The sequence below is a fragment of the Podarcis gaigeae genome (assembly GCF_964106915.1).
Source record: "Podarcis gaigeae genome assembly, chromosome: 2".
Classification (NCBI taxonomy): Eukaryota; Metazoa; Chordata; class Lepidosauria; order Squamata; family Lacertidae; genus Podarcis; species Podarcis gaigeae.
In genome coordinates, this window is record NC_139679.1 from 74,760,442 (window position 1) to 74,867,339 (window position 106,898).

Below are 106,898 nucleotides of genomic sequence, written 5' to 3' on the forward strand. Positions count from 1 at the left end.
CCTTCACTAGGCATGTGTAGACAATGGCAGTTATCCACAAGCCATTTAGTTTGGAGTAGACATACAGTAATGGTAATTACAGTTGAAGGGTAAAAAATGACAGCTTCCCATCAACTGTGCTTTAAATATTCCAGTACAGATTCAAACTACTGAGAGGAGCATATTGATTAACCTGCCATGATCTGAACCATGAATAGGAGAAGCCATCCATACATATACTTTCACATATACTCTCCTTTTGTCAAAATCCTCAATGAAACGGTGCTTTGTGTAAGAGTTGCCTGAGTAGTTATACATAGTTTCTCCAGAAGTGAGCACATGACCTAGTGTCTCCTTCCTCTGAAGCCCACCTCTCCCCTTAACGGATTCTACAAGCTCTGAGTTGTCATCTTTGTGAACGTCCAGCATTTTGCAGACAAATAATTTCAGATATGAGTCCAGAATCCTAACAAGCTCTGGTGTTGTATGCCACCATCCCTTGGGACAATCAATAGAGGGATTGTCACAGTATTTGAGAGACCTGCCCGCTAATGTTTCCCAGGCTGCTTCAGGCAATCTTTCACATGTCCACTTCTTCCCAAAGAATTGAATTGCCGAAGGCATAACTGGAGCCTGCTCTTATTAGGCAGCTGTCTGGCAATCTGCTCTAAGATGTTCTGCTTGTTCTGTGGCTGGGCTGGCCTCTCTCTCTCTCTTGGCACTTGCTACGATTGTGAAGGGACTGGGTGATGAATAAAATTACCATCCATCTGTGATGAGAACACATCAGAGCATACCAAGGAGTACCAATGTTTCTTCTCTTCCATTCTAACCCTAGCTGACACAGTTTGCTATAATGGCAGTTTCAAATGCCTTGTAGCCAACACCTGGGATAGAATGTGATGTTACACAATTAACACACATGGGCAGATTTGTGTTGTTGTCTGTTGGGACATTTTACAGTTGAAGACATGCAGCTTTCCTAACAATTTCATTTTGAAGGCATAAATATCCATCGGTGTCTGCATCTCACTTTCATTAGCACCATATTCTGTGTCATCACTAAGATTCTCACTGGGTTATGAAAGAACTCTGATGCCTGATCAGAAGCCCATTTAAGTTCACAAGAGTCTGTCATTAATCACAATGAAGTTGTGATACTAAGAAATAACAGCCTGGGAGCCCAGAAATCTAAAAAATGAATGCACAGTGCAACAGGATTTTTAGAGAACACAAAATGCACCCTGTGGGTTCATTTTTCTTGGTTAGTGTACGTGAATCCAAAAAAACTATAGGAGTGCAGGTTTTGATTCCCTCTAATGGTTGTTCTGGACATCTTAATGTTTGAGGTTTTATTTTATTTTATTGCTTTACTTACGTTTAAGCTTCCCTTCTTCCACTTAACTATCAATGTGTCACAACATTTTTTCAGTTGCAAAACCACCCTTAGCAGGAAGAGAAATGCAGACGGCTTCCTTCACATCCCAACTGCACCCCACAGTAGTAGACTTGCATCTGAATGATGTCTAGATTCATGACAATCAATCTCTTTCTCCAGCCACTAACAGGAAGGGTAGGTCTCAACTGCCATCTCCCACCCCTGCCCTATTTTTTTCTTCATGGTTATATTCAAATGCTAATTCATAGGTACATACAAATCATAGCAGAGAGGTGTTTGGAATTCCAAGCCCAAACTTTAAAAGTTTGTAGGTTACATATGGTTGATGCTGCTTTTCAGACAACATTCTGAAAACAACATTTCTTGGAAGGGAAACATTGAGAAATTTGGCTTTGCTTGAGGAACATAAAGAAGAACACGTTTCCATGGACTAATTTGTATATGTTAACTCTTAGCTGCCCTAAATTTGATTACACCTTTCACGTTTCTGTGTTTGTTCATTCTGTGCATGCAGCTCACTTACATTCCCAACTTGAATACTGATACTTGCAGGTACAGATGATGAGTTCAGCAAGACTACTTCACTTTGACTTCAACCGTTTTGGAGATGATACATTTTGCTTGCATTCAAAGCTGGTTGGTCATAAGCTGCAAAGTGTCCATAGCAAAGTTAATTTGGGTTTTATATGCAGAAGTAGAGTTTATGACTTTGAATCCAATCATTTGCATACACAAAAGGCAGTGTGTGTTTGTGTGTACACACACATGTGTGTGCATACAGGAGTAGGTACTATGTTTGGAGCTGAAAGCCCCAAATTGTCATTGAGTGAGCAGCCTGCACTGAAAAGCAAAAAGATATGACAACTCAGTTCTGGTTTGTCATTAAGATACTGGCAAAGCTGTCGGAGAAGTTTGCTTTTTAGTTTGGTCCTGAAGTGAAAAGCACTTGTTCTGTTATGTATTTAATCACTATTTTGATATCATGTATAAGGCTTAAAGAAATCTATGTGCCCGACTGGTTTAGACATAGTTGTTGGGAATGGGGTGGGGTGGGTAATCCTTGTTGAAATTAAAAATGGCAAACAAAAAGCAAGCCCCTGTCCTCCACACTCTGTGAACACTTCAAAACAAAATCTGAACTCTGACTGAAGTGAAACATGCCTCACTGCTAAACACCTGAGACTACATTTCAGGTACTGAAATATGTATAGTATTTACAAAAGCAACACTTTGGAAATGTATAATGATCTTTTATATCATGGATTTGCCGTGTTATAACTTTCTGGTTTTTCAAGATTTATAAAATTGAATGCTTTTCTTCTGCTGCACATAATGAAGCTGCCTTATGCTGAGTCAGGCCCTTGAGCCCAATATTGTCTGTTACTCTTGACGGGTAGTGGCTCTCTCAAGAGCTCGCCTTATGAGCTGAGGTCATTCAGCCAGAGGCTCCAATAACCATAGATGAGGCCTTTTGCGCTCTACCTCTCAGCTAGATCTTCTCCTGTCCTTAATGAATATCTGTAATGCAAGGATGGGGAACTTGGTACCTTCCAGTTGTTGCAGGATTCCAACTCCCATCAGCCTCAGTCAGCATGGCTAGTAGTCAAAAATGCTCAAAGCTGTAGCCCAACAACATCTGGAGAGAGACACACATGTTTCCTGCTCTAATGGATTCTTCATTCCGCATATCTCTTAATTGAGCCTATAGGTAGATGAATTGCGGAGAAGGCTTCAACCCTATGTTCATGTGCTTTGAAGAAGGTCCCACTGAATAGAGTTGAACCTAAAACATTCCTGAGATACACATGGCTGACATAATCTCTTTGGATTTGGTTTAGCATAATTACAGAATTATCTTTGTTGAGTTGGATGAGATGGGACTGATGACTCCAAGTTTAAGGGCCCATGGCAAAGTGACAACCCTCCCCTGTGGGCGTAATGGCAATGGCAGTGCCATTTAAAATGTCCCCATATCCTCTGACCTCATGTTGCTTTTCAGCACTGTGAAAGGTTTCAGTCACTCATAATCAGGTGGGTCCCAGTCCACAGCAGATGTCAGCACTGATGGGCCCTCAGCTCAAGGGAGCTATCAGTTGATGCTGGACCTAATATTAAGTGAAAACTTCCTCCCAGTGTGATTGCAAGGGTTGGGAAGGATGATAAATTTGAAACAATGCTCCAGGAAGCCTTGCTAGCTCCTCAAGAATAAAAGAAGCCAGGAAGATGACATTGAGAGAGAGATTTTTTTAATTTTTAAGTGTCATTTGAAAGGACTTATGGCATATTACACTTGCCAGCAAAAAAATCCACTGTAAATCCTATGGATAATTGAGAGGTGTATACAGTGGTGCCTCAGGTTAAGTACTTAATTCGTTCCGGAGGTCCGTTCTTAACCTGAAACTGTTCTTAACCTGAAGTACCACTTTAGCTAATGGGGCCTCCCACTGCTGCCACACCGCTGGAGCACAATTTCTGTTCTTATCCTGAAGCAAAGTTCTTAACCTGAAGCACTATTTCTGGGTTAGCGGAGTCTGTAACCTGAAGCGTATGTAACCTGAAGCGTATGTAACCCAAGGTACCACTGTATATAGCACCATTGCACAACAATAATGGGATATATTGGGCACTTCCACATTGACAGTTTATTGTGGACTTGGTGCTGTTCATGCATACAAGTTTTTCATAGCATTTTCATGACAGCCCTATCAAATGTCATCTCATTCTCTCTCCCCTCCCCTATTTTAATCCAGAGTTACCATTTCCACAGGGTTTTTTTTTTTATTTATCCAATTTTCTGCAGAAAATAATATGGGATGGGATTTTTAAGAGGAAAGTGTCATGTGGAATACCCAGATGTATAAGCAGCACTGAGTCCACAATAAACAGCCATTTACTCATTATCCCATTGGAAAGTGCATAACTTGAGTTGGAGGCTTAGAATTGATGGTGGATGAAAGCTCCCATGTGTCTAAAGTATCTTAACATTATGTAATATGCATATGCAGCACTTTACTGCACTATTTCCTTATAGGGCTTATCAGGGGTTCTAAGGCTCTGCACAATGTAATCCCTCTAGAAACTAAAAGCAGGTAAAATAATCTCAAAACCAGGAGATATATTTTACTTTAGTGTGCTATTCAGTTTCCCTGATGCAGGATTGCTAGAAGAATGGGCTTGAAATACTGTTATGGGCAGCAAGATGTCATGTAACACAGCTGCAAAAACAGGATCCACTTCTGCAGTTGTAGAACTATAAGCTACTCACACAATTTGACACCATGATCTATAAATAGAATACTAAATTGCTGGTGTCAGGATCTATAGAGGAATTAAGGGGAAATGACAGGTATCGACACAGTGGAAATGTGACTTACATAGGCCAACTAATGGAGCTGCAGTGAATTGGGAAGGTGGGGAGGGGTTCAGAGCCATTTCTCACTTTGTTTTGTACTGACTAAGACAGGAGTGCCTGGCATGCTCTGGTCCATGGAGTCACGAAGTGTCAGACACGACTAAATGACTAAACAACAACAACAAACTAAGTGTGCATATCTGGCTACAAGATATACATACTGCATACAGTAAACCTAGTTCCCTTGATGCTTTTAATATAACAGTATGTGGGTTAGGAATCACAGGACTGGATACACTTTTTGGAACATGATCCCCTGAGAACCTACACTGAGACATGTAGTGATTGAGTTATAACAGATTTGGAATCTGGGGCGAAATGTGGAGTAGCCATATTTGTGGATGACACCTATCAGAGAAACTGAAGCAACACATTTCCCAGATTCACCACATGGCTTTTGAGGTCCCTTCCAACTCTGTAATTCTTTTCAGGATGATGAAATCTCAAGCAAATTCAAAGAGGTTCAGAAGGCAGCAGCAGCATGCAAGGAAACTCTGGTGGGGTCTGCAAAGTGGACACAAACATGCAAACTTGCTCTAAGGGTTGCTGGTTCAAATCAGTTTTTGGTTACCCCCTACCCTTTCCTGGCAACCATAATTATATGTAAAGGGGGCTTTTCATTAGGCAGAGACATAAATTAATGCACACATTCTCCCAGGGTCACTGGTTCAAATACGTCAAGGGGAAAACATGGTACACACACCCTGATAGTGGCTGGAAAGGACCGAGACAATAGTGAAATGGGCAAGGAGTGCATGACTTGCACCCAGCAGAAGCTTCACTTAGGGTGTCTGTTCCCCTGGGCTGTCTTGTCATGGAATATGCCAGGATTTAAGAGCCTGCTCTCTCTGTGTATGTAGGTTGGCGACTTCTAGGGGAACAGCGGGCTGCATCTGGCCACTGCTGGTGAGGCCTCCTTCATCGTCTACATGGAACAATTTCTTGTTCTCATCAGCTGTATCTGTTGGGTGTCATCCATGGAGAACAGAGAGAGAAAGAGAGATGAACAATTCTAGTCCTCTGGAAAAGCAAGTTCCTGAAGCTGGATGCACCAGTGCATCAAGTGAAGAGGTGAGAAGGAAGAGTGAGCAGTGATGCCTGAGTGCTCCAGCCAGTGGACATATCTCAGCCTCCCTTCTCTGGGAGAGGGGCTGTCTGCAGTGACTGATCACTCTCAACCCTTCCTCCTACTGCGGCTTTCTGCTTGTTCTGCTCCATTCATCTGGGCTGTGCTCCTGCAAGGCAAAATTGCTCATGAGTGAACAACAGTAAGAATGGTTGGAGCAGAATGTGTGGCCTTTGCCAGTGGAACTTAGCTGTTTGTGGGCACAATGCACCCGCTATGTGGAAGGTGTTAACACCCCCCCCCCCCCGTTGAGGCAGTAAATGGTCAAAGCCAAGAAGAATACAGGGCCTAGGAAGAGAGACCAATTGAAGCCCTGTGAGCCAGAGGTTTCCTCACCCGGTTATGCATACAGCAAGGAAGTTGAAATATACTCGGAGTTGCACAGTGATTTCATGCTCTTTATTGCAGTTCGTCAAACAGTGAATGAATCCCCCCCCAAAACCCCTCTAGCTTTACATACATTATTTATACAATGGGTCCCATCTGATTGGCTGCTTCTGCTTCCCTCCTGGAGCCTAGCTGGGCTGCTCCTGCAGGCCAATCAGGTTGTTGCATTCTAGGATCCTACCTGCCTATTGTTCTAGGATCCAAGTTTAGTACATAACAGATGTTTCTTGATGTGCCAGGGGTCATGCCTAACCACACCACCACTCAACCAGCCTGCTCAGATTTTACAGAAGGGTCATCTGAATTCTCCCTGATTCCTGCTGCCATGCAAAATGGCCTGCTGTGAAGGGCAGTTTCACCCCTGCTATCTCCCAGCAATGTTCCATACTCTAATTTGAGCCACCTCAAAAGGGAATTTGTGGCTTTAAATTCTTTACTTCCTCCTCAAAGTGTTCACCATTTTCTTAATGGGGAGAAGCAACTTTCCTTTTGGGGCTTCTGAATTGCTAAATAGAGCACAAATGAGGCATAAGGGGTGGGGGAAGTTACACAAAAGTTTTAGCCAGCCAAAGATGTTAAGAGAAGATGTTAAGAGCATGAGAGGTGAGACAGGCAGGGACATGAAAGGGCAGCTTTTGAAACCAGACAAGAAGGTATGGGGAGAGCTGGCAAGACTACAAAGTGTGGCAGAATTAATGGGGACAGGAAACTAGCAAAAAAGTATTGCCAACTGAAAAATATGCAGTTAGGGATGTATTCAGCAGAGGGTAGATTTAGAAAGGTTTGATCATTGGCTCTTTTCATCTGTTAAATAGATGGATTTGTTAGGGGCATTTAGGACATTGTGGTTTCTGCTCTTAAGTATGTATGATGGTCGGACAAGATGAGCTTTTGGATGCTTTCCAGATGTATAGTTTTAATGCAGCCCACAGCACCACACTTCATTTAGCCAGGGGTGCCACATAAACACTGGCAGCCTGGCACTATTAAGGTAGGATATAAATTATAGAAAGAAACAGGAATACACTCTGGGATTTTAAGGGGAAAATCCATTCTTGATTACTGAGTCAAAATGTATGTGGACAGCTAAGACCAGTGAAAGGGTTTGGGCTCTCAAAGGTTGGGCAGTGGCAAAGGAGGATGGGTTATGGAGAAGGGATGAAGACACAAATAAGAAGGCTCCTGATTAAGGCCAGTACCACACAGCACAGAAATAAGAACAACTGGTCAGTCATCTTGTTTGCTTCAACCACCTAATGGCAGGGAAGCTGCTCCCATGCTGACTTCAAGACCATTTTCAAAAGTGCCCATCAAATGTGGCTAGTGAGCCCACACAAGGGCAATTCCTCCCCCCTAGGCTTCTTCAAGTCATGTCTGCCTCAGATTGCTATGGCCAAGGGCCATCTGTGGCTCAGAAATGTCAGAAATGAGACATACTGGGCAGATGCTTCTTTGCGGGCAGATGCTTCTTTGCTGTAGGCAGCTCACTGGTAGAACACATCCTTTGCACCAAACAGGTGCATCTCCAGGGAGGGCTGGCTGGGAATGATTTGTGTCTGGAGAGCTGCTGCTACCAATCAGTGTAGACCTCACTGACCTGGATGCACCAATAGCCTGGTTTGGTATATGGGCAGCTTCCAGTGTTCTAACAGCTTTGTCCAATTGATTTCCTGTTGTAAAGTGGAAAGTCTGAAAGGAAATTACTAGACTTAAAAACAATCCAGCAGAAATCTAGTTCAGTTGCACAGCTAACCAAGTCCCATCTTCTTATGGTTTTTTTAAAAGGACTCATCAATTCTCCTTTTTAAAAGAAATATTTAGGAAAGAGAGTTATATATAATGTCAGGGAATATAATGCCAGGGAAAGCAGGGGATGTTCTCACATGCCAATAAGCCGAGCCTCTTTGGGGATAGAGATCATGCTTCAAGATAACACCAAAATTATTGGAAGCAAATGCAAAGTTTGAGCCCTAACATCTCAAGGTGACAGTTGCCAGGGTGTTTGTTTCCTCTCATTAGGAAATCGGTGGTGTCTTTGGGGTTGTGAATGTGACTCTTCTCCAGGGAAAGGCAAACATTCTAGCCACATTCATTTGGAAACGTGATGGGCATCCTGTTTTGAAAAGGTCAGAAATAATCCTCAAAAATAACAATTGACATGTGACAATTCAGGACTATTTTGTGCTCTGTCTGATAAAATATTAAAATCCTCCAGCCTGGGTGGAAAATATTTCTCTCCCCATGTGTTTGTCTTTGTTCCTCGTTATTACAAAACAACAACAAAAAGGCCTGAAATATTTATGCCAGGCTGTCTCTGTACTGAGGGCAGCTACCTGACTGAGATTCCTAAAGGCACCTTGTCCTCTCACCTTGTCAGCTGGTGGAGAGCCTTGGGAAGCAGCTGCTGGTGTTGCCAAAGAACACCAAAACCGGAAACTGGAAAAAGAAAAAGTGCTTGAAAAGGCCCATTTCTCAGGCTCATTCTTGATTTACTAAAGTCACCCTAAGGTAAGGATTGGGAGGGGGGACAATTTTGTTTCAGGTTAGAGTAAAAGATAAATCTACCCATTTTTTCTACTTTCCAAAACAATTTGCAAACACCCCCTTCCTGTGTAATTTGCATTTCTTCAAATTTTGCAGTGCAGGTCTCCAGCCAAATAATGTGCACAGAAATGCACGTATTAGTGAAAATAATGTGTGGGGAGGGAATGCATGCTATTAGGGAAAATATAAATATTAAGTAAACTGCTTCACAACAATACCTATACTAGGCAAAATTGCATAGAAATGTGCCATATTAGGAAAAATTGGCGCTAAAAAGCAAATGGGTTTCCATGAGAGATTTTTTGAATAAATTGCAAACTGATATGGAAATGTGCAGAACTGAAGACTGGAAGGGGTGATTTTTCCTTGTCATTTTCATGTGAAAGGCCTTTCTTCCAGTTTTGCCAGCATGCAGTGAGATCTGATGTGTAAGTATGTAACTTTCATTTTCAGTAATAGGGTATGTATCAAATAGCAACATGTAGGTATGTGAACACACGGCCTGATAAAAGTGTGACAGCATGCATGTAGCCAGTTGTCATCATAGCTCTGGATGGCAAATAATCATCAAACTTTTTTTTATTTTGTCTAGTACAGCATTTAGTAGTAAGCAATGTATGGTGTAAGTGGAATGCATTGTATCATATTTTATTAAAGTGGAGCTTAGGAGCCTAAGAATCACAGAGCACAGGAATCCACTGTGCTCAGTAATACCCCCCCCCCCCAATGGATATTTGGTTCACTTGCTTTAGGCCTCCAAATTCTTATCACACAGAGTGCCTTATTGACACCAGAGAAACAGTGCATGAAAGTGTCTTTCAGAAACACGGCCTGCACATAACAGAAGGGATGCCATGTGGCTTCAGCAGGGGGAAGAGAGTGGAATAAAATTCAACAGCTGTGTGACAGGCAAAGGTCTCTCACCAACAGCTGTTCAACCTCTTTCCCACTCCTGTCTCTTGCTCACTTTCGAAAGCAAAGTAAGAAAACAGACTAACTGGTCTCGGAATCCCATGAAGGGTCATTTTCAGGAAAACATAACCAAATAAAAGAAGAAGCTCTAAGCTGATGTTTGATCTCACTTGGCAGTTTTGTGATCTGCAGGAAAGGGAGTGGGGGGAAACTCCAGCAGCTCCGCTCAGTTTACATTAACTTTTCATCTGCCCAACATCCATATCCCTCATCTGAGCACAAGAGGAAAGCTGGCAGAGCCTGAATTGGTAGGTTCTGAATTCTCTACCAACATCAGATATGCAGCCATTTCTAACAGACTCCACATGGATTTCTCTTTAAACTTGCATTCTCTCAGATCTGTTCCCCACCCACCTATTTGATTGTGACCACAGTTGTCTCTTCTTCTCCCTTTGTTGCATGCACAACCAATTTAGCATCTATGTGGTAGCATCCCAGTTCAGCCCCATCGTCACCACTGCCACCCCATCGCTTGTTACCTCTTTGCTTTGGCCTCTGCCTTATTTTCCCTTTCATCTAATCTGAATAACTTTCTCTCGGCCTTGCATTTTTCAGGCACCATTCCTCCTGTGCAGTTTCCAACCATCTTCACAGTTTCCAACTTCCTCATTGTTTCCCTCATACTTCCCTGCCTAATATTCCCTTCACTTGCAATCTGAGTTCTGAGACCAAAGGCTTAGATCTTCTGTCAATTCCAATCCAGCAATGCCTGTTGCAACTTTTCTGCAATCAGTCACTTCCTCTCTTATTTCTTTTAACTTAGAGCTGGTTCAAACATTAGTTTCTGATGCCTGCCCTCAAAAGGAAGGCATCTTATCATGTGACTAGAGTGAGGCATGAGCCAAGAACTAATGGATTACAGCTGTAACAATTTCCATGATCACTGAAGTGCCAGCATTTTATTTATTTGGTCAGTTGGATTTAGAGCCCATTCAGTCTTAAGGCCCCAGGACTGGTTAATAAAGATGTTATTCTACTTATCCTTTCTAGGTTGAATAAAAATGTCTTACATTGCTTCCAAAAGATACTGCTTTGGTGAGTTGCTGCTCTACACCTGTCCTTGTGATCCTGGCTTGGCTCATCATTAAGAAACATTCCCAGCTGATCTTAGAAGTCATTGTGTTGGGACAAAGAGATTGACTCAGGCCATGCAATATCAAATAGTCAACATCAAACATTAAATTGATCCCTAGTGATTAAACAGCACAAACACCTGCAAGTCTACTCCAACATGTCATTGAGTTCAATGGGGCTTAATTCTAGGATCGCAACCTTAAATATGCCTCACTACATTCTTTTATCACTTGTGCCTTTATCCATGAGAACAGTCTGTTGGAAAAAGGCCAATGGTTCATCTAGTCCAGCATGCTGTTCTCGCAGTGACCAATCAAATGCCTGTGGGAGCAGAACATGAGTGCAACAGCACTTTCCCTTCCCATGGTTTCTTGCTGCTTCCAACTGTGGAGGTAGAGCATAAGCATCATGGCTAGTAGACATTGAGCCCTCTCATCCATGGATTTGCCTAATCCTCTTTTAAAGCCATCCAAATTGGTGGCTATCACCATCTCCTGGGGGAGCAAACCAGTTTTAAGGTTTATTGTTACTTTACCATGTTGCATGCCCTCTTTTCACCAGTGATTGCCAAATGCTGCAAAAAAAATTGATCAGATTTAACTGTACACAAACCCAGAAGGTCAAGATGATTAGCTCCATAGTTGCATTAGGAGGAAGCGTGACATAGACAGTTATCATGCTTGCAACCCAGGTCAGAAAAGGGGGTAGAGAAGCCCAGTTCAGATTTGACAGGTCTCCCTCAGAGGTTGTGGACTCTCCTTCCTTGGAGATTTTTAAGCAGAGGTTGGATGGACATCTGTCATGGATGCTTTAGTTGCAGGGGTTTGGATTAGATGACCCTCAGTGGAAACCGGAGGCTTTTCTCTTGGGCATGGTCGGCCAGTTGGTGCCAAGGAAGGATAGGACTTTTTTTATGTATGCGACCACAGCAGCAAGGACCCTGTTGGCAAAGTATTGGAAGATGCAAGAACTACCTACTCTGGAAGAATGGCAGACAAAGGTGATTGACTTTATGGGACTGGCAGAGATGACCGGCAGAATCCGTGACCAGGGGAAAGAGACAGTGGAAGAGGACTGGAAGAAATTTAAAATATATCTTAAAAATTGTTGTAAAATTGAGGACTGATAAGATGTCTGGGGGTAAGAAATAGAGAATTACAGCTGTAAACATTAACATTAAGGAAATTTAAAGAAAACTACTAGAGAAATTGACTGAAGGGTTGCTAAAGAGTTGTAAAACAAGGATGCAGTGAAAGGGAGGTATGGGGAAGTCATGTTTTAAATGTTTTTTATATGTTTTTGTTTTGTGTTTTGTTTGTCTTTTTGTTAAAAAACCAATAAAAATTATTATTAAAAAAAATAGATGACCCTCAGTGTTGCTTCCAACTCTACAATTCTACGATTCTTTTATTCTATGATTCCTCTAATTATTCTATGATTCCTCTATTTTAGCACATTTTGACTCATTGTTCTTTATTCGCTTTACTCTCTAGAGTTCAGAAAAGTCTGTGCTACAAACTCAAACCAGTTCCTAGCATGTGAGTCCTTGGTACTGTCATTCTGTGAGAGAACTAGCATTACTACATGAAAGTAACATTCCTTTAGGAATCCTTACAAGCTGTGTTGAGATCCTCACACAGGTGCTATATGTAGAATTCATACTGGCATGAATATGATCCATATCCACTGATTGGCATATCCAAATCCATCTTGATTGGCAGCAGGGCAGGCTTCAGTCCTTAAGTAGGCATGCAGATGCATTTGCATACATGCACGGCTTTGCAGATCTGAATCCTCTGGGGAGCTTGATGTAGGGAGCGCTTTCATACTAGACTGAGTGGGTGAGTACAGGAGTAGGAATCCCTAAAAGGAATGTTGACATGCAGGCTGCATTGTGCTCAAGCAACAGCACACACACTGGGTTTCCTTTTAATTTAATTTTACAGTGGATTAGTCACCACCAGAGTCAAAGGGGCAGCAATATTGCCTATGCGTTATGCACACTGGTGGTTCACATGAGTTCATGTCCCCAGCAAAGTGGCTCAGAATTAATATAGCTCATATGTTGCAGAGGGTGGGATGAAAAGTCACTGCAGAATTAGACTAATGCAAAGCAGGGCGTGTGAATATCTTATCATTAGGCAAGCAAAATTCTCTGGATCATTGCTAAGCATACAAGACCAGAGAATGTAGCCCATTTCAGGTTGGAAGCAAAAGGCTTTTGAACTGGATCTATTACTATAGATGCTTCATGTAAGCAAAATATATATTAGTTCATTGTTACATTTTTGTTCTGCCCTTCCTCCAAGCAGCACATGGCTGTGTACGTGGTTCTCCCCATCATCTCATCCTTACAAGAACCCTTTGAGGTAGTCCAGTGCAGACCTGATCACTACACAAGCCCCAGGCTGGCATAGCCAACATCAGATATTTGTCTGCCTCTCTTCCTTCTGCCCCAGAAAAATGGGGTGAGCAATGGGGTTATGGATGAGGTGGTAACTATGCCACTTCATCATGTCTCACTGCTGCCCTGGTTTTGTTTGGATTGCTCTGTCAGGCTGTGATCCTGTGCTATCAAATTACTCTGTCCGGTGATTAAGAGGGGATATATTTGTCAGACCCCTCACCTGCCCAACATTGTGGAAAAATCTGCAGCCCTGATCTGGCAGATGTCAAAGCTCCAACATCAGCAAGACTTGAAAGAAGACATGTCAGCGTAGTATGTACTGTGGGTGTTTTATAAGTGAATCCATGGACTTCTCTGCTGATCTCCCCACCGCCAATGCTCCCAACCTACAAAGAGATGGGTGGCAGCTCCTAAATTGGCATAAATCTATCCTGTTAGTCCACCACCCCGAAACTGATTAAAAGCAAAGCAAAGAGGGGAAATAGTAAAAAGAGCACAATAGCACTCCTAAAGACTTCTCTTCTGTCCTGCCTGCAAAAGCCCTGTGATCAGGTGATTAAACTGTCTTTGGTTCCCTCCCTATCTTGCCTTAGGATGGCAGCCTGGAACTATTTAAGCCAAGCTATTGATTCCGGAGTTGTGTCAACCAGTCCCTCAGTAGGAACAGCAGTTACTCAAATGAGAAAAATTCCCAACGTATTCAAGAATACATTGGATTTTATAAGTCTCTATGGGCAAACCACATTAATAGCCCCATTCCTTCAGGGGTAGTCAGTTGCTATCATTCCAAACCACATCAGGGAGAGATCCATCCATGACAATGGGATGATGGTTATACCCTCCAGCCACCAAATCTCTCCCAATCTACTCTGTTCCAAAAACCAGGTCAAGAGTGTTTCCTGCAATATGCATTGGGCCCATGGTGCATTGAAACAGCCCCATAATTATCACGGTGAACATGAATACATGAACGGGACCCAACAAAATGAGTCTAGCATGGTCATTGACTTTAGTAAGGCTATTAGCTGTATTCTGGATTCAAAGGATCTGTTGGTTGTTATTTGATCTTCAGTGCCCCAGGAGCTAGATCAAAATCATGCCAATTTAACTGCTCTAGGGACTCAACTTAAGACAATGCATGTTGGGAAATGGCCATTTACATTTGACAAACAGAGCTCAGAAGGAGGCTTAATTAGGATTGTCAATTTACATTCTCCCTGCAGCAAACTGGTTTCCCCCATCACATTTTATTAAGATTAAGTCAGAAAATAACTGCAATGTTTTTCTATATATATTAATATTGATTTAAGTCTTCCCATGCTCATGCTTTTGTAGCCAAAACTACACCACAGATAACCAAGGGTAAAGCACCCGCAGACTCAGGATAACCTCAAGGTTTACACAAATACAATAGATCTGGAGGGGGTGTGTGGAGGAACCTCATAATAATGGCATAACATGCAGAAAGATTAGTGGAGGGGGGAAATGACTAATGGGTGGGAGGAGGGAATAGAATGTAGTGGCTGGAACAGAGAAGAGAAACATAGTTCACATATTTAAAGAATAGGAAGAACCATCTAATTGTCTGGATAAGTCACTTCCTGGTTCATGATGAGAAGCCATTTTTAAATGTCCCCAGGGATGGAAGAAAGGCTACGAACAGACATACGTTAAACAATGTAATAGAGCTGGAGTTGAGCACAAAGTGTGTCTACCCCACCTAAAAAAGAACAATAATGGAAGCTGAGAAACCGCAATACAGCCCAGTGAGAGCTGGGGATGCTTAGTGAGCACAGAAATACACAGCTGTCTTGAAAATAATAATAAAGGTTTATTTGAGCCTAGAATTGGGTGTGTATGTACCAAGCCATGTTGCTCAATGACATCTTATTCTTCCAAACAAGATGCTGTTATCAGCCATGGCACATGTGGTGGACATTTATCCATTTCTCAACTCTGCCTTGGGTTCCAATTGCATTGCTCAGTACTGCTCAGTGCCTTGTAAAAGGTTTTCATCTGATCTCATCTAAATCTGCTGGCTGTAGGAAGAGAAGTAAAAAGAGATGCTTTATAGATGAACAGAAAATTCCCTGGGGGGATTTGTCTTTCAGTCTGAAATGTGCTCAGGGGATTGGGCGGAATATTGGCTGTTTCCATGCAGTCACCAAGGGAGTGGTAGAAAGTGAAATGTGTAGTGGGGAAACAGGAAATAAATTCCTTCCTTTGCAGTTACAGCTCTCTTACGATGAAAATGCATCTCCCCAGATTTCTTTGTGTTGCCAATGGCACAAGCTTGATTGATAAAATGGTTACATATGTGTTTCTGTGTTGCAGTGTATACAAGGAAGTTGTGCATCATTTTGCTTGTCTCGGTGTTTATTGCAGGTAAGAAGAAACATTCTGTGGATAGGGTGGATAGGTATACATGTGTTTAGGACAGGGGTGGCTTACAGGTCTGATTCCCCGCCCAAGTGATTATTCTAAATTTTAGAAGATGTATGAGGCACAAAGTACAGTGGTACCTCAGGTTACATACGCTTCAGGTTACAGACTCTGCTAACCCAGAAATAGTACCTCGGGTTAAGAACTTTGCTTCAGGATGAGAACAGAAATTGTGCTCCAGCGGCACGGCAGCAGCAGGAGGCCCCCAATTAGCTAAAGTGGTGCTTCAGGTTAAGAACAGTTTCAGGTTAAGAATGGACCTCCGGAATGAATTAAGTACTTTACCTGAGGTACCACTGTATACTGTTACCAGTCTTCTGAAGACGTCTGAAAGACAGGTGACTGATCAGAAGGTGTTGTATTTTGCAGAAAGAGACTCATTTAGCAACTACACATTGATGGGATCTGAGTTGGCTATGGCTCTCCAAAAAAGTGCTCTTGGACTCATGATGGATAGATCAATAGTAATCATGAATGGTGGTGGAAAATGTAAATTCAATGCTGGAGACTTCTAGGAAGCAATTTAAAATAAAGATGCCAGTATTGCAATGCCTTCATATAAATCAATGCCACAGCCACATTCAGGATGCTGTGAAGAATCCTTAGTTCTATCTCAGAAAGGGAACGTTGGGTACATAGGAAACTGTCTTATATCAGTTCAGACCATTGGTTCACCTAGAGCAGTACTGTCTACTTTCTCTGACACTCTTCATGGTTTTTGACAGGGGTATTTCCCAGCCCTACCAGGAGATGCTAGGAGTTGAAATCAGATCCTTTGCCTACTGTGCTACAGTCCTTTCTTGTCAAAAGGACATCACAGAGCTGAGAAAGGTACAGAAAAGGGCATTATTTGGAGGCTAGAGTGATTTTCCTTCAAGGAAAGGCTGGAATATTTGGACAGGGGAGCTGTCTAAGAGGAGGTGCAAAAACAGTTCTATCAAATTGCAGATGATGTGGAGAAAGTGGAGGGATATATATTTATCTCCCTTTCATAATGCAGTGGTACCTCGGGATAGGAACTGAAATCGTGCTCCGGTGGCGCAGCGACAGCAGGAGGCCCCATTAGCTAAAGTGATGCTTCAGGTTAAGAACAGTTTCAGGTTAAGAACAGACCTCCAGAACGAATTAAGTTCTCAACCCAAGGTACCACTGTACTACGAATTCAGATCATCCAGTGAAACTGATTGGCAATAGATTCATGCAGATAAAAGGAAGTGCTGCTCCAAACAGTGGATAATGAATTTGTAGAATTTTCTGCCACAAGGTATGGTAATGTTTACCACTGGCTTAAATGGCTTTTGAAGGGGAGGAAAAGCCTATCATTGGCTATTATACATGATGGCTATATTGAATCTCTAAATATGTAGGTACTGTGCCAGAGGTGGGGAAACCCATGACCCTACAGATGCTGCTGGACTCCAACTCCCATCAGCCCCAGCCAGTATAACCAGTGTTCAGGAATGATAGGAGTTGTAGTCCAACAGCACCCGGCTGGTCACAGGTTCCCCACATCTGCAGTATGCTACCAAATACCAGTTAATGAGAAGCAACAGCCTTTTGTGGGATTCCTGAAAGAATTTAAATGGAAAGTCAAATGTGCTTCAATTAATTCTAAATGTTCATAAAATTTCACATTTTTGCACTAAAATGATTTACATCCCTACTTGCAATATTCACTGGGCAATGTAGTGTGTTGACAGGGTAAATTTATTCTTCAAGCATATTGTTCAGGTGAATCTTCCTTTCATTTCCACTTAATCAGACTACACCCAGTTTACATTAGAGGATTTCACAATCACTATCATCTTCCACAACCATCATCGTAAAGGTAAAGGGACCCCTGACCACTAGGTCCAGTCGTGACCGACTCTAGGGTTGCGGCGCTCATCTCACTTTATTGGCCGAGGGAGCTGGCATACAGCTTCCGGGGCATGTGGCCAGCATGACTAAGCTGCTTCTGGCGAACCAGAGCAGTGCATGGAAATGCCGTTTACCTTCCCGCTGCAGCAGTACCTATTTATCTACTTGCACTTCATGCTTTCGAACTGTTAGGTTGGCAGGAGCAGGGACCGAGCAACGGGAGCTCACCCCCTCATGGGGATTCAAACCGCCAACCTTCTGATCGGCAAGTCCTAGGCTCTGTGGTTTAACCCACAGCGCCACCCGTGTCCCAACCATCATCATAGAACTCACAATTGGAGAACCAGGATTCAAAGCAATGGCAGGTTAGTAGAATGCTCAGTAGGAAAATTCACTATGTAGTAGTAAAACCTATGTATTTATTTATGAGTTTCTACTGCCTTTCATTGAAGATTCTAGAATGGTTTACAAAATTAAGGCTGAAATACAATCACAATAGATTAAGTTTGCCACAGTGATAATGTTGGTATCCATCTGTCTCAGGAAACAATGGAGTGTGCTTCCAGGATTGAAGTCGAACTTCTGGAGAATCACAATGCCTGCTATTGCTACAGAGGCCGGTAACTCGTAACTGCTGCCTTCCATGTTGTTTTGCTGCATTAGCAGCACCGAAGTGACCTCTCTGGGGTGCAAACCTGGACAGTGTGCATGGAGGTCCTGAGCTGCCTGGGCTGGAGGTCTCAGCATCACTGATGTGGTCCAAAGGAAAACAAAGTACAGTTGCACCTTGGTTTCCAAACAGCTTAGTTCTCGAACGTTTTGACTCCTGAATGCCGCAAAACCGGAAGAGACTGTTCCAGTTTGCGAACTATTTTTGGAAGCCGAACGTCCAATGGGGCTTCCATGGCTTCCAATTGGCTGCAGGAGTTTCTGGAACGGATTCCGTTCGACTTCCAAGGTACGACTGTAATACATTTGGCACCAGCTTGTCTGCAGGAGTTGCTGGAAGAAGGCTTACAAGATGCCATCCAACCATCTTAGGGACTCCATTCTGGATTTGTGTAGGGTTTCCTCATTAACCTTTTCCTCTCCCAAAGATATCCCACAAGGCAATAAACCACTAGCTAAATACAATAGGCTAGTAAACTCCTTAAAACTCTAGAAAGCTTTGGAGAACAGAAAGATCTCAAAGTTTGGGTAGGTATATGAGGGGTGAGTTCCTTCCGATTCCTGGATATCAGGCTATGTAGGGTTTATAGGTAAGCACTAGTACCATAAATTGAGCTTCGAAAACGGATTGGAAATCACTGGTTCTCTTTTAGTACCAAAAATATATACTCCTGATGACCTAAAATTTTGAACCTATCTGTGTACACATCATACATTTCTAACACATTTCCTCCCTTCAAGAACCCTGGGAACTGTAGTTCAGGGGCATTTAGAATTCTGGCTCTGTGAGAGGTAAACTAGCTCCCATGATTATTGGGCTGTGTGGACTGTAAATGTATGGTGTGTGAGCAGCCTTGGTGAAGACAGCTGTAGGAGAGCAAGTCATGAATCTGTGCCCAGTTCCAGATAAGGGCCTCAAGGGACAATATGCAGTTCTATGTAGGAGCTTTACTCCCTTTCCCCAAGAGATCTTCTGCTAGGAAAAAACTCAAGGACGGGGAGTATTGCAGGAGCCTAGAGCTCAAAGTCACGTATGTTACACGTCTGAGAGCACATCACTAACAATATATTATAAATACATTTTGGCCCATGTCCTGTAGATGCACTCAACTTTAGGTATTCAATTGATTTTTAAAAAATGGAAAGGGAAAGATGGCCTGTTGACTGAATTGTTTCCCCATTGCACATAATTAGTAGCTGATTAAAGAGGCTATTAACATGAGGAAAGGGAGAAAACATGTCAGCCCTGAACACAAACTATCCCTAGACTGGGAGCAATTCAAGAGAATAATTTGTCTTTCCACACCATCAAGCTGATCTGCTCACTTAGTAAATTAAGTTCAAACCATAGCTTTATCCACCAGTAGGATGTGATTAAACTTAAGAGAATGATCCCCCCCTCCATAATTAAATCTGGGGTATTTCAAGCTCTTTCATCCTGGGCTAAAAATTGCTGCTAGTTTCTTCTATATAAAAATCTATTATATATTTTCTAAAGGAATATATGTTTCTCAAGGATTCCCGGTACAGATCATCTGGGTGCTCAGGCAAGGGAGGACACAAATGCTGAAGAGTTGAGATGCATTTAACTAGAGGTGACAAACTCTTAAAATACTGAACCATCATATTTACCCACAAATTCATGGGAATTAGAAAGAGACGTCACCAGAGAGGCAAGTGCATTTCTTACAGTAGGGGTTGTCAGACGTTAATCTGGTAGATCTGGTAGGTGGTTTGCAGTAGTTGAAGAAGGATTTCTGACTCCCAGCTGTTTAACAATAGCAACAACTTTTTCAAATGCCACATTGATCTGCTGAAATTGAGAAAGTTTGGAGAGAACCTAGAATGGACTTTTGTGTGAAAGGACAGTGAGTTCAATTTCGGTACTAAAAGCAAATTCCTGGGTGCCCTGTCTTCCTCTCTCTCTGAGTATTTTGCACTCGGTTCCATCTGGTGGATCTTGCGGTTCTAGAAACAACAAAATAGATCCCAGCAGCTACTATCTTGGAGTCATGGCAGCTGCATGTGAAAAATGCTGCAAGGCTTTGCCTTTCTGCTTTGGGCCTTATGTCTACTTGCCTGTCATTTCTTCTCCCTAATATTTCTTTTATAACTTGCCTTAATTTACATTCTTACCCTTAACCCTTGAAGCTAGAAATTTCAGGACGTTTAACAGATGTTGTCACAAACATGCATTTATGGCTTTAGGTTAACGCCCACTTGAGGATTGTGAAGAGGCATCCTGAGATAGCCCTCTGCTGCCTCCAGTCCCTTAGTAAGCTTGGGAGGGGGCCTTTATGGTGGTTTCTGTACTGGGATCCACCTACAGAATCCAAACAGGAGAACATTCTTCCCCTTCCTATTGTTTCTAAGGATCAGTACTGATCCTGACGACCAGAAGGAAGTATCAGTACCATAACAAATGAAAGCCCTTTACAAGGTTCAGACCTTTCCTCCATCGCTTTGGTATCCTGGGAGCAAATAATTTAAGCAGAGGGTGTGCTCTCTGTGGCTTCCTGCGCGAAGCATTGCATGCTGAAGCCCCCTTGCCCCGGGAGCTTGAATTTAGCACCACGTTGTTGGACAGCTCCCTCCGGGGAAGGCTTTGTGCTCCTGGCCCCCGCGCGGGGAGTTTGATTTCAGCACCCTGGATTCGGACAGCTCCCTGCCGAGATAATAAATGCTTGGCAAGCTGCTTGACATCAGCGTCTTTGGAGGAGTTTCAAACGTGAATCAAATGTGTGAGCATCGCGGCGAGCGAGAGACCCGCTTGTACGCTAAGCAAATCAAGAGCTTTCAACACCAGAGCTGTGGGCAGCTACTTATGCAAGAGAAGAGGATTCGGAGGCGCAGCACCTCCAGCACTTGACAGAGGCGGCATCTTTACAGCAAGGAGCAGGCATCCAGTCCGCCTGGAGAAAGAAAGTCAGAGCATCTTTGCCCAGCTCGCCTGGGAAACCTCGCACAGAAGAGAGACGTTTCCTCATCACCTAACAGGTGTCTCTGCTTCGCAAAGGTAAGCTTTGTTATTCAAAAATGCCGACAATGATGGAATTCGAAACCGTGCCTCTGTATTTTGTCATTTTCTGAAACATGCTGCTACACAGTGCTTCTTTTTCGAGAGGTTTCTGAAGGCTTTACAGTGCTATTTCTTGCTCTTATCTCGCATCATCAAACTGATATTTTCTGTTGTTTCCCGTCTGTCCTCCTTTCCTCCCCCGCCAGTCTCTGGCATTTGGTTGTGGTGGGATGAATTAGTCCAACACGTTGCTTTTTAATCCTATAGATATCCTTGGCATCTAATCCTATTCTTCCCAACAGATTTAGAAGCTAATAGAAGATTGCACTGGAAGCTAGTTGTCTCTCTGCCAAACGCCCACAACCATTTCTGGTAATTAATTATCTTTCAAAGTTTAATTTGGAAGTCATATCAATCCACTTCAGAGCTCATTGTATGAGCTTGATCCAGGATGTGAGAACCACTATTTGAGATCTCACAGGTAGCAAACAGCAGCAGCAGCAACATTAAGTTTTGTAACTGGTGCTTCTAGGAAAGGAATTTTGTGTGTGTGTTTAACATTACTATCAGCTGTATCACAGTGGTGACCCTATTAGATGATTTTTTGTGATTCTAGCTATTCACTGATACTTTAGAAGACAAATGTGGGGGTAAAAATAAAAGTGTTTGATAATACCCCAAATGATTAGCTTTTCAAGATGTATGTTAAAAAATTGAAACATTTTCAACTTAAGAAATGAGAAGATGTTGACAGGAAGAGGCAAGCATGAACACACGGGCTTGCTTCCACTGTCCCAAACCTGTAATGCCTTGCCACTTCATACTAACTTATAAGTAAGTGTTCATATTTCTTGGTTTAATACTTTTACCAGGTTACATTTTGCCACACATGTGGATGTCCTCCACAGGGATTTGGAAATAAAAATCTAAAAATCTATTTCTTCTCATTTTTCTATACTAACAGTAAATAAAAAAAGTCACAAAACAATTAACAAGTTAGGTAAAATCAAGATTGAGAGCAGGAAAAGTTCTTTCTTTCTATTTCCTTCCTTCCTTCCTTCTTTCCTTCTATCTTTCTTGGTTCCCAGCAGGGATATCCTTTATAATCTAGAGCCAGAGGCAGGCTAAAGAATAGAGTGCTAGAACATTTAACGAACTCCTAAGGGAGAGGATGTAAGGTAGCTTGTCTCTCAGCTCAAAAGAAATAGCCAGATGAAGCCCACGCTGTAAGACATGTTAAACAAAGAGCATTATTTATCATTCACTGAATTTAAAAAAGCTCAAATACCTTTCCTAAAAGTTGATTCTATTTCATAAACGAGCAAGGTCTAACTTATTGCATTGCTTCCTTTAAAAACAAACCAATGAATACTTGTAAAAATAGAAAGTCTGATCAGCATGTCCATTTCCCCACTGGTGTCTTTCAAATGTTCTGTTTGACCAGCTACTCTGAAAAGCAGTCTGAATTAATTTGTGTGAATTTAAAATCACCCTGGACTGCCATCCATCAGACAACGACTGACAGAGCATCTCCCACTCAGAAAGCTGCCCCTACAGAATGTCTCTTTTGGGGTGATGCATTGAAATGACTGATGGTGTCAATTAAGCAAGGAGACATGGGAGCCTAGTTCTTGCCCTCAGAATCTCCTTGCATGTTTTTGAATGCAGATCACCACCAAAACCCAAGCTTTAGAACTCTAATATTTGGTGGGTGGGTGAGAACAAGGCAGAGAAGCAGGAGATTGAAGCGCTGTGTGGCAGCTTGCATGTTGCCATTGCTCTTATGTAAAAGATACATCGCTCCTGCCCTCACAACGATGTACCACTGATGTCCTTCTAGACACTTATAGATCTTAGAAGGGTCTTGGCAGAGATTTTTGACCACAAGTGTATGAAGGCAGATATCCAAACGGCCTTAAGGGAAGAGCATTGCCAACTGGGGCAATTTCTTACTGCATGGCCCTGATCCAGGAATACATCTTAAGTTTATATTAAAGTTGAGTGTGTGAGTGGTAGCTGTGATTCCTGCTTTTCAGGGGATGATCCTTTGGGTCCATTCCAACCCTATAGTTCTATGATTCTGAGAGTGGTGTGGTGCATGGTATAGAGTGTGAGACCTGAACTGATGATAACTTGGATTCAAATCCTATCTTGGTCATGAAGTTCACTTATGGAGTGGCATAGAGCAAGTCTCTTAGCAGGATTTTTGTGAAGATAAAATGGGAAAACACCATGGGTACTGCCTCAGGCACCATACAGGGAGGGCGGGATAACATTTGAAAAATGAAACAATGTTTCTTGAATCTTATTGGTGTGTGTGGAGTGAGGTCTAGGGAGGAAGGCTCTGCCAGTGTATCTCACCGGAAACAACAGTGGCAAATGAGGTACACCTGTTGGCCTAAGAGGAACTGAGAAATAATGAAAATAATTGTTGCTTGAGTCAATATACAGTGCAGGGCCAAACGGAGTTGAACACCCTCATAACACATGTCTTGCAAAAACTAAGCAGGAATTAATGTTACAAGTGGATCTAAAAGCGGTGACAAATAAAAGTACAACCCAGAGTTTGCCATACATGGAGACCCTGATAACAGTTACCAGTTGTGACTGTAGCCAGACCCTGATCTGTGAAACCAAAGGGTGAAATGGGGTGGCAGTCTCCACTCAGCCCAAAAGGGCTGTGCCAGCCTCTGCCAGTGGAGTGACACTACTGTCACTCTTCAGGATGAAGTCCCCTATTTCACCCACCCCAAATGCAAGTGAGTGGAAGCACCATGGACAGGATCCCGATGAGTGGTATCACACAGAGACCCCCCAAAACAGAACAATCTGTGGGGAGAGGCTGAATCAGCCCGCAACCTACTGGATCCCAAGTGCCCCCCAAGTGCCATCACTTGACATCTAGGCTGGTGTAACATGGAGCAGGGGTTTGCCTGCCCCATTGCATTCCGCCCTCGGTCAGCCAGAGTGAGTGGCAGGGCTGCAGATATAGTGGTGGCTACAGAGCTCCATCACACCCCAATGCTGCCCAATGAGGGCTAGGATTGCTATGCCCGCTGCTTTTCTGGAACCATAGGAAGCAGCTAGCCACAGGTCGATCCGAAGGTTGGCGGACAGCGCTGCTTCCTAGAAGACTGGTTCTGCCTCAGCAATAGAGAAATGGCCAAGTGAGCCCTGTTGCTACTGCATGGATAGGGCATCATTAGGTTACGGTTCTTCAAAACAACACATAGAGCATTAGCATTTTTAGAGAAGGAACGAATAGAGGACAATACAGTATCCCTGAGCCCTTTTATTAACTCTTGGACCATCTATATCCCCTGTTTTGTGTATCGATTATGGTAGCCCCACCTTACCAAGACAAATCTAATGAAACAGGGAAATATCTATTATAGAATATGTTCTTACATATGTAACAGCCAAGGGAGAATTGGATAGAGATGTACACAATTCTGAATGACCTGGGGCAAAAGAGGAAAACAAAATAATAATAGAAATCCCCCCCTTAACTGCTCTTCCACTGCACCTCTACAAAATTCCAGAATTGGAGAGCACCTACTGAAATGAACATGCAGCAAAGTGAACAAAAGGAGCTCTTCTCCCTCTTTCCCACAAAAGTGTCGCTTGGGATCCTTTTGCAATGGAATGTGATTTACCAGCTGCTGAGAGGGCAAAGCAACAGGGGAGGGCAACAGCCTTCCTGCCCTCCCTATGAGCTTCCCAGAGGCGCCTGATTGGCCCCTGTGAGGAACAGAATCATTAGTCTTGTCCAGCAGGACTCCTCGTATATTCTTATGTGCAAGTGGATTTAAAACAACAACAGCAACAACAACAACAACAACAAGGCAAGTTCATAAAAGAGAGGCGTATTGACAAAGACTTTTAATTAAGGTGGCCAAGGCATCTCTGCCGTCTTGCTGAATGGATTTCTAAGCACAGAAATGCTGGAGGCTCCAAATGATTGATAGTAAATGGATGTCTCTGGCAGTACTTCATTCTGTTAGACATTTTATTTAAATCAGGCAGAAGTAGTCTTTATTAAAAAATGGAAAGCTGGGCTAAATATTCCATTGGTCTGATCCAATTACAGCTTTCTCTTAGTGTAAAATTGCCTCAGCGATCCTTCCTTGCCTATCAGTGGGACAGTGAAGTGGAGTGTTTATAATCTGTTTGCAACCTCTGGTTGCAAGGAAGTCTTTATGACAGTTGTTCTTCCAGGAATAGATATTAAAATGTGACATTATACAAATGTTTGACTAGAAGGAGACCGAGAGGTCAAATTTTTATCACTGGGTCTTGAAGAAACCATCTTTTTTGTTCTGTCAGATTGGAACAAACTTTCTGCACTCCAGAGCAGCCTTCGCTAAACTGGTGCTTCCCATATATTTTTAGCTACACAACTTCTGTCATCTCCGTTCCTTGGCCATGATGATTGGGTCTGATGGGAAGGAAGGGTAGTCCAAAACATCTGCAGGGCATCAGGCTGGGGGTGGCACTGTGGTCTAAACCACTGAGTCTCTTGGGCTTGCTGATCGGAAGGTTGGCGGTTCGAATCCTCGCAACAGAGTGAGCTCCCATTGCTCTGTCCCAGCTCCTGCCAACCTAGCAGTTCGAAAGCACGTCAAAGTGCAAGTAGATAAATAGGTAGTGCTGTGACAGGAAGGTAAATGGTGTCTCCGTGAGCTCTGGTTTCTGTCATGGTGTTCCATTGCACCAGAAGCGGTTTAGTCATGCTGGCCACATGACCCAGAAAGCTGTCTGTCGACAAACACCGGCTCCCTCGGCCTGAAAGCGAGATGAGCACCACAACCCCATAGTCGCCTTTGACTGGACTTAATCATCCAGGGGTCCTTTACCTTTACCTTTTACTCTAGCACTTAATCCCCACTAAGAGGATATGTTGCTGCACGACCTCCACAGGGCAGTGAATATTTCCTAGAACTACAGACAGCAGGCCAACAAGGGTCAGCTTTGGATCTGTGACTACGGGATACCAAAGGGCTTCCCTTCTAATTTATTGTAACATTTTCTGAGACATGATTGTTGACTATCACAATCCATTGCAAAAGGGTAGGATACCCAATGGGTGCCTTGTTCCCAGCAACACTTATGAGGAAGTGAAACAGGAGCTATCTCCAGAATATTTGCTTTGGTGTCCTAATAGATTATGGAGAAAGCATTGGTTCCAATCTAAGAGCCGATTGATTCTGTCTCTGTGAAACAAGCTACTTGTTACATGAGAATGTAGGAAATAGAAACCTAAATAGCTGCTGCTTCTATAGAAAGGAGGTTTGCAAGCACAGTCTGTAGGAGAGAAGCAGTTGGTGTGTTCATGCACTTAACTCTTTCCTGCCAGATACCTGCCTTCTGCAACTCTGCAGCCAGTTTCCAGATGGGTGCAATCTCATAAATTTGCAGATACATGTCCGGAATCCTGTAAGTGGAGAGGCAATTGGGGAAGTTGAAATGGAGAAAATACACCTGGCATGGGATAAATTAAGCACACCCTGCACTTTGCCACTTCACAACATCCCTTTCTGAAGCTGCTTTGCCTAGGAGAAGAAACTGTCAGTTTTGCTATGCTTTTGCAGTTTTCTGTGTAACATGTAGTTTGCCTCTGTGAGCATATTTCTTGCCTGTGGAATGAATATTTGTATCGAGACCAGGGTTCAAGTTTTTCAACCTGCATACTTACCTGGCAGGGGAGACACCTTGATCATGAAGTTTTGCAACCTGCATGCTTCCTTGAAAACTTTAATGTTTAGTTGCTGAATAGATATTTGTTGATCCTATATAACAAAACAACTATATTCTCCTCATGGACTGGCTGCTTGGCTGGCTGTGTTGTCTCAGTTGCTAAAGGAGAGGTGGAGATTTGTAGCTTTAACCATTTGGAGAGCAGTCAGAGCTCAATGAAAGAACATATATTTTGCAGAAACTCCCAGAATCAGCCCCAGCATCATATTATGAACATCACAGGCTAATGTTAGCATGTTGGTTAATCCAGCCTTAATCAAAATGGAGCCAATCTCTCCTGTTGGTGGTGGTGGTGGGTTATCAAATGCAGGGCCAAGTACAAATTTTCTCAACTTTTCCACAACCTTTTATTGGACCACCTAAATGGAGCTAGCAGACCACCCCCAGTCCACATGGATCACGGTTTCAGAACTTCTGTTCTAACTGGGTGCACTGCAAGGAAACACTCCATGCTTGTAGCTTGTTGTCAAATTGTGCTTTGATGATATCTGGTAGTTGTTTACATTCTGTGGGTGGATTTAGTGCTGTTGATTATATCCATATCTAAATAGCCATATCTGTATCGATGCATATATACATATATTTGCACATAAACAAATGTGTTCAAATATCATCAACACGTTTCCATTCAAGGGATACAAATAGAACAGGATACAACCCATCTGTCAGGTGTAACAAGATAAAGATAACCACTACTTCACCAGGAGGAGCCAGGTACTGCGGCTGAGTTCTGAATCTCTTCTATGCACATTTTGCTGAATGGCAATTAAAATTTGATTAAGTTTCAACATTTGAATTCCCGCCTTCTCCTTTGTATTTGGATTGTTAACACAGGAGAAATTCACATTGTAATTTTTTTTTTAAAAAAAATTGAAGTCCGGTTTTAAAAGCTGTCTTCAAAATTGTGTGAGACCAGCATCCATGAAGACTCCCTCAAAGAGTGGGTGGATATAAAGCAAATTTGGGAAAGGTTTTTTTTTCCCCTGTGTAGCATCACATGCTGGCTGGGGGCAGGAGTTAGAGCTAGTGGCAGGCAGGGCAAGATCAAAAGTGGGAGGGGCACTCCCCCCTCTTTTTTCTTGCTCCACAGGCGGTCCTGTTGTTAAACACCTGCCACCATGTTTCTAACAGTGTTTGCTGTTAATGAAAAGTCCAGAGTTTTGTTAAAAATGAAGGCTTGATTTCTGCAGACTAAATGTGCCTTCTCATGCTTTAACTCCTTGCTCTATGTGCTGCATCACTTTGGGTGTGTGTTGGGGGGGGGAGGTCCCTCAAACCATGTCCTTTCTCCGTGACTGTCTCCTCTATCTAGTTTCCCGAGTCTCTCACTTAGTTCAACACATTGATACAATTTCTACCACCCTCTTCTCCCTCTCCCTCTATGCCACCCCCCTTGCCTCCTGGGTTCTGCCTCCTTGCCACCAGAATGAAATCAAGGTTGTCTACCTCCTGACATTAAAGGCAGACACAGTGCCTGGCTGGGACCAGGCGGGTCAGAAGTCAAATCACTCCTTAGTCTACCTTCTCTACCTCCTTGAGATGGTCACATAATTGTTGTAAGAAGGTTTCGTTGCACAAGGATCCTTGCAGTGCTGCTTTGAATACAATTCATTCTTTCCCTGTGAATACAGCAAATGTTTAAACAGTTTAGAAGGGCTAGAAGGCAGTGTATTTTTTAAAAAGTGGTTAATGACAAGTGGTCAGGGCCTGCCTTGATTCTACGTTTGCACTGTGCTACTACCTCCCTCTGTTTGGAACTGGCAGATTAGGTTGAGATGTAAGGCAGCATAGACTCTGGCCCCTATTCCTTGCTAGTTGTATAAGGCCAAGGCAAACTGATTATAAGCGAGAAAGCAGCATTTCTTCTTCATTCACCAATAAGAACCCAACCATTCATTGACATCAAAGCATGCCTAGCAAAGCAAGAATATAAGTATTATGTTAAGTATTAAGTATTAAGTAATTATTTTTAAAAACCCTTCATACACTTGAACAAGCTGTGTGGATGAGAATGAACATGTTGTGCCTGAATCTAAACAAGATGGAAATGATGGTGGGAAATCCAGATGGTCTGTAGGAAAGAAGGCACTGTCCACTAGAACCAGAATGTCCCTACCTCTGGCAGGACAGATTTCCAGGCTTGTCAGTGACTAACAGCCACGGCTCACAGTTCTGACAGTTCTGTTATTTGCAGATCAGGGTCTTTCTGAGATCTAGGTCCTGACACCCATTATTTCTGCCTATGTAGCCTTAAGGATAATTTACCGCAATACACTTCTTATGAGGCTGTGCTTGAAACAGTTCAGAAGCAGCCTGATTGTTTACAACAGTAGGAGAAAGAGAACACATTCAGTCAAGCTTTTGTCAACAACACTGGGTGCCAGTTGGCTTCTGGGCCCATTACAGAATGCTGGTTTTGATCCAGATAGCTCTGCCAATTCTGAGGCAATATTTCTTCCCCAGAAGAGGCTGTCCAACTATTAAAATCAGCTTGTAGCCCAAAGGCAGATAGATGTAGCAGGGCTTTCTCAGTAGTGGCCCCAGTTCTATGGAATTCCCAGCTCTAATTGTTCCACAGGCTTTTGTTTGTTTTGTTCCACAGTCCATTTGATCTAGGCAAATGTTTGGTGAACTTCTGCGCTCTATTGGGGTGGTTTATTAGGACATGTGCATAAAATCTTTTCTGGTCATAGTAGTCATTTGATATTATGATGCTTCTTTATATAATAGTTACACAATCTTGACATTTTCTGACTTTATTTAATTATAAACCCATCACAGGGATAATCTCAGAGCAACCTACAACCGGAACGAATTCAAAATGTTGACGTTATTCCTGTTGTAGGCTGCCACAATCCTATCAGAGGAAGTGGGATAAATAGGTCAACAACTAAAGGCAATCCCTTTGAGTCCTGTTATTCTGTAATTTGAATTGTGTGGGTTGTTCGGGAAGTGGGGATAAGAGCAAGGTGTCATAGGGCTAGCAAAAGGTTTCTTGAGAGCTACAAATTAATCCAAGCGTCATTGCCATCATTACCTGTAGCACCAACTTCTAAATAAGCCAGCAAGGTGGTACTTCATAATCTCCTGCTGTGAAAACTGTCACCAGTTTTCTGCTACCTTCTTGGCTGGGGAATATATTTCTCTGATATATTTTTTTAGAGTGGGCTGTTGTTCACTTCCCTGGGCCTTGCCCAGAAATGTGATGACTGGGAAGCTGTGGAGAGAGCCTGGTGCCACTTCCTGACAGCCATACTTTCTGGAATGCCCTGGAAGTGGCAAGATGCAATGGGAAGTCCCATCAGTCCCAAGGCATTTCAGGAAGTTCAGCTGGCAAGAAACTGCAGAGAGAGCTTGTGATTTTTATATTAAAAGGCAAGGGACACACTCCCTGCCCTACAAAGAGAAAACAGGTAGTTAGCAAGCTTGTGTCCCAAATAATTTGAGCATATTTATTTCCCAGCCCTGATATTTCCTGGAGATTCATTTCACTCTCCCCACCCAACCCCATCCATCCAACAAATAGTAAATAATAATAATAATAATAAAATCTCTGCAGGAACACCTTTCATATTGAGCCACGTGCTCTAAGAACAGCAGATGAGGCCTTAATAAGAGGTGCATGGTACAGGGGGCTTGTTGTTGTTGTTTAGTCATTTAGCCGTGTCCGACTCTTCGTGACCCCATGGACCAGAGCACGCCAGGCACTCCTGTTTTCCACTGCCTCCCGTAGTTTGGTCAAGCTCATGCTGGTAGCTTCGAGAACACTGTCCAACCATCTCGTCCTCTGTCGTCCCCTTTTCCTTGCACCCTCCATCTTTCCCAACATCAGGGTCTTTTCCAGGGAGTCTTCTCTTCTCATGAGGTCTTCTCTTCTCATGAGGACAGGGGGCTAGGAAAGGGCTTTTTCAGTGATGGCTCCACCTATGTGGAACGCCCCACCTCCACTGACCTGCATCTGGCTCCATCTGCTTACCATTTTAGGCAGCTAGTTAAGACTCATCTTTTTTGGCAGGCATTTGATGAAGGAGATGGCTGGTTGCAGCTGCTACTAGTAATATGTATTGTGATTTGTAATATGTATTGTGTGATTTTATAGGCTTTAAAATCTATTTACCTATCATAAACTTTTCTGTGGCTTGTGCAAATGACAGTATATAAATGATCTAAAGAAGTAATAAATTTTCAAGATTTTTGGCACAGGCATCATTTCACCTGCTTTGAAATCTCCCTCAACATCATGTTTGCAGTATCTCAGGAACAGCATCCAATCACATATTTTCTCTCTCTCTAGCCTGGTGACTGCCCTATTCCCTGATCTAAGCCATTTGAGACTCAGTAACACATCCTTCTCTAGCTCTCCTACGTCAGGCTTTCAGGGTAGATGAACTGACCAACCAACATTCCATTTGTGTTAAAACAAATAACGGGCTGGGAGGAACATCTCAAATGCTGTAACAGCCCAAAATAAAGATGACTGCCTCTCAGTCTCCATTCTGTGAAGTATTCTGTGCATAGCCAAACTGCAGTAGTTAGAAGACTAACATCCTGGACTGCAAGCATGGATTGATTTGATGGGTACCTTAATCCCTTAATAAAACTAATGAGTGTTTTTTGCAGTTGTCCTAGCTTGGACAGGTTAAGTAAAAGAGAATTGGAATGGCATATTTTAAAAATATTTTTCCTGCTAGGCTGCTAGTTCTCGCACTCTGCCTTCAACATCATGGGAAAGGTGCCTGTTTTTAGTCCTTAGAGATAGGCAAATTTATTTAAGTGTAATCAATTGTTTACAACAAGGCAGATGGTTAATCAAGTAAACCTTGTTAGTGCCAGTATTATAGTGCCTATTGCTTGTTAATCCCCTGGGAACTTAGGCACATATCAATAAAAACATTCAAATGAATGCAGCTATTTATCTCTTCTTCTTCTTCCTCCTCCTCCATCTACTCAACTTACTAATGAAGAGGGACAATCCGGTTCCTTACCACATCCTCTTCTCATGATTAGAACATCCTTTCTCTAACACACACACACACACACACACACACACACACACACACACACACACTTCATTGGCCCCTAGTCTTTGTTTATTCATTGCATTTAGATGCTATCTCTCCTCCAAGAAGTTCAAGGTAGCCCAGATGGCTCTTGCCTTCTTCATATTATCCTCACAGTTATCCAGTTTAGGCTGAGAGTTGGTGGATGGCTCAAGGCCCAAAGTTACCCAAGTGAACTTTGCTGCGAGGGTCGAGTAGGAGCTGTGGTGGCTTCCAACAAGATCTTGTGAGAGTTCTGTGTGATCTTGCTGGAAGCCACCACTGCAAAAACCCAACAAGTGAGGCTCTGGTGGTGTGGCACCTTTTCACTCCATATCAGGTGGCAAAACGGAACCAGCTGCCCCTGCGTCTTCCAGATCCTAGTCCAGCTCTCGCACAATCTTTCATACGCACACATGTAATTACCACTTTCAAGGGTGTTATGTACTGAGTTGAATAGGATCCAAAATGCAGCTGTCTGATTGGTCCTAGAACAATAGGATTCAGAATGCAGCAGTCTGATTGATCCTAGAACAATAGGATTCAGAATGCAGCAGTATGATTGGTCTGCAGGAGCCACCCAATCCAGCTCCAGGTGGAAGTGAATCCACAACCTGATTGGCCTACAGGAGAATCCCGGAATTAGCCAATCATGTGCAGCCCATTGTGTAAATAATGTATATAAAGCAGATATTTTGGGGGAAATTTCATTCCTCCTCACCACTATGAGCTGAATAAAGAGCATGAAATCCACTCTCGACTCCAAGTATATTTCAAAGGGACAGACTGGATCAGTCCATAGGTACTTCTGCATTACTTGAAATTTTAGATGCCTGTTTTTCTGCTCTTGGGAACAGGGAAGCTTTCTTATGGGAACGGTACCAATATTTCTGCACTCAGTTAAGATACATTAAGTTTTAAAATAACCGAAGTCTTTTTTTCTCCCCAAGTTTCAGTGCAAAATATCCATAAAATATGCAACTTGATGCCTCCACTCCTAGACATTCATCTGTTTTGTCCTATTGTGTCTGCTCTCAAGTACTTAGTACTCTCCACTGTTGTCAGGTAATGGTCCCAAACAATAAAAACACATGCATATAAATGAAAACAAAAATAAGAAATACAAAGCAACAGAGAATCTAAAAGCAGGTGATACTAAAGGAGTGGTGGGGGTGGGAGTGGGGTGGAGGAAGACCAAAAGTCTGCCACAAACGGAAAATATTCCCCCTGAAATGGGGCATCATCCAAGAGGGAACCAAAGATGACCAAGGCCTGGGCACAGCAACAGAGAAGACTCTGTCATCGCATATTCCCATCAAATGGTACAATTTCCCCCATGGATTTCAGAGAGTGGGCAAGTTCACATGATAGGTGCTGGCCCTAAGCCATTTGGGACCTTAAAGGTAATTCAACCAGCACATTGAATTGTTCAGAAAGCAAACCAGCAGCCTGTGAAGAGGTTACACAAATGGAGTCATGTGGTTCCAATAACATGATTTATTTCAGTGCAATTTCTTTTTTTGGTTAAATCTATATACCAGTTTGCTGCACAAATAAACTCCATTCAAACAGGGATGAAAGAGTGTTCATGAAGCCTCTGGAATCTGGATGCAAAAGAAGGACAACCCCTATTTCTTTCCTAGATGTCTTGATTTCAATCATCTCATGATTTTGAGGAGCTGCATCACAATTTTAATCTCAACCTGAAAGGGACTACAAATCTTCTAGTCAATCCAACTGGCTGGATTGAGGCCCTAGGAAGATGGGGGTAGGTCATGCTTCCAGGAACGTGCTTCCTTACATTGAAATGCTGCCCAGTCTGTAGAATCATTGATATCTCGCTCCACCTGTGCAACCCCATGAGAAGTGCAAAAACTCCATCAGCCTTGACTTGGCATCCAATACATGCATTCAATTCCCATGCAGATTAAATTACTTACATGAAAATTAAATACGGAAATGATGCGGCAATTTGAAGCTCACCCGTTTCCAAGGGAGAGTCATTAGGTTGCAGTGGCGTAGCGTGGGTTGTCAGCACCCGGGGCAAGGCAAGTAATTTGTTTTTTTTCTCTCTTTTTTATAAATAATTTTTATTATTTTCCAATACAAAAAAACAACAAGAAAAATACAATTATATCAAATTTTCACAAATTTTCATAAATTTGTTGCTTTTTGGACTTCCTTCGGATTCTCTGAGAATCATCCATATTTGCTTCTCAGTTTTCGCAAGGCAAGTAATTTGCGCCCCCTAACCCGTGGATTTGTGCCCCCTAACCCTAACCCCAAGATGTTGCACCCAGTGCGGCTGGCCCCTCCTGCACCCCCCACGCTACGCCACTGTTAGGTCGGAACAGAATCCTTTCATAACTTTGCTGGACACGTTATTCCCTTAAACTTGGAGATCCTTCCATGACCTCCCACTTTTACTCATTTGCCCTTGTCACCTTACCAAGCCAATGAGAATCTTCTGCTGAAGTAATTATCCTGGTCCATTCAGCTACCTCATGGTGTTGTGTGAGTCCCATCTTGCTAAGTGAGATATGAAGGCAAGATGCATTGTTGATGGGCTGTTTATTATCCTCCCCACAATGCTAAAAGCAGAGGTAGCTCTGTCAACATGGACCAGATGCAGTCTCTGTTCCTTGTTATTTAAGTCTACCCCTGATGCTGCAACTGATGCTCAGTGCAGAGCCAGAAGCCATTGCTGTGAGCCTAATCAGGAGCAAAACCAGGGCTCCCTGCAATGAGGAGAGAAATAATATCCGTACTCAGTTATTATGTCTTTCAGCCTCCTCTGAGCTCCCCACAGGCCTGAACTTGCATGATTTCAACCCACTTTGCATGTATCTCACCCTTCCCATTTTGCTGCTGTATTGCCTGTTGGAGTTCATCTGATCAGGTCTCCTGTTCCTTAAGCATTATGCTTCGCCATATTTATGAAATGCAATAGGCCAACAATTCTGCATGGATTGCTAGGACATGCCTGGCTGCCCCATCATGCCATTAACAAGGGAAAGGTCATGGGGTGTTCAGCAAATGTTTAATTCAAGAAAGCTGTTTCTGTTCTATTTATATCTCATTCAGTCTTCCCCTCCATGGCAGCTCTGGAATGGTCTACTGTAGTCACCATGGAAGATGCAGGATGGGAAAGGCTGAGGAGATGAACGGAGCAACTATGATGTGACTGGGATATCTATGATGTGACTGGGACATATGCCAGGGTCCCTTCTTATGCCTTCATTTGAAACCAGAAATGCACAACAAAGTTTTGTTTTTAATTGTTTTGTTTATTATTGCATTTCCACCCCACCTTTTTCCTTCAAGGAGTTCCAGGTGACATATGTGGTTCTCCCCTTTTCCGTATTACCCTTCACAATGACACTGTGAGGTTGACTAGACTGAGAGATGGTGACTGGCCCAATTTCAGCCAGTCAGCTTCATGGCCAAGCGGGCACTTGTGCTGTGCTCCCCTAGGTCCCAGTTCAACCCTCTAACCACTACACCACACAAGCTCTTTGTTTTCTTTCCTCTGTCTCTGCTACTGGAGAGAGATTGGCATCAGGAGACTCAAAATGGGTCTCCTAGCTGAGCTGCCCACCCCTTGGGTTTGAAGCTGGCAGCCTTATCTATGGAGGAGCCTCATCTACTGGGGTGCGTAGTAATCTGCTTTGATGCTTGATCCTAATGCTTTGCTTATTTAGGTGTTGAATAAGATGTTCTAACATGCTGAGGGGTTGAAACAAACTGCAGCACTTCAAACTGAGAGCAGAGGATGAAATTTTGGGGTGCATTCATAAGTTTTAAAAAAGCCTCCACACCAATAGAAAATAGCAAAATAGACAATTTTGCACTTAAATGTAATTTTCTGCCTGCGAGGGGTTGCATTGTGGTGCCGTGTTTATCATTTTTAACGCTCTCCTGTGTAATAATATGTAATTGAAAGTGGTACAGCCCATTCAACTACTTCAACATACTAACATCTCCTTATTTAGAACCTTATTCTGCTGCAGTGGTGCAGCTGGGTAATCTTAGGCGCTGGACTGAATGGTCTTCGTGATGTAGGTGTGGAGAATGGGTGGGGTATTTTAATACATCTTACTTCATTTCTCAGAATGTGTTAAGCCAGTCTTGCTGCACTTGGGGACCCTCCTGCCAGTGACAGCTAGTGATATTTGGAACTGGGCGGGGGGCAAAAGGCAGGGAAGCCCATCCTGCTCCCTTCTGAGTTCTGTCAGAGTAACACTGAGACTAAGGAGCAGAAAGCTGACATGAAGAGCCAATCCCTGAGACTGGCTGTAAGTAAGAAGGTTGGCAGGTGGGTGCCGGCTGAGGGCAGACTGAGGGTGGTGGGACACTGTTCCTTTTGCCCTAATGGACAAAATGCTCTATGGCCTCCTACTCATTTAATTCCTCCTGGGTGGGGGGTCCTGGACAGCTGCCCCAAAGTCCTGCCCTGATGGTGCCACTCTTCTGCTGTGTGTTGAACAGCCAGCTTTGGCTACGGGCAGCCAACGCAGAGCAAAGTGGCCCATTGGGGCTGTTTTATGCTCTACTAAAAATAGACCCAGAATTGGTACTCTACAGATGATGCGGTTTCCAGCTTGGAAAGTTTAATCATAGACACCTCCGCGCCTTTCCTTCACGTCAGGTGGCAGGCTGAGGTCTACCGTGTCTCACACGGTGAGGCGAAATAATAAGCAAAATCAGAAAGGCCAGCAGGTTTACTTACCAGAAGCACTGGGGTGTGAGGCTCGGAGAGGAGCTGTACTTGTCACACTCCGGCTCCTGTGACCATCAGTGCGATGTCAGTTGTGCTCTCCTGATTGCTGGCACCGTAACCTTGGCACACAGGAAAAATGTACAAGCCGTGGCCTGGATTAACATCCTCTAGAGTTTAAAAACGGAGGTCCAAGAAAGCAAATGTGACTAGAGGGCCATTGGGGAGAAGGCAGAATGATAATTTCTCAGTGACTGTTTCACCCACCCCCAAGAAGAAGCGACAGTGAGTTAAGGTTAAATTGATTTGCATACAAGCATAGCCACGTACCTGTACCTTGGTGCAAGTTTCTAGCTAACTTTAATAGCGGTAGATGAAAACAATCCTCCTCACGTGGGAAGGAATTCACTCTCTCTGCTACCTTTTATAGCAGCCATCAGTAAGCGGTGCGGTACTTTGTATTTCTTCCACCCTGCCAGTGTGCTTTCAAACAAAGCCTGCTCCTGGATTGCATTGTAAGTCCTCGCCAGACAGAAATTAAGGCAGTTGACCTTATTAAGCTGTAGTTACAAGGAGTGATCCAACAGCTGCTGGGCTCACTGTGGCTAGATAATGTGCTGAAGCGGAGGGGAATTACTGGGATTTTCACACCCTGAAGCTTCAGCTCCAGTAGCATTGGCATCTTAATACTGTTAAAGCACCACCAGCTCAGCAGTGCTGAGGTAGGGGCCTCTTTTCTCTGTTCCTTACTGCAGAATCATCTCAACAGGTTAGGAGTCTGCTATATTTTTTACTAAGCCTTTGGAGAAGTGGCTGGTGAACACTGGGCACCTGGACTGCTTATTGAAGACTGCTTAGGATGACTGGACCAATTTAGGGTCAAATAATTTGGTTACGCAAAGGAAGAAAAGGAAGGAAGCTCAAAACAGCTTGTACCAAAGGTGCTAGACTTATTTATTTACTTACTTTCATAATTTATAAACCATTCTACATTCAGAGAATAGCTGAGTGGTGTGCACAAGAGGAACGTAAAATATAGCACAGATCATAAAGCAGTATTGAAGCCTGAAAACCGGCAAGAATGAAAGACTTCTTAAAATGAAAAGAAAGTTTCTGACAAATGTCAAAGACATAACAATGTTGGCAATTGCTTCACTTCGAAGGGAAGAGAATTACAGAAAACTGGTGTCACAACACTAAAAACATGTGCTCAAGTCAAAGAATGCTTGAAAGCAGGGAAATGTGGCTTGACTTTGAGTTCCAAAAAGTTGAGACCAGTCTTTCCAGAAGCTGCATTTGGGGCATTTTTAAAGTACCAGCTCATGGAGATATCCCTCATGAACTTTTGTTCTATGTACCTCTTATGATAGTGCTCACATTTTGGGAAAACAACTGGACAAACATGCTTCTCTATCAATAAGCTCCTGTTTCAGGAAGCTCCTGGGATTTCCCCTTCCCTGGGCTAATGAAAGACTTCGGGGGGCATTCGAAACAGTGCCAGCAATGCCCACCACAACCAAAGCACTGCTTCTGCTCACCACCAAATGCATTAACATTCCATCTCCCCAAGCTGCCTCCCGAGCATCCCCTGCACTACCAGCAGGACCTCTGACCTGCTTGCTGCTGTGCTCTGGGGTAGCAGCAACACCTCTCATCCCTTTCTGGCCTCTGTAACTCCTTAAACTCAGCCCCCATTCACAGTTGCCTTCCATCACATTTAATTACCCAAAACACACTGACTCAACCCTTAGATGTATAAAAAAGCACTGTCCTGGTCCATACATCTGTAGATCCTCAGTCCCCACAGAATCACATAGCCATAAAATCTATAAATAGATCTACAGGCTATGGTTTTGTATTTGCTGTCTTAATTCAAGCAGAGTGTCCAGATCAAGGGAAGTAAGCAACACTCTATTCTGCCTTGGTCAAACCACACCTGGGTGCCACAAGGATATAGACAAGCCAGAACATGTGCAGAGCAGGGCAACCAAGATGATCAAGGTCTGGAAACCAGGCCTCATGGAGAACAGTTGAGGGAGCTGGGTATGTATGTTTAGCCTGATAAGAGGGGACTGAGAGAAGATACGACAGCCATTTTCAAATATCTAAAGGGCTGTCACATGGAGGATGGAACAAGCTTGTATTTTCCTGCTCCAGTGGGCAAGACTTGAACCAATGCATTCAAGTTACAAGAAAGGTGATTCCAACTAAACATCAGGAAGAACTTTTTGACAGTAAGAGCTGCTCAACGGTGGAACGGACTACCTCCTTGGAGGTTTTTAAGCAGCGGTTGGATGGCCATCTGTCATGGATGCTTTAGCTGAAATTCCTGCATTGTGGGAGGTTGGACTGCATGACTCTTCAAACTTTATGATTCTGTGATTTGGATAATTAAACTTGGTTGGTGGGCACCATCCACCCAGCACTGAAATGACTCTTCATGCTTATAGAAAACCATTAGTAGCAAAAACATAGGTATATTGAAGTTGGGAACATTTCATAAGCAATTGAAAACTAGAAACTGAGAGTCAGGGTTCTTGTAATTTTTTTCTGAAGCTGGGACCCAAAGTACAACTTGGAGGAAGCAGTCATCATCATGGAGTTGAGTGCTGCTTTTGTTCGGGGCCTCTTGTTGCACACATAACCTTTTTCTAAAGCGTAGGGTTTTGAATATGACAAGCATGTATTTGCAAGCCCATCTATCATGCAATTACACACTTCAGGTAGCCAGGATTGAGTGCTGAATAACACAGTGGCAAACTCAAATTTGCTGCTATGTGACGTGTGAAAAGGCTAGTCCCTCCCTGGTGAACAACGTTGTGCAAAGTGGAGGATGTCTAACAGTGTTGCTTGATTGTCAGTGTTCCAAATACATCCAGCACTGCCACTTTCCTATTTTATTCTGTGATTTTAGAGTTTGCCTTTTTATTCACGGAAAACCAGGAACCAAAGATCAAGAGAAGTGTTTGGTTCTCTTTGCCATTCCTCAGTCTGAGCACAGATCTGGTTGCTGCTGTTGCTGCTGCTGTTTGTTTTCTGGAGCTTCTGGAATTTGCTGTGAGACACACAAGTAATAACACCCCCTTAAAATAAGCAGTTGAAAAGGCTTGCTACTGATGACACACAAACACAGAGATTAGTGGATGTAATTAGTGTTCCTTCACACAGTTCATTCTTCAGGTCGGATGAGTGGAGAAGTGTTTGTCAACAGCCAGGAAACCGCCTGTTTGCAAGTTGTATGCATTTATAATTCATACACGAAGCATAAGACAATCTGTATAAACTGAGAGCCGCGTGAGGAAGGGTTGTGAAACAGGGCAGGTGTTTGCCATCGAGAGGGCATATCAACAAGCAGCACAACAAATGTGGAAGTGTGAATCTTCGTGAAGGCAGATGCTCCACTCCCATCTGAACAGGGACCTCTCTAGGAATTGTTCAGCGCAGTCGATATTCTGGGCATAGTTGTTTACATTTTTGCATACACATGAAATGACATTTTCACCACGGATTCTTCAATAACTCAGCATTTTACTATTGCATTTCACTTGTGTGAGTCTCAAAAGAGCCAAAGGATTTGGGTGGTTTTTTTCCTCTCTTTCCAAGATTGTGAATCTGGCACTGCGGCAAAAGTTTGCATACCCTCCAACGTTTCTCCGATGAAAATAGAGACGCGTATGCATTTGTTGCCTTGAGCCAATTGCAACCTCTCTGCCTCACCTACCTCACAGGGTTGTTGTTAAGAAAAAATGTGAGAAGGAAGCAACCATGTGCAACACCTTCAACAGATAAATGGAATGAAATAAAATTTTAGTTGTAAGTTTGCCTTGAGTCTCTGTCAGGGGGAAAAGGTGGGGTATAATGAGGAGGGTGATGACAACGGTGATGGAAGAAACTGTGAGAATGATCAGGAGCATACTAGACAGTAAATCCTATCGAACTCAGTGGCACTTAATTCTGGGTAAAAATGCTTCAGATTGCAGTGGGAGGCTGTTCAGTCTTGACCCAGTTACCTGAGAGTCAGCTCCGTTGAATACAGTGGGACTCTCTTCTGAGTAGACAGTGTCAGGCTCCATTTACAATAAAGGAGTAAACACTCCATGTGTTTCTTTTTTTAAAATGGCCAGCTGCAAAAGCACTGCAATTAAAGAATTTAAAGCTGATAGGTGACCTTTCCTTTCAACATTATAGCAAGGGCTTTGTATGCCAGCTTCACTGTTTCCTTCATTTGGCACAGGTATTTTATTTTCAGTAGAAACAGAACTCTGCTTTTGTTCTCCAAGTCATGCAGGGGAGGAAAAAAGAAAAGCGGGACACTCCAGGATCAAATCCGAAACAGGGATGGTTTCTGTAATTCCAGCACTGTCCCTGGAAAATTGGAACACTTGGAGTGTATGAGGTTGTATATTAGCATTTCCAATGAGCAAGTAGCTGCTTCAGGGAGGCTGGTAACCTTTTGGCTTTGCAGGGCTGCAAGTTTTAATCTTGCTGTTTTCATCAAAATAGAACTTTTTAAAGCATACATTAAAAAACCCAGATATCATTTAAACCTACACAGCCATTGCCCAAAACACACACCAACTTTTAAAATGTGAGGGACACTTAACTATTCATAATCCAAAAGCATTTCCCCCTCTAAATTAAAAGGAGAAAGTATTCCAACCATCAGACAAAAAGAAAAAAAGATTGTTCCATTTGAGCCAGAGCACATCAGAGCACAGCACAACATATGTATGGCCCAGTCCTGAAATTATGAAGTAATAATCTCTGCTCATGTGAGAGTTCATTACACCACACTATTGCTAATCAAATTCTGTTAGGTCTGAGATTTGGAAGAATATATTGCGTGTTTGGACAAGGATGTGGAGTCATATCCAGACAGATATAGTTTTCTTTTCAGAAATTCTCTGCCAAACTCACAAAAGATCAAGGCAGAAATAATAGTCACAGCATTTCCCTTCATTCATGTGCAATCAAGATATATCCCCTGCTAGGAGAGGGACTTGTAGGAAGCAGATCCACAGACCTTTTCTGGAAATACTCTGACATGGTATGTGTCTACCTTACCTACCCTTTATTTTATTTTCTTCTTAATGAGGTGAAATAGCCCATGTGATTATGTCATGATGCCATGTAACCAGTCAGATGTAGCTAGATCAGGGGTCAGCAACATTTTTCAGCTGTGGGCCGGTCCGCCGTCCCTCAGAAGAAGAAGAAGAAGAGTTTGGATTTGATATCCTGCTTTATCACTACCCGAAGTGGCTAACATTCTCCTTTCCCTCCCCCCCCCCACAACAAACAGTCTGTGAGGTGAGTGGGGCTGAGAGACTTCAAAGAAGTGTGACTAGCCCAAGGTCACCCAGCAGCTGCATGTGGAGGAGCGGAGAAGTGAACCCGGTTCACCAGATTAAGAGTGTACTGCTCTTAACCACGACACCACACCGGCTCAGACCTTGTGATGGGCCGGACTATATTTTTTTTTGGGGGGGGGGGGGAATGAATGAATTTCTATGCCCCACAAATAACCCAGAGAGGCATTTTAAATAAAAGGATACATTCTACTCATGTAAAAACACGCTGATTCCTGGACCGTCCGCAGGCCAGATTGAGAAGGCGATTGGGCTGGATCTGGCCCACAGGCCTTAGGTTGCCTACCCCTGAGTTAGATGAAATGGCAAAGTCAATTCAGGGTGTTTCCTGCCCTCAGTGCCAGCAAGTAAATGCTTGAACCCGCTTTGTACCTCCCTGTTTCAGCCCAGCCTTATTGCGTAACACAGGAATTAAGGAATATAGCGAAGTCCCAACTTCCAGACTGCTGTACCAGGCCAGGGTGGGCTGCTGTAGTGTGAACAACTCTAGGCAGCATTTGCAAAAGGGAGAGAAAGGCAGAGAAAGGAAGAGGTGCTTGCTGCTGTAAGAGAGGCATGATGAATAATGCATGGGGTGAGTTTAGCCTCTTTTTCCGCTTCAGGAATCCCCGTGAGCAAATCAGCACTTCGTTGCATTTATTCATTACTGAGAATTATTCAGTGAATTTGTAACCCAAAATCTTTCTCTGGCTGCGAGTGCTGGGTGGGAATTGTTCTCTGCCAGGGACTGCAAGGGAATTTCACCTGTGTTTAGAAGGGACTCCCCTAAGAGGTAATTGGTGACAGCGATGAGGCGCGCAGGGTGGCATGATTCCTGTGCCTTGTTCAGGACAATCTGCCTTCAGTGGTTCTTATTTGAACCACTTTGAGGAGATGTAAATGTCTCCTTTCGCAATCCACACAGTAACAAATCCAGTTGCAAACACTGCTGGCACGGGAGCCGAAGCGCAGACAGATGTGGCTAGTTTGTGTGGGCGTCCATTGTGTTCTCCCATGCAGTAACATACCCCTCAACTGTCCCCGTAAAACCAGGACATCTCATTTTTTTGTGCAAGAGCACGCCAACCATTCTGTGCACCGCAATCTAGCCCCCCCAAAGTGCATTTTTCCAGGGCTGCGATGGGTCATGTGATTTGTGCAGGAGTACTGCTCCGGAAGATTGCATCCCAGTTTTCTACCTTGCCATGTTGGAGGGTATGTAGTAAGAGCAATGGCGTTTCATCAGGGGTATCTAGAAAGCACCAGTGCTAGCCACAACTTTGTATGATCATAGCATGTACCTAAAGTTGTGTGTTTGCTGAAACAGGGAACCTTGTCCTTGGAAGTTGCAGTCCAGTGTTGCTGGTTAAACACTTCCTTCTTGCATGTACATATGTGTGCACCCATCCACCCCCGTACACACCTTGATAGCATTACCTTTTATTATTATTAATATCCTGTGTGCAATGTGCTTGTGCAGCTGTCATGGGTACCTGCCTGTGACATCTCTCATGACAAGAAATGCAGTTTCCCTGCCAGTCATGCTTGCAACAAATCCGAGTATTATTTTCAAAGCTCTCTCTCACTTTCTTTGTGTTTGTGTATATATGCTGCCATTTACTGAACATTTTCATGTCATTTTTATTTGAAGGCTATGCAATCCCCTATCCAGCACTGAAACACACACTCCTGCGCTCTCCTCCTCCTCCTCCTAATAACAAACCAAACAGCAAATGGGCTTTTATCCCAAGGCAAAGCTGTTCCTCCTCCAGAAGCACAGCTTTCCCCCATTCCTTCCGTCCTTCTCTCATGCTACTGACGCATGATCAGGTCTAGAAGGAGCACAGCAGTATAAATGAAGTTGATCTCATTTTACACACACACACACACACACACACACACAACCACACAACAAGCTCATTCGTACATGCCCTAATGAAATACATATGGAGGATTCTCCTGATTATCTCTACCAAAATTATACCCCCCTCAGGATAGTTCCAGCCTTCATAAGCTTGTTGCATTAGTATTAGATAATTGTGGCCAATTCCTGCTGTTGGCAGCCTTCCAGACAGCATTTAAAACACTAATAACTGCTGGATGTATGGTGTAGGCTTTGGCTCCCTTGAGGGGAAACAATTAAAACTACTAATTGATGGCGCCTGTCACTTCTCACCCCTCCCCCTCATCTATTTCTCTTCCAGGTATTGACATTCTGTGGTGTTGTTATCCTTTCCCCTGTTCCTTGTAGCTTCCGTTGCATCTCTGCTGTCTTGGGTGCAGCATCTCTTGATTAAGTTCTCTGTAGAGATGAAGGCAGACATCTTATCAAAGAAGAAGCTTTTGCTCAGATAAATGTGATTACCCTTGAAATGTGATTGGCAGGAAGGCTCTCCAAGTAGCATCTTTCCTGCTCCAGTATCTGGAGTGGGCTTCTTTCTTTGAGAGAGAGAGAAACGGTGTGGAGACATGTTAGAACCACTAAAATGAACATGTATGTGACTCATTCTTACCACCTTAGGGTGGATGGTGCCAACACAGTCATAAGTTAAAGGGGATTGAAAAGATGCAACCGTTGCACTGAATGTTTATATCAAGCCGGTCCAACTTTTCATACCAAGTGGGCCACAAGAGTACTTCAATACAGAATTCGCAGGCCGCACACTGCCTTGTCACAAAGTGGAGGGCAGCAAGGCCAAATTTTGATGCCTTCCCCCAGGCCTCAGCTACCTCCCCAACAGTTGGCTAAACAAGGCATCAGACTTTGGGAAGGAGGCTTGAGGCTCTGGCAGGGTCCTAGAGCCCTCACACCTCCTTCCCAAAGTCCAGCGCCTCACTCCCCCCCCCCCCCGTCTTTGGGAAGGAGCGGTGGGAGGCACCGGCTGGGGAAACCCCAAGGGAACCACCAGGGGAAGAAGGCTCAGAGCCAGGGATTTGGTGGTGGGACGACAACGAGTGGTCCGAGGGAGAAGGAGCAGCAGACTGGGAAGAGGAGATATTGGAAGCTGAAGAGGTAACAGGGTTTGGTGAGCAGGAAGAGGCCGTGTCAGGCAGCAGTTCAGACTGAAGCGGAGACTGGAGAGGAGGGCGGCCAAGAGGCAGAGTTGAGACAGGCTGCTAAAGAATCCAAGAGGTCTCCCCCTCCTGCTGTGACCAACTCCACACACCCCTGGTCTCCCAGAACATGAAAAAGGCTGAGCAACGAGGGACAAGAAGGCAGAACCTTAGGCTGCTCTGGGAGGAACTGGGGGAGGAGCCTTACACAACAGTGGAAAGGTGGGGCCTTCAGTTCTCACAACTGCCTCATTGGGGCAAAAACTACTGGGAAGAGTTCTTGTGATCACTAGGCCTGCGCTGTTTTTGTTCCTTTGAATAAAGAGTTAACTTCACGGACACCGGGTGTTTTATTGCTGACCTGCCCCTGACTCTGGCTTCTGACAATATCCAACCATTTCTTCAAAAAGCTGGAAATGGCATGCATGACTCTTGCCCTCCCTCACTTTTTATCCTTTGCAGCAACCTTGTGAGGTAGGTCTCACAGCTGAGAGGGCATTTGAATCCAGGTCTCCCCGACTGTAATCCACCACTCAAACTGCTGCACCACACTGGCTCCCTATGTTGTCTTTAACTCAGCCTTTACTACTCCCACCTAGACAGCATCTTAAAAAGCAGAGACATCACCTTGTCAACAAAGGTCCATATAGTAAAATTGAATTGATGCTTTTGAATTAAGGTGCTGGAGGAGACTCTTGAGAGTCCCATAGACTGCAAGAAGATCAAACGTATCCACTCTGAAGGAATCAGTCCTGAGTGCTCACTGGAAGGACAGATCGTGAAGCTGAGGCTCCAATACTTTGGCCACCTCATGAGAAGAGAAGACTCCCTGGAAAAGACCCTGATGTTGGGAAAGACGGAGGGCACAAGAAGGGGATGACAGAGGGCGAGGTGGTTGGATAGTGTTCTCGAAGCTATCAGCATGAGTTCGACCAAACTGTGGGAAGCAATGGAAGACAGGAGTGCCTGGCGTGCTCTGGTCCATGGGGTCACGAAGAGTTGGACACGACTAAACGACTAAACAACAACAACAAGGCAAAGTGCAAGGAATTTAGAGACAGCACTCAGGTCGGATACCTCCCATTGTGACATCATTCAGCGGCCTCTCACCCCTCTGCCACACACTTTGCACCTGGGAGCTCTAGTAAAGCCTCTTGTTTGCCAGAATAGAGGAGTGTGCAAGTGTGTCTAGAAGCTAGCGTAATGCACATAGATAAATTTATGGTCAATGTTCCATTGTTCGTCTCTTGTCCCTTCTCACCACTGATCTGTGCCACCCTCACTCCTATGAAGGTTGTCCAGAAGGGAATGTAATCTTTGGACTGGATAAGATTCCCCACCCACCCCTACCTTAGAGGGAAATACATTTATCTGAGGATCTTACCACCCAAGCAGCAGGTCATGTTTCTAGCAAGATATTCAAATGACTGGGAAACAGATTTGTTTTCATATCACCTTCCAGAACTGATTGTGAGCCCTTTTTTTGCACTGCATTGCATGAACTGCTAGATACTGTCCTAGGGAACAACACACCGTTCTCCTGTGCAAGTCCCATTGAAAGGCATGGGATCAAGGTAAAAGCTGTCCAAGTTGGGCTTGGACAAGAGAATCCCGTTACCTGGTGGATTCTGCCTAGAGTTTCCTAACAATAAAGGGAGGCCATTCTCCTTATGAGATCCAAAAGAAGGAGAAGTTGATGGCCAGGCAGTCCTTATGTTAATTATACAGGGGTCAACACCAGTTATATCTGAGGAAGGTAAACTCAGCCTTGCTCAAAGAGGAGTTTTTGTGCAAGCATTGTTCAAAGGGACAGAGTGGAATCTCTCTTCTTTTCATCCCCATTTCCTGCAGCTGTCTGTCTTTACTGCTTATGCTAATGAGGACTAGAAACCCTACATGTGATAATGCGAGCTTGGGAAAAAATCCATTGCGTTTATTCTATAGGGAGACAGAAAAACAACACAGCTTTTTGAAAGGAAATCTTTACTTTGTTTCAAAGGCGTCTTTAAATGAACAACAAAACATTTCCTTTGTCTGGAAGAGACAATTAATCTCTACGGAGACTTTTATTACAAAAAAAGAGAACCGGAGTTATGTTGCAAAAGGCTTTGATTCCCCAGCCCCCACATTCATTTGTACAGAGACAGTGTGCAGTATGTATAATTTGATATCATTTAATTTGGGATAAAATTGTGTTTAAATTTTTTAAAAGGAATCAATACATAATCTGGGGATCCCCGTGGGACTGGTGGAGGAGAAAGAAATGGCAAGGAACAAAATAATGCTTTATTAGCTATGAAAAAAAAGACGGTTAAAAAAAAAGCACCCCACCAGAGTCCTCATACTTTTGTTATTCTGAAATAATTATGTTTGAAACAAAGAATTAATTAACTGGGAGTAGAATGCATAACTTGTCTCATGTAAAAGAGCTCACGGTGATTTACTTGGCATTGGCACGCTGCATTTGCATTCTGCCCAGAAATTGCATTGTTTGTGGGATGCTTCATACATTATAATCTTAAAGTGTACGACTAAAAATGTAATGTGTGAATATGGAAAACATGTGTCTATAGTCGCAATTGCCAAAGAGACAGAATGGGATGTGGCTCCCTGTTGAATAGTAGGGTCTGTTGCTGTGAAATGACCCTGAGGGCTCCTTTCTCATTGGTGCTTCTAGAAAGTTGTTGTTAGGGACGCGGGTGGCGTTGTGGTCTAAACCACTGAGCCTCTTGAGCTTGCTGATCGGAAGGTTGGCTGTTCGAGTCTGCAGGACGGGGGTAAGCTCTTGTTGCTCTGTCCCAGCTCCTGCCAACTTAGCAGTTCGGAAGCATGCCAGTACAAGTTTATAAACAGTCACTGCTGCGGCAGAAGCAGTTTAGTCATGATGGCCACGTGACCCAGAAAGTTGTCTGTGAACAAATGCCGGGTCCCTTGGCCTGAAGCGAGATGAGCATCGCACTCCATTGTTGCCTTTGACTGGACTTAATCATTCAGGGGTCCTTTACCTTTGTTGATGTTATTTCATTTATGAATCCCTTCTCATCAAGCATCCCGAAACAACCTTGCAGTATAATAATATATATGAAAACAGTTAAACCAATTGCACGCTGTATATAATTTTTTTTTTAACGGTTATAAATAAACAACCAGTTTAGAACAATGACAGCATACATAAAATCAATGTGGATCCAACATTGATAGCAACTGGGATAAAGGTTTTAAGAGGCTTGATGCTTTGCTTCATAGGAGTCCCACTAGACAAGGCTGCAAAAGAGCCACCCCAGATCTTCCTAAATACTTGGGCTTTGATATTGTTTTAAATTCCTCCCCTTCACAAAAAGTTGCTCAGAAGCAACCTTTGCTTTCTGCATAATAGTAAATTCAGGTGACATGATTTGTTTCATCATTGCATATTTATAATTTGCTTATATAATAGAAATATAAAAGAGGAATAAAATGTGGAAAAAGAAAAACAGGAAGAGAAAACAGGAGGGTTGAGAAAACTGAAGGAAATGGAGGGAAGAAATCTGCATAAGAATAAACTGCTATATTAAGGAGAAAGAGGTATGTGGAGAAATATTATCTGGTTTTATTATCATTCCAAAGATGGAAGGAAAAAGCCCCTCTCCCAATGAATTTGTCCTGTTGGTTATTATTTAAAGCTTTCTCTTTGTATGTTTGTTTTGTCATTAATGCTATCTCCCAGATTTTTCTCAGCCAATTTGTTATGACCACATGTTATAGTCATTTGGTGTTGTTGTTTTTAATCTGCTTACACACAATGCAATTGCAGAAAAGGCTGTTTTCCCGCCCCATGCTGTACATGTATGTGTGGGGTGGGGTGATACATTTCTTCGTTTGCGGGCCGTTGTGTGCAGTTACGTTTTTTATGTTTAATGTTTTATTATGTTATGTTGGAAGCCGCCCAGAGTGGCTTGGCCAACCCAGTCAGATGAGTGGGGAGATAAGTAGTAAAATAATAGCAGTAATAACAGTAACAATAATAGAATAAGACGTCCCTATTTTCATCAGAGAAGTGTTGGAGGGCACGGACAGTAGATCATATGTGAGCTATTCTGAATTTTGCCTTCATCTTGCTCCCACTACAAATGGTCTCAGCTTGCAATTCAGCTACATGAAGTCTCTGTTCATATCAACATCGACACACACACACACACATCTCACCAGTATGATGTCATGTAGCCATCTTCGGGCTTAAAACTGAGACAACGTCCACCACAGCCAAGCAACCACACCCTAGGCCAACCCCAACTTCTCTCACCACCAAAGGAACACAAGCGAATAGCAAAGAGAACCTGCACAAACGACACTGACACAAAAACCCCACACATACATTAAGTAAAATAGAAACATCACCACCCAACCCCACCCCCACCCACCATGGCCCCCTCCACCTCTTCCCCCCGCTTTCTTCCTAATGTAACACTAATGTCTCAACAAATGAAATTGACCTGTGGGAAATGTAACTTGAAAAAAGAGACATTGCACATACAGTCATACCTCATGTTACGTCTGCTTCATGTGACGTTCTTTCAGGTTACGTCCCGTGGCGACCCGGAAGTACCGGAAAGGGTTACTTCCAGGTTTTGCCGCTCGCGCATGCACAGAAGTGCAAAATGACGTCACGTGCATGTGCAGAAGCGGCGAATCGCAACCCGCGCACGCACAGAAGCGCCGCTGCGGGTTGCGCTCTTTTCATGTTGTGAACGGGCCTCCGGAACGGATCCTGTTTGCAACCAGAGGTACCACTGTACTTTTGTAAACCAAGAAATCTTTAATAATAAATACATTTTTTAAAAAAAATCTGAGTGACAAAGTGCATACCTTACCAGCATTAGGTTCTTGGTTGAATCCCTAGCATTTCCAGATAGAATCATCTCAGGCAGCAGCAAAGCTGGGGGAAGACCCCTGGCTGAGAAGCTGGGAAATTTCTGTCAGTCAGGCTAGATGGATGGTGGGCCATTGGCATGACTCAGCTTCCCATGCTCTCCTGCGGCGTGACTTGCTGTTGTAGCAACATCTGCTTCTTCTGCCTCCAAGAGAAGCTACCAGATTGGGCCTTCTATTCTCAGCACCTGACACGCTGCCTGTCAAACCCAGAGATGTACATTATGCTTTGCCAAGCAGCCTGGTGATCTTGCTGTGCATTTTCAGTTTTCAGATCTGCTCCAAGCAGAAGCCACTGAGTCTGAATTCCATTCCATCTCATTTTGCAAGCTGGGGGAGCTACACTTTATTCATTGACCGCGTCACCCAAGCGCTACTACATGGTGCCTTGGTGTGAAATTGACTAGAAGACACTGTGAGAAGGGAGAAGCAAGCAAACGTGTCCCTTGCTCTAAGCGTCCCTCCCTCCCCATTGAGCCTCCTTTGCGTTCCTCCCGGCCCGGCCGCTTCTTTGTTCTTATTCCTGCCAAAGGGTCAGGCAAATTGATGCTGATCATTATTGTAATCATGCCAGCACTATAAACAGAAGTGCTTTCCTCTTAATGGGGATTTAATTATAGAATTAAACAATTATTATATCATTTTCTTCGACTGATCCCATTAGCAACAAAGAGACAAAACAGTTTGATCTCATAGGCAGTAAGAAGTGCGCAAGCCTACGCATCTTGTTCAGGCAAGGCCATGAGATGACAAACAGAGGCACAGAAGTCTAGAGGCACAACTCTTCCTGCATACCGATCTAACACATGGGTGGATAAACACACACATACAAACCCATGCTATGTGAGCCATTACTTACTCTTTGTAAGCAATGAATCCACTATTTTTTTAATGTGCAAAAAAATGAGTCAAACCTATTATTCCATTATGTCAGGCTTTTTTTCTTTTTCTTTTACTTATGAGCTCAGAATGGGTCACTTGCCTAGAAATAAATGCAATCACATAAAATAGTTTGAATGAAAACCTCCAGCACTACCTAGACCTTGACTATAATGCCAGCACCGCAAAGGAAAGACTCACATTGCCTCCGCAAGAGGAGTGGACTCTGAATCACCTCCGTATAGGGTGGAATCTACTTTTATATCATCTTCACATATGGCTGAATCCAGTTCTGCCCTTGTGCACGGAGAACAGACTTCCACTTATGCAACAGGACTTCTTCTTCCTCTCCTCCCATTGCATCCTTCCATTGCACCCCCTTAAAATATGCTGCAACAGGATAGGGAGACCCTCTAGAGTAGGTTCTGGAAGGGGTGCAGGACAGGCTGCAGGCCAGAGAAGAGGAAGCAAAAATCCCCTTGCATGAACAGAAGTTGGCTCATGTAATCTTAGAATTACAGCTTCTGTTATATTATAGAGATTTCAAATGTGAAAAAGAATAGTTTTCTCAAATGTGGAGTGCCACTTCATATGCTCATTTATTTATCATTGATTTTAAATATTATTTCACCTCCTAGAGGGCAATGGCTTTCAGCAATAAAGACAATAACAGTAAGAAAAAGAAAATATAAATCAAAACTAAGACACCTGGAGAAAACTAACTACTTAAGGCCAGCATGAGAGAGATCAACTGAGGGAGGCGGTGCGTGCAGCACTGCTAGAGAAAATAAGGTAGAAAATAGATTGGCATTTAAATTATTACATATTATTACTGTGTATGCCCGTGTGCAGCTGCAGTATCCTTGCACATAAGGTAGCCATGGTATAATGGACACAGTGAAAGACATACAGTACATGCCTGATCAGTGTATGCAACTACTTGCATGGAGGCTTAATGCTAGCTATTTCTCTTGTTTATATGATGTGTGAAGACAAAATGCCTCTGAATGTACCCTCATCAGCTATTAGCAGAAAAATAAATGCTGAACAATGTTTCTGAGCCCCATTCAAGATACCTTTAAGGGCATTGCCCTTAAAAAGTCCTGAACATTTTTTAGGTCTTGGCTATCTCAGAGGCGTGGAATAAAGAGATTCATATAACCAATATAGGTAAAGGTAAAGGGACCCCTCACCATTAGGTCCAGTCGTGGATGACTCTGGGGTTGCGGCGCTCATCTCGCTTTATTGGCTGAGGGAGGCGGTGTACAACTTCCAGGTCATGTGGCCAGCATGACTAAGCTGCTTCTGGTGAACCAGAGCAGCGCACGGAAATGCCGTTTACCTTCCCGCCGGAGCGGTACCTATTTATCTACTTGCACTTTGAAGTGCTTTCAAACCTGTGTCCCTATAACCAATATACTTAAGTCTAATTAATGCATGAAAGGGTTAATACCACAGAGTAAGCTGCCCTGCTAGGCTTAGATCACCTTGGGAGGGTTTAGGTAATCAAGGTTTTGTTCCGTCACTCTACCCAAGAAGCTCAGAATGTGACGAGGTTTTGAGTTGGTTGCTGCAGCTCAGACCACATGGCTCTTACAAGCCATTTGTGTGTTCTTATACCAGAACTTTCACCACTGTAACTAAGCTGAGTTGCAGCTTCTGTGCTATCTGTGTTTTCTGACTGATGTATGGAAAAACACATGAACCTGACCTTTGGAGAGTTTGTAAGTAAACTATTTTTAACTTACCGAACGTTTAGTCTTTTTCTATGCTAGGGGAAGAGGGGGACTTTAGAAGGAACTCACAAGGACATATTCTAAAGGTCTTACAGCCTATATTTCCACACTTCACTTTGCTGCATGTGTTGCGATTTTAAATCTCTGCTGGGGTTCTCTCACCAAAGAGTACTTGCCCCAAACTTGGATCCAGGAATTCTCCTTTCATACTGTAGCTGTTTTTTCCTTGCAACAAGACATACTTCTACTCATGTGAAAAATCCTTAAGTTTATGATCAGCTATGCTTCAGGTTACATTTTATATGAAAGATGTTTTTTGTCAAGTTCTTTTCTTTTCTTTTTGAACAGGGACCCTCCCTCCATCTCCTAAACTTCTCTGGCATATTTGTTCATCTACTCGAATCTTAGCCATAGAACTGGAAGAGAATAGGGATTGTTTGGCTTGCTAATTGATATTTTTATTGATTTAAAATTGTATGTATAGCCATATGATAAGCCACTCTGTAAAGGTTTTTCCCCTTTGAAAAGTGGGTCATAAGTGCCTAAATCAATACAGCCAGACTGGTTTGCAACAGGGCCATCTCCCTCATTGCTCTGGAGCTTTTCTGCAGGTTGTTTGTTTGTTTGTTTATATTTTATTTCTGTACTGCCCTATACCCATAATGACACTGTGGTCTGGTGAAAATAATTCTTTTTTGCAGTGCTTTGGGGGAATTAGCCCTTTTGAGCTGCCCTAGGGCATGGCTTTGTATAGCTTTTGGTATTTTTATAATTTTATTCCTGCTTATAGGGGGAGATAATGATGGTGCCTTGTTGTTGTATTTCCACCATACTGAAAGCTTCAGCTGCAATGCAACTAACATGTTTTGTAAATAAATAAAACTATTGTGATGAGGACCCCTGTTATGAGATCACTTTCTGCTGACAACTGCCTTACCTTAGGGAGTTGGTGAAAAAGCAGGTAATCTGAAGCCCCAGCGGTTCCCAAAGTACCTGAAACCACAGCGCTCAAGAAAAACTGACACTTTTCCAGGGATGGGTGGATATGTCAATTCAGGTTTCTTTCAGTTTCTAATTTTTAAATTAAGTTCTCCACATTTCCACATTGGTTTGCATTCCCCCCCCCCCCCAAAAAAGGTTCCCATGAAAATTCAACATTTTCCCGTGAATATCTCTCAATATGCACATTTTTAAAGGCAACTTTGCTTTATATATTTTCCAAGCATATTTGTATTTCCCCTAATATAGAGTGGTACCTTGGGTTAAGAACTTAATTCATTCCAGAGGTCTGTTCTTAACCTGAAACTGTTCTTAACCTGAGGTACCACTTTAGCTAATGGGGCCTCCTGCTGCCACCGCACTGCCGAAGCAGGATTTCATCCTGAAGCAAAGTTCTTAACCAGAGGTACTATTTCTGGGTTAGCGGAGTCTGTAACCTGAAGCGTCTGTAACCCGAGGTACCACTGTAATACATTTAAGTTATTTTCACAAATATATGCATTTTAATGCACACTTTATGCAAATTTGGTAGGATAGCTGTGCTTCGATTTGCATATTGCAAACTGGGTAGACTCACCTTTAAATGTGTGCTGCATCCAATCTCTCTGTTTCTCATCCCTGCATCTTTCCCAAAGAAAAGAATTAATCCACTGCTCATTGCGCATGTAGTTTAGTAAATAAAAAAGCTCAAGAGCCCCGCAACACCTTTGCGCCCTCAATCCATCCAGGAAAGAACAAAACAATTGCAACAGGCCCCAAGCTTCAGCAACTGCTAGCTGCAGGGCCACTTCTCCCTTTGAAACCTGCAGGGCCACCGGGCACAATGGCACTTTGCCAAATAACAATCTCAGTTCTGAAGCTTTTGCAAAAAGTTTCGTTGTGAAGATTGACCTAACAGCGAGCAAAGAGGAATGGGCAGAGAGAGAGATGAAAGGAAAAACGAGAAAAACAAATCCTTCCTGGTATACAGTGATAGAGCAGCTGCCATTTCAAGCTAGAATTGGCACCGCCTCCCATGTAATCAGTTTTAGGCCCACCGCTTGGTCCCCCACGCAGAGTGAAATCTGAGAAGGTCCAAGGAAACATCATTTTCAATAGTCAGGCTTCCCACCCACCCCAGCCTCTCATTTCTCCAGCGGCAGGATCAGTCAATGCTGTGAAAGGCAAACTGGCAGCAGGTGGGAGGGAGCCAATCTGTCCATGATGCCTTGGTGAGGCATTAGGAAAGTGAAAGATGCCATGTGACAAGGCCTGATAAGCTTGTCAGTCTTGGTTCAGAACCAAGCAGTGTAGGGAAATCTGTGGATGCAACACCATGGAGGGCAGCCAAGAGGCTGGCAAAGAATTCTTCTCTCTTTTGCCTCCTCCTCTTCTTTCCCTACAACTACTTGCTCTTCATTTCCCCTCTTTGCTGAGTTCTTCAGTGGACTCTTTGCTTCACACATTACCTTTCTGGCTCTCTTCCTGGAATGATTCCCCAAAACACGTCTTGGGGAAACATAGGAAGGCTTTAGACCTGTATCTTGTGTTCGTTTAATAGACAGCAAAATAGGTTGGGCCTGTCTGGGAATAGGTCTTGATAGGGAATAGGTCTTGATAAGTCGGGCCTGTCTGGGAAACAATGCTTTTGATGGCTCAGCCAACACTGAAGATTTAGAACAGGTTGCACTCTCAACCCCAAAAGCACTTTATCAGGATGAGAGCTTATGCGGTGCCCCAAAATGTGTGTGTTTTTGCGTGCCACACAAGATCATGGCATGAGAGCAGAGTGTAAGATCACTACATCCAAAATGGCCGCTATGATCTCACATGAAAATATTGGATGACCAATTTTTCTGGGGTACTTGGGAGGTATGGAACATGACTTGCCTTATGTCAAGTCAGACCATTGGTCCATGCAGCTCAGTACTGTCTACACTGACTGGCCATGGCTCTCCAGGGTTTCTGAGAGAGGCCATTGCCAGCCTCACCAAAAGCTTCTGTATGCAAAGCAGGTCTTCTACCACTGAGCTATGGTCCTTCCTCATGCTGAAGGTTTAAAAATAGATATACCCCCAGAACCGCAGGAACAATTTCCCATCTTTTTATGCTAATATCTGAAGTGAAATTCATGGTTTGAATTTGTGTGAAATTGACAATTTTCAGTGGAAAAACAATTATAGCATGGCTGGCTTTTTGACGTCTGCTTGGCAAGGAATCTGGCCTTCCAAGTCCAGCTTTGTTCAATTTGACCTCTTCTCTACACACCCACCCACACCCAGAGAGAGAGAGAGGGGGGGGGGGGGAGAGAGAGAGAGTGAGAGAGAGAGAGAGAGAGAGAGAGAGAGAGAGAGAGAGAGAGAGAGTTTAAGAAATGTCTCTTCCGGAACACAACCAACCTTTCCTTTGCTATTATCACAAATCAGGCAAATAGACACACAAGTAGATGGTTACTTACATGGTAGGTTGGACCATGTTATTTTTACACAGTGCAATTTTACTTTCCAGTAGTTGGAAACGGCAATTGTGGAAACATTAACACTGATTTGGTTCAAGCTGGGAATTGTTCTACTATGCTTGTAACATATAAATTGACATTTTTAATTGCAGGCTATCAACTAGTGCTTTGAGAAGAGGGTGACAACAGTTATTTAAACTTCCCAGCACACACCTGGCGTGTCCTTGTTAAACAGGTGCTTCAGAGCTTTTTAGCTTTAGCCTGAGGGTAAATGTCTTGTGTTTGCATTTAAAAATAAATAAATAAATAAAAATCATGGCATTTAAAGTTTAGTACAGGGATGTGAAGGGCAGATTTGGGGGTTTTCGACCGCTATAGGTCTGACACGATTATGAATAATCAATTTCCCTAAATTTGCATATCTTCCTTATTTAATTTTTTGTGAGGCGAAAATGTCCATAATGCCATTTTGATGGCATAGTCTCAAGGCTCAATCTGAGGCAGGACTCAGCCATGGAGCCTTACTTTCAGTGCTATGGTACAGCTCGGGAATATGGGAAGCAATCACAGTTGACTTAGTCCACACCACACATATATACAGGATGAGGAAGCACAACACCTCCCTAGATTATAAACTGTGGATTTTAAGTATGTTCTTCAGCCCCATTTTCGCTTTTGGTTGTTTCTTTTAAGGGCAATTACTTGGAAACTTTCAAGTAATTATGTAACTAGAAAATCCACCATTTGACTGGGACTCAATAATTTCTGGGCTTTATATATTATGAAAGAGATGTCATAAACAACACAAAGATCAAGTGCCCACTGAAAAGGACACCACAAAATGAATTAAAATACATCAAACTCTGCACAGCCATTTTTTTGAGCATCTCTCTTAGACCCATAATTATTCTCATATACAGCATGTGTTATCCTAAGTCTTTGATGGTATTAAACAACTAAATGGTCATAAGTCTTTGATAGTAATAAACAACTAAATGGCCCTAAGTCTTTGATGGTATTAGACAACTCAATGGCCCTGAGTCTTTGATGGTATTAAACAACGGTCATAGGCATTCTCAGATCAATTTCACAAGTGGGTTCCTAATGGCCCTTTTCATACACAGCCATATACACAGAGAGAACTAGATGTGGCCTGTACAATCTATCACAATCCTTGCCTTGCTAGGGAGCCAAGAGGGTATTTAGCATAATTGTTTATCCAGTTGAATTAGGGAAGCCTACATCATGCTTTGAGGTTCATTTCACTAAACAATGCCTATTTTTCAAAGGCGCTTTCTACCAGCTCTTATCCACAACTTCTGAACATGTTATTATCTGTTTAAAAATAATTGTTGGGGTGACAGCATTGTAAAACTAACTGGAGCAGAATTGGCTTTTGAATATCTGAGAGTCTGATTGACTAATGATTAAGCAACAATGAAAACATACAGAAACATTCCACGCTATTTACAACTCATGCAGTGAGCTCAAAGGCTGAAACCAACCTCCCTGAACAACAGGAAGGGAAATATTTGAAATGCTTCTTTGGTCCTCGTACATCTTGGGATTGGAACTTTATTTGTTCAATTCTTCCACACAGAATCCAGGAGCCTGTTCTGGCCCCCTGTGAGTTTCTGCTGTAAATGTTTAATCAACTGCAATTATGATAAACACATTTGTACCACAAGACAAAACGTGATAATAAGTTTAAAGTGCTATAAGCAGGCTAATAGCAGTGACTGATCTCGGGCAGCTTTATAACTCCTGTCAAAAACCATGGGACTTAAGGCACATGACTTTATGATGCCTTGTAGCTGTAGCATGTCTTCAATATCACTGTAATGTGGCCAACTATTAGGGCTCATGCACTTTTAACTTTTGCCCCATGCTTACTAGGCACAGATTCAGGCCCTTCAACTGTGTCTCTATTTTCCAGGGACAGTCCCAGATTTACAGAAGCCGTCCCGGTTTCTAATTTGATTAGAAGCAGTAGACTGTGGGTTTTCCCAGGGAAAGCGGCAGGACAAAAGAGAAACCTTTCAGACCTGTGCCTAGAAATCATGGGGTGAGCTCTCAGTGTTGCCAGGTGTCTTTTGTTCCATCAGGGTTTGCAAGAACAGGCTAAAGTTCACACTCTCTTCAGGATGGGAACGGGAGAGAATGTTGGTTCGTTTCAGATTTTAATTTAATTTCAATTTGTTTTAATTTGGTTTGGTCCACTACCTAATTTAAGGGACGTGGGTGGCGCTGTGGGTTAAACCACAGAGCCTAGGACTTGCCGATCTGAAGGTCGGCGGTTCAAATCCCCGCGACGGGGTGAGCTCCCGTTGCTCGGTCCCAGCTCCTGACAACCTAGCAATTCAAAAGCACATCAAAGTGCAAGTTGATAAATAGGTACCACTCCAGCGGGAAGGTAATCGGCGTTTCCACATGCTGCTCTGGTTCACCAGAAGCGGCTTAGTCATGCTGGCCACATGACCTGGAAGCTGTACGCCGGCTCCCTTGGCCAATTAAGCGAGATGAGCGCCGCAACCCCAGAGTCGGCCACGACTGGACCTAATGGTCAGGGGTCCCTTTACTACCTAATTTGCACTTCCTGACACAATACGCAGACTAAAATACTGTACAACTATCCTTTGAAATCCACACACTTACTTCTGGGCATGTCATCATTATAACGTCAGTTTATCCCTTGCTGTTTCTGCCTGGGAATTTGTCCCCCCATCCCCCATTTTAAACATGCTGTGTTCTGAGCCTCAAATTTTGCACTATGCTTGGGAAGAAAAGAGCAGAGAAATGTGAGGAAAGAAGTGGAGGGAAGCAGCAATGTTTCTTGAGTGTCAAATCATGGCTAGTGTTTCCTTCTTGTCAGTCTACCCTCATCCCAGACACTTGGTCACAAGGGGAGACTGATGGACCGAGGGAGCAGGACGTGGTGTGAATTTAACCAGCTTTAAAAAAAAAACAAAGAAAACAAACAACCTTTATTTCCTCCAGCAACAGAATCATGCAAAGCATCAGGCAAGGCATATATGGTGTTGGCAAGCAAGAGAAATTTGGTTCAGAATGGCTAGGAGTTCAAACCCCAAGAGGTGCTATGAGGCACTCATGCCACATAAAATTGGCACATTTGACACAGCTCATAGTGCAAAGAACAAAGAAAAGAGATGGTTTGACCAGAAGGCAGCCAGACTTCTCCCTGTAGGAATTCTAGGTTTTACACATGCACACATGCCCCTGCCTGGCTTTAGATGTTTTGACAGTGGGCATTGTAGGCGAAAGTCAAAATGACAACCTCTTTCACAGCTTCCCTTTTTCATGCACACTTTCCAAGCAGACACTCATAAAGAGTATGGAATAATTCAAGAGGAGTGGGGTGATTCTTTCTTTCTTTCTTTCTTTCTTTCTTTCTTTCTTTCTTTCTTTCTTTCTATGCCCCCCCCCTTGTCTCCAGCACAGTGTATTTGCTACCTGCAAATTTTGCAGAGAAAACACTACCCACTGGACAGTGTTGCCCTAGGAAGGCACCTACAGCTGCTAAATGTTAAATCTGGCCCTGCACACATGTACACGCCCTGCCTCTCTATCTCCTGGTTGCCATGGTGACAAGGAATCCTGGGGAGTTCTATGCCAGAAGTTTCTTCATGTTAAATGGGGAGGGGGAGACGCAGGGAAGAAATCTGCAGTCTTAAAATACAGAACAGTACAAAGCTGCGCTACTCGTTCTGTGGATTTCTGAAATAATGGACATTCTGGAACAAAGGTGTACTCTGCAGGGTTGCAGACTTTAAAAAGCAAAACTTGACATACGGCAAGGGGCTAAAGATGTCACCTGGCCTATTCTCTCTCTCCCACCCCCACCCCCCCGGCTCTTTGTTTTATATCTTCATCAGTGGTAAAAGGGAATTTTTTTTAGTTGCCTGCATAGATTCCAGTCATCCAAGAAACAGTTGTCCAGCCTATGTTTAGTCATCCCGAAATAAAACATTTTCCCTTCTTGTTTTTAAAAAATGAACATTGCGTATTATGTCGAGTTGTGCTATTTAATTCTTACAAGATGTCATAAAATGCTAACCACTTAGCTACTTTGAACACAATACCAGAGAAACTGGTCATGGTTTGCAGGTCATTGGCCTGCAGTCTTGTTTTCTGAAGCACTTACTATTTGGGCCATGTTGGTGCCCCTGTGCCCCTCAATACCAGCTGCTGGAAGTCACAGGAGAGGAGAGAATGCTGCTCTTGAACCCAGGGTCATCTTAGTGGGGACAGGATGCTGGACTAGAAGGGGCACTGGCCTGATCCAGCAGGGTTTTTCTGATATTCTTATGGGGAGTAAAAGATTTCCTTAGAGGAATGAAATAGTAGGATATAATGTTTAAAAAATGGGACGGGGAATATTATTCTGTCAGCAGCAGAGAGAAAGGAGAGGCAAAGATGGAAAGAATTTGGGGTAGTGGCCATACATTTTCAACCATTCTGATGTAGCAGGAAATGAGGACCCTGTGGCTCAACCTCCCCCCCCCCATCCCTTCAATGTTTCTATCATCCCTTCTTCCAACTTCCAAACAAAGCAGGGTTACCTTGCCACATTTTGAAGCAAGTGAAGGAATTCACCTTAATCCATTAAAAAGAGAATAGTCCCCAAAATATAATTAAATCTAGAATTGAATTTTTTCCTTTGCAATTCTGTGCAGATGCCAGGGGTCACCAACATGCCGCCCAGCTGGCCTGCTAATAACTCCCATGACAGTGCCTGCAGACGGTCTCAGTAAATATCTCCTTAAAAATCCACAATATTTGAGAGACAATTTGCTCTTGCTGCTGCTCAGCTCCTGTTTGCAGAAGCTCTGCCTCTTCTGCACTGAACACATCCCCTTAAACATGTCCACAATCTGCTGGAGGACAGAATGGAGAAGAGGTGCTGAGAGCATCTCTCTGTGTGAAAGTGCTTTGGTGGCTAATGTAGATGCCTTTCCCCCCACTGATAATAGGTCACTCTGGCAGCTCCCAACAGAATATTAAAAACACGATAAAACATCAAACATTAAAAACTTCCCTAAACAGGGCTGCCTTCAGATGTCTTTTAAATGCCAGGTAGTTGTTTATCTCTTTGACATCTGATGGGAGGGCATTCCACAGGGTGGGCACCACTACCGAGAAGGCCCTCTGCCTGGTTCCCTGTAACTTGGCTTCTCACAGTGAGGGAACCACCAGAAGGCCCTCGATGCAGGATCTCAGTGTCCAGGTAGAACGATGAGGGCGGAGACACTCCTTCAGGTATACTGGGCCAAGGCCATTTAGGACTTTAAAGGTCAACACCAACACTTTGAATTGCCTGCACCATTTTGTGGTCCTCTCCTTCTGCCCAAGAGGTTGGCAGCCTAAGGCCCATGGGCCAGGTCCGGCCAATGAGCTTCCTGGAACCGGCCCACGGCCATTCTGTGGATTGGCGTGGAGATTCCATGCTTTTTTTCCATGGTGCCATTTTTTTCTCACTGCAGGGACCGACTTCTGGGTCGGAAGAGCGCCAGAAATAGCATGTGTGCATGCACACGGGCGCTCCTCTGACCTGGAAGAGCGCCAGAAGTAGCTTGAGCGCATGCACATGCGCGAGCGTGCACGCTCTGGCCCACTGAGAGGTCTGTCAGGAAGTGGACCAGCCCGGCCTCAAAAAATGTTGCTGACTCCTCTTCTGCCCTTTTAGATGTGGCAGACATACCCCTACAGCAGCCATTTTGGGGCTGAAATGTTGGTGAGCCCTGTTCTAGTCTGTCCACTGTGTTTCCATCCCGGTATTCTATTCTAAAGCAAGGAATACTTCTTTGAAATAAGCATTAATTCTTCAAAATAAGGGATGCTGATAACAAATTATATTAAACCAAGGGATACTAGTATACATGTGGGTGTTTTTCAAAATGTGGTGTGTGTGTATATCATATAAAAAAAATATGAACAGTCTGTATAGAAGTGGGGGTTTTGTTTGTCTTTTATTGTAACTAATATAGTTTATAGTGCTTCCCTGGTTAGCCTTGTAACTCTTGAGAAATTGTAATGAATGAATAAATGAATGAATGGACATAAGGTATCTATTTTTTACTAGTAATCAGCCTGTGTAAACAATGAAATGAGTACGGTTTTCATGGCTTGGAATCCTAGTTGTGCCTGAGGAACATATTTCCTGAGGCTTGCCTGAGCTCAGCAGAAAAGCTGGTGCCTGCCTCTCCTAAGCAAATACCATTTTCTTAGTAGGGAGCTACCTTGAATATGTGCTGTGAAGTGACTAGTTAAGGGATTCCCCTGTAAAAGTGATGATATTTATAGTACCCAGTAGTGGCACATTTGTGGCACCATAAAACTAAAGATCCAGAAATTAAAGGATATCTCCACTGGGCCTTTCATGCTGTAACTAATTATCTCCCCTCTTTTTCCTCTCTCTTTCTCTGTCTCCCACAGGTTGTTGTGTCTTTCTTTCTCCAAAGGGGCTGATAAAAAGCACAACTCCCAGCAGCAATTGCTTCTGTTTGGCTATATTTGGACATCACAATATAACTGTTTATTCACCTAAGGCTGGAGTTTCCTTGCAGCAGGATGGCCATTGGACACTGCTGTTGAATTAAAGGTGTTTCAGAGACACAACTGCCCACAACAAATGGTAGGCTATCTGACACCTTTGCTCTGACCAGGGAGGTCTCCTTGTGGCTTGGAAAGGTGCTTGCTGCCCTCTTGAGGCAGTGCAATGGCATCCTCTGCCACCCTATGGATTCTGCTGGTCTATCCTGTTGCGTGCCACACCAGCATTCATGGCCAGAGCCCCGGATACAACGTGGCAGCCAAGAAGGAGATCAGCTTGGAAGGTGACCTGGTTATTGGGGGCCTGTTCCCAGTCCACGAGAAAGGAAATCCTACAGAGGAGTGTGGCAAGATCAATGAACATCGTGGCATCCAGCGCCTTGAAGCTATGCTCTTTGCCCTAGATGAGATCAACAAGAACCAGCAGCTTCTGCCGGGCATCACCCTGGGAGCTCACATCCTAGACACCTGTTCCAAGGACACCTATGCCCTAGAACAATCCCTGGATTTTGTGCGTGCCTCCCTTACCAGGGTGGACGGCTCTGAGCACATCTGCCCTGATGGGTCCTACGCCATTCATGATGATGTACCTACAGCTATCACAGGGGTTATCGGGGGCTCCTACAGTGACGTCTCCATTCAGGTACCATTTGCAAACCAGGAGGGAGCTGGTGGGAATGTGGAGTGTGGTGCTTAGAATTGGGGTGTTGTGTCTGGGGCCTTGTATTAGGGGTAAAAAGAATGAGTGTGAAAGAAAGAAGCCAGGTCTAGGCATTTGCTCATTGGATAAGAGGGCTTGGAAAATTGATGGTTACTTGAGGAGTCTATGGGTACAGCTATAGAATACAACTGTGAAACTAGGAATCAAGTCATTAAGTAGCTTCCTTTCAGTGAATTAAGGTAGCATAGTGGTCTCCACTTGCTTGGCCATGAGTTTAGTAAGTGGCCCTAAGGCAAGCCAATATTGTTCTGCCAGTTCCATGCCAAACCTTGGCAACTGTTATTCTTGGGTTATTCTGGGGCTGAGGCCCCAGTAGGGCTTCTCTTGGTGCTTGCTTTTGGCCTGCCACACTGAGTAGCTGGGTCTGGGAAGCCGCTGCTTAAATATTTCTGCAATGCCCTGGAATTCTGGGGCATTGTGGGAAATTTTTAAGGGTAGTTTTCCTGGGTCGGAGGAAAAGAAGAGTTTGGATTTGCTATCCCACTTTATCACTTCCCTAAGGAGTCTCAAAGCGGCCAACATTCTCCTTTCCCTTCCTCCCCCACAACAAACACTCTGTGAGGTGAGTGGGGCTGAGAGACCTCACAGAAGTGTGACTAGCCCAAGGTCACCCAGCAGCTGCATGTGGAGGAAGGGAGACGCGAACCCAGTTCCCCAGATTACGAGACTACTGCTCTTAACCACTACACCACACTGGCTCTCTGTAGAAGGAGGCACTGTTGTAGAAAAAGGTCCACTAGATAGATGCAAGTATGATGGGGGCAATGTCTGTAAAGCGCTTTGGTCATTATCAATTTAGGTATCACTATCTGGTTTTAATTCAGAATCAGTAGTCAGAAAATAAAAACTAATACCATCTTGGCATCACGAGATTTCCCTATCTACAGTATTCTGTATTAAATGTCTTAAGAAGTGAATGGGCTCTTCATTTGCAGACTAAGGGTGCAGGTACTACACACGTATTTGGAAGCCCACTGGAACTCAGTGTGGCAGATTGTTCTGTAGATCGTGCAGTAGATACATCAAGAGAATAAGGTGGCATCAGAAGAATTTGTTTCCATAAAGCTAAGCACAGGACAGAGCAGAAGCTTCTCATGATTACCTATGGAAGGCATAGCCACAAGTTTAAAGACTTTATCTTATGTTGAAAGACTGTTGCATATTCAAGTGGATCATAGCTCTGCAAAACCAAATTGCTCTCCTCATGTCAGATTCTTCTGCTACAAAATGCCTCATGTTTTGGAATGCTTCTCTATAAACTATCACCAGAACTGCAACTCTAGGCAATGCATTCTTACAATGGGAATCAATTGGGACCCTCTAGATTTCAAAGACTCTCCATACTATTGTACAGAACGAGATGAGAAGTGGGATGAGACTCCTGGGATGAGATGGTAGGAGGTCACATGTTATTCTAATATCAGATACACGCTCACCTTGGAAGTGAGAACAGAGAACAGGCAGGTTATATTTGTGAAAACATAGCTGATGGCCATTGGGGATAGTATTTTGCATATATTTTGCAGCAGGCTCAGTTATCTGAGCGAGCCTTTGTGTGCCCAGGATTTGTGGGTGTTTCCAAACGCCCTGCCTTTGTTTTATTGTGATGCTTCCTGAGGTGCAGTGAACGTGGTAATCACAGCCTGACTCACACACCTGTATGAGAGACAGAGCGACCTTTTTATAGCCCGCCCTGACCGCCACCTCTGCCTTCGGGTTCATCCCTCCCGACAAAAGCTCTGCCTGATTCTAGGCTTCCTAACGCAGGGACCGTATCCCAGAGCATCCGTGTGACAGAGTAATTAGCTGCTGCTCCTGAGAAGCCCTGAGGATGTATTAATGCTATAATTAATGTAAATTAATATATCATTATCACGTACAGAGCCCATTGCCAGGAGAGAAAGAGGGAGAGAGCTGAACACGGCTAGCTATCTCATTTGCAGAGAGAGGACGAGCCTGTTGCCAGGGCTTTGCTCATAGACGTCTCTGGCCCAGTTCCCCCAAAACAGAGCAGCCTTCTGAGGGAGGCTTGCATTGCATTCGGCAAACTAGCAGTTTGAGGAGGGTCTTGCCTTGGCGATGCCAGTGCAAAATAGTTCTGTCCTTTCTCCTATAGCTTGCAGCTCCTGCTGCTGTGCTCTGCTGCCTCATGCTATGTTCGCCTCAGTTACAGATTTGACCCCAATTCCTGTGGGTAGGAAGACCACAGGATCCCTCTGAAGACACCTGAGACCATGGCCATCTGTCACTTAATTTCAGGAGCTTCCCTACAGATATGCCAGGCCAGACTCCTCCTCCCTCCTTCCTTAGTCAAATGCCACTAAGAATGCATTGCTGGATCTGGGCTTTTGGTGGATGGAGCCGAAGAAACAAGAAGGACTTGCAAGAAGAGGGTTTCTATTTAGCAGGGTCAGTGGCAGCACTCGGCACCTGCCAGGGCTCCCAGAACCTTAGCACTGCTGAATCATCATCACCACCATCATCATCATTATCATCATATATTTATACTCCAGCCACTCTGGCAGCTCCCAACACAATCAAACATTAAAAACTTCCCCAAACAGGGCTGCCTTCAGGTGTCTTCTAAAAGTCAGATAGTTGTTTATTTCCTTGATATCTGATGGGAGGGCGTTCCACAGGGCGGGCACCACTACCGAGAAGGCCCTCTGCCTGGTTCCCTGTAACCTCACTTCTCGCAGTGAGGGAACCACCAGAAGGCCCTCGGAGCTGGACCTCAGTGTCCGGGCAGAACGATGGGGGTGGAGACGTTCCTTCAGGTATACTGGGCCAAGGCCGTTTAGGGCTTTAAAGGTCAGCACCAATGCTGAAGACTGGGCTGGGCATCCCTTAATTCCCCCTCCTCTGGCCTGGCACTCTAAGCACTGCCCATTGACTAGATCAGAGAACACTTCCCCAGGGCCCACTGTGTCCTGATATTTTGAGAAGGTAGCAGGTGAATTCAAAGCAAATCCTCACAGTGTTTTTTGGGGGAGGTGGTTGTGCACTGGCTTTCCACCATATAACTGCCCTGAAAGTCACAGAAGATCCTATGACTTGACTGCTGCTCTGGGCTATGAAGCTGGTGTGGTGTAGTGGTTAAGAGCGGTAGATTCGTAATCTGGGGAACCGGGTTCGCGTCTCCGCTCCTTCACATGCAGCTGCTGGGTGAACTTGGGCCAGTCACACTTTTCTGAAGTCTCTCAGCCCCGCTCACCTCACAGAGTGTTTGTTGTGGGGGAGAAAGGGAAAGGAGAATGTTAGCCGCTTTGAGACTCCTTAGGGTAGTGATAAAGCGGGATATCAAATCCAAACTCTTCTCCTTTTATTCTTCTGGGTTGGTTTCTGAAGTTGCTGAGCTGTGGCTTGTGAACAGTATCTGTTTCGTGTCTGTCAGGACTGCCTCTAGGTCCCAGCTCACAGAGGACCAACGCCCGGTTGATGTAATGTACAAAAGTCTTTATGGAAGTTTAGTTTCCATTTCAAACCCCAGAGCGCGCAGCCCTACGTCTTGACTCTAGATCGGCGAAGTCCCCTCTGAGTCACTATCCCTTCCGCACCAGTTCAAGATCCTAGCCCGGCTCCACCTCCTGCGCCGTTCCTTCCTCCTCTGGGTCCTTCTGCCCCCTGGGGTTTCCTCCTTCCTGGACTCTTCTGATGCTGACCCCCCTGAGTCTTGCCCTTCCTTCCGGCGGGCTTTAGGACCTGGCTCCCTATCCGGGCTCCCTGCTGTGCCGCTCGCCTGTACATTTGAACTTGGCGCGCGCGCCCAGCCGGTAACCTTCCTCCTGACCGTTTCCCCGCTCTCCGATGTGGGCGTGGTCAAACCTGACTCATCTCCTCTCGCTGGTGGTAAGAACACTGGTCCCGATTCCTGGGACTCCCCCTCCCTACTGCGCTCTGGTGGGGAAGCTGGTCCTGATTTCCAACTGCTGCTCAGGGAGTCCCCGCTGGCCCCTTCCTCCTGGGGTTTTCCCCCTGGAGCCCCCCTTGCCCTGGCCATCGGCACTCCCTTCTGTGAATCTTCCGATTCGCTGGAGAGGCTCGTGGAATGACTCTGGCCACTGTCACTGCCTCCACCCCACTCGGATTCCTCCTCCTCGCTCTCCATTTGCTCCCCCTCCTGTGTCTCTGCTCCTGAACCCCTGACAGTGTCCTTTTATGCTACATCCGCCTCCCTCCTTCTCCCTGTTCAAGCAGAGTATCACATGACTCCTCTGCCTTCCTGCTACTTAGAAGTGGCAACAGTGGGAGTTGAAGAGTGGGAGACTCAGACATGCTTCTTCCCATTCACCCTTTCCACCCCTGGTCCCCTTACAGTTTATTGTTCCATGCCAAATGTAAATGGCAGACTCTCTGGATCACACCCGCACATGCCCATACCACCATTTCTTTTCCTTTCAAGGGAAGTCCCTTTGAACCAGGCACTTGCCAAATTGCAAAAAAAAAAGAGGGACAGAAATCACGCGCACCTTTTAAGGGAGGAGAAGGTATAACAGAAAGAAAGAAAGATGTGTGGGTGGGAAACAAAGAAGAGGGGTGATAAACAGTGGGGGAAATAGTATCCGCACATTTAATGGCACACACATTTAGCACACATGGCTTCCCCCAAAGAGTCATGGGAACTGTAGTTTACCCACCAGAGAGCAACCATTCCCAACACCCTTAACAAACTACAGTTCCTAGAATTCTTTGAAGAAAGCCATGTGCGCTAAATGGACTTTAAATGTACAGTGTGTAGATGTTGCTTAAAATAAAGGAATGAAGCAAGAAAACCCGTAGGAAGTAAAAAAAGAACAATGAAAGACAAAAGAGGCTGAGCCGTGAAGGTGCAGAGAGCGGCAGTTAGATCTGATTAAGGGGAGCAGGGCACAAAGGAAATAAAAGGGGGTCATATTTTCCCCCCTTCCTCATGCTCTGAGGGTGTCGTGCTGGCCGTGTGCAGACAAAGAAAGCAGGACACAACATTCAGAAAGATAACCAGCTCAGCCGGCTAGATGGCTGTTTTTAATGTGTTTTTAATAAAGGAATCATTAACTAAACTGACAGCCCAAAAGGTGGGTAAATAGCAAAGCAGGGCAAGGAGTTATACAAAGTGAGCGAGGGACAGTTGGTGAGATAATTAGGGAGCTTATTAAAAAGATCCACAGATAATTTGGCTACAGAACCCTCTCTGCAGAGTTCTGCACTGGCAACAAGAACACAAAGGCATTTTATTAATAATTCTGGGTTCTTCTCACTGGCTGCTGTCCCCTGTGGTTTGTGTCCCCTCCAGGCTGGAGGAGACCGGAGTGCTCTCTCCACCTCTGATTCTCTCACTGAATCCCCCAGGACTGGCACAGAAAGCTACAGATTTGATCCAGCTGAGACACTGTGTGTCTAAAGCAGGCAGTGGATTAACACCTTCCCTGCTTCTCTCCAGCCCTCTTTGCTTCCCAAGAGTGGTTTGGGCAAAGGCTGTATGAAAGGGAAAGGCTCGCTTACAGCAGTGGAGCGCAGGCCCTCTCAGGGGTTCAAAGAGGCCTGGACCACATCCAGCTTTTGAGACCTCTGCTCAGAATAAAAATTAAAAATGGTGAGTCTGTATGCAAACAGAATAACACACACACACACACACACACACACACTACTCAACAACCAAAAGCTGCTTCCTTCCTTGTTTCAAACCCAGTGCAAGAAATAAAATTGATCTGCAAGAGAGCACATCTGAGAACTAAATATACAAGTTGAATGGGAGAAATTTGCACATTGAAACTCTGCAGATTCTCCAGTATTTAGGCTGCAATCCTAACACCACTCACCTGGGATCAAGCCCCATTGAATTTAGTAGAACTTATTTCAGAGTAGGCATGGTTAAGATTGCACTAGCCATGTTGTGGGAATTGCATTTTTTAAAACATGGTTTGTGGGGTGGGGCTTTTTAAAGGGAAAATTTAGAACTGCCCAGGGGTATGTAATTGATTATAATTTGCCTGCAAAGCATGCACCACTGTAACACACATTTTCCCCATGTCTGTGTACTGTACGTGCTTTCTTGTTCAGAGTCACATTTTATGACATTTAGAAGCCTGCATGGAGTGGGAGAAATTCTCAGAACTGGGACTTTGGCAGCACTAATGCAAAGGAGTTTATAGAAAAGATTCACATGAGGCGTCTTGAAACAGGGCAACAAAGCTGTATTTGGAGTGAAGGATATAAAAAACAAGAAGTTGTCACAGAGCCACACAGTACAACAGGCCTACAAGCCTCAGCTCACAGTCTTCTTCGTACACAGACTACATCAGATTCTAGAACGACCACTTTTTATGCTATTTAAAGAAATACAGTGGTACCTTGGTTTACGAACTTAATCCAATCTGGAAGTCCGTTCTTAAACTGAAACCATTCTTAAACCGAGACGTGCTTTCCCTAATGAAGCCTCCTACTGTCGGTGCCCTTTCACCGTTCGGATTCCATTCTTAAACTGAGGTAAAGTTCTCAAACCAAGACACTATTTCCGGTTTTGCAGAGTTTGTAAACCAAATCGTTCTTAAACCGGACTGTTCTTAAACTGAGGTACCACTGTAGTGGCCTAACACAAAATGACTGCAACCTCCGAAAGAGCAGAAAAAGAAGAGAGACGGTTATATAAAATTGTACAAATAATCATGTTTTTCCCACATATTATCTTTAGTAATAATAATGATAATAATAATGATGACTGTGCTTCTGCACTGTGCTTCCCTCACCTCGCAACAACTTGGGAGCAATCCCTGTACCCTGCTGTGTGGCAGACAGCAGGAAAAAGATGCCTCTGTATTTGGCATCCCACCCCAAAAGAACAACAACTTTGGAACAATTCCTGCTATGGGGCATGCAGCAGGAACAGGGAAGAGTTGCCATATCCTCCCTTATCCTCACCCAACATTCAGCTGAGGCCCATCTCAAGCAGTTGCTTCTCTCCCTCCTACACTCCCATATATATTTTTTTAAAAAGCTTGCCACCACACACACACATTCAAGAAGTCTGCCAAGTGCTCCACATGGCTGGTAGGCAGCAAAGCAAGCACAGTAGTTCCCATGCTTCTTCCTCCTCTCCAACACATGCACACACACTCAAAAGCTTCATACTTGTTTGATGTAGATGGCAGGTAGCAAAACAAACACAGTAAACACAACAACACACCAGTCAATCCCCTTGTTTTTTCCACTCTCTGTCCTGTTTTCCAATCACTCCTCAGTGGGGAGATTATGTGCCTGTTGTTTGCTCTGCAAGACCAGCAAAGCAAACAGGAGGTGAATAAGTCCCAATGCTTCTTCTCTCCCACTCACCACCCATTTTGAAAAAGCCCACCCATAGGCAGTCAACTGTTTCCACCCTCTTTTTTCAAGGAGCCCTCCATGGGCAAAGCCCTCTCAACTCTTTTCCATCCTTCACAATCCATTCCTGTCCCTTCTTCATTAAAAAAAAAAAAAGTTTGTTGCCTCTCCTGTGTCTTAGTTACTTACACTACTAGTCTAGTTAGAATAGTTGCTTATACAGTATCACTCTTCTCTCCTCCCAGTTTTGGCTAGAGTGGTAAGTTTTGCATTTTATATATAGCTGTATTCTCATTCAATCCATCCTATCCATTTATCCTTCAGAACTTTGACTATTATAAGACCTTTTTGGGGATGCGGACGAGAAGCACTAGAGCTACATGAACTCTCCCCTCATCCACTTGACTTCAGAACTTGTTCTAGTGCTTTTGATTGGGGCTACATTCACCTCAGATTGGTTTGGGAGACCTTCACAATATTAGGAAAACCAAAGCTACAGTCCTCTCATTGACTTCTGCCCGGAAACCAGAACAGCTGTAAATTTCTGAGTTTCCCCCCACATAGGTACATAATAGCCAGCCAAGAGATTAACCCTACCAAATTTTGGATAGGTAGATCCAAGGTTTTTCCTGTTTTAAGGTTCAAAATGACCATAACCTTTTTTGTAAAATGACAATGAGCGAATAATGTCGCCTAGACACACTTGCGGAAATGGTGGAATTATAATTGCCTAGGTAGGTAGCAGTGAAGGAATTCTAGGCAATGAGGGAAGGGGGAAAGGAGAGCTTCCCATTCTCCTCCTCTTCAAAAGGCCTTCCAGGCAACAAAATGTGGTGAACGCCCTCAGTTCTTCACTGTGTTTTTGTTGTTGTTGTTTGCAACCAAACATTCTCCAAAAATAAAAGGAAAACAGATGGCAGAAGGGCCTGCCTCTGACTCCAAGCTACCACTTTGGCTCACAGAATGATCCAGCACAAACTTCCTGCCACAGAGGAATGTGGGTCATAATACTTCACAGTCATAATACTGGGGGGGGGGGGAGGAGGCCTTCTGCTGAGTCATTACCATTTAAAACTCTTTAATATAACTTTATCTGTATCAGTTAAACAAAATTTTAAAAGCATTTTGCCAAATCACGATTCTTACTTGCTTAAATGTTCTAAACTGTGAATGTTGCATTTCGGTCCGATGTGCATAAAAACAAGTTGCAGAACTTAACAAATGCTGAATTTGCTGAATTTGAGGCCTCCTTTGAGCTTCAGGCCCTCCTGGCCCTGCTCTGATAGTCCCTGGTGTGGTGTGCATACACACACACACAGAGAGAGAGAGAGAGAGAGAGAGAGAGAGAGAGAGAAAGAGAGAGAGAGACTTTCTTGTGGTATCTTCTTTTGCTTGCCTCATGTCATGATAGAACTAATTAAACTAACAAACTGACCCCCAAACTACCCATCCTTTCGCATTGTCATAATTATCTAAGGAACAGTAGTCAGCACAGCAAAAGGATCGCAATTTGGGGTCAAAGGAGGACAAGCAGACAGCTTTGTAGTAAAGTGTTGCCTCTGCGGCACAGCTTCTATATAATTCCTAAAATGGCTGCCCTGAGGAACATCAAGCCCCCTAGATGTTGCTGGATGCCAACTCCCAATAGCCCTGGTCAGCATGACCAAAGGCCAGGGATGATGGGATATGTAGTCCAATAACAGCAGGTTAGAGGGTGGGGGCACAGGTTCACAGGGATGTTAGTTTAGTGGAGGGTCCATAGTTTCATGGCAGAGCACATGTTTTCATGCAGGCTATCCCAAATTTCAGTTCTCAGTACCTCCAGTTAAAAACGATTGAGTAGGAGAGATTCTGAGAGCCTAGAAAGCCAGTTCCAGTCTCTTGATGAGCAAACTGGGCAATTTTTCTGACCTGGTATAAGGTAGCTTCCAATGTTCCTAGATGTTTTCACGTGAAAATATCATGTCAGAATGGTTCATCCATGCAGTATTCTGAGTGACGACTACACAATGAACACTAGAACTTCTCAATTCATCGATTGCCTAGGGGTGTGCTGCATGCGAATGAACCATTTAAACTCTTTTACACATTTTGCCCAGAAGAAACATCCCAAGAGCTGTCCAGCGGAAGCCAAACATTACATTGGAAATGACTCCATGTCTGTGAGAAGCTATTTATGCATTGTAAACTATTTTTATTATTCTTGTAACTATCAAGTTACAATAAAAGAGATTCTGACTAAACATCAGGAAGAACTTTGTTGTGACAGCAAGAGCCATTCAACAGTGGAACGGATTCCCTCAGGAGGTGGTGAACTCTCCTTCCCTGAAGGTTTTTAAGCAGAGGTTGGATGGTCATCTGTCATGGATGCTTCAGTTGAGATTCCTGCAGTGCAGGGGGTTGAATGAGATGACCCTCAGGGTCCCTTCCAATTCTACAATTCTTTGATTCTAGGATTATTTACTAAATTCCTATACCACCCTTCAGCCAAGGAGCACAAGGTTGGTTTACAATATAAAAACACAAAAATGCACACCATAGTACCATACCCTCATGCTACCTGACATCAGATCTCTAGAAAGAAGCACTGTGCTTCCAAGATGCTTCCAGCCTTTAGCTCATGGCTCACTCTCTGTACCTATCTGCTGTGCCTGTCTGTGTTTACCTGCCTCAGACTGCTGACACACATACACAAGCTACAAACACTGGTGGCTTACTCATGCCAGAGACTCTAATAAATAATCTAATAATTAATCATCTAACAATAGGGTCCCATCGAGAGACACCCCTTGCCCATCCTGGACTATTAATGAACATCAGCGTTCATTTTCTCAAATCCTAGAGTGTGATCAGCCTTTGCTTTCAGTCAAATCCATGGCAATCGTCCACCCACAGTAAACAGACAGCAGCCGTACAACTGTATGACAAAGCATGCATTTATTTCACTCCCTGGAGTCTGAGTTTGAAAGCAGTCTCTTCTACCTTCTCTACAGAGACTCTTTACTCAACAACAATCTCAATGTTCAAATCTATGCCATCCTGATTCAGGTTGCTAAGAGAATAGGAGCTGGAGGATTTCCGGAAGCTGTGGTGCCGCCAGTTACTTTGGATGATCTGGGCTGCCCTTTGATACTTCTTGTACCGTGTTCTCATAAGCCACATCTTAAACATTGATTGCAAGAGGACGGAAGCCTTCTCAGACCAAATGTACGTCGATAATGCCATTGCCCTTTTCTCTTCTCGTCTCCGGAAGGAAATCATGCGCCACCATTTCTGGACCAACCATGCACAGACGATGGCGTGTTGCAGGCTACGGCGGACTAGAGTACCACGCCACCATTTCTGGATGGTAATAGCAGCCTAAAAGTAGGAAACAATGACTCAGTTGTCACTACAACATAAGCAGAAAGGGGCCGAGGCACAAATCCCTTTCCCTGTTAGTTTTCTCTCTCATACAAGAATCAGTCATATTGTGTCAGACTTTTAATAGTTTCCGTCAGCCAAACAAGACACAAAACTGAAAAGATGCAAACTGGATGTTGAAAATGGTCTTTTCCCACCTGTGTCTAACAGCTAGGCCACAACCTTATAGTTCTCACTAAAAAAAACAACCTACCTGGAAGCAGGAATGGTGGCAGTGAAGGAAAAGTGCTTGAGAACGTAAGAAGAGCTCTGCTGGAACAAGCCAATGGCCCATGTAGTCCAGCACCTTGTTCTCCCAGTGGCCCCCCAGATGCCTCTAGGAAGGCAAAAATGCCTGTATAGAAAGTCTGGCATGTACCTTAACTTCCTTTTTCGAAGTTTCTGGCATTGAGGGTGGTGGTGACGTTGGCGGTGGCGACGTTGATTTTTTGCGTGCCTTATGAAAAGATGGCCAGAATAAAGAAAAAAGAAAGAAATATAAGCATAGAGAAGCATCAAAAGAGTCTGTAGGACTGCTGAGCCTTATGCTACAAGAGCATTCAAGCTCTTTACCAACGGCTGCCCTTCCATTTATGTAATTTTGCATTTGTTGGGTGCAAAAGGCCAGCGCTTGATTAATGAGCAAGAGGGTGGTGCAGCAACTGACTACACTACATCTTGCTTTTTATGAAAACCAGTGCTTACTTCCTAAAAATAGATGTGCGGTTCAGGCATGTTCCAGAAGCTAACTGTTCCCTTGTTCCATCCTAATTCCAGAGATTGTGTGGGTTACTGATGTATCTGAATGCGCCTACTTCACAGTGTGCAAAGCTCGCCCTTGCCCAGGCTCCCCACCCTCACCAACAGAGAAGCGTCATTCAAAGCTGGCACTGTTGCTGGTGCTTTGTGGGCACCACCGCACAAAGCAAATAAGGAAGGCTGGTGTGGTGTGGCACCAGCAGGGTGGTGGCACGGCAAGTCCGGTTTCAGCTCAAGTGGTTAAATTGAACAGGCCACCCCTGGTTTCACCCTCCTCTCCTCCACTATCATAACTAAAACACGGCCAACTGCCCCAGCTGTTGTTTGGATTGGGGAAGAAAGCTCCCACTGATACCATTGGAGACATGAGGATGGCAGTCCAACAAAGGACTCAGTTTCTGATCATAGTATTTTGTGTAGCGTAGGACAATTTGCGGGGACGCCGGTGGCGCTGTGGGTTAAGCCTCAGCGCCTAGGACTTGCCGATCGCATGGTCGGCGGTTCGAATCCCCGCGGCGGGGTGTGCTCCCGTTGCTCGATCCCAGCGCCTGCCAACCTAGCAGTTCGAAGGCACCCCCGGGTGCAAGTGGATAAATAGGGACCGCTTACTAGCGGGAAGGTAAACGGCGTTTCTGTGTGCGGCTCTGGCTCGCCAGAGCAGCTTCGTCACGCTGGCCACGTGACCCGGAAGTGTCTGCGGACGGCGCTGGCTCCCGGCCTCTAGAGTGAGATGAGCGCACAACCCTAGAGTCTGTCAAGACTGGCCCGTACGGGGAGGGGTACCTTTACCTTTAAGACACTTTGCAAAGGAAGATTGGCACACGGCACTCAACTTACGCAACATTTTTTGCAGAAAGCAATCATCTCTTTCAGGGAAAGCCCATGTCTCGAGGGGAAATGATGATCTGCTTCTAGCAACTGAAGCTCTCTTAGAATCGCAACATCGATCTGGGTTGTAAACTCTGATGTCATAATGAACACGCCGACACTCCCCTGCTCTAATTCTCACTAGTTAAGAATGAGTCTGTCAGATAGGATTTGTCATTGCTTAACTGGCTGGGCTAGAGAAATGTCACTTCTGTGTGTGCATGCACCATGGAAACAGGAGGAAGTTTTCCTTCTGGAGCCAGTTTTTTTTAATTGGCAGAGAAGGCTGAGCTTAGGCGAGGGATGTTCATACAAGCAAGCAACTGCACCTGCCAACTGATGACACAACAACCATCCTTTCCCCCCTTCCTGTATGGCTGTGGGCGCACCTGGCTCAGTGTTGTTTTCTCTTTCACACCCATGGCCAGACGCAGTTGCACTGTTAGGGTCAGACTTTGTGGTGGGCATCTGGGGTGCTGCAGTCTGGGTGGGCCCACAAACGATGCCAGTGAATGAATGGCAGGTTCTGGGGGGTGGCTGTGGTCAGCCATGGTGTGTAACGGAACAAGGCAGGGCACCCTCCAAAGCTCTGCCCATCTGGCATTTTCATTCCCCCACCATCTTTCTGGGTCCAGAGGCATTCTGGGGTAATAAATATTTTGGGCAGCTGGTTCAACACAGCACTTGGTGGGCCAACCAAGTCCAGGACCAGGCAGCGAAACGACAATGCAAACCAGAGACACCTTGGGCAGCCTAGCTTACAATATCTTCTGACAAGCCTGGCCAACCCTGAGGTTCTGCAAGGTGGCTAGAGCCTGTCCATCCTCTCAAGCCAGCCCCATCCACACCACTGAGATATTGTGGAAAACTCCATGCAATCTCATCTCTGGCCATCCAAAACCTTTAGCAAAAAGGAAAGGGAACCCCTTGCACCAGGGCCATCTTTACCCAGGGGCATGTTACGTATTGTATTGAGCTGCTATGTGGCAGTGGGGTGAGTCAGCGGCACCTTTGACACGACTGATGTCGCACCTTCCTGCTAGCTGCATGCAAGCTGCTGAGATCAGTCGTGTCAATGGTGCCACTGACCCCGAGCAAAACATTGGAAATTGCGTTTGAATTTCATCACTTACAGTTCAAATTCATTTAGAGAAATCTTTTTTAAAAATGTTTATTTTCACTAATTGTTGGCATTTTCTTTGACTAACTACTTAGTACTTAGGGCTCTTCTACACATGCGTTTCAGCACGCATTTTTAGTTTCACATTTCCGCAAAAACGCACCTAGAGCACACACACACTATGAATTCCGTGAGCTGCATTTTTTCTTCATTTTACGACGAATGCCAAAGTTAATTTGGGGGCTAAACTAAATATGGCGGCACTGGGCGGATCTTTGCACCCCGGCGACGCATATGCTAAAGCACAAAGCTGATCACCAGCCACACAAGCACTTCTGCTTGCCTGAGGGAAGTGATCTGCCTTCTCCTCCCCCTGGGGGCTCTTCTGGGGGCTGTCTCTTGACCCTCCAGAGCAGATCTGAAGGGGGGCATATGGGGATGAGTGGGGGGAGCCCCACTGCATGAGTGAAAGTCCTTGTGTGGACTTCCACTGCTGGGACTGGTTAGTTAAATCTGTCCTTACCTAAGGGAGTCCCCCAGTATGTAGAAACCACTCCCTTATATGTTGGGTAGCTTTGTTTTGCTTCCAAATTTGTAGGCACACAAACACCTATTGGAACATGTGGGGATAATTGTAGCCTAATGCAGTATGGAAGTGGATTTACGTGATCTGTGCTTTCCCTTGGATAATCATGGAATCCTCGAACTGTAGAGCTGGAAGGGAACACAAGGATCATCTAGTCCAAATCCCCCGCAATGCAGGAATCTTTCACCCAACATGGGGCACAAACTGCTGACCCTGAGATTAAGAGTCTCATGCTATGCACACAAGACGAAATGGTTAAATCTGCTATGATAAAGTGGGCACAGGATATTGGGCACAACATTATGTTTGAGGACTGGGAAAGGTTGTGGACCACTGGGCTGAACTTCACTGCATGTAATGCTTTGAAGGAAAATGTAATGAAAATGATATACAGATGGTACATGACCCCAGTTAAACTTGCCAAAATACACCATTCGTCTGATAATAAATGTTGGAAATGTAAAGAAAATGAAGGAACATTCTTTCACCTCTGGTGGACTTGCCCTAAAGTGAAGGCCTTCTGGGAAATGATATATAATGAGTTGAAAAAGGTATTTAAGTATACCTTCACTAAGAAACCAGAGGCCTTCCTCCTGGGTATTGTCGGCCAGAGGGTGTTAAAGAAGGACCGAACATTTTTTATGTATGCAACAACAGCAGCAAGGATACTCATTGCCAAGAATTGGAAGACTCAAGATCTACCCACACTGGAAGAATGGCAGATGCAGCTGATAGACTATATGCAACTGGCAGAGATGACCGGCAGAATCCGAGACCTGGGAGAAGAAAGGATGGAAGAAGATTGGAAGAAATTTAAAACTTATTTACAAAAATATTGTAATTTGATTGAATGTTAAGAAGGATGCTTGATCATAAATAATTGGCCACCACTAAACTAGATTGGAATTAGATGATAAGTGAGATTAAGGAAAAGACAAACCCTTTGGGAGAACTATTAGATTATATTTAAACGAGTGGATATAAGATTGTAAACAAGATGATAATTTGCTTGAAAAAACTTTTTAACAATGTAAGTGGGAGCAGGAGACGTGAGGAAGTCCAAACAAGTTATGAAATTTTGTCTATGATATAAGCAATGTTGTCTGTTATTTATGCTTTTCTTTTATAAAAATCTTAATAAATATTTATATATATAAAAAAGAGTCTCATGCTATGGCTCTAAGGACAAGTTGGTGACAAGAGATAAATTGTTCTCACTAAAGTCTAATGGGTAACTAGCATTACTTTTACAGATCTTTTTTAACATTTGAACAAAAGAGCTACTTAGTCCCACCCCCCAGCTGTTACAGAGGCAATCTACCATAATTACGATCATAGCTGTTAAATAAACAACAGTCCATTAGCAAGAGAGAGATGGCTGCGTTATTGTAGAGGTCTTAAATGGCCCGGAGTTTTGCACTGAGTCTTGCAAAAGCCCCGTTCTGCAAGGGGTTATGAAATTATAACATCATGCTAATAATTCTAAAATCAAGCCTGGCAGGTGTGGAAGATTGTTCCCCTTCCCCACAGCGTATACAGTTAAACACAAGGCTTTAGGTCAAATGCCCTTGACACTGCTGGTGGGGAGTCCTTGAAGGGCAATTTGCCATCTCGGGTGCCTTCTTGCCGCTATGGAATGTAATTTTCTGCTTAAAATTTATTTGTGCATGTTAATTATGCAGCAAGGTTTTGACACATCCAGAGCTGTGAAGTGTGTTCTGGTTCTCAACTCCGAAGAGCCTATCAGATGGCAGGGCTTTTTCCTCTAGCCTGCCTCTTTTGTAGTCTGTATTTTTAACAACCTCATTAGTGAGGATTTCTCCCCTTTGAAGATAACGAGCATTACTGCAGAGCATCTGGACCAAGTGGAGAGTTTGAGTCGCAGACTGCAGCAGCACCATCCGCAGCTCTGGGTGCACATTTTCACTGCTGGTAGATTATTTGACTTGCTCTTCAGTTTTTCCTCTTTCGGAAGGGCTCTTAGGCCAGGCACAAAGGCAGCAGATTAGCTTTCTCCCTGCACAACATCTGCTTGTACATCACTGTGATCTACATCAGTTGTAGAATTGTGTAGCCTGCCTTGCAGCTCTTACAGGAACGGATCTGCAACAACCTTATTAGTGAAGCCTCCCTTCTGCTGCCTTTTACATGAGCTATAGCATCCATAGTAACCGTAACCGTACTGCTTTGTCTGCTCTAGTTTGAGTTCAGACTGTAATAGGTGCTTGTCATTCTCCCTCCTAATAATATACTGGAAGCTTTTACCCCACGCAACCACTTCTGCTTAAATTCTGTGATCTTCCACACTAACATTACATATTAGACATTTCCGCAAAATTCCTTCCGGCTTTTACATTTTGTCGTTAGTATGTTAGCATCATCTCACAAATTCCCTACTAATTACCTGAGTTTATTACGTAACCTAACATCATGCCTGATATCTAACTTGTGGTATATCAGGCCTCGCCTTGGTCAATAGCTTTCTCTGGTAACCTTCTGGTGAGACGACTGCAATATTTTACATGGAGCTATCTCTCAGGAAGTGCAGTTCAGAAACTGCAGTTAAGTTAGAACAATGGCAGGGAACTGGTTGCAGCCCATAAGCCAGATCCTTACCTCCCTCATCTTCCATGGGCCAACTTAGACTGATGGACAGCACCATCCTCCTATCAATCACCCAACATCACAATGATGTCAGGTAATCTGCTTTCCTTGGCCTGCGTGGTTTGAGATCAAATTGCATGGGCAAAGGCTCAACACATTTCAGACACTGATGACCAGCTAATTGTCAGTGCTTGTATTGATAGTGATTTTCTGGTTGCCAGTGCTGCAAACCCCCGCCCTCCACCTGACATCCTATATGACATTTGGTGTAGGCCAGGTGGGTGTGGCTTGGCCAAAACAGCCTCATGGGGGAAATTGGGGAGGTGTGCCAGGCCTAACTATGTCTACAGGTTCCCCACCGCTAGTTTAGACCATGGCTGCTAGACAACAAGCTGTGCTGGGAATTAAAATATATATATATTTCACCACTGCTTTGCTGACACCACTGGTGACTGGTGTGGTTCTGGGCCCATTTGAAAATGCTGAGCTTGACCTTTAAGGCTTGCCAACAGGGACCTGGAGGAGAGCCTGTCTCCACATGTGCCTGGCCATCGATTCTCACCAGAGGTGCTTCTTCAGATTCCTCCATGGCTATTGGGGAGAAGAGAGGCCTTTCATTGAAGATGCCCTGACATGGCCCATATCCACCCTCTCACCGAGTGGTGAGGCAAGAGCAGGGCATTACAAGCATGAAGTGTTGCAGCTCATCTTCCTCACCCACGGGGCAGAGAAGACAAGTGCCAAGGCCTTGTGGAATGCCCCCTCTCTCCCCAAATTTGGCAAGAGTGGAGGCATTCCACCTCACAGCAAAAGTGGTAATGGCAGCATATTGCTGTTTCGCCTCAGGTGGAGAAAGGGGATGGACTGCCACAGCTTCCTTGATTTCATTCTTCATCAAGATCTCCACAAGTATTTTAAAGAGGGGGACAACAGCATGTCCTCAGTACCGGATTTATTTTGGTGCCCAGGATCACCAGCCACAATGATTATTGAATTTCTAGCTTGCTGGACTCAATGTCCTGTTTGACATATTTTGTAGGTGGGCCTCTTCTCTGTGGAGAATGTATCGGCTCAACCGCCGTCCACTGTCCACTAGTATATGACCCCTTTGGCCAACATAGCCCAAGTGGTTTGCGTGGTACACACAGGAGAGTGTTTGCCTTCTCTAAATCAGGGGCAGCCAGCCTTTCAGCTGAGGTCATTGAGAAGATCTTGGACACAATAAAGAAGGTGCAGAAGCTTGAGCCTGAAAATCCAAGCCACTCTCTCATAGCTTTGAAGCTTCTCCTTCTCCCAGAAGTTTTGCAGGACCTGAATTCCAACTCAACTGTTTTCATGACAGCACAGTGGCCTACGGCTCTGCTTTGCTGCACAGTGAGTGCATCGTACTGTGTCGTTTTTTGCAGAGCCAGAAGCCGCTCCCCTCCCCTTCTAGTCAGTGCAGCGGAGAAGGACAAGTGTCACTGCACAGCATTCCTGTGAGGCAGGAGTTTGTTTGTTTGGCGGTGGTTTCTGAAGAATAAAAGCACACCATTAATCTGTAAGATATAGATCCATAACGGCTTGGAGAACGGCTTCAGACCACAAGGGAAATAATGACAGTGTAAAATAATGACCGAGAGCAAACTATTCCAGCTGTTGGTCATGAATGTTCTGGAGAAACTCGGGCCTCGGTCGTAACAGCTTGTTTTCAGCAACCTTTACTGCATTAGAGCTAACAGATTTGGATTTCTTTGCATCACGTCATCAAGGAAATATAAGAAATATCCTCAGGGTTTGCAAGCTCAACAGGTGAAGATATCCATTTCTTTCAAGCTCCATGCATCATCTGTTGAGTTTCTGCCTGCCACATCCCTGAAAGACCCAGGAGTTTGACAAGGAAAGGTGGCAGATAGATAGATAGGTAAAGGTAAAGGGACCCCTGACCACTAGGTCCAGTCATGACCAACTCTGGGGTTGCGGCGCTCATCTCGCTTTATTGGCCAAGGGAGCCGGCATACAGCTTCCGGGTCATGTGGCCAGCATGACTAAGCTGCTTCTGGCGAACCAGAGCAGCGCACGGAAACGCCGTTTACCTTCCCGCCAGAGCAGTGCCTATTTATCTACTTGCACTCTGACGCGCTTTCGAACTGCTAGGTTGGCAGAGATAGGTAGATGATAGATGATAGATAGATAGATAGATAGATAGATAGATAGATAGATAGATAGTAGATAGATATAGACATAGACATTTGTTGCAACCTGCCTTGGGCATTTTTGGTCAAAAAGCAGAAAAAATATTTCAAATAACTAAAGAGACATGTTAAGTAATTTAGATTTCGTGCAATTCCTTGTTTTGGAATATATAGCTCTGTGCTATGTGCATGAATGCTGGAGTATTGATTAATAATAATAATAATAATAATAATAATAATAATAATAAACCTAATACTTTATATTTACAGGAAAATTATTCCTAGGGTTCCCATATTTTTATAGTCCTTTTTACAGGAGCTTGATCAACAGATTCTACTTTAGTAGGTGATAATGGCCCACCTGCTGATGCCTTCATATATATATATGCTGTTAATGCAAAAGAGTAGACCAGACATCATCTTCTGAGAGTTGGCAATTCTAGTCCTTCCTTTCTGTTCAGACTCCTTAGATATGCTCATAACTTGGTGTTTGAACAACTCTCTGCTAAGATTGCCTTAGAGAGGAGGGTTCCCCCTCCCCTTTTCTTTGATCATATCCCCTAGGTACTCTGTAAATGCACACATACTATGTTACTTTCTTATACTGAGTTGCATTATATATATGCATGCATTGCATATGTTCTGGGGAGGGGGTGTTAATTTCTGAGTCTGCTTAATAGACCGGATGCAACATTTCAGTTTCCATGGGGGTGGAGTGAGCAAGAACATGCTGATAGAGGAATAAGATTATCAGAAACGTTCAAAGGCCTCTTCCTGGATGTATTGCAAAAAGTAGTGTATTTTGAGAGTGCTTGATGTGGTTATTTCGTAGTAATCAGATAGATATGTGGCATTGGATATAGGCGAGGCAGGCTGCCCCTCCACAGCCTAAATTGCAATACTTCCATAGTAAAAATTCAAAATGATTTTGGAATTGGCATTCCAAGTTGGTCATCCTTGAGCAAGCTCTCATATTAAGAGGCAGGTTTCTATTAGCCTTTTTCTTGTTGCAAAGTACGGTCTTTGAGCAATATCCTGCAAATGTGATGGACATTTGTACCAATTATGCATGCAGAGAGCTAGGGAGGCTGTCAATAGGATGCCTTATGCATACATTTGTTATGGCTGCATGTGCAGTCATGGTTAGAAGTGCTCCTGCATGTGTGACAATCAATGCCATGCCTCTTCCACATGCCAGGAAAGAAGGATTTTACAAACCAAAACAAGATGCTGACAATCTAGAGAGGCTTGTTATTTTGCTGTCTCCAATTATAAAGAGTCTGTAACTTGAAACTAATGGGAAGAGTGGCTCATTGAGTACAACACATAATAGACCCTGCTTTATTTTTCTACTGTGGTAGCTTGGTGTGATTTAGCCTAGTTCCTTATAAAGGGCTAACCATGCAGTCAGTCATATGTAGGTCAAAACATATAGTGGGAAACATGTATCAGATTTTCGTATGAAGCTGCTACCTAATTCGCCATCATCTTATCTTGCCACTTGCAATCCACCTCCCATTGAGGCCAGTGGCAAATGCCTATTGATTTGATCGAGATTAAACCCCAGGGTTTTAGCTATTGCAGCTCCAGAGAAAATGTGTCCAAAATGCCATCCATGTATTTATGAGTTCACATCTGTCTGTAAGAAGCTGCAAGAAGCTCACAATGAAAGTCCCCATTAAATGCCCTATTCATCTCAGCGAGGGGTTAATTTCAATGGTCCAGGAAGATGATTTAGGCCATTTCAACACTGCAGGACATCACACTTCTTGTATTCTGTGTGGCTCAGACTTAAGGTGCCCACCGAACATGTGTCACTCTGTGTCATTTATTCTTTGTGTGCTCCAACATCCAGCAGACGTTTGTGCAAAGATTTTCACTGCATACGAAACGGTTTAAATCCATAGTAAAGAAACATCAGTGTCATAAATGATTAGCTCAGACAAGGCAAATAAGGTCAGCCGTGTTAACCGCTGTTAACCTAATGCCTTAGAAATGGGTTGCAATATTAAGGATATGCTTTCAACAGCAAATGTTTTAATCCTTGGTGGCTGGTGCGACTGGTGGAGGGGGAGGCAGGGAGCCCGGAAGTAGGTGGAGCCAGCCAGAGTCAATGGCAGGCAGAACCAGCTAATTCTAGTTTTGCTCCTATTCACCTTCCTTCTGAGTTTTACAAGGGGAAGCACAGAGACTGAAGAAAAGGAAGCTGGCAGGGAGTGCTCTGGGCTGGCTGGATGTAAGCAAGAAGGCAGGCAGGCAGGCTGAAGCTGGTGGGGCAGCATCCCAATTGCCCTAATGGACCAACCTTCACTGGTTTAAATATTAGACCATCAGTATGTCCCTCTACTCCTGCAGTTACATCTCGGTGTGGTACAGAGCATATCATTTACTCTGAATGTGAGCTCTGATTTTTAGAGAAGAATTTGCTCGTCCTCATATTCACACCAAAAAGTTAGGAGGTGTGTATGCATTGCCTGCTGAAGGTTCAGATGCCAGCTTATGCAATGCCATCTGGGTACCTGTGCCTTGCAGGTCTTCCATTCTCTTCCACATCTCATTAAACCAGATATGCTGACAGACTATGATTAATTTTGTTCTAAACACCAAACCATGGTTTGCATTGACTGCAGTTTAGAATTTGAACCACAGTTTGAAAATCACATAGAACGCAAACCATGCTTTAATTTAGAGCTTATAGTGCGTTTTCATTTTCCATCCTCTCTGGACTCAGCTTCTTAAGTGCATGTTGCTCATTTCCTTCACATGGTGAAGCAGCATCTGAAGGCAGAAGGATATCCATAGCTATGGCATGTCAAGTCAGATGTCATGCCAAACCACTGCCAGCAGAAACCATAGTTTGAAAACCCACTTCAAGCAGTGGTTTCTGGTTTGTTGGCTGACTGCAAATGCTTGTTTTGTCAGTTCAGGCCCCAAACTAAACCATAGTTAAACTTCCTAAACCATAGTTTGGTCTGATTTCTAAACTGAATTTTCAGGGTAGAGTTGCTCAAATTAGGATCTGGGAAACATGAGGTTTATGAACTGCCTCCTCTTTCAAATGTCAGCAGGAGTCTTCTGGGGCATTATGTTTAAATTATCACATTTTCCTCTACAGAGCAGGTAGAGTATTTTTCATGGCCACTGCTGCTTTATAACTATGCCATTTCTCCTGTTGCCGCTAATGTGTTGCTCATCAAGTTGTTTCCTTCCTTCCTTCCTTCCTTCCTTCCTTCCTTCCTTCCTTCCTTCCTTCCTTCCTTCCTTCCTCTTCTTCCCTTCAGGTGGCTAACCTGCTGCGACTATTCCAGATCCCCCAAATCAGCTATGCCTCCACCAGTGCCAAGCTCAGCGACAAGACTCGCTACGATTACTTCGCTCGCACTGTCCCACCAGACTTCTACCAGGCGAAGGCTATGTCTGAGATCCTGCGTTTCTTCAACTGGACCTACGTCTCCACAGTGGCCTCAGAAGGCGACTATGGAGAAACAGGCATCGAAGCCTTTGAGCAACAAGCCCGGGCTCGCAACATCTGCATCGCCACCTCTGAGAAAGTGGGCCGTTCCATGAACAAGAAGACCTTTGACGGGGTGATCAAAGCCCTGCTGCAGAAGCCCAGTGCAAGGGTGGTTGTGCTGTTCACCCGGAGCGAAGATGCCCGAGAGCTTTTGGCAGCCGCTCAGAGGATCAACGTGTCCTTCACATGGGTGGCCAGTGATGGCTGGGGTGCTCTCGAGAGTGTGGTGGCTGGCAGTGAGCCAATAGCTGAGGGAGCCATCACCATTGAATTGGCTTCCTACCCGGTGCAGGAATTCGCAGTATACTTCCGGAACCTTGACCCCTACAACAACAGCCGAAACCCTTGGTTCCGGGAGTTCTGGGAACACAAGTTCCAGTGCAGCTTCCACAGCCAGAACTGTAGCCGCTTCTCCCTGAAGACAGGCAAGTTTGAGCAGGAATCCAAGATCATGTTTGTAATCAATGCGGTCTACGCAATGGCGCACGGCCTGCACAACATGTACCAAGCGCTGTGCCCCAATGCCACCAAGCTCTGCGACCCCATGAAGCCTGTGAATGGCAAGAGGTTCTACAAGGAATTCATGCTGAATGTGACATTTGATGGTAAGCCGAGGTTGTGCTTTGGGGTGTGGGAAAATAAAGGCTTGGGGTGTGATGGGAGAAGAAGGGTGCAGCCTTGGCCTAAGGTGGTCAGTGAGGCCTCATGGCTAATTCTCATATTATATGGGGAAAATATGTACTTTTCCTTATGGGCACATGCAGCACAATGGGAGGGAGGAGGTGTGGGGTTTCTCCATTTGGCCAGCCAAAATGCTTGCCCTGGCAGAATGCTCGCTTTAGCTTGATATCAAATTCCTTCTAAGGTTGCTGGCTCTGGGTCTGCATGCAACACTGATCTGCTGTTGAGAAGGGAACAAAGCTTAGCATGAAAGTTGCCTTTCTCCATTGCTGCTCCATCTCTTGACCAGCAAGCACTCACTGTGGTGAGAAGCCTTATAGCACACAACCTGATAATGAGGAGGAGGAGGAAATGGGGAAAGTCCTCACAACATTGCATCTTCCCTAGACACGATGTTAATCATCTAACTAGCCATTTCTTGCCTGTTATCTCTCTCTAAAAAGCAGCCCTGAAGAGCCCTAATCTAGATTGAGATTGCAAGGCTGGTAGAGGGAGGCTTTAACCTTTTGGCTCCTCTGAGGCCCTTGTTTAGATCAGGGGGCTTGTGGCTGCTGTTTAATAAAGGAAAAACAAGCACATGAAGCCAGTCATGTGACTACAGGGGTACCTTGGTTTACAAACTTCATCTGGAAGTCTGTTCTTAAACCAAAGCATTCTTAAACCAAGGTGTGCTTTCCTATAGCAGTGAGGGACTCAATTTACAAATCGAACACACTCAACAGGAAGCGGAACATGTTCTACTTCCAAGGCAAAGTTCACAAACCAAAACACCTACTTCCGGGTTTGCAGCGTTCTTAATCCAAGTTGTTCATAAACTAAGCTGTTCTTAAACCAAGGTACCACTGTACTGTCATGTCTAGGACTATTCCACCCACAGGTTTGCTGAGACTATACAAACAAGTACAGTAGGGGCAACAGGCACACGTCTCTAACATCACAATGCCTGGGAACATGAAATTATGGGTTGAAATAACAAAAATGAAAAGAAAAACAGCAGAACAGAAAATGTGAGCACATTTAGCATGCTCAAACACATGATTATGGTACTTGCAACTGAAACTGTAAGGTCAAAGGGGACAAAGCACCCTATTAGGCTTTGGTTCATTTCTAACATGTTGTCCTGAATATCCATTTTGATTTTTGTAATTAAAAATAACCAAAAATGGGTTTCTATACATTGCATTCTAATGAAACAGGATTTTCTGCACAAATGTGTTTTTTCCCCCTCTTAGTGAAACATTTTTCTGTCAATCCCATTAGTCAGAAGTAGATTTATTTCAAAGTATGATAACACTTTGTAGTTAATCCTCTGTAGACATGCCCTGGAAAGGAGAGTGACAGGTACGTGTGGAGCGTGATTCAATTATATGTGGACATTTGATTTTCTAATCATTTAGCTTTTCCATCATTCAAATGAGTCTTTGCTCTTCTGCTTCACAGCTCCCTTTCGACCATCATTAGACACCAAAAGCACAGTTCGATTTGACCACTGTGGGGATGGGATTGGCCGCTACAATATATTCAACTACCACAGAGCCAACGGGAGGTATCGCTATCAGAAAGTGGGCTTTTGGGCAGAAGGACTCATCCTGAACACAAGCCTCATCCCCTGGGTGAAGACCTCCATCCCTGTTTCCCAGTGCAGTGATCCCTGCAAGAAGAATGAAATGAAGAGCATGCAGCCGGGAGACATGTGCTGTTGGATATGCATTCCCTGCCAGCCTTACGAATATCTGCTGGATGAGTTCACTTGCAGCGATTGTGGACTTGGCTACTGGCCCAACGCGATGCTGAACGCATGCTATGAGCTACCCCAAGAGTACATTCGCTGGAAGGACGTCTGGGCTATTGGACCAGTCACCATTTCCTGCCTTGGTTTCATCTCCACCCTGTTTGTTTTCGGAGTCTTCGTGAAGAACAATGACACTCCTATCGTCAAGGCCTCCGGACGCGAACTGTGCTACATCCTGCTCACCGGGGTTCTGATGTGCTACAGCATGACGTTCATCTTCATCGCCAAGCCCTCTACGGCGGTCTGCACCTTGCGGCGGCTGGGACTGGGGACCTCCTTCGCCGTCTGCTACTCGGCCCTCTTGACCAAGACCAACCGCATCGCTCGGATCTTCAGCGGGGTGAAGGAGGGCGTGCAGCGCCCGAGGTTCATCAGCCCCACCTCCCAAGTGGTCATCTGCATGGCTCTGATTTCTTGCCAGCTCATTATCGTCGTCATCTGGCTCCTGGTGGAGACTCCCGGCACTCGGAAGGAGACCGAGCCCGACAAAAGGTACATTGTCACACTCAAGTGCAACAACCAAGACTCCAGTATGCTCATTTCACTCACCTACAATGTGCTCTTGATAGTCTTGTGTACAGTCTATGCCTTCAAGACCAGGAAATGCCCTGAGAATTTCAACGAGGCCAAGTTCATTGGGTTCACCATGTATACCACATGCATCATCTGGCTGGCTTTCCTGCCTATCTTCTACGTCACCTCTAGCGATTACAGGGTAAGTCATCTCCTGCTGCGAATGAGGGCGGAAAGTAGCCTGTGGCAGGCACCTTCCAATCCCCTATCCTTATTCTGTTGGACAGGGAGAAAATAAGGGGGAGGGGGTGGAGCAGATTCATGCCGGCTGCATTCACACTGCAGTTTGTTCCATTTTCATGACATTTTGCTAAGTGCTCATTTCCACATTGCATTTGAGCTTTCACGTGACATGAAAGCCACTTCCGGAACTATAGTGGACTATTTGGCTTCCTGTCAGCTTGCCTTTTCAGTCTCCACACTATTAGCAGAAGCATACCTGGGGATTGGCGAAGCCTCCCTTCGCCAGGGACACGGGCCCAGGGGGAGTGCAAAAAATCAGAATGCTACTGCTGTCACAGTGAAATTGAACACGGAAAAAGCTTCCCATCCTTCTTGCACCCTGGCACGAAAGTGTGCAGGTTTTTTCGCCCTTGCCCCTTGCCCCGCCCTCACTCTGGACGCTTTGAGTGGTGTAAAATGTAGTCATTTATTGAAGTAGTAGTTTTTTTCTTCTTCTAGGGGGGAGCTAATACAGCTCATTGCCAAGAGTGCAAGGAACCCTAGAAACTCTCTATTAGGCTATTGCACTATACTTCAAATATTAGCTGAAGTTACTACATATATCCCACTTCCAACAAAATATTTCTGGAAGCTTTGGCTTATCCCCCTGTCTTTCCATTCCTGGAACCATACTTTATGTCAACTTTATGTCAAGTTATTCCAATCAAAATCGTACACTCTTTTCTTCTCTACTCTTTTGCTCTTCTCTTCTTCTATCCTGTCAGGTTTTCTGAACCAACCGGGCAAAATGGTGTTGTCAAATTGTTTCAGTCCAGCATTTCTCTGTTGTTTTCATGTGAAGGTGAAGGGTGGGGATTAGGTTGGATTTGTTGCATTAAAAAAAATTAAAATTAAGTGAAATATCAGCCTGTTTGGGATGGGTAAGCAAAGCACTCTTTGAAATTTTTCAGCCCTCCTGTGCCGTTGTTTAGAAAAACACAAAAAACATGTTTGCAGGTATAGCTTGTTTTGCTGCTATCCCAGCTGATGGATCCATAGTGAGTCAGTTTTAAAGCCTCCCTTGCAGGAACAGAAACTGGTACTGGGGTATTTTAAAGATTTATTCAAGGGGTGATTTACAGCCTATTTGTTACTAATTCCACAAGTTGGATCAAAGTCAGCACAAACATTACAGCTTGGCAGACAGAACAACCCTCCCCGCCCTCTCCTCTCTTCTCCCCTCCCCCACTGTTTTGGGAGTTCTTATCCCCTGAGACAATTTCAGGACAGGTACGAGGGGAGGAGGGTGGGGAGGGAGTCCCACTGCACAAAAGGATTTCTTTGCACAATGACTTAGCCCTAGAACCCTCCAAAGCAGAATTTTGTGGGGCAACAGGGAGGAGGAGGAATCTGTGAAAATTGCTGCCCCTGCTTCATCTGGTGGGAAAGTCCCTTAGACAGATCTGGAGCCAAAACAGAAACAAAACCTTGAAAGAAGATATTTTGATAGTGCACAACAAATGAGCATTTCTTCATTTCTTAGGTTGTAGACTGATGAGCTGGAAAGCACTTTAGAGAGAATCAGTTCACATAATAATTCATCAGTGAGGGATAGCTGCCATTTTCAGTGATCTGGTTGTGTTGAATTTATGAGTATTCCATTTCATATCCTGATCCCACCTCATCCTATCTCTGAAAAAAACTTGATCAGAAAAGATTGGAGGCAATTGCAATCTGGACACACGTTGGAGAATTGCCAGAGATTTGGCCAATGCACTTAGAGGTGACTTGTGTTGAAAAGAATTGAATGTTTGTAAGCATGCTAATGTTGTAATGAAGACACAGCAATCCAGCTATTTTGTGGGAGTGTGGGGCCCATTCCACCCCCACAAATGTGCAGTTGCTTAAAAAAAACTCAACAGATTGTGTCAAAAACAGCAAGTTGCATAATTTTTCAAGAATCGTAGAAGAATGTGCGTTGCTAGCAATGAACATCAATGATTATCTGCAACTGGGTAATTAGGGACGAGGAAATAATTACTTTCTGGACCTTAAGGTAATTTTTAAAATGAGTACAATATTTCCAACTCTCCATTCCTACTGCATCAGTCTCTCTGGGCCTTACAGCTACCCTGCCTTTGGTGTTGGTTTCGCTAGAGAAACAGCAGCCCCCAGTGGCCATCAATGTGCTATGCAGACCATACAGAGGTTCGTTTTCAATATCTGTGAGTTCCAAAGCAGAAAACAGTTTTAATTGTTAATAATGCAATAATCTTTAAGAATCATAATATGCTTCTGGTTTTTTTAAATCTTCTGGATATGAAAGCTAAGCAGTCCCTGTTGTGGCCTTGGGGGACATTATCCTTCATAAAATAGGGATTGTGGTGTTTAATGTACTTGTTGGGCAGGTGAGTTCGGTTAACGCTTCCTTGCAGCTTCCCCCAGCTGGTTTTATGTTAGGGCAATTTCACTGGAAAAGATGAGGTATCTGAAAAAGAGGTGTAGGAATTTGTGGTGACAGTCACTCCTTTGGACTATTGCCAAAGTCATGGGTCTTGCTAGTCTGCTTGGCTGGTGGGTATTGGGAACACTAGATTAATTTGCCCAACATTCAAACAAACCTCCATCATGAAGCCCCTTCAAAGATGTTGGCAGTTTAACCCAGGGATAGGCAGGCAGGCTTCTGGGATCTACTTTATTCTTTTCCTGCAGCTTCAAGGTTCACCAGCTGGAGTTGAATGCAAAATAGAGATGCATGGTGATGGAATTAAGATAATTAATTCTGATCATTAAGGAACAGGGTGCTCTGAGCACATGGCTCAGACCATGAATTTGTTTCCCCTTTCAGTATCAGAACTGAGCTAGCCCACAGATCCACCACTAGCTTGAAATGTACCTATTGCCCACTTCTGGTTTAACCCACCCTATGGCAACATCCCAATTTAGGCTGGGTTCCATCTTCTGTAGAGGTGGGTCACTGATATAGGGATAGATACTAAAATCTGGTACTGGTGGCAGGCACCTGTTCCATAAGGTCTTCGGTTAAATGCACTTGGCATTTCTGAGAAGCTTGCAAAGTCTTCGGGGAGCTTGTTAATATGATGCTGTGAGAAACTTTGGAACGATGCCTGTAAGAAACTTGGCCCAAAAGGCACCTTATTAGAGCTTTCTGATTTCTGTAAAGAGTACCTGTGTGCTATTAATGGTGCTGAATAGCACAGCTCCATTGAAGCCACCCGGAAGCAGGGACCTTGCCTGCATGAAATGTGGGGACTTGAGTTTGTAATTTGATTAGGCTAAGGGGAAAATCCTGCTATGCAGCTACCTTCTGAAGTGCTGAGTGACAGGGTCCTCTGTGCCCTCAGCTCCCAGAATTACTTCAGAAACTAGTACAAAACTATAAAAGCTTTTATAAGACATCGCTGCTGCCCTCCATCTCCCCACACATCTCTCCCCAACTGCTTGTTTGGCCCAGCATAGCACCCAAGCATGCTCAGGGCTGGTGAAGACATTTTGCTGCCTGAGGCAGATGTCAATGTGAAGAAAGCCCAAGGCTGGCAAGTTCCTGTGGTACCCGAGGCAGAACATCCCTGAGGCAAAAGTCCCTCCTCCCAATCCATGGCAGTAAGAATGCAACAATAAATTAAATAACCATCTTCTGTGCTTTCATGACACCTCAAATCTGCCTGAGGTTGCATCTCACTCAGCCTAATGGTAGCGCTGGCCCAGTAAAAGCTTGGATGTGTACTCTAAGACTGCCATTAGCTGTCCCACTTTGGACCCCTCTCTGTTGTGCTGCACATTTGACCATCTCTAAAATAATGTAGGACCCCTGTTTCATCAACACTTTGCACAATATGTATGTTGTTCCAATATCCATCCCAAACTCTGAAACTAGACTAACTCAAGAAGTTTCTAAACACAAAATATTACAAAGCAGCATTTAAAAAAAAAAAAAAACCATTTACAATATGTTCATCCCATCTTTTCTCCAAGGAACTCAACACGGCATGCATGGTTCTCATCCTCCCAATTTTATCCTCACAACAACCCTGTGAGGTAGACTCATCTGGGAGAAAGACATGGGTCATTCAGTGCATATAATTGCAAGTCAAAAGGCAAATTGGGGCGGAGGGGTAAGAGACTTCTGTATTCCACTTTTAATTTGTATACTGCCTTTCTATATTTCTATGCACAAGGCAGTTTAAAGCAGCAGCAACAACAACAACAAAAACATACACCTTATAATAATCTGATCCAATACAAAGCACCATAATAAAACATAAGTTTAAAATAATCATATCAAATAAAGTAATATTCAATAATCTATTATAATATAATAGTACACAATGCAATTAACTCTCAAGACACCAGCAAATAATAATTAAACAGTCACAATTAGATGAGGGGATCCAGTCATGCAATAGTGATACCAAGGATGTATCACATATTAATCAACAAATGAACTCACAGGAGAAATTAGGTGTGTAACAACTGTTTGCAAGGTTTGAGCCTGAACTTGAATGTTGTACTTTTGCAGCCCAGGAAGCTTGCTGTCAAGTTTTAACCCTACTAGTCCAGCAAACTGCTAAGACCTAGTAGTGGCAAGAGACCTACTGTCTTGATATTGCATTGCTGGGTCTCCATTTCCTGAGCTTGAGGTGGTGACAGAGGAAAACAGCATTTCTCTCATCTTCCCAGGTGGGGTCAGACTAAAGGACTTCCCACAGGCAGGAAATTAGAAGGAAAATTTCACTAAGCCTGCCAAATACCTGGTCTCAGAAGGCTCCAAAGCAAGAGGAAATGTTTCATCAGAGTTTTGCTAGAGGGTCAGATCAATGACATGTCAAGCCCACTTTCACAGAAACTTGTAAGAGTGGTTTCATAGCAACTGTACAATTAAAACTACCGCTGGACTTGTGGTGGGATTAAGGGCTGCTTCTTACTTTACATCTTGCATTAAGTTACCAGATAGTCAAATGCAAAGAAGTATTTGCTTTCCACAAGCTGGGAATGGCAAATATGCATTTAAATTAGTGCGGTGTTGTTTTCCTAAACCAGAATTAACTATTTTTTTAGAAAAGTAGTAATATTTATTAACTTGTAAAGCTAACATGTGCTGTGCTCTGGGGAGCTATCACTAAAAAGTATGCTTCTACTCCTTTGCCAGATAACTGAGCTAATCTCAGCTAAGTCATTTATTATTATTATTATTATTATTATTATTATTATTACCCCGCCCATCTGTCTGGGTTGCCCCAGTCACTCTATCAATTATGTATACTCAGCAAATCTTAAAGAAACAACGTACTTACACCGTAGCTACTTTCCTGGGGGAAATAGGGGGTACACAGAATATGGGTGTGACGCTTTCTCCATTGGCACCTCCATTTGTTTTGTTAGGGAAATTGTTCCTTTGTCTTCACTGTTCTCATTGTGGGAAATTGCAGTCAAACATAACTATGCATGAGTGCTAGTTAGTGCATGAAGGGGTTAAGATCACAGAGTTAGATTCATAGACTCAGCCAGGACATGCCCCCTTTCCTCCAACTAGGGAGGAAGTGAAGTCTTCTCTTTCTGTTTCCTCTCTCTTATTGTCATGTAACCTACGAGAAAGGACATTTTAAGCTTTTCTCCAAGCTTAAAGCACATGTTTGAAACAATCTGTCCGTATTTTTCTACCCAAGAGTAGAGTTCTCCTAGCTGCTGCTCAGATAAATGCATAAATCTGACCCTTTGGCAAAGGAGCCCTGTAGACAGTCAAAATCCCCCTCCTTCCCCAACTCTTGTGGCAGAATTCTGTGAGCAGAACTCCACTCAGCAGCTCTCTGGTATTTTACATGGGACAATCCTAGCCCTACGTGGAGCCATCAGGGATTAAACCCGAGTCCTTCAGCATGTAAACCAGACGCTGTGGCCCCTCTTCCAGCTGCATCAGCTACTATAGATGAGAATGTTGAGTTACATAGAACAATTCCTCAGGTGCATATGTTAAAGATAAGATACTTATTATCTATATCTATAGATGCTTGATGCGAACTCAGCCATTGAGTACAGTAGTCCTCGGTGGAGCTGGAGGTCAAGGCAGGGATTCTGTTAATTTAATTACTGAGTCTGCTGTGCAAATCATCCTAGGCTAGAAGCCCTAGGAACAAAGTAGCAAGACGTTTTCAACAAGTGTTTTTCTACAAAAAAAATATTCGGGCCTATGACATGACACCAGCAACCTATACTATGTTAGTATGATAACTGCATTTATGATTATGAAAACTCTACAATAGTCATCCCCCAATGCCCTCCACAAGCTTAAGCTGTGAAAGGCCACCATCTAAGGAACCACAAAAATTATAGGACAATTGCTATTGCTGGAAGCATCAGGGAATAATAGTAGATGTCATCCTGTGATTGGAAAATCACATGCTCTTGTGACCTCAGAGACTGTGTTGATGTGTCTCAGGAGAGGAACCAACTGGTAGTTGACATTATTAGCTTTTTGTCAGAGACTTGCTTTCTCTTTCTACACACTCATCTTGGTAATTCCTTAATCTGTTGAAGGATTCATTTTTTTAAAGAAATATATATGTATATGTTCATGAAATCAGCTGAATCTCTTGACAGTTCCTGAGTCTTTTTGATAATAACTTTCAATTCATATTTCTCATTTGTTATATTAAATCTATTTATATGCCATGGGAGTTGTCTTCCATCAGTGTGGGGAATGTACTGAGCGCAAAAACTGCAGAAGTATATTAATTTTATCAGAAGATAGCATGCTTGTTTCTTAGCAATCCAAAGGAAGGGAATTTCAACTTCTTCCACACCTTATGGAAGCCAGTGAGTTAGTGTATGTAGAACTAGATTGCAAAAAGGGAGCTATAGTAATACATTTTAAAGTTGATTTAAAAAATAAAATAAATATCCATGTAACCCAAATAACAAAATAGGCTACACTGACAACTAACTAACTTGTTTAGTGTGACATAACCTTGTATGGGAGACGCGGGTGGCGCTGTGGTCTAAGCCACAGAACCTAGGGCTTGCCGATCGGAAGGTTGGCAGTTCGAATCCCAGCAATGGGGTGAGCTTCCATTGTTCGGTCCCAGCTCCTGCCAACCTAGCAATTCAAAAGCACGTCAAGTGCAAGTAGATAAATAGGTACCAGTCCGGCGGGAAGGTAAACAGCGTTTCCGTGCGCTGCTCTGGTTCGCCAGTAGCGGCTTAGTCATGCTGGCCACATGACCCAGAAAAACTGTCTGTGGACAAATGCCGGCTCCCTTGGACTATAGAGTGAGATAAGCGCGCAACCCCAGAGTCGTCCGCGAAGGGACCTAATGGTCAGGGGTACCTTTACCTTTACCTTTATATGGACAAGTGTAGTTTTATAACTGTACACTCCTACACATGTCTACTCAGAAGTAAGCCCGACTGAATTTCGTGGGGTTTGCTCCATCACCTGGTAAGCACCTATAAGACAGCAGCTTAAATCAGTTAGTCTTGAAGGTGCTGCACAGGACTGCTGACAAGGGACCCAACACATGCCCAGCCCTAGGCAGAAACAACTTTTTTCATTTGTTGTCATTTGTTTTATTTTCAAGAATGTGATTGGGTTGCCCTTTTAATTTCCCCATTTCCCTTTTTCAAGTTAAGCGACCAGCACTGTGAGTAGGTTGGGTTAGTAATGTATGGCTTTTGCCCACATGCCAAAGAAGCCAAACCTTAAAAGAAACCTTCAGAAATGCACATACCCTTAGGAAAACAAGAGAATGATGGTTTGTTGGTGAGAACTCCTCAGAGTGCATTGCATAGGCTTATACAATTTGGGAAGATTTATAAAGTGAAGATCATGCTTCTTCTAGTCTAGAATCAAATAGTACTTGCCTCTTTCTCTGCCAGTTGGAAGTGTGTACTTGGGTAGTTCCTATATGCGGGGGTACATAAGTAGGGACACATGTAAACACAACACTTTCTTTCTTTACCTTACAGATTGATGCACACAGTTTTTCTTTCTTCCTTTGCCTCTGCACAGGTCCAGACCACCACCATGTGCATCTCTGTTAGCCTCAGTGGCACAGTGGTCCTTGGTTGCCTCTTTACTCCCAAGTTACATATCATCCTCTTCCAGCCCCAGAAGAATGTTGCCAGCCATCGTGTTTCCACCAACCGTTTTAGTGTGACCGCTGCAAGCTCCAGCCACTCGCATGGTGAGTAACATAGGATTTCCCGGCTAGGTACTGTTCTCTGCATTCTGAATGGCTCATTGGGGCCTAATAGCGATTGATGGATTCATGAATTTGTTTAATCCTTATTTACAACATCTGAGCTACTTCCCATCGCCACACAGTGGTGATGAATTTTATAAGCTATTTTTTATTTATTAAATTTATATACTGCCTTTCATCCAAATATCACAGGGTAGTTTACAACATTAAAACATAAAATACATAGCATAAGAATAAAAATGAGTAACACCCCCAGTTGTGTTTTGTGATTAAATACTCCACCTTGTCTGTTCCAAGTCTACCATGTTCTGTAACTGATCCACTGTTCCTATGCAAATGCACCATTTCCCATGATATTCTAACACAGTAATTCATCCATGAAGGTGGGTGCTTCAAAATGGGTCTTTATTGTAGGATTGGAGCTCCTCCTATGCGTGCAGGTTTGTTGAATTGCCCACATGCCCACTGCACACCATTTAATCTGGATCTTCCCTTTCCAGGGAAAATCTGACAAGCAAATGAACAGACCTATTGCCAACTATCCATTTGCAAATTAAGCTCCTCCCACCCTAATCTGGAAACACCTGGTGACAAACAAAATAATCCGAGGGAGTGAAACGTACAAATCTAAGCGTACTAATTTTGGCACAGGTATAAAATTGTGTGTGTTCATGGTCAAGTACATGGCTACAAAGACAGCTTGGTTTTGCTAATCAGTATTGTGCATGTTATACTTTGCAGTATGCAAACAGTATAGATAAGCCAAGAACGCATTTCAATTAATGACACAGACCATTTATTCCCTGTTCCCCTGTAAAGGTACACTTGGGCAGAAATGTCATGGGGCTTGCAGTTCAGCCATTACAACTCAGTTTCAAAAGCAGGAAACCGGTTTGGCTTTGGCTTGTTTTCCTGGTTTCTTGGTTCAGATGTGATGAGGAACTCCAGCTTAAAACAAGCCAAAACCTCCACACCAAGGTTGGCATGTGAGAGGAAGGGAAGAGGACTTGATCCTGGCACCCATTGTTGGCTTCCTAAGGCAATGGTTTCCAGAAGCCTAGAATGATCATCCAAAACAGGCCATAGAGTGTGGCGAATCCCCTCCTCTGGGAAGAATAAAACACTCATAATAATAATTTTTCTTAGCTGTGTCCAAGTCCTAACAAAAGGGTGTGTTATTGCTAGATCTGCTACTTCTCAGTGGCAGTATGTTAGAAGAAAATGTGGTGACAAACAGCATCTTGCATTCCTTTGCTACTTGTGTCCCTTTGGACAGAGACAACATGTGATCAGGATTTTCATATAAGAAGCGCTTTGCTGTATCAGATCTGAGGGAAACTCCCATTATCCCTTACCACTGGATGGCTTCCTTTCTCCAACAGTGCCCTGAGAAGCCCACAGGCAGTGTGTGCACTCTGGCTTACATCACGGTGTTCCATTGCACCAGAAGCTGTTTAGCCATGCTGGTCATATGACCCAGAAAGCTGTCTGCAGACAAACGTCGGCTCCCTTGGCCTGAAAAGCAAGATGAGCGCTGCACCCCTTAGTCGCCTTTAACCGGGCTTAACCGTTCAGGGGTCCTTTACCTATCTTGTAAGGATGAAGACAGAGCTGTGCATATTGCATGGTATATAAATAAAAGCTCTAAACAAATCAACTCAGTGTTTATATCAATGAAATGTATTGATGATTGTGTTAGAGCTGATGTGCTAGAATTTGAGATGGCTGAAAATAGATGATTGGCAGCTCAGCTATGATGCATGGGAACTCAGCACCACCAGGTGAGATGGAGTGGTGGTTTGCAGAGGGTAGTGTTTGGGTAAGTGCAGGATTGTTAAAAACTGCTATTCATTGAAACCTCCTTCTGCTCTCTGCCCCACAGGGTCATCTTCTCAATTTGTGCCAACAGTGTGCAATGGCCGTGAAGTGGTGGACTCCACAACATCATCCTTGTGAATGCCTCTGTGTTCTCTGTCAGTTACCGTATGTTGCCTCTGTGCTCGCTCCCTATGAACACATGCCTTCTTCTTTCCCGCTGGGCCTCTTGTTTCCTAAAAAGAGAGAGAGAAACCCTGTTCCCCATGCCTATTCGTTGAACAAGTTTTTCCAAGGAAAAAGCAAGAGAACAGAGATTATCCTTTACCCCCAAAGTCCAGCACCAGTTTAGAGATGCAAGGAAACTTTGGCACAGTTGAGAATGTATCTGTGAAGAGGCCCATGATGTTGCCCTCATCATATGGATACAAGACTGATACCCTATCAGATTACTGGGGTGACAATGAAGAATCCACATATATTCCTTTATCTTGTCTACACTTGAAAAGGAACAGTGAAGCTGTTGGTTGTTGTTGTTTATAACAAACTGCTTTCCCTCAAACTTTTCCTCAACGTATACAATACTTCTGCTGTTAAGAGGGAGGATCCATATTAAAACTCTGAAGAATACCAAGGAATCTGTGGTGCTATGGATTGAAAAGATGGGATAGAATCTCCTCACGATTTAAAAACCTGGTGGCACACACTGATACTTGTATGCTTGCATACATATATTTGTAATATGTCTACCAGCTGCTTGCAAGCATAATCTCTGTGAGAAGCTTCCTGAAATGAATTGACAAAATGCTCCTGTGATAATATCTGAGAAGAGAAATAGAACTACACACCTGGTATTTAACAGAATAGTGAGTTATATCTTATATGCCGCTCTGCAGAACGAAACAAGATGATGCAAAGAAAACACACATCCCAGATGAGTCCAGTATTATTCCTTGGTTGGCATCCATTTGTCTCAGGAGACAATGGAGGAGTGCACCTTTGTGGGTGAAGTCAAACTGTTAGAAGGTTACAGCAGCTGCTGTGGCTGTAGAGACCGATATGGGAGAGACATGTTTTGTTGCAGCTGGGGCAGGTGAAGGTGTCTGGCTGTGCTGCTACAGGTGCAACATGGAATTTCTTTTCTCTGCTCTCCTCCCAGCAGTCATTCCTCCTCTGATCACTGCTATGGATACACATCCCGGTCGTCTGCAAGGGATTTCCACATGGCGGGTTTAATGTTGCCAGCCTTTATGTCACATTTGCAGACATTTTTGTAAAGCAGAGTTGGTCTGCCAACAGGCTTGGTGCCTAGAGCCACCTTCCATTCTACGGACATGGCTAAGACAGCATAGATGTTATGAAAGACAGAAGTGCAAACCTGCTGTGAGTGTGGGCTTGGAAGAGCACATCTTTATTTGAGAGCCTGTTGTGCCACATGATGCCCCAAATCTTCCTGATACAGCACATGTGGAAGGCACTGAGGAGCTGCTCCTGGCAGTTGTAAGTTGCCCATGACTCCCTTGCAATGAGAAATCACACATAATACCGCAGGTGATAAGGCCATGGGAAGTGTAGGAAGGTGATTTATTTATATGAGTCCAAATGGAGAGACACCATTTTGCCAGCGTGTCCCAAGAGTCAAGTTTCTCCATATTTTTTCCTAGGTCACTTGGAGATTAGGGCCCTGGTCAAGAGCAGCCTTTCTCAACAGAGTACCTTTCAGATGTTCTGGACTCCAGTGTTCATCATTCATAAGCACCTGGGAAATGACCAGGAAAGTCCAAACCTTGGAGGGTACCAAGCTGGTACAAGGCTGCTCTTGACCTAGAAAGAGAAATGTCTCTGCATACCTGTTGATGAGAGTTGCAGGAGGGCAGAGTACTGTGGCATTCATGCGCTGCTTGTGGGCTTCCCATAGACTATTATGAGAGCAGGATGCTGGGCTATATGGGCCATTGGCCTGTTCTAGCAGGCTCTTCTTATCATCTTAGTTCTATCCTTCAAGCCTAGGCCACTGGAGTAACCAAAGTGCTCAGTGTTCTAAGGAGTAGGATGGACAGATTGCTAGTATTCTTGAATAAACTGGAAGGACAATTCCCTTTGTCAATACCAGTCATACAGCTCTTGAAAGTGGCTCATAATTACCTAGACACTTGCTTTACAAATAGCACTGGAAGATTTCAATGGAAAACACTTCAGGCCAAAGTATATATGGTGCTGAATAACATTGTCAGTTATTAGCTACGCTTAACAGTAACCTGTTATAAGCAGTCATAGTAAATTGTACAGTCAATATAGACAGATTTCACAGTATAACCAGCGCACCAGACCATTTGTGTTGTTCCAGAAACCTTTCTGAACCTCATTGTCATCAACAGAGATATCGTCTACTTATTCTAAACGATGCTGATTTGAAGCGAATATTCCCCAGCAGACAAAATGTGACCTTGAGTTAAAAACCAAGACAGTCATCTCTCAGATGATTACTTACAAGAAGCACATCCCAACAGCAAAAAGGGGGAAATTTGACTGCAAATATGGACTTCTTTTTTCTATGTACTCTGTAGTTGCAGTGTAAACTCTTCTCTCCTCTAAAAAGTTAGCATGAAAAAAAGTGCTACATGCATGACTTCTAGAAAAGGAAAGTAAATGGGGAGAGGGGAGATTCACTTGAAGGCTGACTCCAGCTTTTGAAGGACCTTTGGCCCGGGAGGACTCCCCAAGCCTGTCAGGATAAAACTGGAGGCACGGTGAACAAGGGGGGCATGATTTAAGAATCCTCTGCACCACTGCCAATGGGACTTACCAGCCCTCTTTTGTTCATGAAAGGAGACAACTTCCCATTTCTGAGCTAGTCAGGGCTTCTTCTCAGTGAAAACCAAGATGGTAGCACTGAATCCTAAGGTTCTGGTGGTGGTCCTTAAAGGGTCAGAGAGCCCACTTCTGGCAGCAACTTTGGCATTCATCTTTCATTTCTTTACAAAAAACATGCCTGGTTTTGAGTACCACGGGATTTACTCTACGTTAGAACATTGAGTCCCAAGTCCTATCCATTTTTGTTAGCTAATAAGGCAAATGATACTTCCGTTTTGCTATTTTCTCAAGTTTTGCAGAATATAACAAACAGTAACCCTCCCTCCACTTCTTTAATGTCAATTCACACAGTGAACCTGGTTTGTAGATTGACATTGATTGAGACATACATGAGGAGTCTTAATGAAGGACCACTAAAATGGAAAATAGTAATTTACAAAAAGGTTCCCAACTCTGCCCTGAACTCATCAACGCAACATTAATTACTTTGATTCCTTTATATTTTATTCCGTACACAAATTCAGAAACGCCTACTATATACTGCGGAATGTAACCTCTTCCTGGAAGCATAAAACACACTCCATATGTATGCTTAGGACCAGTAGGTCTCATATCCAAAGCTCAATACTGGTCTAAGCCTTCCAGCTTTGCAAAATGATGCACTTAGCCACTAGCGGAGCTCTGCCAAACCATCGCCTCTCCCCACCTGCCAGTTCTCACTTATGGGTAAAGTTGTCTATCAAGCAGTACCAAATTTTGTGAAGTCTTTGTTATACGCCTCTGTTTATCTATGATGCTCGACAATCACTTGGGCTGAAGTTTCTCTTTGTGAGCCGATTGAATTCCTAGCAGCTGAGGGAAATGAAATCACCCATGTAATTCTCTCTCAAGATGAGATACAATGCAATTGCTATGGCAGATCTTTGCTTCCCCCTCCCCTGGACAAATTTTATAGCTTAGGAAATGGATGGCATAAGGGGAACACTTCAAGGCCTTAGTTGTAGCTAAAATAAAACAAGTCAGAAGCACAATTTTACTTCTCTAAAGCAATTCCATTCGTAACAAAACTATACAGAATCATTCTATACAGCTTCCAAAGCTGGTACAAATCAAGAAGCTTGGAGGACAATGTTTTTTCCCCTGTATACAGGCAGCAGGCCTCACTCTTGCCTCTGGAATGAACAATTCTCCCTACAGCTTTGGGGGAAGGTGGAGCTACCTCACAATCCCAGGAAGATCAACATTTGAAATGATAGGAGTATTCTTTTTTAAAAAATATACTGTTTGGAATCCCAGTTCATAGTTGTGAAACTGACTCAAAGGCAGAGCTAAAAATCACTCTATTACTTTACCATTGTGAACTCATGCTGGGAGCCATCAGTAGAATGGCAACTACATTATTCGAACTTGTAAAAACGCTGAAAACAGGGAATTGGGTGTTTATGAGGTATTTGCAAATTGCAGTATTTCCTATGTATTCATGTAAATGTTTGAACCAGGCAATGTATTCTAATGAGTCGCCGTAGAAGTGTTTTGTTTTTTTTATAGGCAAGACATAATTAATAGAATACCATTTAAAATGTTGTGTCAGTGCCACTATTTTTTAAAAAATAAAGCAGTAGACCTATGGCATGTCTATACTAGATTTCTTCCGCAAGTGATGATTTGAGGCATCTACAATATACTGTGGACCTGCCTCACCTGTGCCATCCATACTGACAACAGGTGTGAAATGTTGTAAGGTGCCACTACATGTCATAGCCCTGTTTGTTGCAGCAAGATGAAGAAAGATATTTCCTCATCCCCTCCTTAAAAAAAGGGGGGGGATTATGCATGAATATTTCTTTAATCGATCGGGTCTGCTTTTTAACATCTCATTGTACTAACTTTCTGGGGCTGAATCTGTGTGCAAAATTCTGAACCAGAAAATGGACGGCCTAGAAATTATTATTCTAAACCAATAGGAACATAGGAAGTTGCCTTATACTGAATCAGACCATTGGTTCATCTAGCTCAGCATTGCCTATGTTGAGTGGTAGTGGTTCTCAGGGTTGTTCCCAGCCCCTACCTAGAACCTGAGACCTGCAGCAAATGCTGAACAGATACTCTACTGATTAGCATGCAAGGGAAATCTTTCCCTACATTTTTGGACATGAGACTGCGGTTTACGAGACTCAATAGGGGCCTATAAAAAGAAATGCCTCCTTCCCACCAAAAAAATGTGGAAGCCCTGCTCAAATACATGAAACTACCCTTCCAAATGTTGCTGGACTCATCAGCATCCATCAGGCCCAACCAGAATGGCCAATGATCAGGGGGCGAGAGGAGGTGGAGTCCAACAACATCTGGGGGAGCACATTGTGAAACACTGCTCTACACTAGTACTTGGCAGAGGCAATCTGGCCTTATCAGGGAACATTTGTCTCAAGTAAAGGTAAAGGGACCCCTGACCATTAAGTCCAGTCATGGCCGACTCTGGGGTTGTGCTGCTCATCTTGCTTTATTGGCCAAGGGAACCGGCGTACTTCCGGGTCATGTGGCCAGCATGACTAAGCCGCTTCTGGCGAACCAGGGCAGCACACAGAAACACCATTTACCTTCTCGCCAGAGCGGTACCTCTTTATCTACCGTATTTTTCACTCTATAAGATGCACCAGACCACAAGACGCACCTAGTTTTTGGAGGAGGAAAACAAGAAAAAAAAATGTGAATCTCAGAAGCCAGAACAGCAAGAGGGATCGCTGCGCAGTGAAAGCAGCAATCCCTCTTGCTGTTCTGGCTTCTGTGATAGCTGCGCAGCTTGCATTCACTCCATAAGATGCACAAACATTTCCCCTTATTTTTTAGGAGGGAAAAAGAGTCTTATAGAGCAAATAATACGGTACTTGCACTTTGACGTGCTTTCGAACTGCTGGCTGGCAGGAGTAGGAACCGAGCAACGGGAAGCTCACCCCGCCGCAGGGATTCGAACTGCCGACCTTCTGGTCAAGTCCTAGGCTCTGTGGTTTAACCCACAGCACCACCCACGTCCCAAAGTATAAATGCCCAACCCTAGGTGGGAGGAACAACTGTGGCTGCTGACACCCTTAGCAGACCAGCGCCATCCAGTTAAACGGGATTACAAGTAAAAGCATGCAGCTCCTATCCCATTCAGTCTGCTGCTTTAACAAAGAGAACAGTTGTAATTGTGTATGGAAGTTCCTACATTGCTTGGAGATTCCAGAATATACCCATAGGATTCTTCTATCTATTCCTCTCTTCTAACCCTTTCTACTGTTGTTATTTAAGCAGTGAGTCTTACACCTGAAATTCACAGAAGTCTATTGCTGTAAGCCACTTTGGATAAAGGGGGAAGACATGCCAAAATCGGATCTGGTCTACTCTCAAAGGTCTTAAAACAGTGGTCTGTGCATTGTAAGATTTTCAAACTGTATTATTAATGTATATGTAAGAATGCACTACGTGGCAAAGAACAATAGTAGAAGAAAGGAAGAGTTGTGCAGAAAGCATTGCTGGAGAACCACAAGCTGTTTTCAGGCAGGCTGCTACACTTGCTTGTTTATTGCATTATTATCCCATCATTTTCCTAAGCATTGCCAGGAGGTACACATGGGCTTCCTTCTTCCCCATTTTTATCCTCACAATCAGCCCGTGAGGTATAGGTTAGGTAAAAACACTGGCTGGTCCAGGATTGCCTAGAGAGCTCCATGGCTGAGTGGGGATATGAACCTGGTTCTCCCTGCTATTTGTTTCAGTACTATCCATAAAGCAAGCAAAAGGAGAGTACAAGCATGTGGCAATCAAATTCCCAGATAGACTAAGCTCTTTAACCGCCCACATTGTTCTTCCTGTAAGAATTACAGCCACCATTCGGAACTACTTCTCTTATTTGTTGCATACTATTTACTTTTTTGCCACCTCAGGAAGAAAACATTAGACGGAAGGGAAACATTTTGACCAAAATGATAGAAGGTTCACCTTTTAGGGTTATCATTTTATTTTTAACCACAGGAATCACCAACACGATGAGGCTTTTCCCAGCACACAAAGGGTCCCCTTCCTTTGTTGAAATTAAGCTTGTAAGAAGCAGTCTGTGAAGAGATTACAGTGTATACCAGGCAGGTCCAACAGGTAGATCGCGAACTACCGGTAGATCACTGGCTCCCCCCAAAGAAGCTCAACAACTTTGGCTCCGCCAAAAAAGGCTCAAAATTTTAGCTCTTCACCCCCCCCCCCCAAAGCGGGGTTTTCCTCCTGCCTCAAAAAAGCTCAGCAACATTGACCTGAACCCCTAAAAAGGGGGGTAGATCACTGCCAGTTTTTAACTCTTGAGTAGATCGCAGTCTCTTGGGAGTTGGCCACCCCTGGTGTATACTGTCCCCAGCAGTTTCTATCAGTTTGCAAACAGGCCCATAAGAGGTTAGGGATCCCTTTAGTATCGGAAACTGTGAAAGGTGAAGGCACTCAGGAGAGGAAGACAGGGCTGTTGCAACAACAAAATGTTTGATGTGGGATGGGGTAAGGAGAATGTGAATTTTATCTAAAGACGCAGGTGTTATTGTGATACATACTGTTTAAAAAAATGGAAAAGTTTCAAGTAGATTTTTTTGTGGGAAAGTTTGTGACTTTTGTAATTTATGTAAATAAAGTGCTTTTTTATTATTGAAGCCTTGTGTGACGAGAGCATCTTGTTGGTAGTTGGGATAGCAGGTTGCAAAAACAAGCAGGCCAACTTTGACTGAGCCCACCATAGAAGCTTCAGCTGCTTACTTGCCCTCAGATTCTAGCTAAGTGACTGTATCATGTCAGTGGCAAGTCAGTCTTGTCATCTGCAAATGTTGGACTTGATTGGGATTATGAGCAAGGTGTAGTTTTACTCTGTCCAGAGACAGGTGGGCTCCGCTCACCCACACACAAAACTGCTAGCTTGTGAATGCCTAACCCAGGGATCAGCAAACTTTTTCAGTAGGGGGCCTGTCCACTGTCCCTCAGACCTTGTGGGGGGCTGGACTATATATATATATTTTGGGGGGATAATGAATTCCTATGCCCCACAAATAACATTTAG

The 106,898-nt window shown here is 43.9% G+C and overlaps 3 protein-coding genes across 7 annotated transcripts in view; 2 read left to right on the top strand and 1 right to left on the bottom strand.

Annotated features, from left to right (window-relative positions):
• Positions 1 to 2,735, top strand: part of TEX264 (testis expressed 264, ER-phagy receptor) — a 166,338-nt gene extending 163,603 nt beyond the window's left edge. For all 5 annotated transcript variants that reach the window (XM_083726651.1, XM_083726654.1, XM_083726653.1 and 2 more), the window contains one exon: positions 1 to 2,735. This exon is cut by the window's left edge and continues 3,875 nt beyond it. The gene's annotated coding sequence lies outside the window, so the exon portion shown is untranslated.
• A 17,716-nt stretch (positions 2,736 to 20,451) lies between these two features.
• Positions 20,452 to 100,225, top strand: GRM2 (glutamate metabotropic receptor 2). The gene is made up of 6 exons (XM_083726528.1): positions 20,452 to 21,287; positions 62,615 to 63,374; positions 85,542 to 86,379; positions 87,896 to 88,962; positions 97,009 to 97,183; positions 99,084 to 100,225. The coding sequence occupies exons 2-6, from the start codon at positions 62,898 to 62,900 to the stop codon at positions 99,155 to 99,157; spliced, it is 2,631 nt and encodes an 876-aa protein (XP_083582654.1). The 5' UTR covers positions 20,452 to 21,287; positions 62,615 to 62,897; the 3' UTR covers positions 99,158 to 100,225.
• IQCF6 (IQ motif containing F6) lies at positions 73,667 to 75,895 on the bottom strand. The gene is made up of 3 exons (XM_083726707.1): positions 75,747 to 75,895; positions 74,530 to 74,607; positions 73,667 to 74,108 (listed from the first exon to the last, which is right to left on the bottom strand). Exons 1-3 carry the CDS (start codon positions 75,879 to 75,881, stop codon positions 73,749 to 73,751), a joined length of 573 nt encoding a protein of 190 aa, XP_083582833.1. The 5' UTR covers positions 75,882 to 75,895; the 3' UTR covers positions 73,667 to 73,748.
• Positions 100,226 to 106,898: the final 6,673 nt, after the last annotated feature.

What these genes read in the sequence shown, in the direction of transcription:
- GRM2 (XM_083726528.1), top strand. Translation starts at nt 62,898, where the DNA reads ATGGCATCCTCTGCCACCCTATGGATTCTGCTGGTCTATCCTGTTGCG. An exon ending in ACAGTGACGTCTCCATTCAG is followed by an intron (nt 63,375 to 85,541) that starts GTACCATTTGCA and finishes TCTTCCCTTCAG; the next exon opens with GTGGCTAACCTGCTGCGACT. An exon ending in GCTGAATGTGACATTTGATG is followed by an intron (nt 86,380 to 87,895) that starts GTAAGCCGAGGT and finishes TCTGCTTCACAG; the next exon opens with CTCCCTTTCGACCATCATTA.
- IQCF6 (XM_083726707.1), bottom strand. Translation starts at nt 75,881, where the DNA reads ATGACATCAGAGTTTACAACCCAGATCGATGTTGCGATTCTAAGAGAG. An exon ending in CTTTCTGCAAAAAATGTTGC is followed by an intron (nt 74,608 to 75,746) that starts GTAAGTTGAGTG and finishes TCTTTTCATAAG; the next exon opens with GCACGCAAAAAATCAACGTC. An exon ending in CTTCGAAAAAGGAAGTTAAG is followed by an intron (nt 74,109 to 74,529) that starts GTACATGCCAGA and finishes TCCTACTTTTAG; the next exon opens with GCTGCTATTACCATCCAGAA.